Consider the following 122,374-nt stretch of genomic DNA (forward strand, 5'->3'; position numbering starts at 1 on the left):
ACTGTTAAATAGCCGTCACTAGCACCTTAGAGGCTGCTGCCCTATATACAGTTGAAGTTGGAAGTTTACATACACCTTAGCCAAATACGTTTAAACTCAGTTTTTCACAATTCCTGACATTTAATCCTAGTAAAAATTCCATGTCTTAGGTCAGTTAGGATCACCACTTTATTTTAAGAATGTGAAATGTCAGAATAATACTAGAGAGAATGATTTATTTTAGCTTTTATTTCTCTCATCACATTCCCAGTGGGTCAGAAGTTTACATACACTCAGTTAGTATTTGGTAGCATTGCCTTTAAATTGTTTAACTTTGGTCAAACATTTTGGGTAGCCTTCCACAAGCTTCCCACAATACTTTAGGGATAATTTCGGCCCATTCCTCTTGACAGAGCTGGTGTAACTGAGTCAGGTTTGTAGGCCTCCTTGCTCGCACAAGCTTTTTCAGTTCTGCCCTCAAATGTTCTATAGGATTGAGGTCAGGGCTTTGTGATGGCCACTCCAATACCTTGACTTTGTTGTCCTTAAGCCATTTTGCCACAACTTTGGAAGTATGCTTGGTGTCATTGTCCATTTGGAAGACCCATTTGCAACCAAGCTTTAACTTCCTGACTGATGTCTTGAGATGTTGCTTCAATATATCCACATAATTTTCCATCCTCATGATTCCATCTATTTTGTGAAATGCACCAGTCCCTCCTGCAGCAAAGCACCCCCACAACATGATGCTGCCACCCCCGTGCTTCACGGTTGGGATGGTGTTCTTCGGCTTGCAAGCCTCCCCCTTTTTCCTCAAAACATAACGATGGTCATTATGGCCAAACAGTTCTATTTTTGTTTCATCAGACCAGAGGACATTTCTCCAAAAAGTACGATCTTTGTCCCCATGTGCCGTTGCAAACCATAGTCTGGCTTTTTTATGGCGGTTTTGGAGCAGTGGCTTCTTCCGTGCGGAGCGGACTTTCAGGTTATGTCGATATAGGACTCGTTTTACTGTGGATATAGATATTTTTGTACCTGTTTCCTCCAGCATCTTCACAAGATGTTGTTCTGGGATTGATTTTCACTTTTCGCCCCAAAGTACGTTCATCTCTAGGAGACAGAACGCGTTTCCTTCCTGAGCGGTATGACGGCTGCGTGGTCCCATGGTGTTTATACTTGCGTACTATTGTTTGTACAGATGACCGTGGTACCTTCAGGCATTTGGAAATTGCTCCCAAGGACGAACCAGACTTGTGGAGGTCTACAATTATTTTTCTGGGGTCTTGGCTGATTTCTTTAGATTTTCCCATGAGGTCAAGGAAAGAGGCACTGAGTTTGAAGGTAGGCCTTGAAATACATCCACAGGTACATCTCCAATTGACTCAAATTATGTCAATTAGCCTATCAGAAGCTTCTAAAGCCATGACATAATTTGCTGGAATTTTCCAAGCTGTTTAAAGGCAAAGTCAACTTAGTGTATGTAAACTTTTGACCCACTGGAATTGTGATACAGTGAATTATACGTGAAATTATCTGTCTGTAAACAATAGTTGGAAAAATTACTTGTGTCATGCACAAAATAGATGTCCTAACCGACTTGATAAAACTATAGTTTGTTAACAAGAAATTTGTGGAGTGGTTGAAAAACAAGTTTTAATGACTCCAACCGAAGTGTATGTGAACTTTTGACTTCAACTGTACATAGACTTGAAATCACTGGCCACTTGAATAATTGGAACACTAGTCACTTTAATAATGTTTACATATTTTGCATTACTCATCTCATATGTATATTATGTATTCTATTCTACTGTATTTTAGTCAATGCCGCTCCAACATTGCTCGTACAAATATTTATATATTGTTAATTCCTTTCCTTTACTTAAAATGTGTGTGTATTGTTGTGCAATTGTTAGATATTACTTGTTAGATATTATTGCACTGTTTGAGCTAGAAACACAAACATTTCGATACACCCGCAATAAAATCTGCTAAACATGTGTATGTGACCAATAAAATTAGATTTTTAGAGGATGCTAATCAGTCCATCTCTAAAACCTCTCAAAAAGCCAGACTAAAATAATAAGCTACCTATGGTAGCTACGTATCATGTAGTACTTGAAGTAGGCTACCCACCCCTCAACCACAGACACAAACAAACATTATCAAGAATGCCTAGCCATAGCTTCAGCATCTAAGCTAGACTCTTGGTTTATAAAAGCCAAAGAAAGATGCACTTGTTTTTATGAATTTCTCATGCGTTTAAATGGCTAGAAATATACACATCTAATGAAGCCATCTAGCCAGGCTAATGTTGCTAACTAGCTAACCATGAGCTAGCTATCTAGCATGCATTCAAGTTTAAACTTGCCTAAGACAGTTAAAAAAATTGTCAATTTAGGCAACTTTTAGCTAATTTATTAATTACTACATTTAGCAAACATTAGATAGTTAATCCAGAGATCCTTACCTTTGCCTCAATTCGGCAGTTTCATCCAGATCATCCTGGCATTTGAAGTTCTTTATGATAGCCACATTAGCAGCTAATTAGCAATTCATTTTGGGGGGGGGTAAATACAGGCAAATATATTGATAAAAGTCAACTTATCCGAGAGAGATTTACGCTGTTATCAAAACGTCAAAGCAGGGTAAGCCTACACGAAACACAGCCCGGATTTGTAGTGTTTCTAAAATCCACAATAGATTACATGAATAGTGGAAAAATAATTGGAACCATTTCCATGTTTGACCGCTAGGTTTTATGGGTATTTTGACTCATATGGTGGTAGACTATACTTAGTGATCAGACACAAATGAGTGTAATGAGTGTGTGTGTGTGTGTGTGTGTGTGTGTGTGTGTGTGTGTGTGTGTGTGTGTGTGTGTGTGTGTGTGTGTGTGTGTGTGTGCACTGTAAAACATGCCTAACTGCCTAACTCATTAAAGAAATTGATTAGTGGCTACTCAAGCATTCCCGACGGTCAGTAGAACTCAAATAATATGTGCTACTCAGTCAATAGTATTTCTTATCACTTAAATGTTTTTGAGTAATGTTAACAAATATAAGGTTGTTGAGTAAATACAACTTTATTTATTAGTGTTTGGCTAATATCAAGTTATTGAGTTTTTACAAGTAAAAATGATTTAGTAGTTTAAAGTCAACATTTGAATAAGTAGTTCTTACTAGATTTTATTATATTTTGCGTCTACTTAAAATAATAAAGTACTTGTCAGACATATTGGTATTTGATAACAAATATATATATATATATATATCTGGTTTGTGCTGATATAGAACAATTACATTGTTGCAATTTCTCTCAACTTAAGAATTTTAAGTTTTTACAACTTGCCACTGTTTAAAAAGGATTGTGGGTAATTCAATTTGTTTTTACTTTATGATACTTTTACACATGTTTGAAAGAAACAAAAAGTATATTTCTAAAATAGTATTAAGCAGTTTGATGTGCCATGAGGTCAAATGGATCATGATGAACGCATATAAATACGTGTAGCAAATTGACGTTCAATAATGAGACAACCAATTCCCACCATCAACAAGGTCGTGCATCTGTGACGCCTGCCATTTGGTGCCATGCAGACCCGGTGGAGAGCGTGGTCCCACTGGGCATAGATGTCAATTCAATGTCTAGTTCAAATTCATTTTGTTTAAAATGACATGGAAACAACACTGATTCAACCAGTGTGTGCCCAGTGGGGTGAGACAGAGAAGACACTGTATGTCCAGCTGAGTTTTGATGCAGAGTCTTTACCCGACAAAGTCAAGTTAGGATTTGTCAGTTATCCCGTGAGAGCTTTTGTCCCGAAACCATTACAGTGTTTTAGGTGCTAAGCTATTGCAGCAGTGTGTAGGAGGGAGATTCCTAGATGTGTGAAGTGTGCAGGAGGATATGAGACAAAGGAATGTGTAGTATCGGAAGAAAAAGTTGTGTGTGTTACGATATTGCTTTACGATATTCGGTCCAAGTCAGTACTTCAATTGAGTTTCCTGGCTACCTCAGTCTGTAGAGCAAGAGACACAAAATATCTGAGTTGTGGGTTTGAGCCACACTTGGAGTGATTATCTTCTCCGCCGAAGAACCAACTCACTTTGCAAATAGCCATCCGCTTGGACTTTCGAGCAGGCTTGCCACCCTGCATTGCTGACGTGTCAGGCAAAGCTGGTGATACAGGAGAATATGGGTTTGAATGATAGCTGTGCCTGCACTCTGACATGTTATCCTAATAAAGTACCTGTTACTTGTGAAACGTCCTCCTAAATGGATTGAAAAATCCTCCTTTTCTGGAAAAGAAATTGACAGGCAGAGGGTTCAAGAAAATTACTTGCTTCTGGTGAGGCTCGAACTCACAACCTCGGCATTGCTTCGTTACATACTGTTGTATAAGTACCACGCGCTAACCGATTGCGCCACAGGAGCTGTGAAAAGCACTCTCGCTGATCACCATATTTTGCAAAAACAGAGCTATATGGTATTCGGTCCAAGTCAGTACTACAATTGAGCTTCCTGGCTACCTCAGTCGGTAGAGCATGAGACTTATAATCTCAGAGTTGTTGGTTCGACCCTCACGGTGGGCGATTTTTTTTATCCGCCGATGCACCAACTCACTTTGCAAACAGCCTTGCGCTTGGACATTCGAGCAGGCTTGCCACCCTGCATTGCTGACGTGTCAGGCTTAGCTGGTGATACAGGAGAATATGGGTTTGAATCCTAGCTGTGCCTGCACTCTGACCTGTTATCCTAATAACGTACCTATTACTTGTGAAACGTAGGGACTGTTTAGGTGAAACTGTAGGGATACCCATGGTGCTGGAGATCAGAAGTGTTCGGTAAGAGAAAGGCAGGTTGAGGTTGCCCGGATCAGAGTAGTATAGAAGGTGTCATATACTGAGGCAGTGAAGAGAGTAGTAGAGGAAGATGGGTCCAGGGCGAGGGATCCTAAGAGGCTCCCTGTGAATAGGCCGAGGCCAATAGAGAGTGATAGGAATAACATGTGCTTCAGTAAGATTTTAATGGATGTGGGGTTAGTAGGCAGGGCAATATTTCTTCCCTTTTTCCCTTCCCTTTTTGTGTCACAATGTGTAATGAATTCCCACTCCAGAACAGCAGGTGGAAACACAGGGCTGGATTAGAGAAACAGATGAATAGGGAGGCCGTGACCGGCCTCACACTCCAGAACAGTAAGTGACGGTGTATGAACCTTTCAGTTGGTTGTGATATGCCATTACAAATTGAAAGAAGAAGAAGAACAAGGTCGTGTGCACCACTCTTAACGACAGAGACTAATACAGAATCCTGCAATGACTGCTTAGGTGGGTTATAACGACAAATCGTTGAACACATAAAACAGTATTAAACATTAAGACATGACCACAGAAAATTACTAATAAGAACTACTACTTAAACAAAAATGATTTAATTTAAGTAAAAGGGACCCTTTACTACAACAATTATTCATGTTTAAGTAACTTCAGACGTTATGACTCAGAATACATAATACGAAGGAGTGTCAAAAAGTTCATAAAAAAAACAGTTAAGTATTTACAACTTAAAAAAGATAACAGGATGGGTGGTGAACCCACTTTATTACTTTAAGTATTGAACACTGGAATGCTTTGATTTGGGTTACTCGAATGGTTCCAGGCAATGGGTTTCCACAAACAAGTTGAGTTAGCAGAACCTGTTACGTTTTACAATGTGTGTGGGGGTGCTATCTCTCTCTGCTCCTTCCTCTCCTCTCTCTGTTTTCCTCATCCTAACACCCCCGCAAATCAACATAGAAATGGCAGAATTTATAAGACATGCATCCATTGCAGGAATCTTCACCACGCACACACACACACACCTACACACAAAAACACTCATTAACAAGAATGCCAGCACCTTAAACACTGACATTTCTGGAGGACATACACACTCAAATTCAAAATACATGTTTGGACACCCACCTATTCATAGACTCACGTGCATATAAGCACACGCTTTCCTTACAGTTAAGGTTTACATTTAGTCATCGAGCAGACGTTGGTATCCAGGGCAACGCACAGTCAGCGAGGGGCCACAAAGGATGAGTCAGATGTAGTCAAGCCTACATCCATCTCTCATCTATCAATCTCTCCATATTTATATCATCTCTCCTTCTCTCATCCATCCGTCATCTCCATGCCTGCCTGTTCATATTAGCATACAGCGCTGCTACAGTGAACTGGTTATTCAGAGTGAGTGAGTGTGTGTGTGTGTGTGTGGTGTGTCGTGCACACGTCCGGGAGCAACATAATGTATACAATATCTGTCCTGGTACTGCATACAATATTGTTGTTCATATGTGAGCTGCTTCCTATGTTCAATTGGGGAGAAAAGGGTTTCCCCCCCTCCAGCTCATGTTGCTTGTACAGAATAAACTGCTTCTGCAGCCATACCCCTGCACCTGCGGGAAAGAGGGAGGGAGAGCAGGAGGGAGGGAGCGTGGTGAGGGAGGGATAACAAGGAGGATAACTGTATTTTAGAAGCAGAGGGAGAGAGAATGAGAGAGAGTGGGAGATACAGGAGAGAGAAGAAAGAGAGAGGTGGGGAGATTCAGGAGAGAGAGAAAGAGAGAGGGGGGAGATACAGGAGAGAGAGAAAGAGAGAGGGTGGGAGATACAGGAGAGAGAGAAAGAGAGAGGGGGAGATACAGGAGAGAGAGAAAGAGAGAGGGTGGGAGATACAGGAGAGAGAGAAAGAGAGAGGGTGGGAGATACAGGAGAGAGAGAACGAGAGAGGGGGAGATACAGGAGAGAGAGAAAGAGAGGGTGGGAGATACAGGAGAGAGAGAGGGGGGGAGATACAGGAGAGAGAGAAAGAGAGAGGGTGGGAGATACAGGAGAGAGAGAAAGAGAGAGGGTGGGAGATACAGGAGAGAGAGAAAGAGAGAGGGGGAGATACAGGAGAGAGAGAAAGAGAGGGTGGGAGATACAGGAGAGAGAAAGAGGTGGGGGGAGATAGAGGAGAGAATTATGCAGGAAAGGAGGGAGATGGAGAGAGAGACAAAATAAGAGCATAAGAACAGGAGAGAGATAGGGAGGGAGGAAGGGAGGATATGAGAACCTCTATTAGACAGAGAAGAATCTCCCTCCAACCGAGGAAAACTTTGCAGGGGGATGGGGCAGGGTACCCCTCCTCTCCTGTCCTCTACCCCCTAGTCTCACCATGTGAGAGGTGACCAATCACAGTGTGTGTGTGTGTGTGTGTGTGTGTGTGTGTGTGTGTGTGTGTGTGTGTGTGTGTGTGTGTGTGCGTGTGCGTGTGCGTGTGCGTGTGTGCGTGCGCGCGTGAGAGAGAGAGAGAGTGCGTGCAGACATTCACAGTCCAGCCGGGTTACTATGCAAGAGGGGGTGGAGCCTCAACACAAGGCTGGCACAGAAGGAGGGAGGGAGGGAGAGTGAGAGGGAGGGAGAAAGAGGGAAGGAGAGAGAGTGTAATAGATAGAGGGAGGGGGGTAGAATGACAGCTGAGAGAGGGATGCGAGATTGTGTGTGTGTGTGAGGGCGAGAGAAAGAGAGAGAGAGCGGAAAGAGAGCTGAGAAGAAGAGAGTGCTGAGATCCTCTGTGAGTCAGTGGAAGCTGCTTCTGTCTCTCTGGATTTTAGCAGAGGCTGCCTCTGGTAGGGAGAGGGAGAGAGAAGTAGAAAGAGAGAACAAGGAAGAAACGGAGAGTGTGAAGGAAGGAGGGAGAGAGCACTAGAGAGGGAGCGAGAGCGTGGAGATCTTTCTCTCGATCTCTGCTGGAGCACAAGGATCTATGCTGGATACTTCGTCACTCTTTCTCCTCCTCTTCCTCTCGTTCGCCGGACTTGTCTTTAGAACAGAGGGAAACCTCAGACTCGGCGCTCATCCGTTGCCGTGGCAATGGGCTGTCGGCTCTCAGGGCCGTTGTTCGGCGATGGATTGGGGGTTAGTGTGCACCCTTCTAAATCTGTGTGTGAGTGTGTGTGTGTGTGAGTGTGTGTGCATGCTTTCGTGCGTGCGTACTGTATGTGCATCTATGTGGGTGTGTGGCGTATCTGTGTAGATGGGATTTATGGGTTGTGGGTTGTGGTGATGTGTGGGTGTCATGTACATGATCAAGGAGATGGGGAATAACGGAACAGAATACAGAATACACAGAATACACACCATGACATGATGCCTGCTGCCTGCTGTGTGTGTGTGTGTGTGTGTGTGTGTGTGTGTGTGTGTGTGTGTGTGTGTGTGTGTGTGCACGCTTGCATATGTGTATGCGAGCATGTGGGTGTGTGAGAATACATAATAAGAGTTAGATGGGCATGTATTTTATTATAAGAGAAATGCCATATGTGTGAAAGAGTTATTCTATATTCTAGAAAGATTGCATCTATTGTGTCTGTTCTGCTGTCTCTGTTCTAGCAACATTCAGCTCTGTGTATTATAGTGAGGCTCTGTGTATTATAGTGAGGCTCTATGTATTATAGTGAGGCTCTATGTATTATAGTGAGGCTCTGTGTATTATAGTGAGGCTCTGTGTATTATAGTGAGGCTCTGTGTATTATAGTGAGGCTCTATGTATTATAGTGAGGCTCTGTGTATTATAGTGAGGCTCTGTGTATTATAGTGAGGCTCTGTGTATTATAGTGAGGCTCTATGTATTATAGTGAGGCTCTGTGTATTATAGTGAGGCTCTGTGTATTATAGTGAGGCTCTGTGTATTATAGTGAGGCTCTGTGTATTATAGTGAGGCTCTATGTATTATAGTGAGGCTCTATGTATTATAGTGAGGCTCTATGTATTATAGTGAGGCTCTGTGATGGGGGCATTTGAGGTTTTGTGTGTGTGCGTGCGTGCGTGAATGTGTACATGACAGTGTGTGTGGGTACAATTGTAGATGTGTGACAGTGTGTGTGTGTGTGTGTGTGTGTGTGTGTGTGTGTGTGGCAGCCTCTTGTGACCAGCGTTGATGATTACAAGGAGTGACAGCCTTGCCCATCCAACACCACTGAGAGCTGTGACGCTCTGTCTCTCCCCTCTCTCTATCTCTCTCGCTTTCTCTCGCCCCTCTCCTCCTTCCTCTCTTTCACTCTTCCCCTCCTCTTTTTCTCAATCCTCTCCCCTCTCTCCCCTCCTGTCTCTCACGTTCTCTCTCTTCACTTATCCTATTTAACTTACATTTATCCCTCTCCATATTTCCCTCTCTTCTCCTCTCCTCTCCTCTCCTCTCCTCTCCACCCCCTCTCTCTGCTGTGGGGTGATGCCTACACTCTACAACATTTCCTGTTGCTTTTACAGTAACATACAGGCAGTCAGTTGCCTGTAAGTTACCGTAAAAAAGGTACTATGTTACCGTACTGTATTTTACAGTATCCAATACTGCTACTGTAATATTTTGTACTGTTGTTTTTACTGTAATTTACAGACAACTGGCTGCCTGTACGTTACTGTAAAACAACAGTACAGTGCGTTCCTGTAACATTTTTGCAATAATTGTAATGAATTAATGGATGAATTCATTAATTGAGGGGAGAAGGGGTTTGTATTTTACAGTATTTTACCGTAATGTTTGGGATTGGTGCAAGCAGATTGGTTGCTAGGTAATGTTTTCAATAAATTGGGGCTAGAGGGCAAAATAGACAAAAGGACATGTAAAATACTCAACCATTAAATGTTAGAGACTTGCTGCCACTCCAGTCTGTCCCCTATACACATTTAATTGTTGGGGCACTACTACTGTACCACATAGCAGTTAAAGGTGCACTATGCAGAAATCGCTCCACCATTTCCTGTTTGCTAAAATTCTAATAGGTCACCTAATTTCAGTTTATGTGACAAAACAGACAAGTATAGTATAGAGAATCATTGTACCATTTAAACAGCTGTGAAATATATTTTCCATAACCCAAAATATTGTATTTGTAACTTTTTTAGCTGGTGTACAAAACCAAAGTAAAAGACTCAAAACTTAAGAATGGGGCTCATGGAAATAGCACATATAGAATAGATCTACTGCTTCTTAGACTTGCTTTCAATGGGAATGACAGATCTATCACTCACAACTGTATGTGAATTTGGTCAAGTCACTCCAAAAGTTACATATTACAGGTTCAAATTGGTACAGCACTCTCACTAACGGGTAGCACAAACATAGGCTCTTACAAGGCACGCCTCAAAATATGTGAATGAGACATAAAAAACAATACCATGCAACAACTAGTGATCAAAAGGACTTTGGCGCTCCAAAAATACAGTACGCTAATGTATTCTGTGGGGTGGAATTCGAAATAAAGCAATTCTTTATCTGCCCACAACATTTTCCCACAATGCACCATAATTTACAATATGCTGCTGTATAACGCTTGATAGTATTTTATTGTTAATAAATGTACAACTTTACCGTCTAAATCACAGTTTTCCATTAAAGTGTAATATTCAGTATAATTCATTTTGTAAATCATGTAAATGTTGTACACACCTTGTTTGGTCGATTCACTTAAGACCTTGATGTCGCTCAATCCGATCACTCAGAGTTACCAATTGCTAATACCACAATGCTGTGTGGTTACAGTAATCTACTGATAAACCAAAGTTTCTTCGGAATTTACATGATCATTAACTGTTTACGCCTAACATCACCCAGAGTGCATTGCCATTTACAGCAATTTACTGTAAATAATGAATTTGGTATTGTATAGTACTGTAAAAACAACAAGATTGTTTTGCAGTGCAGTCTCCTGACTCTTCACCCACAGAGCTTCTCTGTACAGATGGCATTTTGTATCAGTGCACATGGCCCGCAGTAAAAGGCCACCATAATCCTGCCATTGTGTGTGAGAGTGTGTGTGGACAGTGGACTGCATGGATAACACCATTAAATGATATCTCTCTAGCTTTGTGAAATGTGTATGTTTGTGTGTGTTCGTGTGTGTTCGTGTGTATGCGTGTGTGTGTGTTACAGCATGCCTCAAAGAAGGCTGGATGTGTGCTTGGCTGGGTGTCTCCTCGTCTGGGTGTCTCCTCGGCTGGGTGTCTCCTCGGCTGGGTGTCTCCTTGGCTGGGTGTCTCCTCATGGGGGTAGCATGTCAGGAAAATCTCTCCAGATCATGTCGACACACAGACGCACAAACAAGCTCTAACTCATATACACAATCACAAACACACACGCTTCAATTTGTAAATGCAACACATTTTGCCGTTACACTCACAGAGATAGACGACACGCTCACACACAGTGCTTTCTCTGCAGCCTTCACAGTAAATCAATTTATTGCACTCTCTCTCATTCTATTTCTCTTTTCTCCCTCTCTTTACTCTCTCTCTCTCTCTGTCTCTGTAGCTGTGTGTACAGTAGTAGGTGGTGAGTCGCGCTAGTGATGTACTGTAGATAAGAGATGCTGTGTACAACTGTGTTACTCTGGTTGGGTTAGGGTGTTGTTGGCTCGCGACTCCAGTGTCATGGCTCTGGTGCTATGCTTGGCATCGGGAGTGCTTCATTGCAGAAGCCAGATATTGAATTCCAAAGGTTTTGTTTGTCCTCTTGGGTTGGAACACTGATATGCTCTTAGTCCTCATCCTTGCAGCCCCTCCCTTGATTTGTATTTGTGTTTGTATTTATTATGGTTCCCCATTACTTCCTGCCAAGGCAGCAACTACACTTCCTGGGGTCCGGCAAAATTAAGGCAGTTATACTTTTTTTTTAAAAAACCTTACAATACATTCACAACAGATTTCACTACACACTAAGTGTGTGCCCTCAGGCCCCTACTCCCTTACCACATATCTACAACACAAAATCAACGTGTACACGTGTGTATAGTGCATATGTTATCGCGTGTTTGTAAGCATGTGTCTGTGCCTGTGTTTGTGTTGCTTCACAGTCCCTGCTGTTCCATAAGGCGTATTTTTATGTTTTTCATTGATTTTTATTTTTTGACTGCTTGCATGAGTTACTTTATGTGGAATACAGTTCCACGTAGTCATGGCTCTATGTAGTACTGTGCACCTCCCATAGTCTGTTCTGGACTTGGGGTCTGTGAAGAGACCTCTGGTGGCATGTCTTGTGGGGTATTCATGGGTGTCCGAGCTGTGTGCCAGGAGTTCAAACAGACAGCTCGGTGCGTTCAACGTGTCAATACCTCTCAGAAATACAAGTAGTGATGAAGTGCTCTACAGAGTAGATGAGTGAAATCTGAACCCCCACAATATGGAGCCTAGTGCACTATATGGGGAATAGGGGGTCATGTGTCTCTTTGTGTTTCCTCACAGGTCAGTGGGCGGGATCTGAGTCACCTGACCAAACGGGATCTTTCCCACCTGAGCAAACAGGATGCTCTTAGAATCCTGGCTGCCTATGAGCAGCCAATCACATTGCAGATCAAGAGCCAGCGTGGGAGGGGTTACGGCCTACAGGACTGCAGCACGCAGACTGAGAGACACTGGGAGCCTCTCACCCTGCCCCCCCACCTGGCCCTGCGCAGTCTGGGTGTCACCGCAGCCGGAACCATGCCCAGGGTCAACCCTGCCTACCAGGACAGGTAGAGTCACAGATAGAGTGACACACACACTTCAAATGTCTATAAAAATTCACTAATATCTTGCTCCACTAATTGTTAGATTTGATGACTCCATATCTCTTTTCCTCTCTTCTCTTATTCTCTTTCTTTCTTTCGTTCTCTCTCTCTCTCTCTCTCTCTCTCTCTCTCTCTCTCTCAGACACTACTGCAGCCACATGAGTCTGCCTCGTGATCACCGTGACAACGGGAGATATGAGTACTTACCTACCGCTCCACAAGACATAGAGGAGTTGGAGCCACTGGGTTACCAGGTGAGACAAAACAAAGACACATGTTCACACACACTCACACAGGCACTTTGACAAACTGTCACCTAGTAGTAGGATGCCACGCGTAACGTCATAAAGCTTTTCCTTTGGTTTTGTATGAACAATAATCACTTGATGTTGTCAGCCAATGCCATACCCTGTAATTAAGTCTACGGCAGGTGGGTACTCTGTCTGTGATTGGACCACCATTCATCACTCAGTACCTGTAGTAGAGGCAATCAATGAACGGTGTAAAATCCTGCACCCCCACTCATTATTGTGACTGGTATAACTTCCTATGTTGTAGACAGGCGATGATAATTAGCCAAGATAATTAGCCCATTGTACTGTATGGTGCGGTACATGTGATGAAATGAGCTAGACCTACAGAATACTGTCTGTGTCTGTGTTGTTCTGCAAGTCCATTGAGAGGATACTATCTGTTGAAGGAAACGACCCCGGGACTAGTGGGAAGCTCGTGGGTATAGTAGTGGGTTGTATGGATCTGGAGGTGAGAGTGTACACAGCGCTCTTTGAACAGGGGACTGCACTTGGGGATACATATAGGGAAAAACAGATACTGAACGAGAGGAGGTTCAGAGCTTACTTCTCCAGGGTGTGTGGGGGGGGGGGGGGTGAAACCGTAAACATCGGGATAGCCTTTTTGTTTGAATAGGGCCCCAGCTCTTCCAATGAGTTGCGTCTGAATCAGGGCCAACGTGAGTCCATATTGCATTCCTCTTGAAGGAAACGTACCCTTAGAGTTCGCTGATCAAGGCTTTGACGCATTTTTTTTTTTTTTTAATAAAGGCCCTTTTACTTTCCAGAGTGGCTGACTGTGTACTGTAGTGTAGAGCAGGGCTGACTGTGTACTGTAGTGTAGAGCAGGGCTGACTGTGTACTGTAGTGTAGAGCAGGGCTGACTGTGTACTGTAGTGTAGAGCAGGGCTGACTGTGTACTGTAGTGTAGAGCAGGGCTGACTGTGTACTGTAGTGTAGAGCAGGGCTGTACAACGCTGCATTTTTTTTCAAAATGGAGCAGCTTCCCTCAGCCAACCCAGTCTGGAATTATTCATGCTGCCGACAAGCATTAGGGACCTGAGATGGAACTATAGACACACGTGCGCACACACACACACACACACACACACACACACACACACACACACACACACACACACACACACACACACACACACACACACACACACACACACACACACACACACACACACACACAAGCAGGATTGCTCAGGCACAAACAGTCAGCGTGCTTTGCCGCTGCATAAATAGAAGAATAACCAAATCAAAAAGCCTGATCCTATTTACATCTGAATAACCGACACGTTTGTCGTCAAGCGCATACAAACACACCACTTACAGTATATACCCAAACACACTCAGCGAAACACACACACACACACACACACACACCCGTGTGCACACGCTCACACAATCATAAACAGCGCTCACGTGTTCAGCGGGCGGAATGTGAGCTGCGCCTAATGAAATCCCGTTGGAGAATGGAAGGATGCTCAGCTCGGGATACAGAGGGGAAAAACACACTCCTCTCTCCCATCTACAAACATACTCGTTTACTGTCTACAGCACATGCTGATGCAGATACTGCTGCCAGACACAACCTGCAGTTCAGTGCAGTAAATCTGTACTGCAAACCTACAGCATGTAACTGACTTGCATTAACGCCCATACTTAATAATCAGGACTTTTGATAACAAAGGGATATTTAGGGGGATTTTTTTGGAGAGGCTTGTTCGCTCCAATACAATTATATTTGAAAATGGAAATTACATAACCAAAGTTCTCTAATTAGCATTTTCAAAAAATCAAATGCTTGTTTATTCACGTAAGCACACATTATTCATAGTTCGTTCAACATTGATTAACCGCTCGCTCTCTCACTCTCTCATCCCCTCTCTCCCTCTCTGGGGACCTCTCTCTCTCTAAGGACCTGGAGCTGGCCAGTCGTGTTCCGAGGGATCAGAGCTGTCTGATTGGCTGCTGCAACAACCTAGAAGAGCCCAGCAGTTACCACAGCCAGGTGTGTGTGTGTGTGTGTGTGTGTGTGTGTGTGTGTGTGTGTGTGTGTGTGTGTGTGTATTCATGTCTGTGTGTATGTGCTGTATAGCTGCATACTGTGTGTGTGACTGTGGGTTATTGCTAACCTTTCTCTCTCTCTCTCTCCTTCAGACTGAGGATGAGGACTATATGTTGGAGAAACCTCTGGGCTACCTGCCACTCCACCATGAGCTGGACAGCGGCCTGGGCTGGACCGACGGTAGCCTGCACCAGGGAGACCTTTCTGGCCTGGAGACAGAGGAGGGGGGTCTGGAGGAATGTCACCCCAGGGGAGGGGGCCTGGCGGTCAGTGGAGGAGGGGGTGGAGGTGGAGGGTCTCCATCCTCTGAGTCCTTCATCTCGTCTGAGCTGAGCGACTCAGGGTTCTACAGCGTGAGTACGGGAGAGTTCCGCCGCTTCCAGAGGCTGTTAGAGAAGCGCATGTGCCTGTACAAAGCTCGTCTCCACCACCAGAGGGAGGTGTGCGAGCGGGAGCGCCGCGACAGCTGCCAGAAGAACCACAGAGAGCTGCTTGAAGCCATCCCTGAGGCACTGACCATGCAGCCCCAGCCCTCGTGCTCCATGCCTGGCCTGGCCGCTCCATCCATGGGCCCTCCACCCCACGGACTCTTCAGGTAGGGGTTTATCACCAGACAATGATCATTATGATTGTCATAGTTCTCCATTATAACGTGATCCATAGCCATCCATCTTCAAAGTATCCTCAGTCCAGTGTTGAACGATGATAATGCATGTTGTTCACCACTGTTTCATCGCATTTACAACTCCTGTTTCCCTCTGTATCTTCAGGGTGTCGTCCGTCCAGTTCCGGAAGGCGGATCGTCCCTGTCTGAGCAGACACAGCTCAAGCAGCGGGTCCCTATTCAACCCTCACCACGCCCCTGCGCCCCTCTCTGCCCATGCGCCTGTCCTCTCCACCTGCAGTACCCCCTCCGGCCACCGCAGGCCGCCACCTCCACTGCAGCACCAGGGCTCCAGCTCAATGGGGCAGCTGCGGAGAAGCAGAACCCTGCACCACCGTGGCCCACCCCAGGAGCGTGTCAGACGGGCCAGTCACCCGTCATCCCCCTCCTATGCCACCCTGCAGCATTGTGGGGTAGCGCCACCTAGAGGCCTGGAGCTGGGCCTGCCTGAAGAGGGAGAATCAGAACTGGTCCTCACACACCCAGCAGGATTGGCCCTCTCACCCCAGCAACATGCAACCTCGCTGGGGGAACACAGAGGAGCTGTGCCCTTACCAAGGGGACATTACTGGGACAATAGTGGAGGTCATGATCAGCTGGTTAATGACAGGAGGCAGCAGCAGGAGAGGAGCTTTATGTCAGAGATACCAGTGCGGGAGAGGGAGCAAGAGAGAGAGAGAGAAAGGGAGCGTGAAAGGGAGCGTGAAAGAGAGCGAGAAAGAGAAAGAGAAAGAGAGCGAGAAAGAGAAAGGGAGCGAGAAAGAGAACGAGAGAAAGAAAGAGAGCGGGAAAGACAAAGAGAAAGAGGAAGAGAGGTGCACCGCTTCAGCACCCTCACCCACCCTCCCCAGACATCCATGGACATCCATGAGACATGGCCTAAACCGGCCAATCGGCTGTCCCACCAGGGGTCAGGGGGTGGTGGGGGCCTCTACAGCACCCTGGAGGGCCACACTGGGGTCGGGGCTGGGGTCGGTGGAGGGTCTAGGAAGTGCCCCAATCCTAACCCCAACACTAACTCCAACCATCCTAACCCGAGAGCTGTGAGGAACCAGATTCTTCGCGACCGGGCGTCGCAGCTAGCGGACGAGCGCAGCGGGATGAGTACGGATGAGGAGAGTCAGGAGGTGATGAGGGGGAGGTACTGGAGCCGCACAGAGAGACGGGAGCACCTCCTACTGGCCCGCGAGCAGAAACAGCAGCAACAGCAGGCCCGAGGGCAACAGGCTTACACAAGGCCAGGAGCCAATGGAGGATCAGGTTCTCTGAGAGAGGCAGGCGTCAACACAAGAGGAGGAGCTATGGGAGGAGGAGGGAGAGGAGTTATTCAAGAGGAAGAGGCTATGTCTGGAGGGGGAGGGTCTTTGGGAGATGGCCGGTGCAACACGGTGCTGGAGCTCAGCCAAAGGAAGTTGAGTCGTCTGCAGAACAGGAAGCTGTTAGATGATTGGACGACGGTGGAGGAGCTGCTGACTCACGGGACGAGGCTGGGTACCCGAGACGAGATGTCCCTCTGTCCCAGCTCACTACTGACTGTCACTACTGTATAGGGTCTGTGTGTGTGTGTGTGTGTGTGTGTGTACATGCGTGTTTTCCACTATAAAGCACCACGGACAATAGCTTTGTGTGTGTGTGTGTGTCAGTGCATGACCTTCTTACTAACTGAATACTGTAACACACTGCAAGTGTGTGTCTGTTACAATCTGTGAGTCTGTGTGAGAGAGGAGCGGTGTGTGTGTGTGTGTGTGTGTGTCTGCACCATGTCTGGCTGCCTCATGCTCATGGGGTTTGAAAAACAGTTTTCTAAAACACAATAGAGAGAAATAGTAATGGCGTCTTTTTGTAGGCACTAACTCCGCCATGGTTCGTTGGACAAAGCCGATGAGGAAAATGAATGGCGTTTTTGTAGGGGTTTTGGATAAACGCCGAAAATAAGGTCTGTGCGGAAACACTGGCTTAGGAGATCTTATACATTTTGTTCTATGAGAATCTTCATCAGCTAACGCCACTTTTTGTGAATTTTGAAGAATTTATGTTGTTATAAAAAACACATAGATCACATAAAAGCTTCATTATCCGTAAGGGTCATGTTAACTGACTGCTATTATCTCATAGAACAAAATGTAGAAGCTGTCATAAGCACGTGTCAACCTCAGACCTTATTTTCGGTATTTGTTCCAAAAACTCTTTCCCCATTCACTTTTCCCCTAGGGATGGATGAACGAACCAGAGGTAACTTATTTCCGGGTTTTAAGACTACAAGCTGGCGAGCTCTATACAGTATCATGTCATTTTGTTGCTCTTATTTTTGGGTAATTTTTTTTTATGTAAAAAAAAAACAAAAAAACGCTGACATTGATGAAACATTGACTTTTACGCCTCAACTAAAAACGGGACTGAGATTTCTAAAAGCAATACAGCACCGTAAGAGAATCCGCCAGAACACAGCTCGCTGGACACGAGATAAGATCGTAGTCTTACACCGACGCCACAGCACAGCAAGCGTAGCACTGTGTGTTCATTGATAACCGCCCCGCTCAATCAACGTGTTTTTGACACCGAGATCCAGTTTACAGTCTTATAGGGGGAGGGTGTTGCAGTGGGAGATGTTTGTACGGTGCCTGATGTGATTGTGCTCGACCCGCCTGGTACCCTTGATGCCGCAACAACCAACCCAACCCTCTCCACCCTATCGTTGGCTTGACGTTTACATGACCTGTTTCCAGGGGTAGATACTGTTGAGTAGATAGATGGAGTAGGCTGACCCTGAGGCTGGCCAGAGGTTAATGGTAAATAGTTGTGGTACTGGAGGCCTCTGCAGGTTAGGAGTCAATTAGGCCCAGGAGAGAGGCTGGTGTTTTTACAATTAACCCACAGAACATTGACTGTACAGGGAAGGGACTCTGGCCAGTGGAATGACTGTAGAACGATCTATTGGTGTTGTTGTTAGCTCACAAAGCTTTTATGGAAGGTTACGAATAAAATTGTTTGTCGTAGTGGTGTAGAGCCTTTCCAGATATAACACTCACAATCCATGTAAACAACAACAACAACAAAAAACGTGTTTTAAAAAAAAATAATTTGTAAAGAGAGCTGTGTCTGGCTTTATTTATGGTTTGAAAGGAGCGGACCAGGATTGTGTATATTGGTCTTAGCTGGCTATGTATAGCCTTGTTCCTTCTGTGTTATTTTCTTCTGTACATATTCATTATGGAACGTACCGTACAAGGCTAGGGCACAGGGTCGACAATGGGGTGTTAAGCTCTAGTTGCCGAGGGCCACAATGTCTGTAAAAAAAATTGTATTTCTCCCTTGATTGATCAGACAGATGGGGGTCAGATGTATAAAATGTTTTGAAAAAGGCTTATGTCAGGGTTATGCAGACTTATGTCAGGGCTATGCAGGATTATGTCAGAGCTATGCAGCCCTGTTAACTCAAGGTTCACTGTGGTAGGTACTACTCACACTGTCATTGATAACTTCATGTAGTAATAATGATAATAGGTGTGATTTGCTTTGTGATTAGTGTTGTCGGCACTCGTCATTAGTGGCACATGGCGCTACAGGATCACACACCTTAATGCACTGAGTGTGTTTCTCACACTCTCACACCGCGTGTGGTTCTTACACACACACACACACACACACACACACACACACACACACAAACAGCAAGAAAGACTCACACCTGCCTGATGCGTGAGCTGAGAGAGGCAGAGGAAGAGAGAAATGGAAGACAGAGAGGGGGAGAGACAGAGGGAAATGAATACTGAGAAGAGAGAGAGAGAGAATGGGAGGGAGGGATGGAGAGAGGGAGAAAGAGAGCGTGATGGATTCGGTCGCTCTCTCCTCGAGGTGTTCCACGTCACACTCGGCACGACTCAAATGCTCGGAATATGGATGGAAAACGACAGGATTTATTCCCTCCGTCCCCTCTTCTATTTCTCTATATATATATATATACTGTATGGTGAGGATTATTAAGGCTGAAAATAGCCTTCTTTTCCTGTGAGAAGTGAAATCGCACAGGAGACGCTTGGGGTGGGGGGGGGGGGCGGACTTGTGACTTAAAGCTCAGCACACCTCTGGTTCCTCTCCCTACTCCCACTGTACCGTTTCCCCACGGACAGGGCTCCAAACGTCTCCCACACCTTAACGTCTGTGCAACTCTCCGGTTCTGCTCGTTTTCACTTTTCAGAAGACTCTTTTTGGGGTAGGATGACGATGTACATGTGGTTGTAATAAAGAGATTTTAATTAGCTACTAAAAGCCGTCCATGTGTTTGAATGTTGATTCTACAATGGGATCAGATGAGTACATTTAGCTCCACCTTCAAAATCCTTCAGATTTTCCTCCAGCCATTTTGTAAACCTGTTTTATTATGAAGACGTTTCCCCCGTCCATTTACATGCGGTCCTCCACTCTGAGCTGTCCTACCTGGACCTAACTGATCTGAACAGACCACAACGCAATATGGCCTCCCAGGAATTTGGTTCCACCTGTCAACTTCTTTCCCATCAGTGTGTGCATAACTAAAAGGACACAAGTAGAGGGACCCACTCCTCTAAACTGACCCATTCCACCACATCAATAGGGTCATTGTTGATCCTCCAAAGTTCATGTCATGTTGACAACAGGCTAATGAACCAGTTTTGATTATTCTAACTTAGTGAGGACTGACCATGATGATCTGATATGTGGAAGGATTTACAGTAAATACTTTACACCCTTGGGAAACAGACTCTTTAAACAAACCTCAAATAACACCCTATTTCACATACAGTGCACTACAGAACACTAAACACACTCCGCTCTAAAATCTACATTCTATGGGCCACGGCAGCATGTGTCGTCATTCAAGACTCTGACATCGATCGGAATGTGACTTCTTCCTGGTTCAAATACTTCTATCCTGTCCCTGGTCTGACTCCAAACTCACGTAGTCAGCACCGCCCACCCATCCATCACAACGGCAACACGCCTGGCCAATTATCTAATGAGCTCGGTCTTATATAACCAGCGTGAATGATGAGCCAGTCAGCCATGCTGAGGAGATGCACCTTCTGCCCATACACACATTCCTTTATTACCCTGACAGCCTAAGAGGGTGAACAGCTGTCCACACATAGACAGTCAGAGGCAACTGTAATATTTTCCTATAGGCCTATGACATTTCCATCTGCAACATTGGTCCACTCGACCAGATAAGCAATGCACACAGAGGGACCGGGAAGGTTTAACTAGCCCATTGGCTGTTGTGGTGTCTTTTCTTTTCTCTCAATTTCTGTTTTTTTCCCCCTTCTTCAAATTAAAAAAATAAATAAACTACTTTTGCAGTGGGTATAGGACCATATATTAATTTACTGGATGGCAGCAATCAGCTCCATACTCTGTATTATTCACCTGTGTGAATCCTCTCGTTCCTAATCGGGTCTTACAAAAATAAAGGCAAAATGGAACCCAACTGTGCAGAAGCACAAAATGGAATCCAAATGACAGGGAAAAGCTCTTCATTATCACTACCTAGCTCTGCCAGGCAGTGAGTGAGGCTGTGTCTCACCAGGCTCCGTCCTGCTGTGTGTGTGTGTGTGGGGGGGGGAATTGGTGTTGTAGCAGCGCCATCTTGTGCCACAAACCTGTCATAACATTCTGACGGTTACAAAATGGTGCATGGCTTGCTTTCGCTATGATTGGTGGAGAGGATACTACTGTATGCGTTGTAACTGTAGTGAGACGTTGGGTTTGGTTTGCCTTGCCGGGGGGGGGGGGGGGGGGGGGTAAGCAGAGTGAGAGATTGTTCTTCCACAGACAAGAAGCTCTAGTCGGGATGACTCAATAACACAGTGGTCGAGTCAAAAACAAATCTAAATGGTTTAATAACATGTATAAAAAGAAACAAAACACACAAAAAGACATGTCCAGAAACAGAGTTAAAAGCAGACCAGTTGGGACACATTCCATGTAATAACACCTGTATTGTATCTGTACATCAGTCATCCTACAGAAAAAAAAGACAGACAGGAGGGGAGAAGAGAGGTGACCCTATACTATTGCAGACTGTTGCTTCCCTCTTCTCTTGGTTTGTTTCTGTTACTCATCCCCCCCCCCAAAAAAATGGTGAAAATGAGAACGTGTGAATCTGCTATGCTGCAGGAGTTCCTAGTCCGAACTCTCATCTAAAAACTTGTGACATCATCAGGTCACATACATCAGTCTTTGACAGGAGGGAGATAATCCAGGTAACCATAGCAGCCAGCACAGAGAGAGGAGAGAGAGACAGCCGGTGGGGAAAGTCACAGCCTGAGCAATAGAAGGCTGTGATGTCATAATGAGTCTTTTGGGGTTGTGGTGGGGTGATACCATAATGACAGTCTTGAGTGATATCACAAAGAGTCTTGATTTTAGGAGAGTGTAAAAACAGGCCCGAATTTAGGTGCCTGTCCTTCCCCCTCCAGAACCACAGGGGGCGATGATGATTATGGTGCTGGCTCAGTCCAGTCCCCCGATATCATGCTGCTTGTAGGACTGTGAAACCAGGCTCCCTGTAGGAAAGACACCAAGAATATCACACAGAATAGAGAACCCCATGAATAGAATACTCACATGGTTGCCATGGCACCACGAGGAAGCATCGGTAGAGAGCTTCTACACATTTCTAAAATATGTCGTTTCAAGTATTTATTTATTTTTATACCAACTTTCTGTTTCCTATGACTTCTTTGAGTGTTTCTAAGCTGTAATATCTGGTGGTTTTGACCCATGGAGTTGCTCGACTAATGGCGAGTCAGTTTGTTTGGCTTGGCTAGGCATTTGAAGGACGCATCAGCACCAGCTTTTTCCACCCGCCCTGGTTGCATGACTGATGTGGACAGCGGAGCGAGGGGATGAGAGAGGCCCGCCTGATAGGGGACTGTTTCCTGACTACTGCCGAGGTGCGGTGCTCTTTCCCGGTGCTAATAGCTGCAGAAGCATCACCCACTACTTCAGTAGCGGACTGTCCAGCCTACCTACAGACGAGGGGGGGGGGGAGAAAAAAAAGGAACGAGGTGTCTGATGAAGAGCTGTCTAAGTAACTGACCGACGATGCCCTCTCTGTGCCGTCGATGCTCCCTCGGCTACTGCACAGCCGTTCTGAACAACATCAGAACATCAGAAGCTGTGGAAGACCGTTGCCCAAGACCATCCAGATCTCTGCATTTGTTTTGTTCATTGAGATTGTCTTTGTAATGAAAAGCGCTATATAAAATAAATATATTATAGCTCACAACATACCTTCTTGTCTGAAAAACAGTCAGAGATGATGTCCTTGAACAGATTAAAATGTTGCCCATTTGACCTTCTTCCCAGGTCCAGAAATTATAGTGCATCAAAATGATTTTCAAACTTTTCCCAGAGCAGACAGTATGGTCGGTCAACGTGAACTAAACACTGAATTCAATACAGAGGCATTTCAGGTATATCATGGCTCTTAGCATACTGAGTTTCTCAACAATGCAACTTGAAGAGTGGTGGGCGGTGCATTAGAAAGTAAAATGGGATTCAAAATAAGAAATTCCTTCACTTTGGCAACAGCAAAAGTTAGCATTGAAACAATAATGCAACTAGAAAAAGAGATGCTTTTTAGATGTGTATTGGAAAATAAAATGTGATTCAAAAGAAGAAATTCCCTCACTCTCCAACAGCGGCGGCAGGTAGCCTAGTGGTTAGCGCTTTGGGCCAGGAACCGAAAGGTTGCTGGATCGAATCCCAGAGCTGACAAGGTAAAAATATGTCAAAAATATGTAATTCTGCCCATGAACAAGGCAGTTAACCCACTGTTTCCCTATAGGCCGTCATTGTAAATAAGAATTTGTTCTTAACTGACTTGCCTAGATAAATAAAAGGTTAAATCAAATTTAAAAAGTCAATTTCGCTTTTTAAACCGCAGGAGCATAGCCTGGTGGGTCGTTCCATGTCATTTCAGAAAATCATGACACCCACCATCTCAGATTGTTCTGAAAATTGCTTCTGTAGTTAGAAACTACTAAGATTAGAATTCCTGCAACCTTATTTTGTTGAAATATAATTTGATCTGAGAAATTAAGCTACTTGATTGCACCCAAATTGGCCATTTTAATTTATAGCATTCATAAAATATAGTACCTTACATCTGATTTGGACCAAACCTTTTTCTAACAATAGCTAGGCTTCTATCCAATTGACGACATATTTTCATGCAAATATTCTAGAATATAGAAAATATGCGCATTTTCCCACTAGTGATGCGTTTCCACTAAACGGACTTGATGCAGAAAAATACACTTTTAAAATCAGTGCGCGATGATGTTGTGCACACAAAAATGTACTTTTCCGCTTAAGCTTTCATGTACAGAATAAAAATTTAAAGTTCACCGTTTCTCCATCGCATTTTCAACTCTACCAATAGTTTTGTCACAAAAACTGTTGGGTTAAATAGCAAATGTGCCAACTCTGGTCTCGGCCAATGCGCTCTAGCATTACATACATCACCAAGGCAAAGAAACGCAACTTGTATAGTGGAGCTGAAGAGTCAGCAGTTTATGGACAAGGTATGGCAGCAACCAAAGAACACATACTTTGGTTCTGTTTATCTGGCCACTGTTTCAAATGCTAAAGTTTTAGCATTTGTGGTACAAATCCAATGTAAGTCAATGGTACCTATATTAGCATTTCGCGCTTCATTCCCAAATATATAAGTAACAGTTTTGAGTTACAAAATCCATTTTTAGATACTTCAGAATGATTTAAACATGAAGCGTAAAAATGCTAATATATATTCCGTTGACTAAACAGTTAGCGTTTGAAAAAGTGGCCAACAAAAACAATACATGGGTTGCTTTCATACCTTGTAAAAAGACTGCTTACAGGCTAAGGAAGCCCATGTCACTTTGTAATTTGGGTGAACCATTCATTCAACATTGGGGGGGGGGGTTAGGGTTAGGGTTAGGAACAGCAGGATATAGTGGTCGTAGGAACAGCACCATATAGTGGTCAGAATCTGATAATATCTGGATGTAGGAGGGGACATAAACCTAACAACTTCAATTAGTAATTTCTATGAACAGAGGGGGGATTTTTTTTTTACTGGGAATACATTGCATAAGATGAAGAAACAATACTCCGAGCCGCAGCTCCATACTACTTGTCAGACACAGAAAACTGATACTATATACTCGTCGTTGTGGTGGGATTGGAGTAGGGGGTGGGGGGGGTTTGGGTGGCTTTTGACCAACCCTTTGGATTTCTCATGTCTGACTCATTGTTAGTAAAACTTTTGGTCCAAATCAGATGTTACGTAATATAGTTATTGAATATTATATGAATCCTATAAACTGTGGCCAATTTGGATGCAATCAATTCGCTTAATTTCTCAGATTTCGATATTTCAAAATAATGTAGCAAAAACACTAATCAAATCTGTTTCTAACATGACCAATTATTTCCAGGCAATCAGATGGTGTGTTTCAAAATGAGGGAACAGCCCTGGTGTCAAGGTCATGATGGACAGCAATGCATTAGGTGTTTAACCAATAAAAAACGAGTAGACCTTCGAGCACAGCCTATGGCGGCTCAGTTTTGCTCCTCTCTCAGTGTCTTGCATTGTGGTCCGGCTGGATGATTTGACAGTTGTTAAAAACAAAGCACAGCAAACATCACCAATCTTTGAGCAGACAACTTGATTCCACAAATATACACAACAAACACAGAGACACACAACCAACAGAGACACACAAGCCCTGTTGAGAGCGAGGCAGGAGCGGAGCAGGAGGGTCAAAGGGCAAGCAGCAAGTAGACAAACCAGCCGCAGATCAGGAGAGCGCCAGCTAGCTGGCCGGCGGTCATGTTGGAAACCAAACAAACCCAATAACCAGAATCGAAACTAACCCCCTCGCCTCACAAAAGGGGAGAATCTCTCGATGGGATTTTGTGGTTATTAATCTGGCCCAGAATCAGCTCCCAATCAGTAGTTAGAGGCGGGTTGTGAGGCTGTGGTGTGCAGGGGTTGACGGTCTGGGGATCAGTTGGGGGGGGGGGGGGGGGGGGGGAGCAGAGGGCTGGTGAAGCGTCGTAGCTAGCAGGATTAGCATGGCTCCTCATGGTGGCTTCATATCATATTGCATCCTTACCTGCTGCAGTCAGGCCCCCCTCCGCTCTGCCCTTCATCCCTCCTCCTCCTCCTGCTCCTCCTCCCGCTACCGCTCCGTCAGGGTAGACCCTGTCCCCCCTGTAGGGTTTGGGCCTGAAGGGAAAGTCTTTCTCTTTACCTTTGGAGCCTTTTGGCCGCCCTGCCGTCTTCTTCTTGGACTTGCTGTCTCCCTTTACCCCCAGTAAGGGGTGCACCTCTACGATAGTGGGAGAATACACAGGTCAGGGTACTAGTTCATGATTAAAAAGTAAAAGTATTCATATTGTGTGTGTGTTACTCTCACCATCACTAGGCACCCCCTGTAGTTCGATGGTGGTGGTACGAGCCTTCTTTTTGGGCGGAACTCCCTCTGAGGACGGCTGGCGCTTCTTGTCCCCGCTCCCTGTGTGGGCTGAACCATCTTCTACAGGGGTGGTCTGGCCGGCTGCATCCGGAGGGGGACCAAATGGATTCTCCTCAGGGTCTTCTACCTCTGGAGCGATGGGCAGGTAGAGCAGGGCCTTGAAGTCCTCCAGCTCCTCATCACTAACACAGGGGGGAGATCAGAGACCACAATCCATATTCATCATTGTATTACTATTAGACTTCTATTCAATTGCAATGCCTATTTAAAGCTGTAAGGCTGTCACCATTGAAACACCTGTCTACCTTCATCGAACACACTTACCTGCTGCAGAATGCTACGATGGGGTCAACAGAGGTCACATCCACCTCCTCATCCTCCGCAGCGTCAGCACCTGACACACACACACAAATCAGGCCCTGACTAGTCGCAATGCAAGGGTGTGCGTGTGTGTGCGTGTGTGTGCCTGTGTGTGCGTGGGTGTGCGCGCACATCTACCTGTCTGTTCAGGTTCACTCTTATCCTCATCCTCTATGTCAAACTCAGACTCTCTCTCCTCGTATTCCACGTTCTCATCCAGCTCCTTGAAGTCTGGGGCGAACGCACTCCAGTTTTCCTGAACACAAAAACACATAGCGTTGAGTTAACTAACCCACTCCATCAGATTCACTTGCAAAGGCAGAGGAATCACTCTCTGAAATCAAAACCTAGGTAGCCAAGTCGCAGAAAGAGACCAGTCCAGCACCCAGACCAGTTCCGGGGTGTAGAACTCAGGTCCAACCTGTATTATGTGTCACTCACCACTTGGTTCTGAGCCCAGATGGACACCACGCCGCTGGATATGGAGGCGATGATTGGCCGCACAGGGTGCCACTGCAGAGAGGTCAGGGTTCATAGGTCAGGACAAAGTCCATCAGCACCATGAGTTACTGTCAATTCTGTGTATTTCCAGTACAGACAATTCAAAACAGAGGCAGCACATCCTCCAGAAACGAGGCAAAAAAAGAGAATAACTCAAGAAAATTAGCTAGTGAGAAGAAGAGGACTAGAAAAAGAAAGGTTTTGGGTGGTTCCTTACAGCCACGTCCAGCAGTAGTTCTCCTCTGGTTCCATGGAGGATCTTCACCAAGTTGCCAATGCTCTTCTCCCAGATGTACAGAGCATGCTGCCGGGCTGAACCAGCCACAATGTACTCCCCATCCCCAGAGAAACAACACCGCTTCCAGGGAGTCCTACAGAGAGAGGGGAAGGAGTGAGGGAGTGACAAGCGGGGAGGGAGAGAAGGAAAGAGATGTATCAAAGTGAGCATGTGTGTGGTTTGTATGCACCGCGAAGGCGTGTGTGTGTGTGTGTGTGTGTGTGTGTTCACCTGTTGACCAGGTCCTGTAGTTTCTGCATGGGCTCTGGCTCCCCGTCTCTCCCACAGGTGAGAATCTCCCTCCCATCATACACCCTGATGATTCTGTCTGCTGTGTTGATGAGGAAACAACTGGAGAGGAAGAGAGCGGATCACGATCAGTCCTTTGACGGAACTATGACATATTCTCCGTAAGAGGCACACAACTACCTTCTAAGTACCAGAATGATTTCCCACACAAACACAGTCCCATTGCCTTTCAGCATTCACCAACACACACTGATTGGTTTCGTCTCAGTCCTCTCACCTGCCCTTTCGCGCAAACTCTATGGACTTGATGGCTGTGGTGTTACTGGTCCCTGTCGTCACCCGAAACGATGCCACCAGATCCTGTGTGTCCGTGTTCAGCACCAGAATCTGCAGGATCACATCAGTGAGAACAATAAGCTCACACACACACACACACACACACACACACACACACACAAACACACAAACACACACACAACCTATAAAGTGCTAAATTGAAAAAGAATATGGCAAAATGTCTGATCCACAAATAAATAAACCCAGGCCCCAGTGACCTCTGACCTTTCCCTTGGCGTTGCCGGTGTAGATGTACTCCCCCCGCCGGTCGAAGGCCGCCACCACATTCAGGTCAGAGTCGTCGTCCACGGGCAGAACCACGTGTTTAGAGTCGGACAGGGTCAGCAGCACCGGAGCTGACTTCATAGGACACACTAGGACTTTGTCACTGAAACACAGGACAGGTTGGGATTTACATATTGTTCCATACCGTTATTCCCTTATCCAGTATTAGATAAACTACCACTTCACAGACCTTTGTGTGTGTAAAGGTTAAGGTTAGGAGTAACAAAAAATGAGGAATCATAAGAGGCCTGAGGTGTAGGCTGAGCTAAGGTCAAAGTATAGATATATATTCCCAGCTGGGTGGAGTCGGTGGTACTAACTGTAGGTTAATGGATGGGGTTAGGAGTTATGAGTTAGAAAGGACAAGACTAGGCTGAGGTATAAGATGAGTTAGATATATATATATATATATAAACTCACAGATCTCTGGGGTGGTACTGCAGTTTGAGGATGGGCGAGGGAAAGCGGAACCTCTGGTCACAGTCTCCCGTAAGGACGTCCCATAGCGACACTATGTTATCTGTAGAGGCACTCACCAGCTTGTGACCGTCTCGACTCCAACTGCAGAGGCACAAGGTTAAGGTTCAGGACAGTTAAGATTCAGAACCACACTTAAAAACAATTCAGAACCGCAGTCAAAACACCTTTTGACAAGGGCTCCAGGACCAAATTATGGGTTTATGAGTAAATAAATCAAGAACAATCTAGCATATATAAATATAAGCATAGTTTGCTGATTCTGAAAAGTGTTTGTGCTCCAGTGTTGGGGTCCATTCCATTTGCAATCAATTCATAAGGTAAACCAAATTGCAATTCCAATTCTTCCTCATTGAAAAGTATTGAAGATAAATGGAATTTCAGTGTACTTCCCGAATTGACTGCAATTGAAATGGAATTGACCCCAACCCTGGTGTTTTCCCTTTCTCGTGACTGTGGTTTGCTTCCTCACCACAGTGAGCAGACTGGATGAATGTGAGCGCTGATGATCTTGGCGATGCCCCGTGTCAGGAAGTCCCAGATGACGATGCGTCCGTCGTTGCAGCCCACCGCCAGAAGCGTGCCCCAGCGGTTAAAGGTGCATGTGAGAGCCATGCTGATACAGTCCAGAGTGCCATCGGCTTCCTGTCAATGAGATCGCAACTATATGTGAAGACACTCACACAGACACAGATGTATTAATCAATGTTCTATTCTAAGGACTCGGGTGAGCATTTAGGCATAACCGTCCACTGTCTGCGTGGGAGAGGGGTGTGTGAGAGATGTGTTGACAAGTATGAAAGTATGAAAAAAGTACGAAAACGTATGCACTCACTACAGGAAGTCGCTCTAGATAAGAGCGTCTGCTAAATTAACAAAATGTAAATGACAAGTAACATGTAGAACAAGATTGGAATGGCTTACCTCTGGATAGTTCTGCCCGAACGACTCTATAGAAAAATAACAAATCATGTGGTTAGGTCTCTAGTACATATAGACTGACTTAGGTCATATAACAGCTGGAAGAGCACACAATCCAGACTAGCTAACGTTACTGACTGTTTACATCCTCTGTGGCCAAACGACAGTGCCATACATTCGAAGATCGTTCATTGGCTAATGTAATGGCTAACGTCTAATAGTAGTAGTTGCCTGCTATTTTGCGGTGTGATTTCACCTTGTAGTTAAAAGGTAAGATTAACACTCTGGAAATATATAGATTGTATTTATCACTAACGTTACATATACTCAGACTGCTTTGTATAGCGTTTGGCGTTCGTTAATTAGCATGCTAGTGCTGCCAAGCTACGATATCCTCCTTTACGTGAAGTCCTGCACCCAAAGAATTATCGAATAATTATAAATGATCCTTACCGAGCAACTCTAAATTCATCGCTGACCAATTCTGAGACCACGAATATCAAAATAAACAGTATTCAAGTCGATTTATCCAAAACACAGACGTTTAGCTAGGTAGCTCTGTTGCTAACAAGAGAGTGACTGGCGCCTAGCTAACGAAGGACCCCAAACAAAGTGACGCTGAAACTGCCCAAATAAAAATCTATACTCATTTCATTCATTTTATCGTATGTTCAAAGTAAACAATTTGCAATTATGTTTTTGATGTTTGTATGATTTCAGATACTTATTCAAAATCAGAATATATGAACGTGTACGTTATTTAATTCATAACGTCCTCCATCCAGGCCGACACAGTTGCGCTTGTGTCAATGTTTTAGCAGGCAACTGCACTACGCACAGGACTCTAAAATCCTACCACCCGTGAACATCCGGGTCTTTCCCAATGTAACCAATCACAAAATACACGGAAAAACAGGGCGGGGTTTCAGGTTATAGAAATTAAGTTATTCCATATAAAATACATATTTTCAACCTACAATGAAAACATAAATGGCACGAAAACTACATAAGAAATCATATCTAGTCCACCAAAAGTCCACCTGTAAATACTAGAAAGTCAATAGCCCGGCAGCAGCCAGTCACTAAAATTACCCTCACAGACAGAAGGGGAACCCCAGAGATGTCACAGGGGGCTATAAATTTGAAGCAGCCATTTACACATTTTCTCACCACCAAATATGGTAGTGAGAGGAAGTCCAGTCGCGAGTAGTGAAGAGGATGAAACTAGGTGAAACTGGGCCGACATTCTGCATCTAGGAAAGAAAAGTAGGAAAGGAAAGGAAGAAGGAAATTAAGTTAGGAAAAGGAGTTAGGAAAGGAAGAAAGGAGCTAGGAAAGAGAAGGAGGAGAGGAATGGGAGCTAGGAAATGAGAATGGGAATCTATGAAAGAAGAGGAGGAAAGACAAGGAAGCTAGCAAAGGAAGTTAGAAAAGGACGAAAAGAAAGAAGGCTAGGAAAGGAGGAAAATAAATGGAGCTAGGAAAACAGGAAAAGAAAGGGAGCGAGGAAAGGAGGAAAGGAATCAAGGAAAGAAAAGGAGTTCACATGTATGTGGTAGGGATTAACACGTCCAGTAGAGAGGAAAGGAAGCTAGGAAAGGAAACTAGGAAAGGAAAGGGGGCAAGGAAAGGAATCTAGGAAAGAAAATAAATGCACGTGTATGTGGTAGAGATTAACCACTGCCAGTAGATAGTATTGGTTTTAGTGACGGGCTAGTTTTAGTCGCAGGCTATTCTGCGAGGCTGCAGCTGGATGCATCTCAAAAAAGTACTCCCGATCGTTCCATGCCGCAAAAACGTGAGTAAAGGCCTACTGCGTCAACCAATTGGATTTCTAGGTCGCTTCTTTATTGCTTGTTGGGGCGTGTTGCTGGGAGCATAGAACTTTATAACTAGACAGTAAAGTCACTGTGCTTTGAAACAGACATCATATTTATTCATTTATATTTCTATATCACGTGTTGTTCTGGAACATTGGCCTTGCGCAGTAGCTAGAACAGTTATGCAACTGTCTTGTTCTTGCACCGGGAGAACGAACCGTACCCAACAAGAAAACCCCGACTGTTTGATTCACACTTTGAGAGACCACGATCCTGTCAACGGTACTGACATAAGAGACACATCCTTGACAACACTTTACAGGTAAGCGATGGAGATTATTACTTATCAGAATGTAGGTCTTTCTTCTTCCATGCACATGTATTATACTTACATAAGGTACATGTAACTGACCTGATTCTGAGGCTGTGCATTGGCAAATCGTGACCTTAGAATTATTCTGAGATAATTGGATTTACAATTCACAACCCTCATTGGTTTGAATGGTGTGAGCATATATATAAATATATATATATAAACATTTTTTAATGAATTGGGGTGTTTAGAGTATACTACTATGTAGGTAGAGACCATTGTACAGAACAAGGCTGTCAGTAACTAAAATTGGAAAAGATGCGTACAGAACATAATAATTCCATGTTATCAAAAAACAAAGTTGTCTGACCATTGGTACGGTATAACATTTGTATGTATGTGTGTCTGTCAGAGCTTTCTGAACAATTTGTGTGCAGTTATGCAATGTATATTATGTTGATGATGCTTGTGGTCTAACATTTCTGATGTTACGGTGACCAAATCACCTACATTGTGTCATAAATGTGCCTGCCACAAGCTGTACTATCTGAGTGTGACATAACTTTATTCAAAAGTTGAGAAACTAAGGGTATTGTCTTTTTTTGCAAGTTGATAAAAAAAATATAATGGCAATATTTATTTCTATTGCTTTCGTGCATTATTATATTTTTCTGATTTGTCCGCAAATTGCTTTAGATGAGATCATTATTTTCTTGTTAGAAAAACGCAAATAATGAGTTTTAATAAATCAAACTAATTGGAAGACGAGAGATTTGAAGCAGTGCTTTGCTTGGTTTAGGCTAGTTGAACTGTGTTAGTCCCATTTGACTCTCAGCTCTATACATCATATAGTCTGTAACAGAAATACATAATCAATTTTATACTTTTTTTGTACATTGTTTCTAACAAAAATGGTGTAATATTAATATTATGCTTCTAACTTCCAGTGTATTTAATAATCAGTTCTCTGATAAATCCTTTTAGAGTCTTTAACTCTTTCCATTTTTTTTTTAAATGTGACCCATTCCCTAAAGTACATACTGTGCTTCTAAACATTTAACATTTCCTGTCTTTTTTTCCAGGCCCTGTTTTTGAACATGGCCAAGAACTCCATCCACTGGTTCCGGAAGGGACTGCGTCTCCACGACAACCCGGCCCTGCTGGAGGCTGTGCGTGATTCAGACACGGTGCGCTGTGTCTACTTCCTAGACCCCTGGTTCGCTGGCTCCTCCAACCTGGGGGTCAACCGGTGGAGGTGAGGAACAACAACCATATCTATTCATCCATCAACCAACCAGTCAACACCATTCTATTGTCCCAGTAGATTTATATGAATTGTCCATGCTCGGAATGCTTATGTGTTATTACCATAATACAACTCAATGGTTATTACAGTGCTGTTACAGTGTTATTACAGAGCGGGTGAGGTAGGTTGGGTTGGACTCTGTTCCATTTGAATTCAAAAAGTGAATTGAAAGTCCGATTCAAGATTTTGTACAAATCTTTATTGAAAATCAATGACACTGAATTGGCCCAGACCCAGCTGTTCTAGTGGTTATAGTTTTGTGGTGCTTCTCAGAACAGCTCCCGTCACACAGTTGCCAATATCTGGCCTTGCTAAAGAGGACGGTAGTATGGAGTGATCAGATGTGCCAGCGGAAAGCCTGGATCCTGACATCATCAGGTACTTGTTTGGGCCCAGCAGAGTAAGGATTGCAGCAGTAGGCCTATATTGTAATTGTGTCTGCTTTCAAGATAAAAAATAGTGACTTCTGTATGTAGCTATTATGGTAGGTTCTGAAAGTTTGTGGATCCTATGTTTGAGTCTTCTTTTGGGTATCTACTAGGCTATTCCCTTTTAAACATTGGTTGATGGCGAGCATGTGAAATAGTGCAGTGGCGCTTATTCCGTGGTCCTTTTAACTTAGACCAGGAATACTAATGGGACGAATAGCAGGCAAAGGCAACAGCTTCTCTTTTCCGCGGTGACAGTTTAGAGAGCGTTAATAGTGTAATATAAATATTTCCCTCCGAGTACTTACCGTTGCCTCGGCCAGACAAATGTTCTCTTCACTTTCTGTACAATTGAATAAATCCTCTCCGGGGCATTCTTTCTGGCATCTTTCAAAAACTAGAGAGCGTAGAGCCAAGGCCTGTAAAATGGCGTCGTTCAGGCAGGGAGCCGGTTTAGTGTGCCTAAAGAGAGTTACATTTCCCGAGTCAGTGGTTGCTATTGGGATGACCTACTTTCCAGCAGGGTGTGCAGTGGCAGAGCGGCCTAGCTTGATCTCTTAACTGCTCAAGCAGCAGGAGGCGGTAGTGGCCCTCAGATCCGCAGCTGGATTAGCCACCTTTTTCAACTGTAACACATATACTTTCTTTGTTATTTGATCTGGAGAATTGCTAGTGTGGAGCAACAGACAGATAGCAGGCCTATCGGCTTATCTGGTCTCACTCCACAGGCAGTGTGTGTTTATCGTTGTCTTCAAAAGGTGTTCAGGTGTTGACTCAAACACCAGACAGACACACCATGTATCTCCTGCTGCTCTTCTCTCGGGGGGCTGTTCTTACGCTTCGCAGAAGGATCACGGCATTTTCTGATGACTACGTTCAGTCAGCCATTCAGTCACCTGGGATACTATGCTGTGATGCCGCTAACTCAACCATGGCACAGTTTCATGCCAGATATTACATATGCAACAGTGAGGACGGAATCTGTGCCCCAATGACATGATTCACTGCATAAACGCTGGAAAGGGTGTCATAAATGCGAAAAGGCAAATGTGAGCTTCAGAAAGTTTGTGTGAAATACTAGTTGTTGAAACCTGCATCGTTATACATGCGGTGATGTAACAATTATAACATGATCATTGCGTCACCATTATAACATAAATGATCAAATCAAATCAACTTGATTTCTATAGCCCTTCTTACATCAGCTGATATCTCAAAGTGCTGTACAGAAACCCAGCCTAAAACCCCAAACAGCAAGCAATGCAGGTGTAGAAGCACGGTGGCTAGGAAAAACTCCCTAGAAAGGCCAGAACCTAGGAAGAAACCTAGAGAGGAACCAGGCTATGAGGGGTGGCCAGTCCTCTTCTGGCTGTGCCAGGTGGAGATTATAACAGAGCATGGCCAAGATGTTCAAATGTTCATAGATGACCAGCAGGGTAAAATAATAGTAAATGATGGACATGTGGTCAAAGGGCGTCGGTCTGCTTCTTGGAAAGCGATTCAGAGTTGATGTATTTATTTCCTGATCCAACAAACATGTTCTTATTCATTTACTTATAACGTATTATTTAGTGGGACTTATGAGGGTTTTTATTCAATCAAACATGGTGTCAGGTCTAAGTAGTAAACATGAGTCTCTTCACGCTCTGAGAATGCCCCGGAAGCAGTGTCCTCTCCAGCATGGCCATGTAGTGACGGTCGTCGTCCCTCTCCTGTGTTTCAGGTTCCTGCTGCAGTGTCTGGAAGATCTAGACTCAAGCCTTCGGAAGCTCAACTCCCGTCTGTTTGTGATCCGAGGTCAGCCGGCCAACATCTTCCCCCGACTCTTTAAGGTGAGACACGTTTCCCCTCCCCCTCTCCCCAGCCTCCCTCACCCCCAGGGACAGCAAATATTGACCGCACCGTATCACTGTTTGCTGACCATTTCAAAGCCGATCAGTATATATTGTTTTAACCCCAGTGTGTGTCTGCTGTGTCCTGTCCTCTCAGGACTGGAACATCTCCCAGCTGACGTTTGAGTGTGACTCTGAGCCGTTCGGTAAGGAGCGGGATGCAGCCATTAAGAAACTGGCCACAGAGGCTGGAGTGGAGGTCGTGAGCAGGATCTCACACACTCTCTACGACCTGGACAAGTGAGTGGGACACCCGGATGACATCACTTAGAGGTTTGGATTAAACAGAGCCCTAACTGAAAACCCTCTCATCTCTGTAGGATCATAGAGCTGAACGGGGGTCATCCTCCTCTCACCTTCAAGCATTTCCAGACATTGGTGGGCTCCATGCCGCCCCCCGATGCCCCAGTAGAGGCTCTGTCCCGGGCCAGCATGGGTCGATGTGTCACCCCTGTCTCAGACAACCACAGGGACAAGTACGGAGTACCCCTATTGGAGGAGCTGGGTAAGACACCTTTTCTATTGGAATGGGTGTCCATACTTGCTTCATGGAGTTGAACATTAAATTGTTTTAGCAATTCTTTCAAGTCTGTCCATAATGATTCTTAGGAGCGGAAAAAACTAGTTTTGGAGATAATTTACCTGAAGTGTCTAAATATGCTTGGTGTTTCTCTCCCCAGGCTTTGATACAGAGGGCTTAGCTCCAGCTGTGTGGCCAGGAGGAGAGAGTGAAGCTCTCACCAGGATAGAGAGACAACTGGGACCTGACCTCTCCACTGTACGTAACCGCGCACGTACACACACACACACACACACACACACACACACACACACACACACACACACACACAGACTCATTAGTAATTATGTTTTATATCATAGATGTGATTTTTTTTTTACGGTGAGCGAGCGTTGCAGATTTTCCTGTCCAATTATATCATAGATGTATCATATATTAAACCTCCACCTTTCTCTCTCTCCAGGCGTGGCAGGTGAATTTTGCGAGTACCAGGAAGACCGCCAGCCCCCTGCTGCCCAGTCCTCTAGGTCTCAGCCCCTACCTCCGCTTTGGATGTCTATCCTGTCGACTTTTCTACAGCAAACTGGCAGAGCTCTACAAGAAGGTACAGTACCTCACACACATAACTACACCTACTAAATACTATCACACACACATCCGTCCCTACCTAACACCAACACACACGTATCCCTACCTAACACCAACACACACGTATCCCTACATAACACCAACACACACGTATCCCTACATAACACCAACACACATCCATCCCTACCTAACACAACACACATCCATCCCTACCTAACACCAACACACATCCATCCCTGCCTAACACCAACACACATCCATCCCTACCTAACACCAACACACATCCATCCGTCCCTACCAAACACCAACACACATCCATCCCTACCTAACACCAACACACATCCATCCCTACCTAACACCAACACACATCCATCCCTACCTAACACCAACACACATCCATCCCTGCCTAACACCAACACACATCCATCCCTACCTAACACCAACACACATCCATCCGTCCCTACCAAACACCAACACACATCCATCCCTACCTAACACCAACACACATCCATCCCTACCTAACACCAACACACATCCATCCCTACCTAACACCAACACACATCCATCCCTACCTAACACCAACACACATCCATCCCTACCGAACACCAACACACATCCATCCCTACCTAACACCAACACACATCCATCCCTACCGAACACCAACACACATCCATCCCTACCTAACACCAACACACATCCATCCCTACCTAACACCAACACACATCCATCCCTACCTAACACCAACACACATCCATCCCTACCGAACACCAACACACATCCATCCGTCCATACCAAACACCAACACACATCCATCCCTACCTAACACCAACACACATCCATCCGTCCCTACCGAACACCAACACACATCCATCCCTACCGAACACCAACACACATCCATCCGTCCCTTCCCGAACACCAACACACATCCATCCCTACCGAACACCAACACACATCCATCCCTACCTAACACCAACACACATCCATCCGTACCTAACACCAACACACATCCGTCCCTACCTAACACCAACACACATCCATCCATCCCTACCTAACACCAACACACATCCATCCGTCCCTACCAAACACCAACACACATCCATCCCTCCCGAACACCAACACACATCCATCCCTACCGAACACCAACACACATCCATCCCTACCGAACACCAACACACATCCATCCATCCCTACCGAACACCAACACACATCCATCCCTACCTAACACCAACACACATCCATCCGTCCCTACCAAACACCAACACACATCCATCCATACCGAACACCAACACACATCCATCCCTACCGAACACCAACACACATCCATCCCTACCTAACACCAACACACATCCATCCCTACCTAACACCAACACACATCCATCCCTACCTAACACCAACAAACATCTATCCGTCCGTCCCTACCGAACACCAACACACATCCATCCGTCCATACCGAACACCAACACACATCCATCCCTACCGAACACCAACACACATCCATCCCTACCTAACACCAACACACTTCCATCCGTCCGTCCCTACCTAACACCAACACACATCCATCCGTCCATACCGAACACCAACACACATCCATCCCTACCTAAAACCAACACACATCCATCCCTACCTAACACCAACACACATCCATCCGTCCATACCGAACACCAACACACATCCATCCCTACCTAACACCAACACACATCCATCCCTACCTAACACCAACAAACATCTATCCGTCCGTCCCTACCGAACACCAACACACATCCATCCGTCCATACCGAACACCAACACACATCCATCCCTACCGAACACCAACACACATCCATCCCTACCTAACACCAACACACTTCCATCCGTCCGTCCCTACCTAACACCAACACACATCCATCCGTCCATACCGAACACCAACACACATCCATCCCTACCTAAAACCAACACACATCCATCCCTACCTAACACCAACACACATCCATCCGTCCATACCGAACACCAACACACATCCATCCCTACCTAACACCAACACACATCCGTCCCTACCGAACACCAACACACATCCATCCCTACCGAACACCAACACACATCCATCCATCCCTACCGAACACCAACACACATCCGTCCCTACCGAACACCAACACACATCCATCCATCCATCCCTACCGAACACCAACACACATCCATCCATCCCTACCGAACACCAACACACATCCATCCATCCCTACCTAACACCAACACACATCCATCCATCCCTACCGAACACCAACACACATCCATCCCTACCTAACACCAACACACATCCATCCCTACCTAACACCAACACACATCCATCCATCCCTACCGAACACCAACACACATCCATCCCTACCTAACACCAACACACATCCATCCATCCCTACCGAACACCAACACACATCCATCCCTACCTAACACCAACACACATCCATCCCTACCTAATACCAACACACATCCATCCCTACCTAACACCAACACACATCCATCCCTACCTAACACCAACACACATCTATCCCTACCTAACACCAACACACATCCATCCCTACCGAACACACATCCATCCGTCCCTACCTAACACCAACACACATCCATCCCTACCTAACTATCACATAAGATTGCCCCTATTTTCCTCAAGATTACATTCTCCTCTCTCTTCTCCCCTCAGGTGAAGACGAACGGCAGTCCCCCCATATCTCTCTACGACAAGCTGCTGTGGCGTGAGTTCTTCTACACGGCCGCCACTAACAACCCCCGCTTCGACAAAATGGACGGGAACCCCATCTGTATCCGCATCCCCTGGGACCGCAACGCCGAGGCGCTGGCCAAGTGGGCCGAAGCCAAGACGGGCTTCCCCTGGATCGACGCCATCATGACTCAGCTGAGGCAGGAGGGCTGGATCCACCACTTGGCCAGACACGCCGTGGCCTGCTTCCTGACCAGAGGAGACCTGTGGATCAGCTGGGAGGAGGGCATGAAGGTAGACAAAGATGGAGGGTGGTGTGGAGGGAGGGAGGGGTGGAGGAGAAGAGGGCTGGGAAGAGGGGAGGGAGGGGGGAAGAATCAGAAGTGATGCATATTATCTGTGAATGACTGTGTTGTTGTTCTGTGTGTGTCTGTCAGGTGTTTGAGGAGCTGCTGCTGGATGCAGACTGGAGTGTGAACGCAGGCAGCTGGTTGTGTCACTCCTGCAGTTCCTTCTTCCAGCAGTTCTTCCACTGCTACTGCCCCGTGGGCTTCGGACGAAAAATAGATCCTGAAGGAGACTTCATTAGGTTAGTATAGCTACATGCACGCACACACAAACACCCACACACACAAGACGCACACACACACACACAAGTATCTTCTTTATCAAGTCATGCATTAGCAAGGCTGTTCTGTCTGACTACTGTCTGTATGTTATGCTGAACCAACTCCTCTGGCAGTTGTGACGAGGTGCTGAGATTTAATTTCTCCCTCTGCTTGCAGACGCTACTTACCTGTCCTGAAAGACATGCCAGACAAGTACATCTACGACCCTTGGAACGCCCCCATAGAGGTGCAGCGGGCGGCCAAATGTGTGGTCGGGGTGGACTACCCCAAACCCATGGTGAACCATGCAGAGGCCAGCCGACTCAACATAGAGAGGATGAGACAAATGTACCAGCAGCTGTCCAAATACAGAGGACTCAGTACGTATTTTTCTCCCTCCCTCGCTTTGTATTGAACTCTCTCTCGCTTTTCTTTTTCACTCTCTTCCTATCACCTGCCCGCTCCCTTTTTCTCTCTCTCTCTCTCTCTCTCTTTCTTTCTGTCTGTCTGTCTCTATCGCTGTCTTTCTCACACTTGATAATTCATTATAACTTGTGTCTCTCTCCCAATAGGCTTACTAGCAGCTGTGCCAACCAGTCCCATTGAGGATCTGAATGCGGTGGCATCGCCCTCTACTGGTAGAAAACACAGTGGGCTCAATGGCCATCATGGTGAGCGAGGCTCGTTTGCCGAAACCTCCTTAGATACCGTTCATACATTATCCCAAATAATATCACCCTACGACTGCAAAGTGAGCACACTCCAACCCGCACTTCACCTCTCCTCTACCCTCCCCTCTCCCTCTCTTCTCCTCTCTCCAGGCCGTAGTAGAGTAAATGTGAACGGTGAGGAGCTGCCGGGACACAGTGGAGTGAGGCCACGACCCGGACCAACATACACTCAGAGTAAGTCTAGACACAGTATTTCATATCTGTCTGGACACAGACTGGTCACAACAGTCACTTGCAGTGTTATGTAGAGGAGGACATTCTTATGGGTCTATTTCTGTTTGCCTCTTGGTCACTGCAGGCTGTGGAATGGCGCACACAGAGCAGGCAGGATCGTCCAATCAGCAACTCTGTCGGACAGGATGTGCCCATGAGTTCGCTGTGCCTCACTATCCAGGTCATCTGGCACGGGGCGGGGCTGGGAAGAGGGGGCGGGAGTCGGAACAGGAAGTGGGCAGCGACTTTCCGGCCCCTGCCTTCAAGGTGCAGCGACACCACCAACATGTAAGTCAGGGGTCAATATGTGTGTTTACATTCTGTTTTCTAAAGTCTATGTTATGTACCTGGGGGGATGTCACAAAGCATGATCGATAAGTTATTAAATTGTCTGAAATATTCATATTTCTGAGTTCATAAATATAGACTTTTAGGAGCATAGTAAAATAGACTCCACGTGATCAGTTCATCAGAGCTCTTGCTTTGTGATACTATAAACCCCTCTGGTATTTACATACGACTGTATAAACATGGTAAAACGACGTCATAACATTTTACAACGTTTTCTTTGTTCTGTGTTTGTGTTTCAGAAGAGTACGGGTCGACAGGATGAGAGGATGGCTGTGTCTTCATAAGCTGCTGCCGTCATAGATAGATATGTTTTTGTATCATATACAAAGACAGATTTTTATTTTTTGTATAAAAAGAGAAAACTCTCTTTGTTCCCGTATGCGATGTCACACAAAAGTCCCTGAGACGTCTTAGCTTTGAGAGGTGCAATCTCAAAGATGTACTATTTCAATTAGGCAAAAGGGTCAAATCAGTTTGGGTTTATCGTAATCTAATCTTGAGAGCTTATTATGACCCTAAATACCCCACCTGGGTTGAATATGAGATACAGTCTATAATATGTTAGGATGTCATTTATGTAAATATGTCAGACTGTGGACTGTACATTTTCCCATACTGTGCCTTACTGTATGTGTGTGACACATAGCCATATATCCTGAAGACAAACCATTTCACTGGAGACCTGATATTTAGGTCTGGACTACCCATGACCTTTAGGGTTTACCTTTGACCTCTAACCCTGAGGATCACAGCAAGCTGATTGGTCAAATCAAATCACCTGCTCTCTGTAGGGAAAGTATATGTAATAGCCTCAGCAGTTCATCCTGTGTTGTTCTTCCACCATGGTTCTTATTTTTTCTAAAATGGAGGGTGAAGAATGTTATTCTGGGTAGAGGATGTGAACTGCCTGGACGGAAGATCAGTGTTACTGCTGGTGGTGAACAAGTGGCCTACTGTATTTGACACACAGTAGTAATGTTCCATCTACCATTGCCTCTGCTGGGGACACTGCCATTGGAAGTTCTTCCCAGATTCACTAGCTTCTGAAAGATGCATTACCATGACATTGCTTTAATACAGTCTTCCATAGTGTAATGCACTAACTGTAAGTCACTCTGGATAAGAGCGTCTGCTAAATGACCAAAATGTCAAATGTAAATGTAATGTCAACTTTCTCAAATGTGATATCATCATCAGTGGCCAGCAAGTAGAAAGTTAATCTTCAGTTTCAAAAACTAGCAGGAAGTCAAATCTATTTTATGTTGGCTGGTATCATGTAGGTTGTTTTCATAAATCTGCCGCTTTTTATACGGATTGTTTTTTGTTTTCCCTCTGGGGCTGTACATTACTGGTTTAAAAAAAGACATGTTTTTATTAGCTTTACATTTCATATATACATTTTATACATATATACAAATAACTTAATTGATATAGTATATGTACCTCTATTTCTGTTCTTGGCTATGTAAACAATTATATTTCAACTGAAATTAAATAGTTGAAACACACTGACATTTTGTGTGATTCCTTGTCCAATTTCATTTCTGTTCATGAATTTGTTACATTTCATCAGAGATATTTGGTAATAATTCATGAACGTGAGTACAATAAGTTAGCTGGGGCACTCTTCTGCCTGTGTTGAACCTGTTTGGAATAGGTTGCCTTTTAGCAAGACCATGTTGGTTACAGACTGACTCCAAGGATGTGAGCAGGAAATCTACAACATTTGACTGGTTTATCAGCAGTTTATTTAAATACATTAGACAAAAGTTAGCACAAGTACTTTATCTTTTTGGTACATGGAGAGTTTCAAAGTACGCCATTGCAGAGCAGACAAAAGAACGTCAAGAGAAGATTCAATATCTTGTCTGGCTGGTTGCCAGTAAGGCCTAGATTCAATACGGACTGCAGAAGATTACAGCACGACTGACATTCAAACGGTCATTTCCGATTGATACGTCATGCAGCGTTTAACACGGAAACCTTGAAGGTGCTTAACAGTAAACAGGTGATCGGATTGACTCTAGCACTTAGGTTTAGCAGTAGAATAGTCCACCTGTTGTGTTGTCCATAGTGATATGTAATGCAGTAACAGTTTGGTACAGAGGCTAATAATAGAGGGCTCCATATTGATCCAAACACTCAGACACTTGAGGATCAGCAACACTCAAGAGCCCTTCAACATGGCAACATAGACATTACACAAACAGAGTGTTGCCATCGAAGAAATGCAGTCCCAATGGACTTCGAATTTAGTACCGTCGCCAACTATTCCTTTGGTTTCATCACTTAATACCTGGGTGCACCCCAGGCCTCATTTAGACTAACAGTTGCAAAACCTTTCGCAACGAAAAACATTTACTCCAAAATGGAAAACGTTTTAACAAAAAATGTTGGGCAAATTCAAGTAGGTCCCTCACCATTTCAATGCATTTGCTCCCTAGTGAGTACACCCCTGTTAGCATTGACTTGAGACTACAAGGTACAGCCCAAATGGTGAATGAGACAGAGGCACAATGTCAAACTTCCCACGAGACTTTATTATTATGTTGGAAAGTACAAGCATGCCAGACAGTCATATCAGCATTCTCTACCAGCAACAGCCCAAGTCACGGCAGAACACAGAAACAAACCCAAACTGTTGCATTGAAATGTTGAGTTTCCATAGAAATGTTATAAAAAAAAAGGACCAAAGACAGACAGTAGAGAAACTAGTCCATCAATAAATACTTTATTTTCTGTAAAATGTATGACGTCTCCATTTCATATATGCATCTACTGAATAACCATGATTAAAGTGATCATATCATTTTGCCACAACATCAACCTAAACAGGGCTATTGGCTCACAGAACAACATCACCTCCAACTCTTGTTTTGGAAATGCTAACAAACTCTTTTCAGAAGACCCAAAAAGCTATCTTCACATGGTTCACTGTAGCATTTTGAAACAGAACATTAGTTTGGGTTTGCGGTCACAAAAAAAAAGCTCATACAAAAATTCCAGCACATTATAAACCACAAACCAGGCTTTAAATGGTGGAAGAGAAGAACCCAACCTAGCATGCCTGTTTATCTCTCTCCCTCCTTATATAACTGCTTTACATTGTCTTAAGGCTTCGGGGGACCATGTAGGTTTGGATGAAGACCCCCTGCTCAGTGAAATGGTGTTTGGGGGGGGAGGGGGGAATAGAGGGTAAGGGGGAGCAGAGAGGGACATTTGTGACCGCTGGCCTGAATAAATAGTAATCTCCCTCTTCAACACTAACAAAAACATAGAAAAAAACTGGACTAAAAAAATGTAAATAAAAGGAACAGGGAAAGAAGGGGGAGGCTACAGAAGGCACTACTGAACACGTTTCCCCAGGTACAACTTAGTGAATGATGTACAAACGAAGAAAACAAACCCGAACAAAATAAATCCACTTTGAAAACATGGCGACTAGCTTCAACTCATCACTTCCTCTTATGGCTCAGTCGGTGGGGGCGATGCATCGTGTTGCGTGTCCGTCATCGTCATCACTCTGCCTTGTCCTTCGTCTTGGCTCTGAACGGAACTTTGCCAGCTACCGTGGAACCCACCGATGACACGCCCCCGGCGACCGATGACACGCCCCCGGCGACCCCTTTCACCAGGCCGACGCTCATTGAGGGGACTGAAGTTACTGCTGATTTAGTGTACTCCAGACTCTTCCCGCCGAGCCAGGCGACTCCTCCTACCGTGGCGCCCACCACAGTTTTACTGGCACGGAACAGGCCACCCCCGACCCGCCAGATCATGCCCGGCTGGGCCACGGGGTGCTCCTTACCTGCATCCTTCCCCTCATCTATGAGAGAGAGAGAGAGATGGGTCTTAGAACAGACGCAAAACTATTTTAGAAAGACATAACAGATAGCGAAAGACCAGAGAGTGAGGACCACACGTCATGTTTGTGAAACATGACCATCAGCAGAGAGAGAAAACAGCTTTTGTGCTTGGACATAGACCTACACGCAATGAATCCTATCATTAAACAATAGTGAGGCATGTCAATACACTGACGTATTCTACCTAGTAACCACATTTCCATCCAGTTACGTGAGTAAAGGCATACCTTAGAGAAGTCACAACATCTGTGATGGAACAGGACATTTTGGTAAGACATAATAACCATCCTCTCGACGTAAACACTCACAAGATGACATGGCGTGTAGTCGTCCCACTACGACGCGGGGAAACCATGCAGTTTAAATGGCACGGTACGAGAATGGTCATCCAGAGTTAGCACATTTGCTATTTAACGCAACAGTTGTGACGAACTGTTGGTAGAGTTGGCGAGGCGACGGAAACATTACATTTTTTATTAGGTACATGAAACCTTGAAATCAATGTGCAAAACTGCTAGTGTGCATATTGTTGTTGTTGAAGGATTCTTACTCTGATGAAAAATAAAAGGGCCATATCGAAAACCATATTGCAAGCGATGATTGGCATTTCTAAACGTAAAACAAACAGCTTTGGGATTGTAGTACGTGAGGTCTTCGGGAACGAAGCTAATGACTGAAAACTGTTGGGAGAAGGTAGAATGCCACCTTGAGTTTGAGAGCTACAACCTTACCCGATCACAAACAAACATATTCCCTTAATACCTCTCTACAGTTTCTTAAAATAGCAACACAACCCTTCACCCTGAATTGCACCTTATCCCCAGATTGTTCAAGTGTCCCTTGACAAACTGGGCTTTAAAATATGCCCACCAAGAGAGATGGCTACAGCGCAGAGAGATATTGTTCAACGCAGTGGGCACTGATGATGTGTTATTTACCTGCTGTGGGCTGGCTTTCAGTAAGCTCAGGTTCTTCTTCCACGAGACAACCTTCATGCTGGGGCTCTGGTGTGGCGTTCACGTTCTTACAGATCAAAAACAATATAGATTAGGCTAGAATACGTTCAATTTCATAAGCAAGTTCATACAAGTAGCATATCTTGCAAATTGTTAAGCCACCAACACTATAAGCCTATTGGAAAAGTCAAAACAGTATAATCTAACACATTTAGAAATGTATTTCTGAATAGAAAGCTCGGTGCAAATTCTGAGCAGCCATGAAAACAGTGCTCAACGGCATAAGTAGGTTAAATAACGGCATATTATTAGTAAGGTTATACTCTGGGATTTCTTGCACAAAACGTTCAATTTTGACGGAGCCCGTCAAGCACAAACAAAATCCAACAACCACTGGTTTTGAATGTTCAAAGTTCTTACTCTTGTTGCAAAAACCGTACGACAATCATTGTTTGCTTCGTGGTGATTTAAAACGGCCTTTCGTTAAATCAACCCAAAAAATTACAACGCTAAGGTGACAGGCTTTTAAAGGAGTCTTAAAAAGTCCTCCTGTTGTGAAAGCTCCAATTAGCTGGTTACATAGGCTGCACAGGGAAAAACACGCATGAAACGATAACGCGAGCGGAATTTAACACACAAGGTCAATCATTTGGGCTATAGATTAAGTTCAATATTTGACATTTTCCTTAACCTACGGTTTGCTTGAAAGGAAGCACAGTGCATCACTCAGTCCGGATCTAATCAATTCCGTTTATTTCGTTCGTGCGCAATTGTTTTATCATACCCCAATTGATATGCAGTAGCCCATCACTTTACTTATCGTAAGCACATACATAAATCGATACAAAAAGGCCAGACATATCCTCACCTTCACCATGTTTCCAGTAATTTCTGATGTCCGCTTGTGGAAGGGACTGCTACGCACCTGAGACGAATAATTGGTGCGTTTGTTTCCTGAAAATATTATTGCAATTTTCAGCCTGTGCCTTTTTTACTTTTGTTCAAACTCCTGTATTCAAAGCGATACTTTGATAGCGTGTTGTCCTGTATTTTAACGCACGTAAAAATCGTACTTTCGCGGTTTCAAACTTTCCTTAAAGAAAATATAGGATGTATCTTGTTGGTTCTGCCGACGTGGCGCCTCAACTACTGCACTCGTTTTCTCCGGATCTTGCGTCACCTCAAACTGGCTCCAGCTCTCTCTATTTTATTCATGAGTGCTACATGTCTTATGTGTTCTACAGGGCAGACGGACTACATCTTTTTTCAGGACTCACTTAAAGAGAACATGTTATGTAATGCTGCCGAATTTTGAGTGGCCCTTTGGACTATAGCGGTCAAAAAGATCGTGACGTAGGATTAATTCAAAAGGATCAGTACATCTTTTATCTTTTGGTAATACATTCATTCACCCAAATAACACAAAAGATGAGTTATTTATAAGGTTTATTTATGAAGTATTTGTCCATGTTAAAGATATACAAAAAACATGTTACACCATACCAACATCATAAGAGTGAGTGTTGGTTGCCATGCCAATGGAGATAAGGTTGTTCTGAATAGACAGACAGCTGCACCACTGCCAGCCCAGAGAAAAACATCTCTCCACTGCTGAATGGTCTCCTGTGACGGAAGTGAGTCACATGCCATATAGGCTGTATTGAAGAAAACTGTGGCTCTTCCAATAATAGATGTGAGTACTGCCTGTCACACCTGCAGCCTACTTCTCCATGTCACGTCCTAGATTCAAGCCCCTTGACGACCTGCCTTACCGTGGCCTGTGGAGCAGATCAAGTGTGACGGTTGAATGAACATGTCTGCTGTCGTCGTCTTAAGAGTTTTCAGTTCTGCAATGTTTGCGCCTCGGCTTCAGAGCCAGCCTTCCACAACAAGCTGCAACAAAACAGGTGCATGTGAAATTCAATGCAACAGTCTGTGTCCCAGTCTCTTTACCTAAGACTACAAGGCGACCAATGAAGTGCAAAGAAATGGCGGTGTATGCACCATCATGATCATTGCTCTTTTGCTAGCTTCTTCCGTGATGTAGCTAATATTTCACTCCTGGTCTTGAGTGTCAGAGACACTGTGTGTGTGGACACTGACAGTGAAATGGACTGTCTGACAACTCTGTGATTGTAAGGACGGAGTCTCCGTGCAAAGGCTTGGGAATACATACAGCCACTCCAACAGGAGACTCTTTTTAAGACTCTTCTTATCTCCCCTGATCACAGGTCGTCAGTTCCCAGCCTCTGTACCCAACATGGTTCCTCTGCATGTTGCCTCTCTTCGCCAGGCTTACAGCGACAGTAGAACAGGTCTTGGAAGAAAGCAGTCACAGTTGATGCTTTGTTGATGCTTCCTACCAGAGATTGTCCTGAAGACATTTTTTAGTTTTTTATTTAACCTTTATTTAACCAGGAAGGGCTCATTGAGATTTGAAATCTCTTTTTCAAGAGCATCCTGGCCAAGATAGGCGGCACCAAGTCATTACCCAATTACAGACAGACAACATGAAAAACTACAGGCAATCTAGTAAAAAAAAAACATTGAATTCACAAGAGTATAACAAAATCATAAAACAGCAAATTAAAAACATTGACAGGTCAGGGAATCAGCCTCAAAATCCTTCATCAATGATTCAAAAACACTGATGGGAAAAAGACTACTCTGCATGGAAACGCTGGCCACTGCTTTCAGATCAGATCAGATGTTCAAATGTTGAAGGTGGAAGAGGAGGCCATTGATAAATTATTTGAGAGGGGGCGGGAGACTATGACAGAGGCCTGGTCCAGATTGTTGGGGGTAAGGGTCTCGTTTGTTACCAACTTGGTCCGTGTTTTTACGGTTATTGCCATTGTTTTTAGGGGGGGGGGGGGGGGGGTGTTAGGGGTGTGTCGGTCGCATAGCCTCCTATTGCATTGGTGTCAGAGCTAAAACTCTTGGCTCCACGTTCTTCGTCTGCCACCACACCATCCCTCTTCAGACGTATCTCCATGGGGTCATCGGCTACGTCTGGCACAGAGAGAGAGAGTGAGTCAGTGTGTGTTCCCTCTTGAGTTTAGCTGCCTTGTCTTTTTTAGTGTGTGTGTGTGTGTGTGTGTGTGTGTGTGTGTACCTCGGGTGAGCAGAGTTGTGTTCTCTTGTTCATTGCAGATTTGTCTCATCAGGTCCAGGTTCCTCTGGCTGGCCTCTTGGTGGCTCACCATGAGCAGGGGGTAGTCGTTATCTAGACACATCAGATGGTCAGGATGTAGTAGGGGAATTCCACACTAACGGAATAAAACTGACTCCGATTTTTCACTTTAAGATATATCCTAAACAAAAAACATTGTTTTCAAAGTTAAACAAATCATACAACTCTATGCACAATGACTACTTTGAACAATTTACACCGAAAATTTCACAAAAACACATTTACTGGAAGAACTGTGCCGATGCAACGTTTGATAACAGAATTAAGGTAAAATCGCCCTCAGTTTTTTACGCGACCACGTTTTCCAAAAACTCTGTTAAATATCTGCTCCAAATTAAGATTCCAAATGTCTGCAGAAAGAATGGGCTGTCAGCTATGACATGACACCTTGAGTTAGAAAAAATATATTTTGCTTATTGAACTACAGTAGGTGAAGTGGATTTACACCCGGTAACGGAATTAGGGTAACAGAATGACATCCTGGTGTCCCTGATCTGAACTACACAGAAATGCATCATTATGGATATGACTGACTGACTGACTGACTGACTGACTGGCTGGCTGACTGACTGGCTGGCTGACTGGCTGGCTGGCTGGCTGGCTGGCTGGCTGGCTGACTGGCAGGCAGGCAGACAGACACGCAATTCAAATAAATAATCATAAAAATTATGGATATTAAACATTTAGGTACATACAAGTGTCTTATATCGGTTGAAAGCTTAAATTCTTGTTAATCTAACTGCACTGTCCGATTTACAGTAGCCATTATAGCGAAAGCATGCCATGCTTTTCGCTATAAATTCACAAATAGCGATTAAATATTCACTTACTTTTTGAAAATCTTCCTCTGATTTGTCATCCAAAGTGTCCCAACTATAACGTGTAGTGTTGTTTTGTTAGATAGAATCCTTCTTTATATTCCAAAAAGTCAGTTTAGTTGGCACCATTGATTTGAGTAATCCACTCATTCAACATGCAGAGAAAGGAATCTGAAAATATACCCCTAAACTTTGTTTCAACAAGTCAAAATACGTTTCTAATTACTCCTCAGATACCCTAAAATGTAATCAAACTATAATATTTCTTACGGAAAGAAGTATGTTCAATAGGAAACCGATTTTAGCAGGTGCGTAATGTCTTCATGGCGCACACATACACAAATTTCCAAGACTGTGTCCCTGTACTAAAACTGATATTTCTTGTTCATTTTGGAAGTTACAAGCCTGAAACCTTGAATATAGACTGCTGACACCCTAGAATGACACCCTAGAATTCAGTATGCCCCTATACTTTCCATTGTAAGAGCATGGCCTCAAAAACAAAATAATTCTGGTTGGTTTTTCTTTGGATTTTCTCCTACCATATCTATTGTGTTATATTCTCCTACATTATTTGAACATTTCTACAAACTTCAAAGTGTTTTCTTTCCAATGGTACCAATTATATGCATATCCTGGCTTCAGGGCCTGAGAAACAGGCAGTTTACTTTAGGCACAACATTGAGGCGGAAATTGAGAAAAAAGGGGCCTAGTCCTAAGAAGTTTTTAACTGTGCCTCTCTGCTCTGTATGTCTTTCTCCCACTTCCTGTTGAACACGGAATGAGAAAGAGCTCGGTTTTGTTTGTTTGAAAAGTTTGTTGTTTAAAAGTGTATTGGTAAGTTCTTGGTAGCTATCTAGCTTCATAGTTTGGATCCCGCAACGTAGTTGGCATCAGTTGCTGGGACTGCTTGTCTCTTTCCAGTGATCCTGCCGACCAAGGACGGGTCTGAGGAGCTATATGGCGTCACAGCTAGCCTAGCTTCTAGCTAGCTACATATCAAGCTAGCGAGGTTTTCTTGAACGCAGCCCGTGACATGGTTAGCCATTGTGGCTGGTACCGTGGATTGTCCCGGGTTTGTGGCTGTCTAGGTCCCTGCTGTTTGTTGTTTTCTATTTTCCCCGTGACCTGCCCTGTCTGAAACTGTGAGGAGTAACAGCGTAACCTACATGGCTAGCTACCATGACAAAAGATCAAAGCCAGCGGGAGTACCGTTGAGGACAGTGGTGTCTCTCTATCACACGTGAAGGATCTTTTGAACAAAAAGAGAACTACAAGGAATTGTTACAGCAACAAGAAAATAGCTTTGTTTTGTCCAAATACTTGCGGATTCTACTAATAAAAGAATGGACGACCTGACCAGAGAGGTCCAGGACCTGAAGAACAGTTTGCAGTTCTCCCAGGGTCCAGTCGATGAGTTGAAACAGGAGAACGGCAAGATGACAGCAATCTGTAAGTCATTGAGAGAGGACATCAGTTCTGTGTGTGAATCCATGATAACAATGACAGATAAATCAGACTAAAGATAAATCAGATCTCGAGGGACAGTCAAGGCGGAACAACATGGTTGTGGACGGAATTTTAGAATCTCCACATGAGACCTGGACGGAGTCTGAGGACAAAGTGAGGGAAATGATCTCTGAGAAATTGAAGATGGACCACAGGAAGATTGAGGTGGAGCGCAAAGGACTGGAAAACCCACCACCGGCCCAGGTGATAGCCCCAGGCTGATAGTGGTCAAGTTCTGGAGGTTTAAAGACAAGGTAGCTGTTCTGGAAAGAGCCAAGAACTTGAGAGGAACATTAATCTTCCACAACGATGACTATCCTGAAGCTGTGCGCCAGAAGAGGAAAGAACTGATCCCAGCCATGAAAGCTGCCAGAGCGCGTGGGGACATTGCTTACATCCGCTATGACAGGCTCATTGTCCACCCTCCCTTCCAGAAGCCTAGAAGGGATGAGAGAGCCAAGCCTATGGGTTCATTGCCTCAACCCCACATTGCCTCAACCCCGCAGCACAGCGCACACACACACACACACACACACACACACACACACACACACACACACACACACAAATTGATTAATGGACTGCAGAATGTATATTTTTTTCTCTTGCTTTGTCTGCTCTTTTCAGTATTATGTCTATCTCTGAAAAGCTACTCAGGAAAGGGCAGAAAATAGCCCGTATGAATATATGTAGCCTCAGAAATAAGGTTAATGAAATCAATAACTTGCTAACATCAGATAACTTTCATATATTAGCCATTTCTGAGACTCACTTTTGATGATACATCAGTAGCAGTACAAGGGTATAACATCTATAAAAGAGACAGAAATGCGTATGGGGGGACGTGTTGCTGTATATATTCAGAGCCATATCCCTGTAATGCTTAGAGAAGATCTTATGTCAAGTGTTATTGAAGTGTTGTGGTTGCAGGTTCACTTGGCACATCTAAAGCATTTACTTTTGGGGTGTTGCTATAGGCCAGCAAGTGCTAACAGTCAGTATCTAAATAATATGTGTGAAATGCTTGATAGTGTATGTGATATAAACAGAGAGGTCTACTTTCTTGGGGACCTGAATATTGACTGCGTTTCATCAAGGTGTCCGCTCAGGAGGAAGCTTCTTACTGTAACCAGTGCCTGTAATCTGGTTCAGGTTATTAATCAACCTACACGGGTGTATACAAACACTACAGGAACAAGATCATCCACATGTATCAATCTCATTTTTACTATTACTGTAGAAATTTGTTTTAAAGCTGTATCTGTACCCATTGGATGCAGTGATCACAATATAGTGGCTATGTCCAGGAAAGCCAAAGTTCCAACAGCTGGGCCTAAAATAGTGTATAAGAGATCATATAAAAGATTTGCTGTGACTCTTATGTGGATGATGTTAAAAATATTTGTTGGTCTGATGTGATTATTAAGGAGCATCCAGACACTGCACTTGATGAATTTATGAAATTGCTTCTTCCAGTTGTTGATCAACATGCACCTGTTAAGAAACTGACTGTTAAGGCTCCATGGATTGATGAGGAGTTGAAAAACTGTGTGGTTGAAAGAGATGGGGTAAAAGGAGTGGCTAATAAGCCTGGCTGCACATCTGACTGGCTTACTTACTGCAAATTGAGAAATTATGTCACTAAACTCAACAAAAAGAAGAAACTTTATTATGAAGCCAAGATCAATGATATAAAGAATGATGGAAAAAAACTTTGGAGTACTTTTAAATTAAATTATGGGCAGAAAGACAAATTCAACTCCATCTTTCATTTAATCAGATAGTTTATTCATCACAAAACCATTTGATGTTGGCAATTATTTGACTTATTATTTTTTTGGCAAAGTAGGCAAACTTAGGCAGGAAATGCCAACAACGAACAGTGAGCAATTGTATACATGCATAAAAAAACTAATAGTGAAAGAAAATCAGTGCAAGTTTGTATTTTGTAAAGTTAGTGTGGAAGAGGTGGTAAAATAAGTGTAATCTATCAATAATTTAACTTAGATGGAAAGCTACTGAGGATGGTAGCTTACTCTATAGCCACTCCTATCTGTCATGTTTTTAATCCGAGCCTAGAGGAAAGTCTTTGTCCTTAGGGCTGGAGGGGAGCCAAAGGAATTCCGTTACCCAAGACTGGTAAAGCGGCCTTTACTGGTTCTAACAGCAGAATTATAAGCTTGGTGCCAGCTCTTAGCAAACTGTTGGAAAAAATGGTGTTTGACCAAATACAATGATATTTCTCTGTAAACAAATTAACAACAGACTTTCAGCATGCTTATAGAGAAGGGCACTCAACATGTACTGCACTGACACAAATGACTGATGATTGGTTGAAAGAAATTGATAATAAGAAGATTGTGGGAGCTGTACTGTTAGATTTCAGTGCAGCGTTTGATATTATTGACCATAACCTGATGTTGAAAAAACATATGTGCTATGGCTTTTCAACCTCTGCCATATTGTGGATTCAGAGCTATCTATCTAATATAACTCAGAGGGTTCTCTTTAATGGAAGCTTCCCTAATGTCAAACATGTAAAGTGTGGTCTACTGCAGGGCAGCTCTCTAGGCCCTCTATTCTTTTTTTATTTTTACCAATGAGCTGCCACTGGCATTAAACAAAGCATGTGTGTCCATGTATGCTGATCATTCAACCATATACACATCAGCAACCACAGCTAATGAAGTCACGGAAACCCTTAACAAATAGTTGCAGTCTGGTTTGAAATGGGTGGCCAGTAATAAACTGGTCCTGAACATCTCTGAAACAAAGAGCATTGTATTTGGCACAAATCATTCCTTAAGTTCTAGACCTCAGCTGAATCCGGTAATGAATGGTGTGGCTGTTGAACAAGTTGAGGAGACTAAATTACTTGTCATTACCTTTGATTGTAAACTGTCATGGTCAAAACATATTGATTCAGTGGTTGTAAAGATGGGGAGAAGTCTAGCCGTAATAAAGTGATGCTCTGCTTTTTTGACACCACACTCCAAAAAGCAAGTTCTGCTGGCTCTAGTTTTGTCTAATCTTGATTATTGTCCAGTCATGTGGTCCAGTGCTGCAAGGAAAGACCTAGTTAAGCTACAACTGGCCCAGAACATTTTGCTCTTAATTTACTCTTAATTGTCTCTCTTGGCTAAGGGTTGAGGAGAGACTGACTGCATCACTTCTTTTTATAAGAAACAATGTGTTGAAAATCCCAAATTGTTTGCATAGTCAACCTACACACAGCTCTGACACACACACTTATCCCACCAGACATGCCACCAGGGGTCTTTTCACAGTCCCCAAATCAAGAACAAATTCAAGAAAGCGTACAGTATTATAAGGAGGCGTTATTGTGTGGAACTTCATTCAATCTCATATTGTGTGTATGAATTGATATGTAGGCTACGTATGCCTTTATTTTTTTGTGTAGTTCTGTCCTTGAACTGTTCTTGTCTATTGATGTTCTGTATTATGTCATTCTGTATTATGTTTCATGTTCTGTGTGGACCCCGGGAATAGTAGCTGCTGCTTTTGCAACAGTTAATGGGGATCCTAATAAAATACCAAATACCAAAATATCATTATTGTAATGTATCACAAACAGGTATAAAAATGTAGAAATATGCAATATCCATAGCTCCGTCCCCAAACAAGAGCATGTTTTGTTGGTCCGGACCAGACAAAATCTGAACCAATCATAGAAGTCTATGTTTCACAAGATTGGACATCACAGTACGAACACATTTTTAGGATGGAAAATGGTTGAAAAATGTATGTATTCGTTAATTTCTCCAAAATTTGGACCCGTAGCTTTCATTTGAAACCCAATTTGACATGTTCCTATGAATTTCACCTTGGTGCTCATGGGTCCTTTAAGATGGAAATTCCCAGTACAAGCAGCAGTCTGAAAAAGGGTACTAGTAGCTTTAACAGTAGTTATGGTAAAAAAGTACAGAAGCAGCATCGTACTAATGATGCAGCAAGCCTGCAGCAACACTTCCTCTAGGGCCATCTAGGGCTCATAGACTTACAGGGGAAATACTTCCTGAAGACACACAAAGAGAGAGACATGAATCACAAGGCTGAAATATAAATCTGGGGTTTGAGAAAGTGTATGTGTGTGTGTGTTCAGGAGCCCTACCTGAGATATTCTCCGTCTGTGCGTCACCCGAAGAGTACAGGGCAGAAGATACGTGTGGACTGGTGGAAGAAAGCACTGGCAGACAGCCACATCCAGTTCCCTGCATTTAAACTGTAGGGAACTGGAACTGCATCCAACAGGTGCCCCTCAAACACTTGACACACAGAGGACACAGGGAGATGCAGAGAGAAGCACAGTCAGCTACTGGAGGAGCACACCAACAACTGGAGACACCTTGCAAAGTGACCGATTTTAGAGCCAGCAGCCACGCTGCCCCGATTTTCCTCGTTTTTGGTACCTTGATGCCCTCCTCCCTGTTGATCCACAGGTCTCCCCACTCCTCCCTACCCATCCTTCCCCTCCCCCATCTATACCTTGATGTCCTCCTCCCAGCTGATCCACGTCTCCCACCCCTCCCTCTCTACGTTCATGCCTCCCTCCCTAGCTTCATGCCCTCCTCCCAGCTGATCCACAGGTCTCCTCTGGTCAGAAAGCAGGCCACGGCGTGTCTGGCCAACTGGTGGATCCAGCCCTCCTGCCTCAGCTGAGTCATGATGGCGTCGATCCAGGTTAAGCCTGTCTGTTCCTGAGGGAGGCAGACGTGGACAAGGACAGAGGCGTCATTGACAGTCACACATGTTGTCTGAATGTTCATTTCTCTGAGTTAGTGCTTTGTTTAGTGCGATTTAGTCAGCTCTTAGGATAGGTGCTAGTGCTCAAATTACATTGACACTTTGGGACAAATATCTTTTTCAAAATTGGGTCATACCGTCCTCCACTTACGTAGCTCCTCCTCCTTGTCGTACCAGCCAATCTGCAGGCATATAGAGTTGCCCTCCATCTCGGTAAATTTTGCCATTGCCGAAACGACGGTGTAGAAGAACTCCCTCCACAGCACCTTGGCCCTGCAGAGAGACGAGAGGCAGGGAGTGGTTCTTTGACTGGAGGGGGGGAGAGAGGGAAGGAGGGAGATAGGCAAGGTACGGAGTGGGAGAGAAAGGGGTGGAGAGGGAAAGAAGGAGAGGAGGAGGTAAGGGAGAAAGAGGGAGAGTGATGAGGAGAGAGAGCAAGGTTATACTGAACAATAAACCCAACATCAACAATATGATGGTTGCACTTCCTTGCAACTAACTATAATTTCAACATCAGGGTCTTCTGGTGAACACAACTTACCTGTGCATAGACCTTAGAGAGCTGTGGTAGAATGCCCGTACAGACAGACAACCCAAACTGAGGTAGGGACTGAGACCCGTGGTACTGGGTAGCAGGGAGTTGGGGATGGTGCGTGGCTTGGAGAAGTTAGCCACCAAACCCTGTAGGACGGGACAACATGAGACAGTTAGAGTGTAGAACGCAACAAAATGCCAGAGATTCTCTGGTAAAACAACTAATAAGAAGAGACAGAACATTTCTGCATGGAAAAAATTAATTCAGGTCTTCAAAATCAACATCTAAAACCAATGAATCTATTCATAATGCATCCACTGGTGTCAGGCTACTTCGGAGTGGACTTACATGATTAAAGGGATAGTGCAACATTTACTACCCAGAGTCAAATGAACTCGTGGATACCATTTGTATGTCTCCGTGTGTAGTTTGAAGACAGTTGAAGGTAGTTTCTGGCGCCATTGCTAACTAGTGTTAGCACAATGACTGGAAGTCTATAGGAACAGCTAGCATGCACGGCAATATTGCCAAAATGTTGCACTGTCCCTTTAAGTATAGATTGGTAGCTGTTATAAAGTACCTGGCTCTCAATGTGTCTCTGTAGCAGTGGAGGCTGCTGAGGGGAGGACAGCTCATAATAATGACTGGGACGGAGAGGATGGAATGGCATCTAACCATGTGTTTGATGCATTTGATACCATTCCAACAAATCCGCTCCAGCCATTACCATGAGCCTGTTCTCCCCAGTTAAGGTGCCACCAACCTCCTGTGCTCTGTAGCCTCATCAAGGCATGGCTCTCTCCTCCAGGCCACAAAACATCTGACTGCCCTTCAATGCCCAGATCCTCAACAGAGGGAACCCTGTACCCCCCTTCACTGTACTCCTCAGCTACCGGGGAAGGGCATGTACTGCAAGGGAAACATAATTATACCGTTATCACAATACAACAGGGAAGGACACTTCCTACAATACAAGGGAAACATCCATACAATGTTTCCCCAGTACAAATAGAAATAATGTTGGCCAGCCGGGAGTGTTATTGGATCTGTTTCTATTCTGCTCCCTTTTCCTTTTTTCAAACATCTGTCTTTAGAACAGCCTGGAGGACACGACTGCAGTGTCACAATATTTATTTTTGTTTTCCTCCAGCCTATCACGAATGTCTAGTGAATTCCCCCTCTCCCTGGACGACAAACCCTTTCATGTTCATGTTCAAGCCCTCTCCATGTTCCAAAGCTTCATTTCCAGCCACTAACAACAGCCAGTAGGTCTGAAGTGGGCTTCGAGCCAGTCTCAAAGCTCTAATCCCAATTCACTTTCATACTGTACAGAGAACAGTGGCACCTGTTCACATCACAGGAGAAAAGCCTGTATGTCTCCCCAGAACACTGGTCCCAGATCACATCAAACAGCAGCAGAACAGCAGGGAGTAGGGTTTTGCTGTGCTTTTGATGGCCTGGCTGGCTCACACAGAGTTCATCTGCGTTTGACTGGGTCACAGTGCCTCAAATGTATAGCACACATGCACACACAAAACAAAACACAGAGATCACTGCTTTGAAGTTTGAACAGCTGGCATTTATTGTAGATTAGAGCACTAACGGAACAAACAGAGTGCTCCCACTGAAGCACACGCACAAAAGGCACTGGCAGGGTCAATCTCAGGTTATTTCTCAGTCAACTATCTCTTTAGAATATATGGACACACCCATTCCTTCCTTGGCGGACGAGTTTACCCAACACAAGCAATCTGGCAGCAGAGAGAGGCATCTGTTCCCTCAATGACTCAATGACACACACATGCACACACACGGAAATAACAACAGAAGCTGTGCCCAATCAGCACTATCTTATAATGCCATAATTAGCATACAATTAGCACAGGGAGAGAGGTTTTAATTCTCTATTATGGCAAATAGTCTTTTGGATTAAATTGTCCTACTTAGATCAAAATATTGGTTGATTATAGTAGAGGCTGACTAATTAACTGGCACACATTGCGTTCGCAGGAGAGGACAGTGGAGAGAAATTAGGCAGGCTCTCTGTGTGCTGCTGACTGAAGCTCCCAAAGGGACCAGAAGGTCTTGTACCACAATCAGAACAGAAGGAATCCCTGCAGCATCTAACCAATAGAAAATAGCATCAAACTGTCTGTGTACCCTATCCTTCTTTATCCCATTCCTGGTGGTGCTGAGTGGGGCACATAGAAGGTTTTATGGTGACAACAGAAAACTGTACTTACTGTGTGACTTCTTAGTGCCCGCTCAGAAAATCTCAAGTGCTTACATGTTGACTACCTGAGATGAATGGTAACCTGTAGAGCCCACATATCTGGCTTGATCTAGGTATATACTCCATAAGCGTGTAATTTATGACACTAAGTGCTCTACTTTAACAAACCTAACACAATCGTAAATCTTAGCACTGGCGGTAGCGTTATAGGTTCGCGGGGGTGTCAGAAATATTTGAGCTATTTTCACAACAGAAATTATGGGAGCAGTAGCTGGTGGTAGTTTAATAAGGATAAAGCTATTTGTGATACATTGAGATGCTGTGTACTGATGTTAATGTGATAGAATGTATTTATGTTCAAAGATTAAATCAGTCATCGGCACGCCCCCCAGGGACACAGACAGGACCAGGCGTCATTTGACAAGCCTGTTCTAGGGTCACCTATAAAACCCCCACCCTGATTTACTTTCTTCAGACCAGGCCTCCACTCCATGGCGAGTTGGCCAGTAGGTTTGACCATCCAATTCCTATACTGAAAGTGAACTACACCACGTGGCTAACTTTTAGACTATCGAGACCGACAGAATAAGAACAAGTCTTTGATATTAATTAATAGTCTGCAGCTAGAAATTATATCATTGAACGCGAAGACCGACGAAACATCCATTCTATGGCGACATTAATGAATGTCGCTCTGAAAGATCCATTCTAACCGAGAGAGAGAGAGAGAGAGAACTCGGACAAAACTCTCCAACAGAACAGAACTCTCCAACAAGGATCCCGAGGACACCCTGAGCGTAAATATATATTGATTGCAATCGTTCCCGAATGAGTGAGCGTTCATGTGCAAAGGATTAGCATATCAATTGTTAATATTAATGAACTCTGTGTGCCACAGCTGACCTTTTATGATCCATTGTTCAACAGGCCGACCTGCCTGTTTAGCCCACAAGGGCACATTCCTCTACCAATTCTTTGTGACGATAATTACTGTTTGTATGTTTTCTGTTAATTACTTAGTGTAGTAAATAAATGATTAAGACAATTGATGTATGGATGATTTTAGTAAAGACTGGGTTCGTGCAGATACAACAATTTACGACGTTTGGAATGAGACTGGACGCGAGGTAAAATACACCATTTAAACCAGAAGATAATAGTGAACCTCCACCCGTAAATGGATTGATCTCTGACCTCAGCAGCGATAACAACCCTAATTATGACATTAGTGGAAAAGCAGACAACAATGCTTTCCAAAACCAATCATCGGGCGCAGGCCTCGTAAAGGTTCTCTCCAGTCTAGCTCTGATGTCTTGCCATCCGAGATTGCCATCTGTCCAATACCGCAGTGCACAGCTGAAGCACGAGCAGGTAACGGTAGACATAAAGGGACAGGTGGAGAGAACCGGGAAACCAATGACCAATGCAGACAAGGGAAAAATTCTGCTAGCTATGGAACTGCGTTCGAAAACTGAACAATTAAATGTAATTGCAAAAACGTATGACGATGAACAAGCACAAGCTCTTCAACAAAATTGTTTTCTACAGGAACAAAATCATATGCTACAGGAACAACTCGATTTAGCCAAAACTAAATATGATGATGTCCACGCCAAACTAGATAAATCTGAAGAGTTATCTACAAACAGGAGCGCTCAACTTGACAACATGCATGCTGTTTTGTTGAATGTTACTCAAAATAACACGGTTCTCCTCAAAGCGCTGCAGACCAAAGACGATCAGTTAATAATGAACACAATGACGAAGTTGGATGATAAATCAGCAGAACTTATTGAAGTCGCTGACCAAATGAATGATGAGAGAATTCAGGTGATGAGGATGGAAATATTGATTTCTAAGCAAGCAGAGGAAATCTCATCACTGAATCTCTCGTTCCGTACTCAAGACCTCTATCTGCAAACCATGACAGATAGGTTTGAGACCGAAAGGAGCAGGTGTGACACTCACGTGTCTAAAATCAGTACTCTAAGCGCTCAAGTGGACTCTGCAATGCAGCAGAATTCCACCCTTAGGTACCATCTGGAGGAAATCCAGAATGGTCACGCTCTACAGCGCGACTACCCATCCAAGCAACCGGAGCCCTGTACTCACAGGAGTGAAGACAATAGGTTTCAGACCTTGCCTCCCTCATGTGTCCCTCGGCCCTTCGGCACTGAGTAATATGGCGCCTCTTGGCCAACAACAACAAGGCTTGGCTTCTTCTCTTGGCCTTTCGGCCCCAATTTCTCCACAGGATGAAGCCAACCCTCTCCGCCCGCTTGGCGCGGAATACCTTGACAAACTCGTCAAGAATTTCCCCACCTTTGACCCCGTTCCAGGTCAGCCAAACGATACTGAGACGTTCCTAGCTGACATAGAGGACGCGTTGGATGGCTACCCGAATGCTACGGGTTCTGACAGGGTTTACCTGTTGAAGCGAACGTCGAATAGACACGTGACGAGGTTCATTCGTCTACAACAGCAACACGTGCTAAATGACTACGCTAAACATGCCACAGCTTTGAAATTAGAATTCAGTGGTTCTGCGACTCGCAAACACGATAGCTCACTGGCTAACACCGTCAAACAAGCTCGGAACGAACACCCACAAGCTTTCTATCATAGGCTTCGTTCAGCTTACTTTGGCCTACTCACAGAAACAGGAATGGAAGAGCTGTTACCATTCAAACAAATGTTTCTGTCGAACATGTATCCCACCTTCATTACCTACTTGGGCCCTGCCGCCCACGTTGGCTTGCCTATCTTACAACTCAGAGAGCTTGCAAGCACAGCTTTTGAGGCATCAAAAGTTCACAACGCTAAGAGCCCTGACCACTCGGTTTTGAAGTTTGACCAGGAGCACTCACTCCAGTTAGAGGGTGCATTATCAGGTATTGGAGCGTCGAGAGATGACGCACAACAACAGTTTCTACCACGAAACCATGGTTCCAATAACCTCCGCGGTCGAAATAACTGTAAAGTACGTAGCCATCAACATGACTACCGCTACAATCGACCCGTTCGCTACGTTCCTGCACCCAACCCACAAAAAGTGTCAGAGCACAAGGGTAACAAAGGGTTGAAGGACGATCAAAACGTAGACCAATGTTCTCCAGAAGTCCCACTACGGGAAGAACTTAAGCGAGAACAATTTGAGAAAAGGGTAAAAGATAAGTCACAAGGACTAGACGGGGAATTACCGGACACCAGGTCCGCAGGAATTAACACCCATAGCATGGACGTTAAAGTTCAAATTTCTCCCGCTCTCATTCAAGACCCTATCCAGGGCCGGCTTGATCAAGAAACAAGCCCCCGGGCTCTGTCTATAGACTCCGATACAAAAGTTGCGAAGATAAAGGTCAAACTCTTAGTTAAAGCCAAGCCCACTCAAAATCGGAAAAGTCAATCTGCTTCCATCTTGAACAGACATGGCACATCACGTCGTTGCGAACGACCACTCCACTTTGTGGGGAATATGTCCACTAACCACAAATCTAAACGGCCATACCTGGAAACAGTCCTGGAGGACTGCTTAGCTTGTCATGCGCTAATTGATTCGGGTGCGACAATATCACTCATCTCTCAAACATTGTTTGATGATCTAAAAAGGGCTTTGAAGCCAACTAAACGTTGGTTAAAAGTGGAACGATGCGACACTAAACTTCAAGGGGTCACTCAGACTACCTCGCCTCTCACATTGAGAGTCATGTTGAAACTACACTTCCAGGACGTATCGCTCGTTCACCCTGTGTATGTTACCAGCCTCGAAACTGTACCCCTGCTACTTGGAGCAGACTTGATGGATCGGTTACTCCCATTGATGGATTGGAAAACCAACCAGGTATGGTCACAGGCCACAGTGCCTTCTCCACTGACCACACTGTCTCCCCCTAAAGCTAGCTGCAACGCTGTCCTTCATGAGGGGTATCTGTCGAAAGCACCCCTTGGGAAAAAGACGTTTAGAAACCTCTTGATACAGAATCCGATCCACGGAGATAGTACGATATCTCGACACATTCCATCAGCCGACCATTCTTTTCATGATTTCGAGCCAGCTGTCTCTGTGAATAAGCAACTTCCCGCCTCCTTGCAGTCGTGCAATACGATAGTTGAGATGAACTTCTCTTGCCCTTTGGACACTTCCGCAAGCACTGCGGCCATCTCAGCAAGTAAAACATTGATGCACAGAGTGTACTCTGCTTCCGATGATACACCTTCCGCTTTGTTGGGGACTGTCACCCCTTACAATGACACTAATGGCGTCAGTCCAGCAACTGACCCGATGACTCCCACTGGTGAAACACTTTGCGATATCACAGACCGATATCCTCGTCTCAGTTTGCAGTGTAATGAAGAGGTTGCCACACGCGGACGCGGTGGGGACTGACATGCCTCGACAGCCACTGAGCGTTTTGCAGCACAAACACCAGGAGATTTGGTTGAAAGGTTACAGCCATTCTCATAACGCGGCCGCTGAAAACTCGTACGTAGGGTCCGATCTTGTTTGCGCATCGGACACCAACACCACCCGCTGGTGGGGGGTCCCAAGGCACAAAGGGGGGGAATAGTAGCCCAGACTCATGATGAGCCTCATCGAGGCCGGTGGGGGGGTCAAGACTACTGACAACACCGCACGAGGCCGCCAGAGCATAAATCAAATCTAGATGTAAACTCTCCTATGAGAACAGTGAGGAGCAGACAGGCCCCTAGATGGGGATTATCTTAGAAGACATCTAAGATAGTACTGAGGTGTATCACACTGGTCGTAAAGGAAGTCCAGTGGACTTGTCCACCTCCAAAACAAATGGCATCAATAATCATTCTTTGCCATGTGTAGGTTCAACTACAATACAACTAGTAAAATGCTCCAATCATGTGTTCCGGTAGATAATATTTCAGAATAATCGGTAGGATAACTGGTCCCCTTGAGTACCAGTACCAATACTAGCAACAGTCAGTCCCGCTACAATCAGTAAGAAGGTTAGAGACCTAACCAATCAAATTACCATTGACAACCGCGACATAGGAGTCACTCAGAGTGCAACACGTGGAGGGGAATCTCCAGTGCACTCTCCCAATGGTTAACACACATGTCACTAATAAATAGGACCCTCCATTCAGGAGGAAAATTATTAGAAGTCATTAACCATGATCACACCACGTATGACTGGTCCAATACTTAAAGAGTACTTCCGTCGTGAGGTTAGCTCCTCCGTGGATAACATAGCTATGAAATAGACTTCATACCTATCGCCACTACAATAGTGGAAGACACAGTGACTTGTAGAAAAACTACTACAGACTCCCTTGACACCAATTCTGACTGACCTCCAGGCATTGACCTGAAAATTACCTGACTACGTCAGACTCATTCTGAACAAGTTGTAATCTGCCCGGATACTTGGTTTTCTTCCCTTGACATGCGCGCTTGTGTAAGCATAAGCGCACATGCACAACGGAACATCCAATTAGGATTTATGCTAGGACCACTTAAGGGCCCAAGCAATATACCAGCCTTAGTAAAGTTGAACATTTACTTCTAGGCCTTTGACTCTACAGCACTCACCAGTTTTCTTCCCAGAAGTCCATAGGTCATCCCTGTAGACTGCACAAAACTAGTGCATTACAGCTGTAGACTTATCATATAGTTATCAACTTAGGATAGCGCCTAAGCAACACACCAAGTAGGAAAACCCTAGATATGGCATTAGAGACAATGCCATGATAATCATTTTGCCAGAACATTGGACGTATATAGAATACAGTCCAATTAGATGATTTTTTTGTGTGAGAACTATATTTTGTATATTTTTTTTGTTTATGCTTTCATTCCTTTTCGGTTCAGTTCCTTTGACACTTAGGAAGTGATAGAGCCATAAAGTCCCCATACAACCATCACTTAGTGCCACAACGCCGCTCATTGGGGAATGAATGTAATTATATATATTTCATGAGTGTGTGTGCGTTGTTAACATCTGCCTAAGTTACTGCCCAGATCTTCCAGTCTGGACGACGGGTCCGGAACGGCGACCCCAAATCCGGACACCCACGGCCTATCCTTGTGGCAGCATGCCGCTGTCAGAGAGCCTACCAAGGTAAACCACCAGAGGGGGGGACCGCAACGGCGATCACCAACCAGGACATCCCCTGGCCCTTCCTGGGGTACTTTGCAGCTTCCAGGGAACCTACCAAGGTACACCACTAGAGGAGACCGCAACGGCGATCACCAACTGGACATCAGCTGCCCATCCTTGTGGTGGACTGCTCCGCTTCCAGAGAGCCTATAACAGTTCAACCACCAGAGGGGACTGCAACGATGATCTACCAACGGGACATCACGTGGTCATGATTTTATGTTGATTTGTAACTTGCAGGATAAACAAGATCCAAACCACCAGGGGGGGTATGTCATGACGTTGGCCTCTTTGAGTACAGGGAGGACAGTTGACCCCCTCCCCCCCTTGCACCATCCCCCAACCTACCTTCCCCCACCCAGTCCCTGTGTGAAGGAGTTGTAAAAACTCTAAGAGGAGAATCTCTTGCCACATAGAGAGACACAGGAAATTCTTCCAACTCACAGAATTGGGGAGCCAAGCGACATTTGTGTTCTGGAGAAGGTATGAAAGATTGGTGAAGAATCCAGCTACGAACTGGTCCGCTTGGTACAATTTTGTGATACTCAGAAGAGACAATATAGCCATATTACCATAAAACTGTTTATATAATAGCCTCAGCGATGAGACTTGCATCCACATGGTTGTATAGAATGTATTAATAAGGATAAAGCTATTTGTGATACATTGAGATGCTGTGTACTGATGTTAATGTGATAGAATGTATTTATGTTCAAAGATTAAATCAGTCATCGGCACGCCCCCCAGGGACACAGACAGGACCAGGCGTCATTTGACAAGCCTGTTCTAGGGTCACCTATAAAACCCCCACCCTGATTTACTTTCTTCAGACCAGGCCTCCACTCCATGGCGAGTTGGCCAGTAGGTTTGACCATCCAATTCCTATACTGAAAGTGAACTACACCACGTGGCTAACTTTAAGACTATCGAGACCGACAGAATAAGAACAAGTCTTTGATATTAATTAATAGTCTGCAGCTAGAAATTATATCATTGAACGCGAGGACCGACGAAACTGTCACGTCCTGGCCAGTATATAAGGTTAATTGTTTTGTAGTTTGGTCAGGGCGTGGCAGAGGGTATTTGTTTTATGTGGTTCAGGGTGGTGTGTTTGTTTAAAGGGTGTTTGATGTAGTATTTCCGGGGTTTTGGTTTATAGTCTATGTTTATGTATTTCTATGTGTAGTCTGGTGAGTGTGTTTCTATGTTGTGTTGATTGGGGTTGGGACTCTCAGTTGAAGGCAGGTGTTGTCTATCTGCCTTTGATTGAGAGTCCCATATATTGGGGTGTGTTTGTGATTCGTGGGTGATTGTTCTGTGTTAAGCTTAGCTTGGCCAGACTGTTTGTAGTTGTTCGTTCGTTTCTTTGTTATTTTTGTATGTTCATTTTTGAGAGTAATAATAAATCAAGATGAGCATACACGTACCTGCTGCGTTTTGGTCCTCCTTCACCGACGACAACCGTGACAGAAACATCCATTCTATGACGACATTAATGAATGTCGCTCTGAAAGATCCATTCTAACCGAGAGAGAGAGAGAGAGAGAGAGAGAGAGAACGCGGACAAAACTCTCCAACAGAACAGAACTCTCCAACAAGGATCCCGAGGACACCCTGAGCGTAAATATATATTGATTGCAATCGTTCCCGAATGAGTGAGCGTTCATGTGCAAAGGATTAGCATATCAATTGTTAATATTAATGAACTGTGTGCCACAGCTGACCTTTTATGATCCATTGTTCAACAGGCCGACCTGCCTGTTTAGCCCACAAGGGCACATTCCTCTACCAATTCTTTGTGACGATAATTACTGTTTGTATGTTTTCTGTTAATTACTTAGTGTAGTAAATAAATGATTTTAAGACAATTGATGTATGGATGATTTTAGTAAAGACTGGGTTCGTGCAGATACAACAATTTACGACGTTTGGAATGAGACTGGACGCGAAGTAAAATACACCATTTAAACCAGAAGATAATCGGCCTATACTATAATATTATAATATAGGAAAGTTATATTAGGAAAATTATAACTTTGTAATCTGAATATTTTCCTTGGTGCCCCGATCTCCTAGTTAATTACAATTAAACGATTAATCAGTTTAATCGCGTGATAATAATTACAGGGAGTTAATTGATAAACATGTCTTCAGTTTAATGGTACCCCAAAGACACGACACCCGCTAGTGGGACACCGATCCTTAAAAACGTGCTCCATGGCTAAATATGTAGTTGCTTCAAGTTGTGTTTCTTTTATGTATTGTGCTGTCATCAACTCCAATTCGAATGTTAGTCCGTTATAGCCTAGTTCGTTAACTAGCCTGACCCATATTCGCTAAATATTTTTGAACATGTTTGCAGTCTACATTGTTCTAATTCAGTGCTTCTCAATTATTTTCTGTTACGCCCCCCTAGGAAGAAGTAAACATTTCGCGCCCCCCCAACTCTCCGCCGCGACTGTAAATTGTATCATTTGTCTATAAAATTGTTATAAGTACACCTCTGCATAACATTGTATGCTTATTAACATTAAATAAAAATAAAAAAGAAAGAAATATAGATCAACTTACAACAAAGAATAACTTTATTAACATTGTTTTTTTTAGTTTGTAACAGAAAAGACTTCAAGTGCATCAATTTGCCTGAAATTTAAAACAAAATTAAACCCTTATTTAAACTGTAAACATTTTTTGACCATTTGATACTGAAAAATAAAATAAAATATAATCAATAAATAATAATAAATTCAAATTGATCAGCAACATTAACTCAGGAGCACAATATATGAAACATTTTGACCTATAAAACAAAAATGAATAAAACAATTTGTGCTGATTTTTTTTTTATCAAAATGAGGAAGTCAGGATTAATGGCTACAATGAGCACGTTTTGCAGAGCACAGCTTTTCGAAGCGGGGTTTGAAGCATCATACTGCAACTCTCAGCTCCTGCTGAATGTTTAGCTGGGACCTGTACTTGGTCTTCAGTGCAGCAACAGCAGAGAAGCCAGTCTCACAAAGATAAGATGTTGCAAAAGGAAGAAGAATGCCCATGGCCCTCTGCCCTAAGAGTGGATACTGCCTCTCTACACTCAGCCAGAATTCACTCAGTGTCTGTGATGTGAACCTCAGTCTCAATGTGGAGTCAGACGTCATATCAATGAACTGGTCCTCCTCTGCAGAGCTGAAACCAGTTGGAGCTGGTGCATTGAAAGGATCTCTCACCCAGTCATATTGGGAACTGTTTTCAGGGAAGTACTTTTTAAAGAATCCCATCAGTGATGAAATATGCTCCTTAATATATGGAATCACTGAGGTGGCATCATAGTCAGTAGTGTCAACAAATTCATGCAGGTTCTCGAATAAATCAGTATTTCCTTCATCAAGTCGCCTGCCCCACATTGCAAGCTTTCGAGTGAAAGAGCTGATCTTGTCTGTGACCTGAGGGAGGTGTTTATCTTTCCCTTGAAGCTGTAGATTTAGTTAACTTAGCTTTCCAAATATGTCACTCAGGTAGGCCAGTTTTGCCAGGAAGTTCTCATCACAAAATTTTTCTGTGATGTCATACTTGTGCTCCTGCTCCAATAACATTCTTATCTGCTCTCTGAGCTCAAACTCGTGACAAGACTTTTCCTCGTGACAGCCACCTTGCTTCACTGTGAAACAGCACAGCTTGATGTTCAGCTCCCATCTCCTCACAAATAGCAGAGAAGACTCTTGTTTTTAGTGGTCTGGTCTTTATAAAATTGACTACACCTACAATGTCAGTCATAACCTCACTTAATTCAGAGGAAAGGTGCCTTGATGCCAGTACTTCTGTGTATAACACAGTGTGTCCACTCAGCATTAGGTGAGGCCTTCTTGATGAGTGCCCAAAGTCCTTTTCTCATCCCTGCCATGGTCTGTGCACCATCACTGCAAACACCAATGCAGTTCTCCCACTTTAGCCAATTCTCAGTCAGGAAGCAGTCCAGCATTTTGAATAGCTCTTCAGCTGTGGCTCTGTCTCTGACATATTTACAAAAAAGTAGATCCTCACACAGGGGAGTTTGTCATGTCAAAACGTACATAAGCGATAAACAAACAGTCTTTGTTGCTGTCAGTTGCTTCATCGAACTGTAAGGCAAAACGTTTGTCTTTGAGTTTATCTACCAGCTGTTCTTTAATATCGTTAGCAATGTCATTTATACGTCTGGCGACAGTGTCATTGGACAGAGGGATAGTTTTTATTTTTGCAGCACTTGCGTCATCCAGCATGACAGAGACCATGTCTAATGCTGCAGGCAGTATCAGCTCCTCTGCTATGGAGTGGGGTTTTTTCACTGAGCAATTTGGTACGCCACCTTATATGATGCTAACAGTGCTCGCTGGTTTACTGAAGTAGCATTCACAAAGCGGGACGATTGTTGACAATATTCGGCACGTTTTCGCTGAAAAAACTCAAGCGGCTTATCAGCGTGATTGGGGTGTAATGTCTTTAAGTGACGCCTTAATTTATTTGGCTTCACGCTGTCTGCTGCCAACATTTTTAGACACTGTAAACATACCGGTCTTTCCTCGTCTCCCACCGTAGTCACAGTGAAGCCAAGCGCTACATACGCTTCGTCATATTTCCTCGTCTTAGCTTTCGGGAGACTTACGTTTGTCTCATTATCTCCGTCTCTCTCCGCCTTTCTTTTCATCCCTGTTAAATATTTTTCCATGGTGTCTCTTAAGGGTTTGTTATCTGCACTTCATATCTCCTGCTCTGTGCTGTGTGCTCTTGTTCGGTTAAAAAAAAACTACTACGCGGCAAAAAAAAGCGTGTTCCCCGGGGTCACGCGCCCCCCCTGGCATCGCTCCGAGCCCCCCCAGGGGGGCGCGCCCCACTATTTGAGAAGGACTGATCTAATTGCATGGCTTCAATATGGAAATACATTGTTAAACATAGGCTATAGTATTCAACTTGATATAGACCTTCTGTAAATAGTAGTCTGGACATGGATATGCAAAACGTACTCAATAAACAAGATTAAATTCACTAGACTATTGATAAGGCCTAAAAAGACTTCCATTCTCATTATAAAACCAATTAAACTGAAAAAATCTGTCTGTTTTTTAAACTAACAACAATATTTCTCAAAAGAATCAGGTCAGAACTTGATCTTAACTTGACTGCTCTTTGTCGCGGATCATTTTTCTGCTGCTTCAGGAAATTCAAATGAGCCTCGAGTCTTGAGTCCCTGAAAGAGCAGTTCTCTTTCTCTCCATGCAGTGGCAGTCGAGTCATTGGGATCAGGGCTTGCTATCAAAATAATTGTCTCTCTCGCTCGCTCAAACGCTCGCTCAAATGGATCTGAAATGCAGCCAGATCTAGGCTACGACATACAAGTGTCAAGTGTATCAAAATTCAATCGTGGCCTAGGTTAGTCTAGTGGTTAGAGTCAGCGTGGGTTTGATTCCGGCCCACGCCCTTCTGGCACAATTAACTCAGTCCCCCCCGATTGACTTGATTCATTTACACATTTAAAATATGGACAGTGTATGGATTTAGCCCCCGGTCTTGATAAGAAATTACCATACCAGAAACTTTTGGATAACATAAATAGGAAACAAATAAATTAATAACAATAAGCTACGCCAACAGCTTCTATTCATACCGTGTCGGATAAATTGTCACTGTAGATTTGACGTGGTAAACGAGGAAACACTTAATTTATATTGTACAGAATACTTGCCATATAGATAAATCACCCTTATTCTGTTCAAAAGGGACTAAGTTGTTCCGATTACAATACTAACCAGAAGATGAACATATCTTGAAAGACTTTGGTTGCAAGCAGGACTAACGTTAAGGTAACACTGACATCTTTTAGGAAGCGGTAATGAGGTGAACAATAATGGTTGCAATTGAGATCAGTTGTGCGGGTGAATTTAGCACGCACAGTTTAACGATCAGTTGTAGATAATCTTGTGCCATTGATGGTTTCAATAGGCCCCTTGTTATTTGATTATTTTCCAGTAGGCTACATTCTGTAGGCCATCGTTAGCCTATCCATTATTACATGACGAAAGGTGTGAAAAACGATAGTAGGCTAGCCTACTGTTTATGTTTCCCTGGCTGAGTTGATGAGCTGATTTGGGCCATCAGTTGATTGACAGATGTAGGCCTAATGTAGTATGATAAACTTTCCTCCAGTGTGGATGCTTTCCCACGTTTTATAGTTAGACTATGTATAATTTGTCTGTAACAAGGGTCGTCTAAAGGAGACCAAGGCACAGCGTGTATAGTGCTCATATTTACTTTTTAATGAATACACTTCAACAAAACAACCGACAACAGTTCCGTCAGGACACTTGCCAAAACGGAAAACAACTACCCACAAAACCCAGGAAGAAAAACCCCTACTTAAATATGATCTCCAATCAGAGGCAACGAGGACCAGCTGCCTCCAATTGGAGATCAACCCAAAAAACAACAACATAGAAATAGAAAACCTAGAACACAAACATAGAAATAGAAAACATAGAAAAACACAAAACACCCCCTGTCACGCCCTGACCTACTCTACTATAAAAAATGACATATTACTAGGGTCAGGACGTGACATTGTCAATATAGTTATGGGATTTGGTGTGGATTGAAAGCCTGTATTGTGTGTCTTTAATATTTATAAAGAAATATTTATATTTGTAAAGCTGTCAAGAAGCTGTCAAGATGTTTATGCAATTGAGCCTATCCAAAGACAATTTTGTTGAGCTGTGACACTTTTCTTTGATGTGTAAATTATTAGACTATTCATTTCACTTCTTGGAAACATTTAAATAAACGCAATGAACTCGTGGGCCTAATGTGGCTTAGGCTGGTCACTAAATGGCCCAGCACTCATGAGGCTCGGAGCCAGGGGGTGCGCTGCACTGTCGTTGTACCTAACCATAAACATCAACGCCTTTCTTAAAATCAATACACAAGTATACATTTTTAACCTGAATATTTAGCTAATATTGCCTGCTAACATGAATTTCTTTTAACTAGGGAAATTGTGTCACTTCTCTTGCGTTCTGTGCAACAGAGTCAGGGTATATGCAGCAGTTTGGGCCGCCTGGCTCGTTGCGAACTGTGTGAAGACCATTTCTTCCTAACAAAGACAGCCAACTTCGCCCACCCGGGGATGATTTTAACAAAAGCGCATTTGCGAAAAAAGCACAATCGTTGCACGAATGTACCTAACCATAAACATCAATGCCTTTCTTAAAATCAATACATAGAAGTATATTTTTTTAAACCTGCATATTTAGTTAAAAGAAATCCATGTTAGCAGGCAATATTAAACTAGGGAAATCGTGTCCCTTCTCTTGAATTCATTACACGCAGAATCAGGGTATATGCAACAATTTGGGCCGCCTGGCTCGTTGCGAACTAATTTTCCAGAATTTTACGTAATTATGACATAACATTGAAGGTTGTGCAATGTAACAGGAATATTTAGACTTATGGATGCCACCCGTTAGATAAAATACGGAACGGTTACGTATTTCACTGAAAGAATAAATGTTTTGTTTTCGAAATGATAGTTTCCGGATTTGACCATATTAATGACCGAAGGCTCGTATTTCTGTGTGTTATTATGTTATAATTAAGTCTATGATTTGATATTTGATAGAGCAGTCTGACTGAGCGGTGGTAGGCAGCAGCAGGCTCATAAGCATTCATTCAAAGCAGAGCAAGGACCGCGGCTTTTGTGGAGCTGTCACGATTCCCACAGACGGTGGCGCCCCCTCCTGCTCAGGTGGCGCTCGGCGGTCGTCGTCACCGGCCTGTTAGCTACTACCGATCCCCTTTTTGGTTTTTCCCTTTTTTTGGTTTTGGGCACCTGTGGCCAATTAGCTATTAGAGGGGGTATTTAGTTTAGCTGGCCCGTCCGTTGTTTGTGCGGGATTAATTTTGTTCATTGACGACGTGTTGTTCGTCGGCTTTACCTGGTCGCCTATTTGTATTTATTCCCTATTCCCCCTGCACTCCCTAGATAGCCGACCATTAGGGTCAGGGCTAGTCAGGGAGTCTACGGTGCCACTGGACATGGTAACGCAGGGGAATCATAAGGAACGCATTAGTTTTTTCCTTATTGATTCGCCTGCGTTTCCGGTGGTGCTGGGGGTCCCCTGGCTGGCTGGTCACAATCCCCGTATTTCGTGGAAACAGGGGGTTCTCCAGGGGTGGTCAGAGGAGTGTTCAGGGAGGTGTCTAGGAGTTTCCATAGGTGCCACGTCGGTGGAAAGTCCAGACCAGGTGTCCACCGTGCGCATTCCCCCTGAATACGCCGATTTGGCGATCGCTTTTTGTAAAAAGAGGGCGACTAAATTACCACCTCATCGACAGGGGGATTGCGCGATAGTTCTCCAGGTTAACGCTGCGCTTCCCAGGAGTCACGTGTACCCCTTGTCACAGGAGGAGACGGCGGCTATGGAGACATATGTCACGGAATCCCTGGGACAGGGGTACATTCGGCCCTCCATCTCACCCGCTTCCTCAAGTTTCTTTTTTGTGAAGAAAAAGGAGGGAGGTCTGCGTCCGTGCATTGATTACCGAGGTCTAAACGCTATCACGGTGGGGTTTAGTTACCCACTACCTCTTCATAGTGGAGGTGGATGCATCCGAGGCTGGGGTGGGTGCCGTGCTATCACAGCGCTCGGGTACGCCATCGAAACTCCGCCCCTGCGCTTTCTTTTCGAAGAAGCTCAGTTCGGCGGAGCGTAACTACGATGTGGGGGACAGGGAGTTGCTAGCGGTGGTCAAAGCCCTGAGGGTGTGGCGGCACTGGCTTGAGGGGGCTAAGCACCCCTTTCTCATCTGGACCGACCACCGAAACCTGGAGTACATCCGGGCAGCGAGGAGACTGAATCCACGTCAGGCGAGGTGGGCCATGTTCTTCGCCCGGTTTAGGTTTACCATCTCCTATAGACTGGGTTCCCTGAATACTAAAGCCGACGCGCTGTCCCGTCTCTATGACACGGAGGACCGGCCCATCGATCCAACTCCCATCATTCCAGCGTCTAGGCTGGTGGCACCAGTGGTATGGGAGGTGGACGCGGACATCGAGCGGGCATTGGTGTTGGAACCTGCGCCTGCGCAGGTGCCCGTGGGGCGCATGTATGTGCCGCTCGGTGTTCGTGATCGTTTGATTCGGTGGGCGCACATGCTACCTACTGCGGGTCATCCTGCTGAGGCGAGGACAGTGCGGAGTCTAAGGGGGAAGTACTGGTGGCCCACCTTGGCTAAGGACGTGAGGTCCTATGTCTCTTCCTGTTCGGTGTGTGCCCAGAGTAAGGCTCCTAGGCATCTACCGAGAGGGAAGTTACAGCCCCTCCCCGTTCCACAACGACCATGGTCGCACCTGTCCATTGACTTCTTGACAGATCTTCCCCCCTCTCAGGGGAACACGGCGATTCTGGTGGTTGTGGATCGGTTCTCTAAGTCCAGCCGTCTCCTCTCATTGCCCGGTCTCCCTACGGCCCTGCAGACTGCGGAGGCCCTATTTACCCACGTCTTCCGGCACTACGGGGTGCCGGAGGACATTGTCTCTGATCGAGGTTCCCAGTTCACATCCAGGGTCTGGAGAGCGTTTATGGAGCGGCTGGGGGTCTCGGTCAGTTTAACCTCCGCTTATCACCCCGAGAGCAATGGGCAGGCGGAGAGGGTGAACCAGGAGGTGGGCAGGTTCCTGAGGTCGTATTGCCAGGACCGGCCAGGGGAGTGGGCGAGGTATATTCCCTGGGCTGAATTAGCCCAGAACTCACTTCGCCACTCCTCTACTAACATATCACCCTTTCAGTGTGTGTTAGGTTACCAGCCGGTCCTGGCACCATGGCACCGGAGCCAGACCGAGGCTCCTGCGGGGGAGGACTGGGTCCAGCACTCCAAGGAGACCTGGAGAGCCATCCAGGACTCACTAAAGGAGGCCAGTGCGCGGCAGAAGAGGAGTGCTGACCGCCACCGCAGTGAGGCGCCCATGTTCGCACCGGGAGACAGGGTCTGGCTCTCGACCCGGAACCTGCCCCTCCGCGTGCCCTGCCGGAAGCTGGGGCCGCAGTGTGTGGGGCCTTTCAAAGTCCTGAGGAGGATAAACGAGGTGTGTTATCGGTTGCAACTCCCTTCCTATTACCGTATTAACCCCTCGTTTCATGTGTCTCTCCTCAGGCCGGTGGTAGCTGGTCCCCTTCAAGAAGATGAGGTGCCGGAGGTCCCTCCGCCCCCCCTGGACATCGGGGGGTCCAGGGGGGGCGGAGGGACCTCCGGCACCTCATCTTCTTGAAGGGGACCTGTGGCCAATTAGCTATTAGAGGGGGTATTTAGTTTAGCTGCCCGTCCGTTGTTTGTGCGGGATTCATTTTGTTCATTGACGACGTGTTGTTCGTCGGCTTTACCTGGTCGCCTATTTGTATCTATTCCCTATGTTTGGGAACTTTTGTTTATTCTCCAGTGTTATTAAAAACACCACTCCCTGTGTTCGCTGCTTCCTGCGCCTCATTCCTCCTACACGACTACCGAAGCCATTACAGGAGCGATGGGTAACGATGCTTCAAAGGTTGCTGTTGTCGATGTGTTCCTGGTTCGAGCCCAGGTAGGGGCGAGGAGAGGGACGGAAGCTATACTGTTACACTGGCAATGCTAAAGTGCCTATAAGAACATCCAATTGTGAAAGGTATATGAAATACAAAAGGTATGGAGAGAAATAGTCCTCTAATTCCTATAATAACTACAACCTAAAACTTCTTACCTGGGAATATTGAAGACTCATGTTAAAAGGAACCACCAGCTTTCACATGTTCTTATGTTTTGAACTTAAAAGTTACCTTTTTTTCATGGCACATATTGCACTTTTACTTTCTTCTCCAACACTTTGTTTTTGCATTATTTAAACCAGATTGAACATGTTTCATTATTTATTTGAGACTAAATTGATTTTATTGATGTATTATATTAAGTTAAAATAAAAGTGTTCATTCAGTATTGTTGTAATTGGCATTATTAAAAATAAATTTTAAAAAAGTAAAAAATTGGCCGATTAATCGGCATCGGCTTTATAATCGGTTGACCTCTACTTCTTATATGTCAGAGGTGGTTTCCCTTCCGTTGGACTTCAATATCCTACAGTGGGGGGAGAGGGTGGGAGAGAGGGATAGAGAAGGGGAGGTATGGAGAGGGGGAGAGAGAGAGGTCAGAAGACAAGCAAGGAGGGTTTACAGTTGGAGACACAAAGACACACACACACAGATGACACACAAACACGCACACAAACACAGCCAAGAACGAAAGCAGGCATTGAAGTACTTTGCTTTCAAACACTCACCACTGTGACCCACCTCTTGACATCATAGAGTGTGTGTGCCACGGTGGCATGTATGTTGAGTCCCTGCTCCCTGGCCATGATGCGGTGCTGCTGGTCCAGCTGGGTGTAGTGGGGCTCTATCTCAGTGTCCTTGCTGAGCTGGGTGATGCCCCACTGGGCCACCAGACGCATCACTGTCCCCTGGTAGGGCCCCTGGAGCACATACAGCCTGGAACCCAGGGCCTGGAGGCTACGGTGGAAGGTAGAAGAACACATCAATATGATTTCAAACCAATCTGTGAGGACCGACCACTCATTTTCCAGTTCTGTTGGTGCATCTTGTTGCTATTAACGTTTCTAGAGACCAACTAGTCCCTTTCATAACATATTGAGTTTCTTACAGAAAAAGACAAGTACAGGCAAAGGACAATTCCAAACAATCAATTCAGAGGTTATTACAGTGTAATTACCATGTAACCATATCATTTCTAAAATACCTGACAATGTTTAGCCTGGGTACCAGTCTGTTTTGCCATCATTCCACTCCTTGCAGCTCCTGTCATGCTAAACATCTTTGGCATATGACACAGAGTACAACATTTACATTTTACATTTAAGTCATTTAGCAGACGCTCTTATCCAGAGCGGCTTACAAATTGGTGCATTCACCTTATGATATCCAGTGGAACAAAGGAGTGGAATGTTAGCAAAACAGACTGGTATCCAGGCTAGGTAACTGTATGTGCTACAATAAACCCTGTATCAGGATACCCAAGTTAGCCCACTGATCTGCAGGGGGAATCTCCAGCGCACGGCCCCAGTGCGCATGTCCAGGATGAACACGGGGTACACACGCGCTGATGACTCCAGGGCCGCCACCAGGGACATGTTGTCATGGAGACGCAGGCCCTTCTGGAACAGGTGGATGATTCAGTGTTGGCTCATGGTGTTAGCTGGTTGGATCTGGTTGGCTTCTTATGCAAACACACAACAGTGTGTGTAGGCTCAGCGACAATCAAGCTCTTGATTGATATCTGTAGGAGAGGAGGTAGAGGAAAAGAGTTCAATACTAGCACTTTATTTTCAAGTTAAATAAAAAGCCATGTTTATCAGAATAGATAAGGAAATGCCCCAAAAAAGGTAGGAGACCAACAGACTTTAGAGGTTAGAGTGGCAAAGAAAAATGCTGTATTATTATAAAAGAATAAAGGGAACATTTTTGGCAGATCAAAGAGATGGGACTTGACAATGACTAGTGCTCCAGAAAGTGGACAATTTCTTAATCTACAGTGCCTTCAGAAAGTATTCACACGCCTTTACCTTTTCCACATTTTGTGGTGTTACAAAGTGGGATTAAAATGTATTTTTTGTCAACCATCTACACAAAATACTCTGTAATGTCAAAGTGGAAGAAAAATTCTAACATTTGTAAAAAAATATATATACAAATTATATATACACTACAGTTCAAAAGTTTGGAGTCACTTAGAAATGTCCTTGTTTGTGAAAGAAAAGCACATTTTTTGTCCATTAAAATAACATCAAATTGATCAGAAATACAGTGTAGACATTGTTAATGTTGTAAATGACTATTGTAGCTGGAAACGACTCTTTATGGAATATCTACATAGGCGTACAGAGGCCCATTATCAGCAACCATCACTCCTGTGTTACAATGGCACGTTGTGTTAGCTAATCCAGGTTTATCATTTTAAAAGGCTAATTTATCATTAGAAAACCCTTTTGCAATTATGTTAGCACAGCTGAAAACTGTTGTCCTCATTAAAGAAGCAATAAAACTGTCCTTCTTTAGACTAGTTGAGTATCTGGAGCATCAGCATTTGTGGGTTTGATTACAGGCTCAAAATGTCCAGAAACAAACTTTCTTCTGAAACTTGTCAGTCTATTCTTGTTCTGAGAAATAAAGGCTATTCCATGCGAGAAATTGCCAAGAAACTGAAGATCTCGTGTACTACTCCCTTCACAGAACAGCGCAAACTGGCACTAACCAGAATAGAAAGAGGAGTGGGAGGCCCCGGTGCACAACTGAGCAAGAGGACAAGTACATTAGAGTGTCTAGTTTGAGAAACAGACGCCTCACAAGTCCTCAACTGGCAGCTTCATTAAATAGTACCAGCAAAACACCAGTCTCAACGTCAACAGTGAAGAGGCGACTCCGGGATGCAAAGAAAAAGCTATATCTCAGTCTGGCCAATAAAAATAAAAGATTAAGATGGGCAAAAGAACACAGAGAATGGACAGAGGAACTCTGCCTAGAAGGCCAGCATCCCGGAGTCGCCTCTTCACTGTTGATGTTGAGACTAGTGTTTTGCGGGTACTATTTAATGAAGCTGCCAAAATGTGGAAAAAGGCAACAGGTCTGAATACTTTCCGAATGCATTGTTTACCTATTTTTTGTGTGTGTGCCTGTTTTGCATGTTATTTTGGCATTAATATGTGTCACATCAGTTTGCAAACAACGTAAAAAATATATATTATTGAGTTAATAAAGCCCCGGGGTCTCTTTTTTGCTTTCTTGAGTAAGGCAGCTCCAAAATGCAAGTGTTTCAGCCTAGCTCAGTGCTTTCTAGCTAGCTAGCTAGCCAGCTGAAGAATTCCGTCAGCCACTCGTGGGCTACTCCTGAGCTAGCCAGCTGAAGTGTCTCCTGGGCTACAACTCACCTATCCTGACCCGTTTTACTGCCGATGCGGAGCCCCATTGGGTCTTCACGACTGGATCACCGACGTTATCTGCCCGAGGGAGTTGTCCAACTGGCCCCTCCGTCGCGACGTAACCTGATCGCCCATCTGCGGCCAGCTAATCGTTAGCTGTCTTTTCGGCTGCGATCTGAATAGGTCTGTCGGACACTTTTCTTGGGCCACTATAACTAACTATTTTGCCAACTTGGACAGGTCCCCCCTTCCACACGGAACCCCACTAACCCACAGACGGAAACGCACGAGGCGGCTAAAAACAGACCTCCCTCCCATCTTCCACCAGCTTGCTACCTATGGCCCGGCTAGCTGTCTGATTCTCACTGGACCCTCTGATCACTCGGCTAAGCATGCCTCTCCTTAATGTCAATATGCCTTGTCCATTGCTGTTCTGGTTAGTGTTTATTGGCTTATTTCACTGTAGAGTCTCTAGCCCTGCTCATTATACCTTATCCAACCTCTCAGTTCCTCCACCCACACATGCTATGACATCTTCTGGTTTCAATGATATTTCTAGAGACAATATCTCTCTCATAATCACTAAATGCCTAGGTTTACCTCCTCTGTACTCACATCCCACCATACCTTTGTCTGTACATTATACCTTGAAGCTATTTTATCGCCCCCAGATACCTGCTCCTTTTTCTCTCTATTCTGGACGTCACAGACGACCAATTCTTATAGCTTTTAGCCGTACCCTCATACTTATCCTTCTCTGCTCCGCTGGGGATGTAGAGGTGAATCCAGGCCCTTCAGTGCCTGGCTCCACACCTACTCCCCAGGCGCTCTCTTTTGATGACTTCTGTAACCGTAATAGCCTTGGTTTCATGCATGTTAACATTAGAAGCCTCCTCCCTAAGTTTGTTTTATTCACTGCTTTAGCACACTCTGCCAACCCGGATGTCCTAGCTGTGTCTGAATCTTGGCTTAGGAAGTCCACCAAAAACTGTGAAATCTTCATCCCTAACTACAACGTTTTCAGACAAGATAGAACGACCAAAGGGGGCGGTGTTGCAATCTACTGCAGAGATAGCTTGCAGAGTTCTGTCCTGCTATCCAGGTCTGTACCCAAACAATTTGAACTTCTACTTTTAAAAATCCACCTCTCCAAAAACAAGTCTCTCACCGTTGCCGCCTGCTATAGACCCCCCTCGGCCCCTAGCTGTGCTCTGGACACCATATGTGAACTGATTGCCCCCCATCTATCTTCAGAGCTCGTGCTACTAGGCGACATAAACTGGGACATGCTTAACACCCCAGCCATTCTACAATCCAAGCTTGATGCCCTCAATCTCACACAAATTATTAATGAACCCACCAGGTACAACCCCAAAGCCGCAAACACTGGCACCCTCATAGATATCATCCTAACCAATGTGCCCTCTAATTACACCTCTGCTGTTTTCAACCAAGATCTCAGCGATCACTGCCTCATTGCCTGCACCCGTAATGGGTCAGCGGTCAAACGACCTCCACTCATCACTGTCAAACGCTCCCTGAAACATTTCAACGAGCAAGCCTTTCTAATCGACCTGGCCCTGGTATCCTGGAAGGATATTGACCTCATCCCGTCAGTAGAGGATGCCTGGTTATTTTTTAAAAATGCCTTCCTCTCCATCTTAAATAAGCATGCCCCTTTCAAGAAATTTAGAACCAGGAACAGATATAGCCCTTGGTTCTCCCCAGACCTGACTGCCCTTAACCAACACAAAAATATCCTGTGGCGTTCTGCATTAGCATCGAACTGCCCCCGCGATATGCAACTTTTTAGGGAAGTTAGAAACCAATACACACAGGCAGTTAGAAACGCCAAGGCTAGCTTTTTCAAACAGAAATTTGCTTCGTGCAACTCCAACTCTAAAAAGTTCTGGGACATTGTAAAGTCCATGGAGAATAAGAACACCTCCTCCCAACTGCCCACTGCACTGAGGATAGGAAACTCTGTCACCACCGATAAGCCCACTATAATTGAGAATTTCAATAAGCATTTTTCTACGGCTGGCCATGCTTTCCACCTAACTACCCCTACTGCATTCAACAGCACTGCACCCCCCACAGCTACTCGCCCAAGCCTCCCCCATTTCTCCTTCTCCCAAATCCATTCAGCTGATGTTCTGAAAGAGCTGCAAAATCTGGACCCCTACAAATCAGCTGGGCTTGACAATCTGGACCCTTTCTTTCTAAAATTATCTGCCGAAATTATTGCAACCCCTATTACTAGCCTGTTCAACCTCTCTTTCGTGTCGTCTGAGATTCCCATAGATTGGAAAGCAGCTGCTGTCATCCCCCTCTTCAAAGGAGGTGACACTCTTGACCCAAGTTGCTACAGACCTATATCCATCCTACCCTGCCTTTCTAAGGTCTTCGAAAGCCAAGTCAACAAACAGATTACCGACTATTTTGAATCCCACCGCACCCTCTCCGCTATGCAATCTGGTTTCAGAGCTGGTCATGGGTGCACCTCAGCCACGCTCAAGGTCCTAAACGACATCGTAACCGCCATCGATAAGAAACATTACTGTGCTGCCGTATTCATTGACCTGGCCAAAGCTTTTGACTCTGTTAATCACCACATCCTCATCGGCAGACTTAGTAGCCTTGGTTTCTCAAACGATTGCATCGCCTGGTTCACCAACTACTTCTCTGACAGAGTTCAGTGTGTCAAATCGGAGGGCCTACTGTCTGGACCTCTGGCAGTCTCTATGGGGGTACCACAGGGTTCAATTCTTGGGCCAACTCTTTTCTCTGTATACATAAATGATGTCGCTCTTGCTGCTGGTGAATCTCTGATCCACCTCTACGCAGACGACACCATTCTGTATACTTCTGGCCCTTCTTTGGACACTGTGTTAACAACCCTCCAGACGAGCTTCAATGCCATTCAACTCTCCTTCCGTGGTCTCCAACTGCTCCTAAACACAAGTAAAACTAAATGCATGCTCTTCAACCGATCGCTGCCTGCACCTGCCCGCCCATCCAGCATAACTTCTCTGGACGGTTCTAACTTAGAATTTGTGGACAACTACAAATACCTAGGTGTCTGGTTAGACTGTAAACTCTCCTTCCAGACTCACATCAATCATCTCCAATCCAAAGTGAAATCTAGAATTGGCTTCCTATTTCGCAACAAAGCATCCTTCACTCATGCTGCCAAACATACCCTCGTAAAACTGACCATCCTACCAATCCTCGACTTCGGCGATGTCATTTACAAAATAGCCTCCAATACCCTACTCAACAAGCTGGATGCAGTCTATCACAGTGCCATCCGTTTTGTCACCAAAGCCCCATATACAACCCACCACTGCGACCTGTATGCTCTCGTTGGCTGGCCTTCACTTCATCATCGTCGCCAAACACATTGGCTCCAGGTCATCTACAAGACCCTGCTAGGTAAAGTCCCCCCTTATCTCCGCTCACTGGTCACCATAGCAGCACCCACCTGTAGCACGCGCTCCAGCAGGTATATCTCTCTGGTCACCCCTAAAGCCAACTCCTCCTTTGGTCGTCTCTCCTTCCAGTTCTCAGCTGCCAATGATTGGAACGAACTACAAAAATCTCTAAAACTGGAAACACTTATCTCCCTCACTAGCTTTAAGCACCAGCTGTCAGAGCAGCTCACAGATCTCTGCACCTGTACATAGCCCATCTTTAATTGAGCCCAAACTACTACCTTTTCCCCTACTGTATTTATTTATTTTATTTATTTTGCTCCTTTGCACCATATTATTTATATTTTAACTTTTAACTTTCTTCAAACTACAAATCTACCATTCCAGTGTTTTTTCTTGCCATACTTTATTTACTTTGCCACCATGGCATTTTTTTGCCTTTACCTCCATTATCTCACATCATTTGCTCACATTGTATATAGTCTTATTTTTTTCTACTGCATCATTGATTGTATGTTGTTTTACTCCATGTGTAACTCTGTGTTTTTGTATGTTGTCGAACTGCTTTGCTTTATCTTGGCCAGGTCGCAATTGTAAATGAGAACTTGTTCTCAACTTGCCTACCTGGTTAAATAAAGGTGAAATAAAAAATAAATAAATAAATTCTGTGGTGGAGGGGCAGCCAGCAGAAAATACAGAGCATAGGTGTTGGCGATCTTCTATAGTTGCGCTGTGATTGGCTCAGTGCTCTGTCACTCACAGGGACACTATGTCAATGTAAAATCTACAGGGTGAGCTAAAACTTTGGAACCCCTTTGGGTGCTGCCATAGATTTACATTAGAAGTGCCCATCCAAGAAGGCTCAAGGTCATTGGCCACAGTTAAAATGACATCAAATCACGTTATATCTACCGTAGCTTTGATTGGACTGATCATGTCAACATCATACCTTCAAAATCTTAGCTAACAAGCTAGACAAGCAGTCATCATCATGAATCACGTCGACAATCTACTGGAAAATCCTTTCCAATCCTTGTCATAAAGAGAAATAATAGATAAAACGTTTCGGTGCTCATAAACATTGGACATAAACATTACACAACAAATTGGAAATCACAAATTAAAAAATGATTTGTTTGGAAGCGCTGCAAATCAATCACTATTTTGCTTCCCCTACCTGCTATTCGGTGGAGAGGGTGTGTGGTCCAGGTCTGGGTTTAAGGGTATTTTTTCCAAGCTTAAAAGAATAAACATTCACATGCAAAACCATTGGGCCAGAAAAGGTTGAAGACATTGGCCATGCTGCCAATCCAGTATGACTTCTGCCGTGTTCAATACAACTGGAAACTCAGCACTGGGAAATCTCATACTTCAGTGAGTTCAATATAACTGGGAACTCACTGGGAAAATAAGTTTTGAACGGTCATCCAACTCGGAAATCGAAGGTGGGAACTTGGGCCTTTTACTAGAGCTCCAACCTGAAGATCACTGACATCATGATTTGACCATGTTTATTTCAGAGTTCCCAGTTGTCTTGAAAGCACAATAAATCCAGAGAATGCCAGACTTTGATGACAAAGTTTCATGACAAGATTTGACCACAAGAAGGACCGCCGTGCCACCTTCCTGTTCAAGTGAGCACAGCACAACGGTCAGTCCAAAAATGTATTGTATGCTGCTGCATAAAAGATGTAATATGCCAGGGAGATATGTATACTTTAGCTAAGAAAGTAATCCTAAATGCATGTTGTGTAGTAAGCTGTTAGTAGCCCATGAGCTTCACCCTAATTATTTGGTCCCTTTCCCCCTGATAACTTAGCTTACTGTTCTGACATGGTGGTGCACATATCAAATCAAATCAAATGTATTTGTCACATGCTCTGATTACAACAGGTGTAGACCTTACCGTGAAATGCTTACATAGAAGCCCTTAACCAACAATGCAGTTCAAGAAAGAGTTAAGAAAATATTTACTAAATAAACTAAAGTAAAAATGGTAAAATAAAAATGAGCACAATAAAAATAACAAGGCTATATACAGGGGGTACCAGTACCGAGTCAATGTGCGGGGGTACAGGTTAGTCAAGTTATTTTGTAGGGAGGGGTGGCGTGTCAATGTAAATAGTCCGGGTGGCCATTTGATTAATTGTTCAGCTGTCTTATGGCTTGGGGGTAGAAGCTGTTAAGGAGTATTTTGGTCCTAGACTTGGCGCTCCGGTTTTACTTGCTGTGTGGTAGCAGAGAGAACAGTCTATGACTTGACTGGCTGGAGTCTTTGACAATTTTTTGGGCCTTCGTCTGACACCGCCTAGTATACAGGTCCTGGATGATAGGAAGCTTGGTCCCAGTGATGTACTGGGCCATACGGCCTTATGGTCAGATGCCGAGCACTTGCCATAGCAGGTGGTGATGCAACCGGTCAGGATGGTCTCGATGGTGCAGTTGTAGAACTTTTTGAGGATCTGGGGACCCATCCCAAATCTTTTCAGTCTCCTGAGGGGGAAAAGGTGTTGTCATGCCCTCTTCATGACTGTCTTTGTGTGTTTGGACCATGATATTTTGTTGGTGATGTGGACACCAAGGAACTTGAAACTGATGTTAATTAATGGGGACCTGTTCGGCCTGCCTTTTCCTGTAGTCCATGATCAGCTCCTTTGTCTTGCTCACATTGAAGGAGAGGTTGTTGTCCTGGCACCACACTGCCAGATCTCTGACCTCTTCCCTATAGGCTGTCTCATCGTTGTCGATGATCAGGCCTACCACTGTTGTGTCGTCAGCAAACTTAATGATGGTGTTGTAGTCATGTTTGGCCACGCAGTCGTGGGTGAACAGGGAGTACAGGAGGGGACTAGGCACACACCCCTGAGGGGCCCGAGTGTTGAGGATCAGTGTGGCAGATGTGCTACGGTGGTCTGCTTGAAACATGTAGGTATTACAGACTCAGTCAGCGGTTAAAAATGTCCGTGAAGACACTTTCCAGTTGTTCCGCGCATGCTTTGAGTATACGTCCTGGTAATCTATATGGCCCTGCGGCTTTGTGAATGTTGACCTGTTAAAAGGTCTTGCTCACATCGGCTACCGAGAGCGTGATCACACAGTCATCTGAAATGGCTGGTGCTCTCATGCATGCTTCAGTGTTGCTTGCCTCGAAGCGAGCATAAAAGGCATTTAGCTCGTCTGGTAGGCTCACGTCACGGGGCAGCTCGAGCCTGGGTTTCCCTTTGTAGTCTGTAATAGTTTTCGAGCCCTGCCACATCCGACGAGCGTCAGAGCCAGTGTCGTAGGATTCAATCTTAGTCCTGTGTTGACGCTTTGCCTGTTTGATGGTTCGTCTGAGGGCGTAGCGGGATTTCTTATATGCGTCCCACTCCTTGAAAGCGGCAGCTCTAGCCTTTAGCTCGGTGCAGATGTTCCCTGTAATACATGGCTTCTGGTTGGGATATGTATGTACGGTCACTGTGGGGATGACGTCGTTGATGCACTTATTGATGAAGCCGGTAACTGTGGTGGTATACTCCTCAATGCCATTGGATGAATCCCGGAACATATTCCCGTCTGTGCTAGCAAAACAGTCCTATAGCGTTGCACCTGCGTCATCTTACTACCTCCATATTGAGCGAGTCACTGGTACTCCCTGCTTTAGTATTTGCTTGTAAGCAGGAATCAGGAGGATAGAATTATGGTCAGATTTGCCAAATGGATGGCGAGGGAGAGCTTTGTATGCATCTCTGTGTGTGGAGTAAAGGTGGTCGAGAGTTTTTTTCCCTCTGGTTGCACATGTGACATGCTGGTAGAAATGAGGTAAAACGGATTTAAGTTTGCCTGCATTAAAGTCTCTGGCCACTAGGAGCGCCGCTTCTGGATGAGCATTTTCTTGTTTGCTTATGGCCTTATACAGCTTGATGAGTGCGGTCTTAGTGCCAGCATTGATTTGTGGTGGTAAATAGATGGCTACAAATAATATAAACGAGAACTCTCTCGGTCGATAGTGTGGTCTACAGCTTATCATGAGGCACTCTACCTCAGGCGAGCAATACCTCGAGACTTCTTTAATATTAGAAATCACACACCAGCTATTATTTACAAATAGACACACATCCCCGACCCCCGTCTTACCAGACATAGCTTCTCTGTCCTGCCGATGCATGGAATACCCAGCCAGCTCTATAGTATCCGTGGCGTCTTTCAGCCACAACTCAGTGAAACATAAGATATTACAGTTTTTAATGTCCCGTTGGTAGGATATTCATAATCGTAGATCTTCCATTTTATTTTCCAGTGATTGCACATTGGTCAATAGTACAGATGGTAGTGGAAGATGCATTAAAGAGTAACAAGTACCTTTGGTTATCAGGGAAAATGTATGGAGTAAAAAGTACAATATTTTATTTAGAATGTAGTGAAGTACAAGTAAAAGTTGTCAGAAATATAAATGGTAAAGCAAAGTACTTTACAACACTGATTTGTTTAATTGGACAGGCTCACAGTAACCTGGATTCCTATCATATATCCTCATATTTTCCACCAGGGGGAACAATTGCTCTAAAAAGTCTCAAGATGACCCTATTGGCCCTTGCTGCTATGATATTAATTTACAGTCTTTAACCCATTAGCATGACTAGAAAAATGATGGTTGGAGGGAGAATCTGAACCCCAAAAATGTCAACCAGGAACATGAGAAACATAGCCTAGGCTACTTGTTGACTGTTGTATGCATTTCAGGTAACATGAGAGCATACATGAGAAATCAGTCATGGCACCAAGATCAATATTAGGCTCATACCTTCTCATCATATTCAAAGACTGCAAGAGGGGATGGCAAATATTATTGCCAGTCTCTAGTGCAGAGTGAGAATATACAGAAGTCAGCCTAACGCATCATCACATGAGAGCCTAGAAAACATGGATAGGCTAAATACAACGATACATTATTTCCATATTCTCTGAAGCAGACGAATCTGTTTCTCCCTTAATTAATTAGACAACACGCTGTCCAATAGGCTTCCAGGAGCAAAGGAAAAGGCGTGTTAGTCCCCTCCCCTTTGGCCACACACCTGACGTAAGTGATGGTGTCTGTTAAATTCGTTTTATTGTCGCCTAGGTAACCTGCACTTGGTTCTGCTTTTTCAATAAATATACCGAACAGGCAACTCCGGCAACCAAAGTAACTAAGTTAGTTTCTGGAAGATAAAGAGAGTAGAGTCTAGCTGTCTCCCACCAGTGTCCCTCCGGTTCATACACAGAGTGCGGCACATCTTCCACTGAGGTGAAATAGAAACGGTTCCAGGAAATCGATTACTTGTGCCACTGCTCTCTCTCCTCTCTCTCTTGCCAACTGAACGACGGGCTGCGAGGTTGCTTTGTGAGCATGGTTTGGAAGAAGACCTAAATTGAAGAGCGACTAAAACGTTTAGGGGAGTTTAGGTTACTTATTGAAAGATTTTGCGAAAAGTGAGTATTTGCTATTGATATACTGTTGTTTACGTTTTTCTTGCTGTAATTGTTGTATATTTAAAGTTCCTTCTTCTTTTGATTTCCTGATGAATTCCAGAAGGCTAAGAGCATTCTTAAACACAGATAGGCTACACTTTTTCACATCAGTTTATATTGATTTTCCATTTCAATACAACTTATTAGTTATAATGGGCTATAAAGCCCCACAGTTGATGTGTCACAATAGCCATACAACGGGAAATGGTTCCAATCGTTTTTCCACCATCTATTTTCCCATAGGGGATTTGTTTTGTGTAGGCTTGACCTGGCGTGACGTTTGACGTTTTGATAACCATTTAAATCTCTCTTGTAAAGGCGACATCAATATATTCAGCTCTATTTATGCTTCAATTCGAAAATGACCGCTAGTTTTTATGGGTATTATGATTCATACTGTGGTACTCTATAGGCCTATATTTTCTGTACTCAACAATAGTCCAACTGTTGGTAATTGCGTATGGGCTACTCTTGTGTTGCCATACTGCCAAAATCACTTCGTTGTCATGCCTGGAGGTCTGGAGAATGTTGTATTGCAAAAACAGTTTAAAAGATTTGATTGGATGGTACATTTCAAAAACCCTCCCCCACACGCCTGTTGAAGGGGATGGTACGTGGTTCTGTTAGTCACTGTTTTCGGACCAGGTAGGACACATTTTGTAGGACGTTGTTCTGTATGCTAGCTAGTTTTCAAAATTGCAGAAAATTGAAGAAAATATGGACAAAATATGGACAAAATATGGACAAACATTTTAATTGTGTTTTGCCGACTAGCTAGCATACAAAGAACATTGATTTCAAAGTTTAACATACAAGTAACTCCATGCAGAAGGGCTACTTTTGACACAGACATTTACAAAAACACATTTTACTGGAAGAACTGTGCAGATGCATGTTTGGTAACAGAATTTTGGTAAAATCTCCCTCCATTTTTGAAGCAACTATGTTTTCCCAAGAAGTCTGTTTTAAATATCTGCTCTGAATTAAGATTCAAAGATGTATGCCGAAAGAATGGGGTATCAGCTATGACATCTTGAGTTTGAAAACATCTCCTTTTTGTTATTGAACTACACTGAAGTAGATGGAAACGGAAACATACAGTGCATTCAGAAAGTACTCAGACAGCTTGACTTTTTCCAAATGTTACGTTACAGCCTTATTCTAACAGTTTTTTTCCTCTTCAATCTACACACAATAGCCAATAATGACAAAGCTAAAACAGGTTTTTATAAATGTTTGCACATTTTATAAAAAAAAACAAATCACATTTTACATAAGTATTCAGACCCTTTACTCAGTACTTTGTTGAAGCACCTTTGGCAGCGATTACAACCTTGAGTCTTTGGTATGACGCTACAAGCTTGGTACACCTGTATTTGGGGAGTTTGTCCCATTCTTCTGATTGATGGAGTGCTGCAGAGACTGTTGTCCTTCTGGAAGGTTCTCCCATCTCCACAGAGGAACTCTGGAGCTCTGGGTTCTTGGTCACTTCCCTGACCAAGGCCCTTGTCACCCGATTGCTCAGTTTGGTCGGGCGGCCAGCTCTAGGAAGTCTCGGTGGTTCCAAACTTCTTCCATTTAAGAATGATGGAGACCACTGTGTTCTTGATGACCTTCAATGCTGCAGAAATGTTTTGGTACACTTACCCAGATCTGTGCCTCGACACAATCCTGTCTCGGAGCTCTACGGACAATTCCTTCGACCTTATGGCTTGGTTTTTGATCTGACATGCACTGACAACTGTGGGACCGTATATATAGACAGGTGTGTGCCTTCCCAAATCATGTCCAATCAGTTGAATCTATATATTTGCGCCCATCTCAGTGAACTAATCCATTTCTGAGGCCTAGACTAAAAGTAAATTTATGCTTGATTTGAAAATGTGGTTGGAGGCTCCATATGGAGGATGTGACGCAATTGCGGGGCCTCCGGAAGCATGCGGAGGGCAAATCGAGCTCTGTACAGCTTCGCCATGCACTTCCCAAATATTGTAACAATGCGGAAGGCTCTGCATAGCTCCTCATTGACATGATTGGTTGACTGTAGGTGGAGGTTCAGAGAAATGGGAGGAATAGGTCTTCTGAAATAGGATAATTGTTATTTGGCCATTGGCTAGTTTTATTGCAAGGAATTCTAATTGGTCAACCACAGGCTAGGGCTGGGTTATAAAGCTACATGCTGTCCCTTTGTTCGGGGAAGAGAATCACTGGAGAGAACCGCTGGAGGGCATCACTGAGGACAGGGGAGAATGTTTTGTACATAATGTTTATGCAACCATATCTTACGGCAAAAAAGAGCTTCTGGATATCAGGACAGAGATCACTCACCTCGGATTAGACAAAGATTTTTTTTCTTCAATAAGCAGGACGCACAGGACGCACAGGACATACTCTAAACACCCGACAAGGCCAACATCCCAGTTATTGTCAAGAGGAAGAGACGCTGGCACAGAGGACACCGAGCGGGATACCTCGTTAGGATCCGCCGACGGCGAGTGGGAAAGCTGCCGTTACCGTCAATATTACTCGCCAACGTGCAATCATTGGACAATAATTAGGCGAGGTACGATCATGACTATCCTACCAACGGGACATCAAAAACTGTAATATCCTATGTTTCACGGAATTGTGGCAGAATGATGACATGGATATTCAGCTAGAGGGATATACGCTGCACCGGCAAGATAGAACAGCACGTTGGGGGGCAGTAAGTGCATATTTGTAAACAACAGCTGGTGCACGAAATCTGAGGAAGTCTCTAGATTTTGCTCGCCTGAAGTAGAGTATATTGTGATAAATTGCAGACCACACTACTTACCTAGAGAGTTTTCAGCTATACTTTTTGTGCCTGTTTATTTACCACAGACAGATGCTGGCACTAAGACCGCACTCAGTCAGCTGTATAAGGAAATAAGCGAACAGGAAACCACTCACCCAGAGGCGGTGCTCCTAGTGGCCGGAAACTTTGATGCAGGGAATCTTAAATCAGTTCTACCTAATTTCCATCAACATGTTAAATGTGCAACCAGAGGGGAAAAAATTCTAGATCACCTGTACTCCACACACAGAGACGCGTACAAAGCTCTCCCTCCATTCAGTGAATCCGACCGCAACTCTATCCTCCTGATTCCTGCTTAAAAGACAGAATTAAAGCAGGAAGCACCAGTGACTTGGTCTAAAAAAGTGGTCAGATGAAGCAGATGCTAAACTACAGGACTGTTTGCTACCACAGACTGGAACATGTTCCGGGATTCTTCCGATGGAATTGAGGAGTACACCACATCAGTCACTGGCTTTATCAATAAGTGCATCGAGGACGTCGTCCCCACATTGACTGTACATACATACCCCAACCAGAAGTCATGGATTACAGGCAACATTCGCACTGAGCTAAAGGGTAGAGCTGCCGCTTACCCGGAAGCTTATAAGAAATTCTGCTATGCCCTGCGACGAACCATCAAACAGGCAAAGTGTCAATACAGGGCTAAGATTGAATCATGCTACACCGGCTCAGACGCTCGTCTTATGTGGCAGGGCTTGCAAACTATTACAGACTACAAAGGGAAGCACAGCTGCGAGCTGCCCACCAACACGAGCCTACCAGACGACCTAAATCACTTCTTCTATGCTCGCTTCAAGGCAAGCAACACTGAGGTGTGCATGAGAGCATCAGCTGTTCAGGATGACTGTGTGATCACGCTCTCCGTAACCGACGTGAGTAAGACCTTTAAACAGGTCAACATTCATAAGGCTGCGGGGCCAGACGGATTACCAGGACGTGTGCTCCGGGCATGTGCTGACCAACTGGCAGGTGTCTTCACTGACATTTTCAACATGTCCCTGATTGAGTCTGTAATACCAACATGTTTCAAGCAGACCACCATAGTCCTTGTGCAAAAGAATACAAAGGCAAACTGCCTAAATGACTAAAGACCAGTAGCACTCACGTCCGTAGCCATGAAGTGCTTTGAAAGGCTGGTAATGGCTCATATCAACACCATTATCCCAGAAACCCTAGACCCACTCCAATTTGCATACCGCCCAAACGGATCCACAGATGATGCAATCTCTATTGCAATCCACACTGCCCTTTCCCACCTGGAAAAAAGGAACACCTATGTGAGAATGCTACTCATTGACTACAGCTCAGCGTTCAACACCATAGTACCCTCAAAGCTCATCACTAAGCTAAGGATCCTGGGACTAAACACCTCCCTCTGCAACTGGATCCTGGACTTCCTGACGGGCCGCCCCCAGGTGGTGAGGGTAGGTAGCAACACATCTGCCACGCTGATCCTCAACCCTGGAGCCCCCCAGTGGTGCATGCTCAGTCCCCTCCTGTACACCCTGTTCACCCACGACTGCATGGCCAGACACGACTCCAACACCATCATTAAGTTTGCAGACGACACAACAGTAGTAGGCCTGATCAACGACGAGACAGCCTATAGGGAGGAGGTCCGAGACCTGGCCGGGTGGTGCAAGAATAACAACCTATCCCTCAACGTAACCAAGACTAAGGAGATGATTGTGGACTACAGGAAAAGGAGGACCGAGCACGCCCCCATTTTAATCGACGAGGCTGTAGTGGAGCGGGTTGACAGCTTCAAGTTCCTCGGTGTCCACATCACCAACAAACTAGAATGGTCCAAAGAGGGCACGACAAAGCCTATTCCCCCTCTGGAAACTAAAAAGATTTGGCACTTGTTGGCATCTTCAAAAGGTTCTACAGCTGCAACATCGAGAGCATCCTGACTGGTTGCATCACTGCCTGGTACAGCAATTGCTCGGCCTCCAACCATAAGGCACTACAGAGGGTAGTGCATACGGCCCAGTACATCACTGGGGCTAAGCTGCCTGCCATCCAAGACCTCTACACCAGGCGGTGTCAGACGAAGGCCCTAAAAATTGTCGAAGACCCCAGCCACCCCAGTCATAGACTGTGCTCTCTACTACTGCATGGCAAGCGGTACCAGAGTGCCAAGTCTAGGACAAAAAGGCTTCTCAACAGTATTTACCCCCAAGCCATAAGACTCCTAAACAGGTAATCAAATGGCTACCTGGACTATTTGCACTGTGTGCCCCCAACCCCTCTATTACGCTGCTGCTACTCTCTGTTTATCATATATGCATAGTCACTTTACCTATACATTCATGTACATACTACCTCAATTGGCCCGACCAACCAGTGCTCCCGCACATTGGCTAACCGGTTTATCTGAATTGTGTACCGCCACCCGCCAACCCCTCTTTTACGCTACTGCTACTCTCTGTTTATCATATATGCATAGTCACTTTAACCATATCTACATGTACATACTACCTCAATCAGCCCGACTAACCGGAGTCTTTATATAGCCTCGCTACTGTTATTTTTCACTGTCTTTTACTGTTGTTTTTATTTCTTTACTTACCTATTGTTCACCTAATACCTTTTTTGCATTTTTGGTTAGAGCCTGTAAGTAAGCATTTCACTGTAAGGTCTACTACACCTGTTGTATTCGGCGCACGTGACAAACTTTGATTTGATTTGAAACGTTTGGAGACACTTACTCATTCAAGGGTTTTTATTTTGACTATTTTCTACATTGTAGAATAATAGTGAAGACATCAAACCTATGAAATAACACATGTAGTAACCAAAAAAGTGTTAAACAAATCAAAATATATTTTTATATTTGAGGTTCTTCAAAGTAGCCACCCTTTGCACACTCTTGGCCTGTCTATGCTTGTGTTATTTGACCACGTCAATAAAAAAATGTCTAAGAATAACAGTAGGTTTCACAGCTTTTTCTCCCAATTTTGTGATTACGATCTTGTTTCATCGCTGCATCTCCCCAACGGGCTCGGGAGAGGTGAAGGTCGTGTTATGCGTCCCCCGAAACATGACCCGCCAAACTTCTTTTTTTTTTCTTTTCTATTTTCTACATTGCAGAATAATAATGATGTTAAAACTATGAAATAACACATGGAAGCATGTAGTAACCAATAAAGTGTTAAACAAATCAAAATACATTTTAGATTCTTCAAAGTAGCCACCCTTTGCCGAGTTTGACAGCTTTGCAATCTCTCAACCAGCTTCATGAGGGATGCTTTTCCAACAGTCTTGAAGGAGTTCCCACATATGCTAAGCACTTGTTGGCTGCTTTTCCTTCACTCTGCGGTCCAACTGTTCCCAAACCCTCTCAATTGGGTCCTGTTGAAAAACAAAATGATAGTCCTGCTAAGCGCAAACCTGGATGGGATGGCGTATTTCTGCAGAATGCTGTGGTAGCCATGCTGGTTAACTGTGCCTTTTGAATTCTAAATAAATCACTGACGGTGTCACTAGCAAAGCACCTCCACACCTCTTCCTCCATGCTTCACGGTGGGAACCACACATGCAGAGATGATCTGATCACCTACTTTATGTCTCACAAAGACACGGCTGTTGGAATCAAAAATTTGAACTCATCAGACCAAAGGACAGATTTCCATTGCTCGTGTTTCTTGGCCCAAGCAAGTCTTCTTATTGGTGTCCTTTAGTAGTGGTTTCTTTGCAGCACTTCGACCACGAAGGCCTGATTTCATGCAGTCTCCTCTGAACAGTTGATGTTGAGATCTGTCTGTGACTTGAACTCTGATGCATTTATTTGGGCTGCAATCTGAGGTGCAGTGAACTCTAGTGTATTTATCCTCTGCAGCAGAGGTAACTTTGGGTCTTCCTTTCCTGTGGCGGTCCTCATGAGAGCTAGTTTTATCATAGCACTTGATGGTTTTTGCGACTCCACTTAAAGAAACTTTAAAAGTTCTTGAAATTTTCCCCATTGACTGACCATGTCTTAAAGTAATGACGGATTGTTTCTCTTTGCTTATTTGAGCTGGTCTTGCCATAATATGGACTTGGTCTTTTACCAAATAGTGCTTTCTTCTGTATACCACACTACCTTGTCACAACACAACTGATTGGCTCAAACGCATTAAGAAGGAAAGAAATTCCACAAATTGACTTTTAACAAGGCACACCTGTTAATTGAAAAGCATTTCAGGTGACTACCTCATGAATCTGGTTGAGAGGATGCCAAGAGTGTGCAAAGCTGTCAAGGCAAAGGGTGGCTACTTTGAAGAATCTCAAATATAAAATATATTTTGATTTAACACCTTTGGTTATTACATGATTCCATATGTGTGTTATTTCATAGTCTTGATGTCTTCACTATTAAAATATTTAAAAAACTTGAATGTGTAGGTGTGTCCAAACCTTTTGACTGGTAGTGTGGGTATCACAGGAAAATCAAGTTGATGACTGCACTGGACCTTTAAGTCTCTGAAATAAATTTGTGTTGGATTAATTGATTAGAGGTCATTTAGAGCCTGAACAAGTGGCAAGTGTGCTGTGCACCATCATTCAACACTTGTCTAAGCAGTAGTTCAACCAGTCTTTCTTACCTTGTTTTCAAGTTCCTTTTTTTCCCCTCTCACTCTCTTACTCAATCTCAACGTATTTTTTTGTACTGTACAGTACTTCAGTCTTTCTCACCCTTTGTCTTTCACAAGGAGTGAAACCTCCAGTCTATAGAGGGCATCAACAGGAGATGACACATTCTTAATGACCGATTGGTCACTTTTTTCCTCATGTCAACCTCTTAACCTACAACTATTGTCTGAGCTCAAGGGGGGAAGTAAAACTGAAAGTGAGGGTCATTTTTCATACTATTTATTTGTATTTTACCTTTTAACAAGGCATGTCAATTAAGAACAAATTCTTATTTTCAATGACTGCCTAGGAACAGTGGGTTAACTGCCTTGTTCGGGGGCAGAACGACAGATTTGTACCTTGTCAGCTCGGGGATTTGAACTTGCAACCTTTCGATTGCTAGTCCAACGCTCTAACCACTAGGCTACCCTGCCGCCCCAATTACTCATGACGACCTAATTTCTATTTCTGAATAATTATTTCCTTTCTTTATTAAGGCAATTTGTAATCGTAAACATCTGGATAAGTGTAAGAAGCTTTGTGAGAGATCCTGGGGGTTTCCACTAACATGCTACTTTATATCCTCTCCTATCTCACTTTATTACTCGCCTCTCTTCCTTCCTCAACAGGTGCCAAGATGTCCAATGAGGTTGACGCGGGGGACTATGGGCCAATGAAACGGCTCAGTACCATGTTTTCAACCCTCCAGGATAAGTTCCACAGAGACCGTGAGTGTTTTTCTTTAGAAGTGGGCCCGTTCTGTTTTGGGCCTTTGGTGAAATGGAACTGAGCCAAAGGGTGTATAGAACATAAATTAGATGTCATTGGAAAAGGTTCATCACAGATCTCTACGCAAACATACAGTAAGAGGCAAGCATGGATCATCGTGATCATGAGCTAAACACGCCTGTCAAGCAGACGCAAAGATTTAGCCTCGACTGCTTTGTTTGCTCTCACTCCGGCAAACACATTGGATTCCTAAAACAAAAAACGACACCTCCTTATAAACACACATTTTTCTCCCTCCAGAAATTCACTTAGACTAATCCTGGAGATATGGGAGGAATTCAGATTGTCTTTTAAGAGAGATAGCTGGACCATGCTGGATGTTTTCTATCATGTACTTTTAGACATTATTTAGTATTTTTTAAAAACCACAGCTCTTGGTATTTGACAGTGCATATCATCTGTTGTGGCAAGTCATCAGGGTGACTGTTATGTCAGTGACCATCTAGCTTACTGGTTGTATTGGGGCTTAACTGGTGTTACCATGGTGATCACATGGTAGACTAGTGGAAGTATATGCTTGTTTTGCAGAAAGCAGCACAGTCACACCTGAACTGTCACACAACTGTCACTGGTGGGTAACAAGTAACAAGGGGAATTGTCACATTTTCTTTTGAACAAATCCTCATTCTCAGGCTTTCACTGGCACCTCCTACCCCACAGGCCAAAACCACCTTTATGTAAGACCGATGCCGTTGTCAGTGGCACTTCCTGCTACCATTTCTCTGTGTTTGTTTCTCCTCTTGTGGTTTCTGTTGGTTTACACACTGTTCCTTTTAGCTCTTTAGCTTCCTTTGGAGTGTTAGTTTTATATATAATTTTTCAAAAAACATGTTTTCCCCCTTTTTCTTTCTCCCAATTTTGTGAATACGATCTTGTTTCATCGCTGCAACTCCCCAACGGGCTCGGGAGAGGTGAAGATCGAGTCATGCATCCTCCGAAACATGACCCTCCAAACTCCGTTTCTTAACACCTGCTCGTTTAATCCCGGAAGCCAGCTGCACCAATGTGTCGAAGGAAACACCGTTCAACTGACGACCGAAGTCAGCCTGCAGGAGCCCGGCCCACCACAAGGAGTCACTAGAGTGCGAAGAGCCAAGTAAAGTCCCTCCGGCCAAAGCCTCCCCTAACCCGGACGTTGCTGGGCCAATTGTGCGCCACCCTATGGGACTCCCGGTCACAGCCGGTAATGACAGAACCTGGGATTGAATCCGGGTCTGTAGTGATGCTGCTATGCAGTGCCTTAGGCTGCTGTGCCACACGGGAGGCCATGAGTATTTTGTTTTAATCTATAGAGCATTGTTTAGGCATCCTCCTAAACTAGTATACAGTGGGGGAAAAAAGTATTTAGTCAGCCACCAATTGTGCAAGTTCTCCCACTTAAAAAGATGAGAGAGGCCTGTAATTTTCATCATAGGTACACGTCAGCTATGACAGACAAAATGAGAGAAAAAATCCAGAAAATCACATTGTAGGATTTTTAATGAATTTATTTGCAAATTATGGTGGAAAATAAGTATTTGGTTACCTACAAACAAGCAAGATTTCTGGCTCTCACAGACCTGTAACTTCTTCTTTAAGAGCTCTGTCCTCCACTCGTTACCTGTATTAATGGCACCTGTTTGAACTTGTTATCAGTATAAAAGACACCTGTCCACAACCTCAAACAGTCACACTCCAAACTCCACTATGGCCAAGACCAAAGAGCTGTCAAAGGACACCAGAAACAAAATTGTAGACCTGCACCAGGCTGGGAAGACTGAATCTGCAATAGGTAAGCAGCTTGGTTTGAAGAAATCAACTGTGGGAGCAATTATTAGGAAATGGAAGACATACAAGACCACTGATAATCTCCCTCGATCTGGGGCTCCACGCAAGATCTCACCCCCGTGGGGTCAAAATGATCACAAGAACGGTGAGCAAAAATCCCAGAACCACAAGGGGTACCTAGTGAATGACCTGCAGAGAGCTGGGACCAAAGTAACAAAGCCTACCATCAGCAAGGGCATTGAAGATGAAACATGGCTGGGTCTTTCAGCATGACAATGATCCCAAACACACCGCCCGGGCAACAAAGGAGTGGCTTCGTAAGAAGCATTTCAAGGTCCTGGAGTGGCCTAGCCAGTCTCCAGATTTAAACCCCATAGAAAATCTTTGGAGGGAGTTGAAAGTCAGTGTTGCCCAGCGACAGCCCCAAAACATCACTGCTCTAGAGGAGATCTGCATGGCGGAATGGGCCAAAATACCAGCAACAGTGTGTGAAAACCTTGTGAAGACTAACAGAAAACGTTTGACCTGTGTCATTGCCAACAAAGGGTATATAACAAAGTATTGAGATAAACTTTTGTTATTGACCAAATACTTATTTTCCACCATATTTTGCAAATAAATTCATTTAAAAATCCTACAATGTGATTTTCTGGAATTTTTTTTTTCTTCTCATTTTGTCTGTCATCGTTGAAGTGTACCTATGATGAAAATTACAGGCCTCATCTTTTTAAGTGGGAGAACTTGCACAATTGGTGGCTGACTAAATACTTTTTTCCCCCACTGTAGCGCTGAATCCTAACTTAAATTTTCACTCACATCTTCCATGGACATCAATGCATGAGATATATATATATATATATATATATATATATATATATATATATATATATATATATATATATATATATATATATATATATATATAGCAAATTACTTTGGCCTACTGGACTGGTAGAATACCAAAATAAAATTATTCAGTTCCAAGCCATGTGGAGTTTGGAACAAAAACTATTTTATGGTCCTCCTAGACCATTTATGAGAACCACCATTCCAAGCCACAGTTAGTTGACTGTCCCTCTCTGTCTGTGTTTTAGGGAGTGATAGGGATTTGACCCTGCCTCAGCCTACTGCCCCAGCCCTCGCGGCGACCTCTTTCTTTGAGTACCTGGTGGTGGTCAGCCTAGGGAAGAAGAGGGGGCAAGGGACGTATGAACCCCAGATCACATATCAGTTTCCCAAGGTCAGACCGACACTGACATAATAGACACACACACACACACACACATAGTGAGCACCACTCTAAAATGTATGTGTGTGTTGTAGCTTGCTAATATGGGGCGCTCACAGAGAGAGGAAGAAGAGAAGTCCCTGAAAGCCATCCTCCTTTTCTGTTTCCCAGAGGGGGTCAACTGGGCCCCCCTCACTGAATACCCCAGGTACGTGCCACCTCTCATATTCTCTCCACCTGTTACTGTCCTCATCTCTCTTTCTCTGTGCTCGTCTCTTTGTTTCTGCCCCCCCCCCCCCCCCCCCCCCCCCCCACTGATTTGTTTTCTTTCTCACACAACCCATTTCTTTCATTTCAATGTCACCCTTGGCTGGAAATATATCTGTGTGTATGTGTTGTTCGTGTGTGTAGTTTGCAAACTGCAAAGCATCATCTCTTGCAAACAACTTCACTTTGACCCAGAAAGCAGAGGCATCTCTGTCTGTCTGTTATACTCCTCTGCCAGAGAACAGGTTTGAATAGAGAGGAGAGACTGTTTTGTACAGCCAGAAGAAATGGCCTTATTATTTTCATGTGTCAGTGCTTCCTCTATGATTCTGTTCCTCCACCTGGACGCCAATGCAAATCAGTCTCCAGGTTACCTACTGTCATTAACTCCAGTCTGTTACCTCTCTTCTCTCTCCATTTCCTTGCTTTCCTGTCTGTTTCCACTGACTAGCAGGATGTTCGATAGGGAAGCAGGAACAGTCCACTATAAGATTGGGGGGAAATGAGACCTTTGTTCTGTGTGGTCTCGTTTTCCTTATCCTACATTCTATTTTGCAAATCAGTTTCGGTTGAAGATGGATATAACACCTGTTGATAGAGTAGATGCACGTTCACTTTGCTAATCTGTTTCTCCCTCCCTCTCTCTCTATACTCTCTCTTAATCTCTCTTTCTGCAGTGAGACCTTCTCCTTTGTTCTGACGGAGGTCGACGGCAGTAGGAGGAATGGCTACTGCAGGAGGTTACTGGTAAATAGATCATCCATGGTGTGATTCTCATGATAGGACATGAGAATCATCTCTGCTATTGGGTTTTCTTGTTTCTCATGACATGATGTCGCTGACTGTTTTCTTGCAGCCCCGTGGCAAAGGGGCACGGGCTCCGGAGGCCTATTGCATCATCAGCCGGGTGGCCTGCTTTGGACTCTTCTCTAAGGTGAGGGTGGAGGGCAATGTAACACACACACACACACACGTGCATGCATTTGCAGACGCATGCACACATACACAGACATTGTGTTGAACTGATGTCCTCATTCCGCAAGGGTGTCTTCTGATCCTTACAGTAAATTGTCTTTGCTGAGGCAGGTAAGGAGTCTATTTGTTGTCAGCGGTTTGTCTGTGTATGTGGGCATCTGAGTGTGTCTACTTGGGTGCACTGCACAGAAGTGTGCGTGTGTGTGCGCGAGAGAGAGAGAGAGAGAGAGAGAGGAAGATAAACCGGCTGTTTTTAGTTTTGCACTCTAAACCTTTTGCTCAGACACAGGGAGATATGATTTCCCTACTTTATTAAACCCCAAAGGTACCTGATAATTTGTTTATGATAAACTACTTATAACTGTTTACAACCTGAGAGCCACTCATCTTCCTACACACACACACACAAACTTAGATGACAACCTTATCTAGCTAGATGAGTAATATAAAACATCGATCAAAAGTCTGATTTGCAATACACTTAGGCCTGACGACACATTCTAAACGGTATGCTTAATATGAAGGCCAGTCTTCCCGCAACAGAGCGCTACTACGGTTTTAATGGTGATTTATAGTTCTGTAATTCTATATCTATGTGTGCCTCAGATCTTTGATGAGGTGGAGAAGCGCCGGCAGATCTCTATGGCGATGATCTATCCATTCATGCAGAGCCTGAGGGAGGCGCCGTTCCCTGCTCCTGGAAACACTGTCACGATCAAGAGCTTCATTCCAGAGTCTGGAACAGAGGTATGGAGCATCGATACACACATCAAGGTTGTTAAAATGTTTTTATATTTGTTTTTATTTCTATTAGTTAAGCTTTTTCTTTTGAAATTCAGTTTAGTTTCAGATAGTTTTCAGATCCACTTAACTAGATTTAATACATTAAAAGTTTTATAAAAACATTTCTATTGTTTAGTGTTAGTGACAGAAAGTAGAAAATGCCTGGGAGCAGTGGATGTTGTTGAGGGAGGACGGCTCATAATAATGGCTGGAAGGGAGCAAATGGAATGGCATCAAACCATATGATGCCATTCCACTGGCTTTGCTCCAGCCATTACCATGATCCCATCCTCCCCAATTAAGGTGCCACCAACCTCCTGAGGCTGGGAGCCATTTATGTGTTGTATAGTTTGTGGTTTTTGGGATGTCACTTCTTGCCACTGGGGGGCAGTAATACATAGTGACGGGTCAGGTCATAGGTTAGGTTTAAAGGTAGACTCAGCGAGATGACGTAGATGCACGAAGTAAACAGTCGTAGTAGGTCAAATACTGCAACAACCAGGAGCGTTGAAGCGAGAGGCTAAAGTCCTCCGCTGTTTGGTCCCGTAGCTACCACGTAGCGGCGTGAAGCGCACCCGTGCACATACTTTGTAAGAGCAAAGTCTTGCATCGTGCTCATCTCAATGGGCTCGTTCGAGCGGATCACTTTTGTCAAGCCTTTCAAAGTGTTGCTTTCTGGGGATGTCGACTGCATGAACTTTACAAAAATCATGTGATCGAAGGTCATGAAGGTTTGACTGCAGTCAACTATAGGTTTCTGCAGTTGCTCTTCACTGTCATCCTGAAGCCATCGCCTGCATTGTGGGAGACTGTATTATCAACCAATCATTAAGATGTTTTTGTTTGACCCACGCGAACATGACCAAAGACATGATTGAAACAGGAGCCAATTTGCTGCAATTTGTGTAAAGTGGATACATACAAATAAATGTGATATTTAAGGCTCTCATTCATTTATTTTACAATGCACATTATATCATAATTTCAGTACAGCGTGTGTGATATAGGGGTTAGATACATTTCTAAAGACAATGGCAACACTGGCATGTTGATCTGAGCCTGGCTGTTGGAAAACCACGTTAGTGTCCGACTTTCGGCGATCGCCGATGCACCTCCCCCAATTTCACTCCTCGACTTTTGCATAGTCTGCTGCTTTAACCTTACCACCCTAACACACCCAATATCTGTGGCGTTGCTCATGGCAACCGTCTAACATTTTTTAAATGATCTAAAATCAGTCTCAATGTGAGCTGCCCGGTTCAGAAGCTTGAAAACCCCATTAGGAAAAAAAAATCTACACAGGGACACTTGAAGTAGATCTTAACTTAATTTAACTGGAGAGGTTCCAACAAACTTGATGCACCATAGAGCTCCAGACAGATGTGTACTATCGGGGCTGTCTTGTTAGATCTCTTATATACTGCTTACAGGCATGTTACAAAGGCATGATTTAGCTTAGTCATCATTAAAGTTAGGTTTATGCATGTGACAGACCAATACCTCACAAGGCTTCTTCTCTCCAAGCTGAGACCTTGAAAATGAGAGATCCTTTCGTTAAATTGCAGATACTGATAGTCAGTCACTTGCATGAACACAGAAATGTGTTATTAGAACAGCACAAACAGAACATTTTCCATCACAACCCCATTTGATTTTTACCCCCCTGATTTTGACTAAGTTGTTTTTTCATGATTCGTTTTAGTTTACTATAATAACCTTGACACACACACACCCTGGCACATGTGCACACACTGGCACACACACAATGGCACAAACAGAGAGCGGGAGAGCTTCAGGTAAAGCGTTAGGATCAGGACCTTCATCCTAGATTACGGCACTAAGATAGAGACACACAAACGTATGCACACACTGAAGACCTACTGTCGCTCTGCCCCTGGCCTGTGCGTCTCCAGATCATCAGTTTGACGAGGCCGTTGGACTCATGGTTGGAGCATGTGGATTTCCGGACACTGTTCCGCTGTCTCACAAATGAGGAGGTGCTGAAGGTATTTGCATCCACCGTGCTTGAACGACGAATCATCTTCATGGCTGAGGAACTCAGGTACAACCCTAACCCCTACCCTAATCCTAACCCCAAAAAGGACATCACTGAGCCTGGGTTGTCTGGGACATGGGCAGGCCTGTTGTCTGCATGTTGAATGGGTGTAAAGTTTGCACCTGCTTCCCCCCCCCCCCCCACAGTACCCTGTCCCAGGTGCTGCATGCAGTTGCGGCGCTGCTCTACCCATTCACATGGCAACACACCTTCATCTCCATCGTTCCCTCAGTGCTGATTGATGTCGTCATGGCACCCACTCCCTACCTACTTGGTGTCCAAAGGAACAAACTGGATGATGTCATCGACCAGAGCGATGTGAGTGTGTGTGTGTGTGTTCTGTGTCTGGCAGAGCAGAATAATGTGTATATGTCAGCTTAAAAAAACACTATGTGATGAAGAGTTGTTTGTTGGGGAAAAAAGCCAGAATTGCTATTGTTTTATTTTTCCCAATAAGTTTTAAGGGATGCGTTGGTATTTTAGCAATGAAACCCTTTATCTACCTCCCCAGAGTCAGAGGAACTCATTAATACCATTTTTATGTCTCTGCATCCAATATGAACAAAGTTAGAGGTTGTTTTGTGAGCCAATGCTAACTAAAGTTAGCACAGTGACTGGAAGTCTATGGTATGTACTATCATGCTAGCAGTTACCATAACCTTCCAATTATAGCTACTTCCTTTAAACTACATGCAGACACATAAAAATGGTATCTGTGGGTTCATCTGACTCTGGGGAAGTAGATGCTGAAGTATGCCTTTAAGGGCAGTTGTTGAGTGCTGTAAACAGTTGTTTTACTGTCTGTTTACTGGTGTGTTTGGGTTAAGGCATTCTGGCCTCTACACTGTGTTACAGGCCGCAGATGGAAGCTATCCAGTGACATTCGTTAAGCAACTACTAAAACGATTAGTCTATGGAAACCAGCGAGTGTGTGTGTGTGTGTGTGTGTATCTCCAACCTGAAGATTTATGTTTGTCTATTTATTTGTGTGTGTGTCCTCTCTCCCCACACATGGAGATCTGTCTTAATGTGCGTTATTCTGTCTTACAAACAGATGCTCATTGTGGATCTGACAGAAGGAGCAGAGAACACCTTCATAACCTGTGTAAGTATTGCATGCGCCGTATTTCCCCCTCGGGTTCAGAAACAAACATATACAGAAATAATCATAACACAATCATATTAGTAAACTAGCATCACTCTTCCTCACATGATTCTCATTTTGTGTCTGTGTGTCTGTGCAGTTCAGACCAGTTCTATTCAATGTTTTTCTCTCTCTGGCCAAGTGTGTGTGTGTGTGTGTGTGTGTGTGTGTGTGTGTGTGTGTTCTCAGAAATACCTAAACATTACCGCTGGTCTGACAACAACCTCTCAGGTTCCTGTCTGTGTGTGTATCCTCTCTCTCTGGCACAGATAGGAGACGAGAGCACCATTCTACCAGAGAAACTACAGGAGGAGCTTCTCCAGGCCTTGTGTTGCAGAAGAGACAACTCCAGTGAGTGGACCCATCCTCCATTTTGTTATGACGGCGTAGATACCTGATGACTAGGGCCAAACACAATCTCTGGGGGAATTTGTACTATCAACACATCCAGGGATTTCACTCTTGTTTATTGGGCTGAAATGGCTTTTTAAGAGGATCCAGTAAACAGTTGAGCGTCTCACAGGTCACACCAAATAAGGATCTCCCGTTCGTCTCCCGATCGTTCAGCGCGCTGTTGACCCCTGACTGCCGACATTTCCGTGCTACATGTAAAATCGGTTTGCACTTGGTTCACAAGTACTCTCGGCTGGCAAACACTATTGGTGTGTTCGAGCCCTTAAATAAAGAGTGACTCAGACTTTCATTCGACTTCAGCTAAGACTGAAATCGAATGAAGACCATATAAGTTAGTGTCACGGTCCATACAAACCCAATAATAGAACTGAGATCCTCTGTGAAGAATGAGTGAAAAAGAATATGGATGCGCAACGAAATGGACCTTCATGATTGCTGCAATAGAAATATACATATCTCGCACAGGGATTACATGTAAGGGATTACATGTAAGGGATTACATGTAAGGGATTACAAAAAAGGTAACTAATCAGTTACGGTACCAGAAATAATATTGTAATCAGATTACAGATACTTTGGAAAAACTAGGTTCCTTTTAAAATCTTTGACACTTCTGTTTTCTCAATGACATTCAAATCAGCCAGTGCGCTCTTTCAACAGCTGCATAGGGCGGATCCAAGCCTATGGAATAAAAGTGGGGCGTTTATTGCGCAATCTAATTCATGCTGGTGAAAAATAAATTCGTAGGCCTAATGGACACATGCTCAAACTCGCACACTTTTGATAGACTTAAAAGGGGCAATCTGTAGTTGCTATATCAATTTTTGGACTTATAAATCATAAATATTAATGTAAATATATTATTATATGTAGTAGAAAGCGGTGGGTTAGATAAAGCCTACACAACCAACCCATAAAGTAAAATGTAACATCCATATATGGCCAGCTATGTCAACTTCACCATTGATTTATCCAGCAATAGATGTCATTCAATTGGTAACATAGGTTTTTGTCGACTTCTAATGCCTCCTAAGGGGAAAGTAATCTAAAAGTAAATGAATGTAATCAGAATACGTTACTGAGTTTGGGTAATCCAAAGGTTATGTTACGGATTACAATTTTGGACAGGTAACTAGTAACTAACGGATTACATTTAAAAAGTAACCTACCCAACCATGCTCCCGCATACCACACTAAACCCTGGCATATCCCCAAGTTTGTTAGTCTGAGTATGTGGGGTGGGGGGGTGTTGTTGGGGAAACAACATACTGTACGAACATGAATACCCAGGGCTTGACCATGGCACAACCCTGGAAATTCCAGTCTGGGTACTGCAATGCCTAAGTTGATCCAGCAACCTGGTCTCAGAGCATTTCGTGTTATTCTGTACGTAAATCCGGGACACTCTTTAGTATGAAATGTTACATTTGGTATGGTTTCAGAGGACGGATGGTTAATTAAGGCAAAAATTAAAGGAGGGTGGTTAGTCGGGCGAACTTCTAGCAACCCAAAAGTAGCGAGTTCAATCTCATCATGGACAACTTTAACTAATTAGCAACTTTTTAACAACTTTTTAGCTACTTTGGAACTACTTAGCATGTTAGCTAACCCTTCAACTAACTCCTAAACTTAACCCTAAACCCTAGCCTAGCTAACGTTAGCGACCTAGCTAGAATTCGTTATATTACGTTTTTACAAATTCGTAACATATTGTACATATGGCAAATTCGTAACATATAATACAAATTGTAATGGATAACGTCATACAAAATGGGTGATGGACATCCTCAAATTAATATATGCCATACAAAACGTAACATATCATTCTAAATGGCGTATAGGGTATTTACGTACAGAATAAAACGAAATGCTCTGAGACAAGGTTGGATCCAGACAGATGCTACTCCTCAACCCCTACGCCCTCATACAAACAGACCCAAGCCCCACACACATTTCCACCATGTTTTGTGGTTTCCATACAGTTGTCAGTTGCTTTACAACCTATGATTGTGTCAACATCATAGGATGTCTCATAGCAGACAATACTTTAAAACTGACTGAATCTTCTGTTCACGCCGTGTTTTGCCCAGCCTCGGAACACAGTAGAGGGGTGCTGTCGGAGGACTTCCAACATGTTTTTACAGACACCTCCTCAGCATCCTAACTGAAACATCTGTATTCTCTTCACTCTGTGTTTTGTATCTAGCCTCAGAGGAGTTAAACAAGGTGGTCTCGGAGGCCTTCCTCTCCTTCTTTGTGAAGACGGTGGGTCACTTCTCCTCCCATGTCAAAGGCAGCAGCGGTAGGCAGCCCGGAGTGTTCCAGAAGAAGAGCTTCTGCAAGGCCTCCGAGCACAAGGCCAGCCAACATTTTGTCAAGCGTTTTGTCCAGACACAGATGTTTGACATCTTCATACAAGAAGTGGAGAGACGGCCCACACAGGAAGGTCTGACCGCATCACTACCTGATGTAATAGAATACAATTTGACTTTGTACTTCCACTTCATAGATGAATATTCACTTACCCACCCAACAATGATTCATTTGTTTTTCCCCTGTCTTGTTTTTTTTTATTTTTAGGATTCTTCCACAAAAAAATTGCAGAGTACCAAGAGAGTAAGAAGAAAGAGAAGGCAAAGAGAGGTGAGGGGGCTTGTGATGTAAATGTAGGCGTCTTCAGACAAAATAATCTTATTTGTCACATGCTTCTTAAAACAACAGGTATAGACTAACAGTGAAATGCTTACGGGTCCTTTTTCAACGATACAGAGTTAAAACATTTTTTTTTTTTTTAAATAGAAATAGTGACACGAGGAACAAATACATTTTTTTACAATTATGTAAAATAGTTGTATACAGTTGTGATGCTGGCTGAGGGTCACAGTATAGGATTTTTATCAGATCAGATTTAATAGTATGGCTAGATAGTAGATTCCATCAATGTAATTGTCTGCATCATTTCCAATCCCCAATATAATATTTTTTGTAAATGTGTGTGTACACACACATAGTACCAGTCAAAAGTTTGGACACACCTCTTCATGCCAGGGTTTTTCAAGATTTTTTACATTGTAGTATAATAGTGAATACATCAAAACTATAAAATAACACACATGGAATAATCTAGTAACCAAACAAGTGTTAAACAAATCGAAATATATTTGAGATTCTTCAAAGTAGCCACCCTTTGCCTTTGACAGCTTTGCACACTCTTGGCGTTCACTCAACCAGCTTCATGAGGTAGTCACCTGGAATGGATTTCAATTAACAGGTGTGTCTTAAGTTAATTTGTGGAATTTCTTTCCTTCTTAATGCGTTTGAGCCAATCAGTTGTGTTGTCAATTTGGAAAATTTCAAGAATTTTGAAAGTTTCTTCAAGTGCATTTGCAAAAACCATCAAGCGCTATGATGAAAATGGCTCTCATGAGGACCGCCACAGGAAAGGAAGACCCAGAGTTGCCTCTGCTGCAGAGGATAAGTTCATTAGTTATCAGCCTCAGAAATTGCAGCCCAAATAAATGATTCACAGAGTTCAAGTAACAGACACATCTCAACATCAACTGTTCAGAGAAGACTGCGTGAATCAGGCCTTCATGGTCAAATTGCTGCAAAGAAACCACTACTAAAGGACACCAATAAGAAGAGACTTGCTTGAGCCAAGAAACACAAGCAATGGACATTAGACCGGTGGAAATCTGTCCTTTTGGTCTGATGAGTCCAAATTTTAGATTTTTGGTTCCAACCGCCGTGTCTTTGTGAGACGCAGAGTAGGTGAACGGATGATCTCTGCATGTGTGGTTCCCACTGTGAAGCATGGATGAGGAGGTGTGATGGTGTTGAGGTGCTTTGCTGGTGACACTGTCTGATTTATTTAGAATTAAAGGCACACTTAACCAGCATGGCTATCACCGCATTCTGCAGCGATATGCCATCCCATCCAGGTTTGTGCTTAGTGGGACTATCATTTTGTTTTTCAACAGGACCCAATTGAGAGGGTTTGGGATGAGTTGGAAAAGCATTCCAGGTGAAGCTGGTTGAGAGAATGCCAAGAGTGCAGAGGTGTCATCAAGGCAAAGGGTGGCTACTTTGAAGAATCTCAAATATAAAATGTTTATCAAATTGTATTTGTCACATGTGCCGAATACAACAGGTGTAGACCTTACAGTGAAATGTTTACTTACAAGCCCTTAACCAACAATGCCGTTTTAAGAACCCCCCCCCCCCCCAACAAAAGTAAGATAAGAATAACAAATAATTAAAGAGGAGAAGTAAATAACAATAGCGGGACTGTATACAGGGGGTACCGGTGTCGAGGTAATTATGTACATGTAGGTAGAGTTATTAGTGTCGATGCATAGATAATAACAGAGTAGCAGCAGGAGGAGGGTGGGGGGCAATACAAATAATCTGGTTAGCCATTTGATTAGCTATTCAGGAGTCTTATGGCTTTGGGGGTAGAAGCTGTTTAGAAGCCTCTGGGACCTACACTACCGTTCAAAAGTTTGGGGTCACTTAGAAATGTCCTTGTTTTTGAAAGAAAAGCAAAAATATTGTCCATCTAAAATAACATCAAATTGATCAGAAACAGTGTAGACATTGTTAATGTTTTAAAAGACTATTGTAGCTGGAAATGGCAGATTTTCTTTTATGGAATACATAGGTGTACAGAGGCCCATTATCAGCAACCATCACTCCTGTGTTTCAATGGCATGTTGTGTTAGCTAATCCAAGTGTATCATTTTAAAAGGCTAATTGATCATTAGAAAACCCTTTTGCAATTATGTTCGCACAGCTGAAAACTGTTGTCCTCATTAAAGAAGCAATAAAACTGGCCTTCTTTAGACTAGTTGAGTATCTGGAGCGTCAGCATTTGTGGGTTCAATTACAGGCTCAAAATGGCCAGAAACGAAGCACTTTCTTCTGAAACTCATCAATCTATTCTTGTTCTGAGAAATGAAGGCTATTCCATGCAAGAAACTGAAGATCGCGTACAACGCTGTGTACTACTCCCTTCACAGAACAGCGCAAACTGGCGCTAACCAGAATAGAAAGAGGAGTGGGAGGTCCCTGTGCACAAATGAGCAAGAGGACAAGTACATTAGTGTCTAGTTTGAGAAACAGATGCTTCACAAGTCCTCAACTGGCAGCTTCATGAAATAGTACCCGCAAAACACCAGTCTCAACGTCAACAGTGAAGAGGCAACTCTGGGATGCTGGCTTTCTAGGCAGAGTTGCAAAGAAAAAGCCATATCTCAGACTGGCCAATAAAAAGAAAAGATTAAGATGAGCAAAAGAACAGACACTGGACAGAGGGACTCTGCCTAGAAGGCCAGCATCCCGGTGTCGCCACTAGGAGCGCCACCTCTGGATGAGCGTTTTCCTGTTTGCTTATGGCGGAATACAGCTCATTGAGTGCAGTTTTAGTGCCAGCCTCGGTCTGTGGTGGTTTGTAGACAGCTACGAAAAATACAGATAAGCTGTTGATCACACTTAGAGTTTATCATGAGATACTTTACCTCAGGTGAGCAAAACCTTGAGACTTCCTTAGATATCATGCACCAGCTATTGTTTACAGATATGCATAGGCCCTCGCCCCGTGTCTTACCAGAGGCTGCTGTTCTGTCCTGACGATAGAGCGTGAAGCATGGAGGAGGAGGTGTGATGGTGTGGGGGTCCTTTGCTGGTGACAGTCAGTGATTTTAGATTTGAAGGCACACTTAACCAGCATGGCTACCACAGCATTCTACAGCGATATGCCATCCCATCTGGTTTGCACTTAATGTGAATATCATTTTGTTTTTCAACAGGACAATTACCAAAAACACACCACCAGGCTGTGTAAGGACTATTTGACCAAGGAGAGTGATGAAGTGCTGCATCAGATGACCTGGCCTCCACAATCACCTGACCTCAACCCAATAGAGATGGTTTGGGAATAGTTGGACCGCTGAGTAAAGGAAAAGCAGCCAACAAGTGCTCAGCATATGTGGGAACTCCTTCAAGACTGTTTGAAAAGCATTCCAGGTGAAGGTGGTTGAGAGAATGCCAAGAGTGTGCAAAGCTGTCATCAAGGCAACGGGTGGCTACTTTGAAGAATCTCATATTTTGATTTGTTTAACTTTTTTTGGTTACTACATGATTATTTCATAGTTTTGGTGTCTTCACTATTCTACAATGTAGAAAATAGTAAAAATAAAGAAATCCTGGAATGAGTAGATATGTCAACTTTTGACTGTATATGGCACAGTTGTCCCTTGTTTTGGTTCTTAAATACAAGTGACATACCTTTTTTTGAATCGGAATTGTCTTTAACCAATGTTGGTCTTTAATGCAGGGCAAACAGACAAGTTCCTTACTTTTTCCCACTTCCACTTGCCTCTTCCATTTTTGCTGTAATGCTGGATTTAGTTGGTTGTATTTTGGGGTAGAGTGGACATTTCCTTTTTTTTTTTTTTGGTAGCTGCATGTGTAAAAAAAATAAAGTCGCTCACTCCATGTATAAACTCCCAGCAATTTAATGGGTATTTACCAACGTTTCGGCATCACTGTGCCTTCCTCAGGGTAATGTCATGAATACTTGAACCTGGTTATGTAGACAAACAATGCAATTAATGAAACCAATGACAATAGTGAGAGGTGTCATTAACATTAACTAGTGAAACTGTTACAAAATACTACATGGCATATTAAATATATTACACTATTGTTATCATATAGAAACATAATGGAATATTGTACATCATATTAGCATCAGCATACATTATTATTTAATTCAATTTCACAATTTTGTATTTCATTTTTGTTACATGTAATCTTTTGGTTCAACCTTAATATATAATGATATTAGCGTACACCTAATAAGCTGTAAAAATATTTTTTCAATTTATAAGACTTGTTCATGAAGGAAAATGTGTTCATAAGAAAGGCCTGAGCTCAAGGTCAATATTCAGACCACTGGGGGTCAATGTTTTTAGATAGGATATCCAGTAAGCCTCCCTTTGTAGTAGTAGGATCTCGATGTTACCTCATCTCCTTGGTAGAGCAACATGCTCAATGCCCGTGTATTTGAGGGAGGAGATGAGCTGCTACTGGATAGTCAAAGTTCTTACACCTGATTGAGCTACGGTGTTCAGCTATGCGTTGTTTTAATTGTCTTTTCGTTTGTCCTACATAGGCTTTCCCACATGAGCAGGTGATGAGATAGATTACTCTATTGGTCTTGCATGAGATGATACCCCTAACAGGGATTTTTCGACCTGTATGTGGGTCTCTGAAGAAATACGTTTTTATAGTGCTATTGCACTGTGCATGAGCCACATTCGTAGTTCCCATTTGGGATAGGTGTCTGAGTGGGCTCAGGGGGCATGTCAGATCTCAAACTATCTCCAATATTGCGACCACACTTATAGACCATCAGTGGGGGTTTCTTGAAGAGGTGTGCAATTTTTTTGGTCTGATTGCAGAATATCCATTGCTTTTTCAGGATTCCTTTCATTTTTCTCCAATCCCTTGGTGTACTTAGTGCAAAAGATGGTTGCGTTGTTTTTCTTCTTTGGTTGAGTTTTTAGTAATTCCACTCTTGGTTTTTGAGATTTTCATCATTGCAGCAGCAAGAGTTTTGTCCTTGTAGCCTCTCATTTTTGAATTTATCTGTCATTCTTTTAGCATTGCTTTCAAAATCTGTCTGGTGGCCACAGATTCGTTGAACCCTGCATAACTGGCTATATGGTAGACCATTCTTGAGGGGAAGGGGATGCATAGTATCCGCACATAGCAAGGTATTGCGATCTGTGGGCTTTGTGTACAAGTCTGTGTGTAATGCATCATTCTCTTTGATAATCCATAAGTCCAGGTAGTTTATTTTTCTCTTATCAGTCTGCATGATGAATTTGAGGTAATCTGAGCTCTCGTTTAGTAGAGTTTGGAATTAATTTAGTTCCTGCTGACTTCCTTCCCAGAGCACAAAGACATCAGCTATGTATCTTTTCCATAGAAGTATTTTAGAAAGTAAGGGTTGTGTCTGTTTTATAAAGGAATGCTTCTTCAAATTGTCCCACATACAGGTTTGCATAGTTGGGGGGGAAAAAGGGGAGCCCATGGCTACACCCCAAATTTGAAGGAAAAAGTCTGACTCAAAGACAAAGTAGTTATGGGATAATACCAGTTCAGTAAGTTGTAAGATGCAATCATTAGATGGAGCAAGGGTAGAGTCTCTCTGCTGAAGGAAGTGTTGCAGCACCTGCAAGCCTCCAGTGTGTGGGATGTTAGTGTACAAGTTCTCCACATCAAAAGAGGCCAGCAGGGTACCCTCTGGTAACCTTCCTAAGCCCTCTATCAATGAGATCATGTGACTAGTGTCTTTGACATAAGATGGGAGATTCTCAACCATCGGTTTAATGTGGTAATCCACAAATTTAGAAATGTTGGATGTCAGAGTCGATTGCTGGTACAATGGGTCTACCTGGACAACTCCATCAGTCCTATTTATATCATTTACAACGATTTATCTTTTTTTTATCAATTTATTGTATGCGACTTTAACCACAATAATTGTGTTATTTGTGCTGTCTTTTCTGGTGGATTAAACTGAAATTTCAACTAACTTTCTATAGCTTGTTTTAAAAATAAAGATATTTTGGAGATTTCATTTTCGAAAAACCGAAAGTGAGGTTGTAATCTGAATATAGGGAAAAAGGACATTCTTGAACATGGGGTGACATACTAATCTGCTAGAGAACCAGTATGGAATTAAATGTAACTTTTGTATCACTGATGCCTTTAGTGAGATGTTTAATATTTTCATTTCTGCCCTCCAAATTCATTATATAAATAGGCCCGTTTTATTTTGTCTGGCTTGCTGTTCCATATAAAATGTAATATTTTTTTGCTAATATAATTTAGAAAACAGGTTGCTAGGTGTAGGCAATACCATAAGCAAATGGGTAAACTGGGATATGACTAAAGAGTTAATCTCTTTAGTCATACTCTCCTTTTCTTGTAGTCCACGATCATCTCCTTTGTCTTGCTTATTTTGAGGGAGAGGTTGTTGTCCTGTCACCACACTGCCAGGTCTCTGACCACCCAATAGGCTGTCTCATTGTCGGTGATCAGGCCTACCACCATTGTTATCATTAAACTTAATGTTGGAGTTGTGCTTGGCCATGTCGTGGGTGAACAGGGAGTACAGGAGGGGACTAAGCACTCACCCCTGAGGGGCCCCCGTGTTGAGGATCAGTGTGGAAGATGTGTTGTTGCATACCCTTACCACCTGGGGGCGGTCCGTCAGGAAGTTCAGGATCCAGTTGCAGAGGGAGGTGTTTAGTCCCAGGGTCTTTAGCTCAATGATGAGCTTTGTGAGCACTATGATGTTGAACACTGAGCTGTAGTGAATGAATAGCATTCTCACATAGTTCTTCCTATAGTCCTGGTGGGAAAGGGCAGTGTGGAGTGCGTCATCTGTGGATCTGTTGCGGTGGTATGCGAATTGGAGTGGGTCTAGGGTTTCCGGGATGATGGTGAGCCGTGACCAGCCTTTCAAAACACTTCATGGCTACTGACGTGAGTGCTTCGGGGCGGTAGTCATTTAGGCTGGTTACCTTCACTTTCTTGGGCACAGGGAGTGTGGTGGTCTGCTTGAAACATGTAGGTAATACAGACTCAGTCAGGGAGAGGTTGAAAATGTCAGTGAAGTCACTTGCCAGTTAGTCCTTTAATAGTTTGCCAGCCCTGCCACATCCGAGTGTCAGAGCCGGTGTAGTAGGATTCAATTTTAGTCCTGTATTGATGCTTTGCCTGTTTTGATGGTTCGTCTGAGGGTAAAGCAGGATTTTTTTTAAATAAATGTCCGGGTAGAGTCCCTTGAAAGCAGCAGCTCTACCCTTTAGCTCGGTGCGGATGTTGCCTGTAACACAGGACTTCTGGTTGGGATATATATTTGTACGGTCACTGTGGGGATGACGTCATCGAGGTACTTATTGATTTAGTCGGTGACTGAGGTGGTATACTCCTCAGTGCCATTGGATGAATCCCGGAACATATTCCAGTCTGTGCTAGCAAAACAATCCTGTAGTGTAGCATCCGTGTCATCTGGCCAATTCTGTATTGAGCGAGTCACTGGTACTTCCTGCTTAAGTTTTTTTCTTGTAAGCAGGAATCAGGAGGATATAATTATGGTCAGATTTGCCAAATGGAGGGCGAGGGAGAGCTTTGTACGCGTCTCTGTGTGTGGAGTAAAGGTGGTCTAGGATTTTCTTTTGTCTCTGGTTGCACAAATGAAATGCTGGTAGAAATGAGGTAAAACGGATTTAAGTTTGCCTGCATTAAAGTCCCCGGCCACTTGGAGTGCCTTATGGACTTATACAGCTTGTTGAGTGCAGTATTAGTGCCAGCGTCGGTTTATGGTGGTAAATAGATGGCTACGAAAAATATACAGAAACTTTCTTGGTAGATAGTGTGGTCTACAGCTTATCATGAGGTACTCTACCTCAGGCGAGCAATACCTCGAGACTACCGTAATATTAAATATCGCCCATCAGCTGTTATTGACAAATAGACACACCCCCGCCCCTCGTCTTACCGGATGTAGCTGTTCTGTCCTGCCGATGCACAGAACCTTGCCAACTGTATCCATGTCGTCATTCAGCCATGACTTGGTGAAACATAAGATATTACACTTTTTAACGTCCCGTTGGTAGGATAGTCTTGAACGGAGCTTATCTAGTTTATTTTCCAGTGATTGCAGGTTGGCCAATAGAACGGATGGTAGAGGCGGGTTACCTACTTGCCAAGGAATTCTCACAAGGCAACCTGATCTGTGCCCCCTGTATTTCCTTTTCTGCATGAAAAGAAGGAAAAATTAGAGGGATTTGGGCCTTGTCTGGGAGCAACATTATATCCTTTGCGTCAGACTAATTTAAATTTTAAAAAATTGTCCAGTTCGATGTGTGTAATCGCTGTTCTGATATCCAGAAACTATTTTCGGTTCTAAGACGGTTGCATCAACATTATGTTCAAAATATCACAATTGGTTAGGAGCCCGTGAAACGGCAGCCATCCCCTCCGGCGCCATTCTCCTCAATCACGGTACCAATAATTGCTTCTATCACACCAGACGTATGTCCTTGAACCAATTTTATTTTAAAATCACACACAGAATTCAAAAAATAATTTAGTTGCTACCGGCAGCCTGCAATACCCCGGTCGGCCTTCAACTTGAGATACTCGTTGTGTGTTCGAGTGGTAAGCCTAACAATGCCACTCTGCAAATTGAATTTGATGTCGGGGGAGGTGCAAATTCGACAGCCGAATGTTGAACACTGTAGTGGTTTTCCAACTGCAATTCTCAGATCAACATAACTGCTATTGTTTTTAAAGGATTTTCTATAAAAATGTTGAAATTAACTATATACCTCCATATCACACACTGACAAACTGAAAACATAACATGTGTACAATTAATCGGTTAGAGAGAGGTCTCAAATCACTTTCATTTGTATCCCCTGTAGCTTTAGAAATCACAGAAAAGTTAGACCCACGCGAACGTGGCCAATCAAAAACACCCTAATGATTGGCTGACATTGTGCCTCCCATAATGCAAGTGATGGCTGCACGGTGCAGTTTGTGACACGGAACCCAAACCGGCTGTGCGCGTGCGCCATCGTGCATACATTTATTTTGTCCCCCTACACCAAACGCGATCACGACACGCAGGTTAAAATATCAAAACAAACTCTCAACCAATGACATTAATTTGGGGACAGGTCGAAAAGCATCAAACATGTATGGCAATTTAGCTAGTTAGCTTGCACTTGCTAGCTAATTTGTCCTATTTCGCTAGCTTGCTGTTGCTAGCTAATTTGTCCTGGGATATAAACATTGAGTTATTTTCAGAATACGATTGACACAAGTATTTTTTTTTTGTTGTAATTATACGTGATCGGAAAAAGTAACTTCAGCTGTTCTTCTGTTTGTAAAGAAACTTGCGGAGTATAGGTTGAGCCTGCTGCAACGATTGGATTAGAACAAGCCGCTCTGTCTGCTATCATTTCCCCAGACAGACAAGCGCAGTTGTTAAACTCGTTTCAGGGCACAGGTCTCCACTTCCCCAAACATCATGTATGAATCAGAATCTGTCGCTGGCCATTGTTCGATCTACTACAGTTATTTTTTGTAGACTTTGCAGTGGCCATATGGTTGTTTTTGTTTGTCTACTTGTTGTTTAGTAGGCCTACTTTGTCCGTATAATTATTGCACTGTTGAAGATGTCTTATGTCGCCCATGCTTCCTGCTATTTTGATTGTACAAATGCCAATTTGTTGAATGAATGTGTGCTAAAGACAAAGAGACACTTAAAGTAACTTATCCAGTGTTCCCAGATTTCTTTGAAATATGTTCTATAATTAATAACAATATGAGTGAAATAGATTTTCTTCCGAATTATTTTAATTAAGCATGTTAAAAAGCAGCGTTTCTGTTTTTGTAATGGTGTGGGCGTACCCCAACAACAATGGCGTGGGCATATACCGTCTATAGGAAATGTTGTGGTCCTTAAATATAGGTGATAGGCTATTAAATAATACTTGTAAAGAACAGGAAGGCCCACACACTGTTTATGCTCCCACTTCACTTCTGTTTGACAACGTTTCGATCCGAAACGCGCCAGGTCAAAGAAACTGAGTGCTCACGTCCCAAAATATTCACATTTTACCTCACATGAACGTTATGCACATGATGCATGGTGGGTGCGAAAAAAATTCAATTTACTTTTGCGCATAGTCAATTATAATTAATCACATAGGTGCATATGGTCATAAAGGATTATATACATACAAATCGGTCCAAGTTAAAACCTAGGCAACAGTTCAGACCAATCCACTGCTCATAACTAATAGATAGGCTCATAACATTTAACCTATATCAATCAGCGTTGTGCCAGGTGCCTATCTTAGTAGGCTTTAGTTTGTGAACTCTATATTGTAAAATTCTATATTTTTTTTATGCCATGAATCTATCAATTGACATTAATGAATTCTGGTAAAACAACTGTTAAATCATATGCTGCTTTAAATAGGCATAATACGTTATTGTCCTTCATCAGCCAGTAAGCTTCAAAAGGACACATGGAAAGAGCCTCTATTTCCTACCATTTGAAATTATGGTGTTGTGTACAGTGCACTGCTGAAATATATGGGTTGGGCAACAGTGTATTTTTCATTGATACACCGTTAAATCAAACATAAAAACGAGTGATAGGCTACTGTTAGATTTGGCAAGTGACATTTTAGAAAGGTGATGTTGTGACCTCCCAAGTGGTGCAGTAGTCTAAGGCACTGCATCACAGTGCTTGAGGCATCACTACAGACCCGGGTTCAATTGCGGGCTGTGTCATAACCGGCCGTGACCAGGAGTCCCATTGGGCGGCGCACAATTGGCCCAGCAACGTTGCTGTTGATGTCGCCATAGTCTAAGACCGGAAGAAACGGAGGAGGTGAGGTGAGGAAACAAGGCACAAAGGTGCTGAAATTAGACATTCCTTCTCTACTAGCGCATCAACAGGCAAATTACATTTCTCTGGATCAGGTCAGGGGTCAACATCAGGAGACCAGGCTGCTCCCGAGGGAGGTGGTGGCGGTCTTCTCCCTCTCCTGCGGGAGAGAGTGAGAGAAAGAGGCAGGGGTGGTGTATGATTTCAGAAAGCATAGCAGTCGTCATCTAAGCTCTCCGCAATAGGACTTCTATCTTCATCTGAGTTTTCATCTACATCAGTCATCAAAATCAGCTTGTGGTAGGTGTTCCTGGTGTTGTCTTGGTATTGTGTCAGTTCACTCAATCTTCCCGTCAGGTGGCAGAGAAGGCCATTCCTCACTCCCTCTGACAACTTCACTGCATTGCCTAAAAGACATATGTATAGCAGTAAATGATTTACAATTCCACTACACAAAATAGTGTGGAGGGTATTTGTAAAGCAAGACCAAAAGTTCAGTCCAAACATTGTATAAACCTCAACTTACTCTGATCTTGCAGCTGTAGGGAGAGTGCCTCTAGAGGTCGGTTGGTCTTTGTAGGCTACCCCAGTACCTTTTAATCTCCTGCACCAGGGTCCTCTCTTCCTCCTGCAGTCTGTTCACCAACATCCGTCTGTCGAAGATTGTCTTTTTGAGATGGCTGCTGCCTGTGAGATGTAAACTCACAGAGGTATATAACAGAACAACAGCAATGATTGCAGCCTACGCTGAAGGTAAAAAATTCACAGTAGATACCTTCTGCAATCATATACTGGTGCCAAGTCTCTCCCATGTCCACACAAAGTTGTCAGTGTTGAGCAGCTCATCCACTGTGGGGAGCCTAAACTCTGCCTGCTGCTCGTGAAGTTGAACAATGGCAGCTGTCAAGGCTGCTTTGTCCTCAACTATTGTTCTCTTAATCTGATGCCACTTGTTGCCGTCTGAATAAAAAGGGGTGATTAGACAGACTGTAGATTCAGATATATTACATGACTATAAGTTATAGAGCTACTATAGAGGTGCAATCAAAGAGAGTGCAAAGCAATCAACTCATTTCTAAAGCATTTGTTGTAATGCAGTTATAACACTACAAGGCATGCAGAGTTGTGGCTCACAAGGTACTCTGCTGATTATGGTCACGTCATTTCTCAGTTTAATGAATTGTTTTACATTAGATCAATTAATAACATAGGTCATGGCAACATTTGATCATAAACATGGTCTGATGTGTACGACTAATACATTTTCTTTCACAAATCAGTTTTACTGCCCCATTAATAAGGTGTTGGAGGTCATATTGTTGTTGGGCCTTACATGTCAAATGATAGAGGTAGTCTGCCCTGTCTGACTATCCTGAAGTGTGGCTGTCAAACATAGGGTAAGTTACAAACATGACTCCACTGACAATGCAATTATGAAGATGAGAGACAGAGAAACATCCACTTTTCTACCTGTTGGATTCTGGCTTGAAATACACTTATTCCTGTCATCATACAGTACAACATTATTATTATTATTTTTTTAAATGCATGAAATGTATGCATTCACTACTGTAAGTCGCTCTGGATAAGAGCGTCTGCTAAAATGTAAATGTAAATATTAGAACGGTTTGATTACTTTACATGTATAAGAAATGTAAACTCAGCAAAAAAAGAAACGGCCCTTTTTCAGGACCCTGTCTTTCAAAGATAAATTGTAAAAATCAAAATAACTTCACAGATCTTCATTGTAAAGGGTTTAAACACTGTCTCCCATGCTTGTTCATTGAACCATAAACAATTAATGAACATGCACCTGTGGAACGGTTGTTAAGACACTAACAGCTTACAGACGGTAGGCAATTAAGGTCACAGTTATGAAAACTTAGGACACTAAAGAGGCCTTTCTACTGACTCTGAAAAACACAAAGAAAGATGCCCAGGGTCCCTGCTCATCTGCGTGACTGTGCCTTAGGCATGCTGCAAGGAGGCATGAGGACTGCAGATGTGGCCAGGGCAATAAATTGCCATGTCCGTACTGTGAGACGCCTAAGACAGCGCTACAGAGAGACAGGATGGACAGCTGATCGTCCTCGCCGGGGCAGACCACGTGTAACAACACCTGCACAGGATCGGTACATCCGAACATCACACCTGCGGGACAGGTACAGGATGGGTTACACCAGGAACACCCGAGTTACACCAGGAACGCACAATCCCTCCATCAGTGCTCAGACTGTCCACAATAGGCTGAGAGAGGCTGGACTGAGGGCTTGTAGGCCTGTTGTAAGGCAGGTTCTCACCAGACATCCCCGGTAACAATGTCGCCTATGGGCACAATCCCACCGTCGCTGGACCAGACACGACTGGCAAAAAGTGCTCTTCACTGACGAGTCGCGGTTTTGTCTCACCAGGGGTGATGGTCGGTTTCGCGTTTATCGTCAAAGGAATGAGCATTACACCGAGGCCTGTACTCTGGAGCGGGATCGAGGTGGAGGGTCCGTCATGCATCATCAGACTGAGCTTGTTGTCATTGCAGGCAATCTCAACGCTGTGCGTTACAGGGAAGACATCCTCCTGCCTCATGTGGTACCCTTCCTGCAGGCTCATCCTGACATGACCCTCCAGCATGACAATGCCACCAGCCATACTGCTCGTTCTGTGCGTGATTTCCTGCAAGACAGGAATGTCAGTTTTCTGCCATGGCCAGCGATGAGCTCGGATCTCAATCCCATTGAGCACGTCTGGGACCTGTTGGATCGGAGGGTGAGGGCTAGGGCCATTCCCCCCAGAAATGTCCGGGAACTTGCAGGTGCCTTGGTGGAAGAGCAAGACCTGGCAAATCTGGTGCAGTCCATGAGGAGGAGATGCACTGCAGTACTTAATGCAGCTGGTGGCCACACCAGATACTGACTGTTACTTTTGATTTGATTTGACCCCCCTTTGTTCAGGGACACATTATTCCATTTCTGTTAGTCACATGTCTGTGGAACTTGTTCAGTTTATGTCTCAGTTGTTGAATCTTATGTTCATACAAATATTTACACATGTTAAGTTTGCTGAAAATAAACACAGTTGACAGTGAGAGGACCTTTCTTTTTTTGCTGAGTTTATATGTTAAGGGTCAATGAAGGGTGAATAGGAACTTTGTGCATGGAAAGTTACTGAGTGAGACAAGGGGACGTGCAGCAAGTTCATATTCTTGCCCTTTGTGCTGTTGTCTGTGCCCAACAATGTTTGTACCCCGTTTTGTGCTGCTACCATGTTGTGCTGCTGCCATGTGTTTCTACCATGTTGTGTTGCTACCATGCTGTGTTGTCATGTGTTGCTGCCATGCTATGTTGTGATCTTAGGTCTCACTTTATGTAGTGTTGTCTCTCTTGTTGTGATGTGTTTTGTCCTATATTTTAATTTAATTAATTTTTATTTTTAATCCCAGCCCCCATCCCCGCAGGAGGCCTTTTGCCTTTTGGTAGGCCGTCATTGTAAATAAGAATTTGTTCTTAATTGACTTGCCTAGTTAAATAAAGGTTAAATAAATACAAGTGTAAAAAAATACTATGTTTACATTTACATTTTAGTCATTTAGCAGACGCTCTTATCCAGAGCGACTTACAGTAGTGAATGCATACATTTCATACATTTCATTTCATGCATTTTTTTGTTGTTGTACTGGCCCCCCGTGGGAATTGAACCCACAACCCTGGCGTTGCACACACCATGCTGGCGTTGCAAACACCATGCTCTACCAACTGAGAAACAGGGAAGGCTGTTCAAACATATTATTGCTTAATATGAATATTTCTAAAGAATGAGGCAAAGGGTAGCAGTCTACTTTCAGTTCCTGATGAGGCAGGCCAGTTGCTATGGAACTAGGACAATGAGGAATGTGGAACTCATATAATGCATGTCGCAAATGCATCAGCTCTATGTTCTCATTTTATCTCACAATGAAAACACACAATGCTCTTGTCTGTGTTTGTGTGCTTCCATGTGTGCCTGTACATGTCAACATACACGTGTGTCTGTATCCAGATCTGCCTTCAGCAACAACGTGCTCGTGGCCTATGACCTCCTAACCCAGACACGGCCCCAGCAGCATGGAGGAGAGGGACCCAGTGGCCATGCTGGTCCTTGCAACT

At 43.9% G+C, this 122,374-nt stretch overlaps 5 protein-coding genes, 1 non-coding gene and 1 pseudogene across 8 annotated transcripts; 3 read left to right on the forward strand and 4 right to left on the reverse strand.

Moving 5' to 3' along the window:
• Window positions 1-4,325: 4,325 nt before the first annotated feature.
• On the reverse strand, window positions 4,326-4,419 carry trnai-uau (transfer RNA isoleucine (anticodon UAU)). Its single transcript has 2 exons — window positions 4,382-4,419; window positions 4,326-4,361 (listed from the first exon to the last, which is right to left on the reverse strand). It is a non-coding gene; the product is annotated as a tRNA-Ile (tRNA).
• A 3,096-nt stretch (window positions 4,420-7,515) lies between these two features.
• Window positions 7,516-19,856, forward strand: LOC115147813 (uncharacterized). Its single transcript, XM_029690098.1, has 6 exons — window positions 7,516-7,931; window positions 12,249-12,517; window positions 12,696-12,807; window positions 14,774-14,866; window positions 15,016-15,518; window positions 15,694-19,856. The coding sequence occupies exons 1-6, from the start codon at window positions 7,887-7,889 to the stop codon at window positions 17,135-17,137; spliced, it is 2,466 nt and encodes an 821-aa protein (XP_029545958.1). The 5' UTR covers window positions 7,516-7,886; the 3' UTR covers window positions 17,138-19,856.
• Window positions 19,857-21,439: 1,583 nt separating this feature from the next.
• Window positions 21,440-30,338, reverse strand: LOC115208142 (retinoblastoma-binding protein 5). 2 transcript variants are annotated; one of them, XM_029775982.1, is made up of 14 exons: window positions 29,955-30,338; window positions 29,505-29,530; window positions 29,053-29,225; window positions 28,524-28,664; window positions 28,044-28,206; window positions 27,760-27,869; window positions 27,465-27,584; window positions 27,174-27,327; window positions 26,897-26,968; window positions 26,594-26,711; window positions 26,420-26,489; window positions 26,036-26,277; window positions 25,733-25,948; window positions 21,440-22,129 (listed from the first exon to the last, which is right to left on the reverse strand). In XM_029775982.1, the coding sequence occupies exons 1-14, from the start codon at window positions 29,971-29,973 to the stop codon at window positions 22,077-22,079; spliced, it is 1,677 nt and encodes a 558-aa protein (XP_029631842.1). In that variant the 5' UTR covers window positions 29,974-30,338; the 3' UTR covers window positions 21,440-22,076. The 2 variants fall into 2 exon arrangements, with proteins under 2 accessions (XP_029631842.1, XP_029631843.1); XM_029775983.1 differs by having other exon boundaries at window positions 25,871-25,948; window positions 29,955-30,333.
• Window positions 30,339-31,452: 1,114 nt separating this feature from the next.
• LOC115208141 (cryptochrome-1) lies at window positions 31,453-42,474 on the forward strand. The gene is made up of 14 exons (XM_029775981.1): window positions 31,453-31,643; window positions 32,717-32,889; window positions 35,092-35,200; window positions 35,358-35,500; window positions 35,581-35,765; window positions 35,941-36,038; window positions 36,244-36,384; window positions 39,040-39,351; window positions 39,495-39,646; window positions 39,843-40,045; window positions 40,238-40,336; window positions 40,487-40,570; window positions 40,695-40,897; window positions 41,200-42,474. The coding sequence occupies exons 2-14, from the start codon at window positions 32,732-32,734 to the stop codon at window positions 41,242-41,244; spliced, it is 1,932 nt and encodes a 643-aa protein (XP_029631841.1). The 5' UTR covers window positions 31,453-31,643; window positions 32,717-32,731; the 3' UTR covers window positions 41,245-42,474.
• A 1,005-nt stretch (window positions 42,475-43,479) lies between these two features.
• Window positions 43,480-47,034, reverse strand: LOC115208143 (transmembrane protein 263). Its single transcript, XM_029775984.1, has 3 exons — window positions 46,651-47,034; window positions 45,765-45,849; window positions 43,480-44,786 (listed from the first exon to the last, which is right to left on the reverse strand). The coding sequence occupies exons 1-3, from the start codon at window positions 46,657-46,659 to the stop codon at window positions 44,479-44,481; spliced, it is 402 nt and encodes a 133-aa protein (XP_029631844.1). The 5' UTR covers window positions 46,660-47,034; the 3' UTR covers window positions 43,480-44,478.
• A 1,608-nt stretch (window positions 47,035-48,642) lies between these two features.
• Window positions 48,643-77,206, reverse strand: LOC115147815 (cryptochrome-1-like; annotated as a pseudogene).
• A 10,248-nt stretch (window positions 77,207-87,454) lies between these two features.
• On the forward strand, window positions 87,455-110,824 carry LOC115208144 (DENN domain-containing protein 2D). Of its 2 annotated transcripts, XM_029775986.1 has the most exons (14): window positions 87,455-87,834; window positions 95,959-96,057; window positions 98,980-99,125; window positions 99,209-99,321; window positions 100,058-100,127; window positions 100,237-100,314; window positions 100,962-101,102; window positions 103,052-103,200; window positions 103,341-103,512; window positions 104,249-104,299; window positions 104,608-104,689; window positions 106,959-107,198; window positions 107,333-107,395; window positions 110,560-110,824. In XM_029775986.1, exons 2-14 carry the CDS (start codon window positions 95,967-95,969, stop codon window positions 110,592-110,594), a joined length of 1,431 nt encoding a protein of 476 aa, XP_029631846.1. In that variant the 5' UTR covers window positions 87,455-87,834; window positions 95,959-95,966; the 3' UTR covers window positions 110,595-110,824. The 2 variants fall into 2 exon arrangements, with proteins under 2 accessions (XP_029631846.1, XP_029631847.1); XM_029775987.1 differs by lacking the exons at window positions 87,455-87,834; window positions 95,959-96,057 and adding an exon at window positions 96,071-97,301.
• The last annotated feature ends 11,550 nt before the right edge of the window (window positions 110,825-122,374 follow it).

The sequence above is a fragment of the Salmo trutta genome, chromosome 14 (genome assembly GCF_901001165.1).
Source record: "Salmo trutta chromosome 14, fSalTru1.1, whole genome shotgun sequence".
Taxonomy (NCBI): Eukaryota; Metazoa; Chordata; class Actinopteri; order Salmoniformes; family Salmonidae; genus Salmo; species Salmo trutta.

What these genes read in the sequence shown, in the direction of transcription:
- LOC115147813 (XM_029690098.1), top strand. Translation starts at nt 7,887, where the DNA reads ATGGGCTGTCGGCTCTCAGGGCCGTTGTTCGGCGATGGATTGGGG. An exon ending in TGGAGCCACTGGGTTACCAG is followed by an intron (nt 12,808 to 14,773) that starts GTGAGACAAAAC and finishes TCTCTCTCTAAG; the next exon opens with GACCTGGAGCTGGCCAGTCG. An exon ending in CCAGCAGTTACCACAGCCAG is followed by an intron (nt 14,867 to 15,015) that starts GTGTGTGTGTGT and finishes TCTCTCCTTCAG; the next exon opens with ACTGAGGATGAGGACTATAT.
- LOC115208142 (XM_029775982.1), bottom strand. An exon ending in CCGGCAACGCCAAGGGAAAG is followed by an intron (nt 27,870 to 28,043) that starts GTCAGAGGTCAC and finishes GTGATCCTGCAG; the next exon opens with ATTCTGGTGCTGAACACGGA. An exon ending in ATCGTAGCATTCTGCAGCAG is followed by an intron (nt 26,278 to 26,419) that starts GTAAGTGTGTTC and finishes CCCCTGTGTTAG; the next exon opens with TGATGAGGAGCTGGAGGACT.
- LOC115208141 (XM_029775981.1), top strand. Translation starts at nt 32,732, where the DNA reads ATGGCCAAGAACTCCATCCACTGGTTCCGGAAGGGACTGCGTCTCCAC. An exon ending in CTGGGGGTCAACCGGTGGAG is followed by an intron (nt 32,890 to 35,091) that starts GTGAGGAACAAC and finishes CCTGTGTTTCAG; the next exon opens with GTTCCTGCTGCAGTGTCTGG. An exon ending in GCTGGGAGGAGGGCATGAAG is followed by an intron (nt 39,352 to 39,494) that starts GTAGACAAAGAT and finishes TGTGTCTGTCAG; the next exon opens with GTGTTTGAGGAGCTGCTGCT.
- LOC115208143 (XM_029775984.1), bottom strand. An exon ending in TGAAAGCCAGCCCACAGCAG is followed by an intron (nt 44,787 to 45,764) that starts GTAAATAACACA and finishes TCTCTCTCATAG; the next exon opens with ATGAGGGGAAGGATGCAGGT.
- LOC115208144 (XM_029775986.1), top strand. Translation starts at nt 95,967, where the DNA reads ATGTCCAATGAGGTTGACGCGGGGGACTATGGGCCAATGAAACGGCTC. An exon ending in TTCATGGCTGAGGAACTCAG is followed by an intron (nt 103,201 to 103,340) that starts GTACAACCCTAA and finishes CCCCCCCCACAG; the next exon opens with TACCCTGTCCCAGGTGCTGC. An exon ending in GAGACGGCCCACACAGGAAG is followed by an intron (nt 107,199 to 107,332) that starts GTCTGACCGCAT and finishes TTTTATTTTTAG; the next exon opens with GATTCTTCCACAAAAAAATT.